A 120,740-nucleotide genomic window follows, 5' to 3' on the forward strand; every position below is an offset into this window, starting at 1 on the left:
TTTTGACTTTTTTTGGCCAAAAAAAACGCCATACTATACTATGACGTTTTTTATGACATTTTGAGGTCGATAAAAATTTTGACTTTTTTTGCCCGAAAAAAACGGCATACTATACTATGGCGTTTTTTATGACATTTTGAGGTGGAAAAAAATTTTGACTTTTTTTGGCCGAAAAAAACGGCATACTATACTATGGCGTTTTTTATGACATTTTGAGGCCGAAAAATTTTTTTGACTTTTATTGCCCAATTTTGATGCCTTACTATACTATGACGTCTTTTATGACATTTTGAGGCCGAAAAAAATTTTGACTTTTTTTGACCGAAAAAAACGCCATACTATACTATGACGTTTTTTATGACATTTTGAGGTGAAGAAAATTTGTGACTTTTTTTGTCCGACTTTGACGCCATACTATACTATGACGTTTTTTATGACATTTTGAGGTCGAAAAAATTTTTGACTTTTTTTGTCCGAAAAAAAAGCCATACTATACTATGGCGTTTTTTATGACATTTTGAGGCCGAAAAAAAATTTGACTTTTTTTGACCGAAAAAAACGGCATACTATACTATGGCGTTTTTTATGACATTTTGAGGCCGAAAAAAAAATTGACTTTCTTTGCCCGATTTTGATGCCTTACTATACTATGACGTTTTTTATGACATTTTGAAGTGAAAAAAAATTGTGACTTTTTTTTGCCGAAAAAAACGCCATACTATACTATGACGTTTTTTATGAAATTTTGAGGTGGAAAAAAATTGTGACTTTTTTTGACCGAAAAAAACGGCATACTATACTATGACGTTTTTTATGACATTTTGAGGTGGAAAAAAATTTAGACTTTTTTTGGCCGAAAAAAACGGCATACTATACTATGGCGTTTTTTATGACATTTTGAGGCCGAAAAAAAATTTTGACTTTTATTGCCCAATTTTGATGCCTTACTATACTATGACGTCTTTTATGACATTTTGAGGCCGAAAAAATTTTTGACTTTTTTTGACCGAAAAAAACGGCATACTATACTATGACGTTTTTTATGACATTTTGAGGTGAAAAAAATTTGTGACTTTTTTTGACCGAAAAAAACGGCATACTATACTATGACGTTTTTTATGATATTTTGAGGTGAAAAAAATTTGTGACTTTTTTTGACCGAAAAAAACGGCATACTATACTATGACGTTTTTTATGACATTTTGAAGTGAAAAGAAATGTTGACTTTTTTTGGCCGAAAAAAACGGCATACTATACTATGACGTTTTTTATGACATTTTGAAGTGAAAAGAAATGTTGACTTTTTTTGGCCGAAAAAAAAGCCATACTATACTATGACGTTTTTTATGACATTTTGAGGTGAAAAAAAATTTTGACTTTTTTTTGCCGAAAAAAACGCCATACTATACTATGACGTTTTTTATGAAATTTTGAGGTGGAAAAAAATTGTGACTTTTTTTGGCCGAAAAAAACGGCATACTATACTGTGACGTTTTTTATGACATTTTGAGGTGGAAAAAATTTTTGACTTTTTTTGGCCGAAAAAAACGGCATACTATACTATGGCGTTTTTTATGACATTTTGAGGCCGAAAAAAAATTTGACTTTTATTGCCCGATTTTGATGCCTTACTATACTATGACGTTTTTTATGACATTTTGAGGCCGAAAAAAATTTTGACTTTTTTTGACCGAAAAAAACGGCATACTACAATATGACGTTTTTTATGACATTTTGAGGTCGAAAAAAATTTTGACTTTTTTTGCCCGAAAAAAACGGCATACTATACTATGACGTTTTTTATGACATTTTGAGGTGGAACAAAATGTCGATTTTTTTGGCGGAAAAAAACGGCATACTATACTATGACGTTTTTTATGACATTTTGAGGCCGAAAAAAAATTTGACTTTTATTGCCCGATTTTGATGCCTTACTATACTATGGCGTTTTTTATGACATTTTGAGCCCGAAAAAAAATTTGACTTTTATTGCCCGATTTTGAAGCCTTACTATACTATGGCGTTTTTTATGACATTTTGAGGCCGAAAAAAATTTTGACTTTTTTTGGCCAAAAAAAACGCCATACTATACTATGGCGTTTTTTATGACATTTTGAGGTGGAAAAAAATTTTGACTTTTTTTGGCCGAAAAAAACGGCATACTATACTATGGCGTTTTTTATGACATTTTGAGGCCGAAAAAAAATTTTGACTTTTATTGCCCAATTTGGATGCCTTACTATACTATGACGTCTTTTATGACATTTTGAGGCCGAAAAAAATTTTGACTTTTGTTGTCCGAAAAAAACGCCATACTATACTATGACGTTTTTTATGACATTTTGAGGTGAAGAAAATTTGTGACTTTTTTTGTCCGACTTTGACGCCTTACTATACGATGATGGTTTTTATGACATTTTGAGGTGAAAAAAAATTTTGACTTTTTTTGGGCGAAAAAAACGCCATACTATACTATGACGTTTTTTATGACATTTTGAGGTGGAAAAAAATTTTGACTTTTTTTGTCCGAAAAAAAAGCCATACTATACTATGGCGTTTTTTATGACATTTTGAGGCCGAAAAAAAATTTGTGACTTTTTTTGACCGAAAAAAACGGCATACTATACTATGACGTTTTTTATGACATTTTGAGGTGGAAAAAAATTTGTGACTTTTTTTGACCGAAAAAAACGGCATACTATAGTATGACGAAAAAAAACGGCATACTATAGTATGACGTTTTTTATGACATTTTGAGGCCGAAAAAAAATTTGACTTTCATTGCCCGATTTTGATGCCTTACTATACTATGACGTTTTTTATGACATTTTGAAGTGAAAAAAAATTGTGACTTTTTTTTGCAGAAAAAAACGCCATACTATACTATGACGTTTTTTATGAAATTTTGAGGTGGAAAAAAATTGTGACTTTTTTTGACCGAAAAAAACGGCATACTATACTATGGCGTTTTTTATGACATTTTGAGGCCGAAAAAAAATTTTGACTTTTATTGCCCAATTTTGATCCCTTACTATACTATGACGTCTTTTATGACATTTTGAGGCCGAAAAAAATTTTGACATTTTTTGACCGAAAAAAACGGCATACTATACTATGACGTTTTTTATGACATTTTGAGGTGAAAAAAATTTGTGACTTTTTTTGACCGAAAAAAACGGCATACTATACTATGACGTTTTTTATGACATTTTGAAGTGAAAAAAAATGTTGACTTTTTTTGGCCGAAAAAAATGGCATACTATATTATGACGTTTTTTATGACATTTTGAGGTGGAAAAAATTTGTGACTTTTTTTGGCCGATTTTGACGCCTTACTATACTATGACGTTTTTTATGACATTTTGAGGTGAAAAAAAATTTTGACTTTTTTTGCCGAAAAAAACGCCATACTATACTATGACGTTTTTTATGAAATTTTGAGGTGGAAAAAAATTGTGACTTTTTTTGGCCGAAAAAAACGGCATACTATACTATGACGTTTTTTATGACATTTTGAGGCCGAAAAAAATTTTGACTTTTTTTGACCGAAAAAAACGGCATACTATACTATGACGTTTTTTATGACATTTTGAGGCCGAAAAAAATGTTGACTTTTGGCCGAAAAAAACGGCATACTATACTATGACGTTTTTTATGACATTTTGAGGTGGAAAAAATTTGTGACTTTTTTTGTCCGATTTTGACGCCTTACTATACTATGACGTTTTTTATGACATTTTGAGGTGGAAAAAAAATTTGACTTTTATTGCCCGATTTTGATGCCTTACTATACTATGACGTTTTTTATGACATTTTGAAGTGAAAAAATTTTTTGACTTTTTTTGGCCGAAAAAACCGCCATACTATACTATGACGTTTTTTATGACATTTTGAGGTGGAAAAAAATTTTGACTTTTTTTGGCCGAAAAAAACGGCATACTATACTATGGCGTTTTTTATGACATTTTGAGGCCGAAAAAAATTTTTGACTTTTATTGCCCAATTTTGATGCCTTACTATACTATGATGTTTTTTATGACATTTTGAGGTGGAAAAAAATTTTGACTTTTTTTGACCGAAAAAAACGCCATACTATACTATGACGTTTTTTATGACATTTTGAGGTGAAGAAAATTTGTGACTTTTTTTGTCCGATTTTGACGCCTTACTATACTATGACGTTTTTTATGACATTTTGAGGTGAAAAAAAATTTTGACTTTTTTTGGCCGAAAAAAACGGCATACTATACTATGACGTTTTTTATGAAATTTTGAGGTGGAAAAAAATTGTGACTTTTTTTGACCGAAAAAAACGGCATACTATACTATGACGTTTTTTATGACATTTTGAGGCGGAAAAAATTTTTGACTTTTTTTGGCCGAAAAAAACGGCATACTATACTATGGCGTTTTTTATGACATTTTGAGGCCGAAAAAAATTTTGACTTTTTTTGACCGAAAAAAACGCCATACTATACTATGACGTTTTTTATGACATTTTGAGGTGAAAAAAATTTGTGACTTTTTTTGCCCAAAAAAGACGCCATACTATACTATGACGTTTTTTATGACATTTTGAGGCCGAAAAAAAATTTGACTTTTTTTGACCAAAAAAAACGGCATACATTTTTTATGACATTTTTTATGACATTTTGAGGTGAAAAAAATTTGTGACTTTTTTTGACCGAAAAAAACGGCATACTATACTATGACGTTTTTTATGATTTTGAGGTGGAAAAAAATTTTGACTTTTTTTGTCCAATTTTGACGCCATACTATACTATGACGTTTTTTATGAAATTTTGAGGTGGAAAAAAATTGTGACTTTTTTTGGCCGAAAAAAACGGCATACTATACTATGACGTTTTTTATGACATTTTGAGGCCGAAAAAAATTTTGACTTTTTTTGACCGAAAAAAACGGCATACTATACTATGACGTTTTTTATGACATTTTGAGGCCGAAAAAAATGTTGACTTTTGGCCGAAAAAAACGGCATACTATACTATGACGTTTTTTATGACATTTTGAGGTGGAAAAAATTTGTGACTTTTTTTGTCCGATTTTGACGCCTTACTATACTATGACGTTTTTTATGACATTTTGAGGTGGAAAAAAAATTTGACTTTTATTGCCCGATTTTGATGCCTTACTATACTATGACGTTTTTTATGACATTTTGAAGTGAAAAAAATTTTTGACTTTTTTTGGCCGAAAAAAACCGCCATACTATACTATGACGTTTTTTATGACATTTTGAGGTGGAAAAAAATTTTGACTTTTTTTGGCCGAGAAAAACGGCATACTATACTATGGCGTTTTTTATGACATTTTGAGGCCGAAAAAAATTTTTGACATTTATTGCCCAATTTTGATGCCTTACTATACTATGATGTTTTTTATGACATTTTGAGGTGGAAAAAAATTTTGACTTTTTTTGACCGAAAAAAACGCCATACTATACTATGACGTTTTTTATGACATTTTGAGGTGAAGAAAATTTGTGACTTTTTTTGTCCGATTTTGACGCCTTACTATACTATGACGTTTTTTATGACATTTTGAGGTGAAAAAAAATTTTGACTTTTTTTGGCCGAAAAAAACGGCATACTATACTATGACGTTTTTTATGAAATTTTGAGGTGGAAAAAAATTGTGACTTTTTTTGACCGAAAAAAACGGCATACTATACTATGACGTTTTTTATGACATTTTGAGGCGGAAAAAATTTTTGACTTTTTTTGGCCGAAAAAAACGGCATACTATACTATGGCGTTTTTTATGACATTTTGAGGCCGAAAAAAATTTTGACTTTTTTTGACCGAAAAAAACGCCATACTATACTATGACGTTTTTTATGACATTTTGAGGTGAAAAAAATTTGTGACTTTTTTTGCCCAAAAAAGACGCCATACTATACTATGACGTTTTTTATGACATTTTGAGGCCGAAAAAAAATTTGACTTTTTTTGACCAAAAAAAACGGCATACATTTTTTATGACATTTTTTATGACATTTTGAGGTGAAAAAAATTTGTGACTTTTTTTGACCGAAAAAAACGGCATACTATACTATGACGTTTTTTATGAATTTGAGGTGGAAAAAAATTTTGACTTTTTTTGTCCAATTTTGACGCCTTACTATACTATGACGTTTTTTATGAAATTTTGAGGTGGAAAAAAATTGTGACTTTTTTTGACCGAAAAAAACGGCATACTATACTATGACGTTTTTTATGACATTTTGAGGCGGAAAAAATTTTTGACTTTTTTTGGCCGAAAAAAACGGCATACTATACTATGGCGTTTTTTATGACATTTTGAGGCCGAAAAAAATTTTGACTTTTTTTGACCGAAAAAAACGCCATACTATACTATGACGTTTTTTATGACATTTTGAGGTGAAAAAAATTTGTGACTTTTTTTGCCCAAAAAAGACGCCATACTATACTATGACGTTTTTTATGACATTTTGAGGCCGAAAAAAAATTTGACTTTTTTTGACCAAAAAAAACGGCATACATTTTTTATGACATTTTTTATGACATTTTGAGGTGAAAAAAATTTGTGACTTTTTTTGACCGAAAAAAACGGCATACTATACTATGACGTTTTTTATGATTTTGAGGTGGAAAAAAATTTTGACTTTTTTTGTCCAATTTTGAAGCCTTACTATACTATGACGTTTTTTATGACATTTTGAGGTGAAAAAAAAATTTGCCTTTTTTTGGCCGAAAAAAACGCCATACTATACTATGACGTTTTTTATGAAATTTTGAGGTCGAAAAAAATTTGTGACTTTTTTTGCCCGAACAAAACGGCATACTGTACTATGACGTTTTTTATGATTTTGAGGTGGAAAAAAATTTTGACTTTTTTTGTCCAATTTTGACGCCTTACTATACTATGGCGTTTTTTATGACATTTTGAGCCCGAAAAAAAAATTGACTTTTATTGCCCGATTTTGATGCCTTACTATACTATGACGTTTTTTATGACATTTTGAGGCCGATAAAAATTTTGACTTTTTTTGATCGAAAAAAAACGCCATACTATACTATGACGTTTTTTATGACATTTTGAGGCCGATAAAAATTTAGACTTTTTTTGACCGAAAAAAACGGCATACTATACTATGACGTTTTTTATGAAATTTTGAGGTGAAAAAAATTGTGACTTTTTTTGGCGGAAAAAAACGGCATACTATACTATGACGTTTTTTATGACATTTTGCGGCCGAAAAAAAATTTGACTTTTATTGCCCGATGTTGATGCCTTACTATACTATGGCATTTTTTATGACATTTTGAGCCCAAAAAAAAATTTTGACTTTTATTGCCCAATTTTGACGCCTTACTATACTATGACGTTTTTTATGACATTTTGAGGCCGAAAAAAAATTTGACTTTTATTGCCCGATTTTGATGCCTTACTATACTATGACGTTTTTTATGACATTTTGAAGTGAAAAAAAATTTTGACTTTTTTTGGCCGAAAAAACCGCCATACTATACTATGACGTTTTTTATGACATTTTGAGGTGGAAAAAAATTTTGACTTTTTTTGGCCGAAAAAAACGGCATACTATACTATGGCGTTTTTTATGACATTTTGAGGCCGAAAAAAAATTTTGACTTTTATATCCCAATTTTGATGCCTTACTATACTATGATGTTTTTTATGACATTTTGAGGTGGAAAAAAATTTTGACTTTTTTTGACCGAAAAAAACGCCATACTATACTATGACGTTTTTTATGACATTTTGAGGTGAAGAAAATTTGTGACTTTTTTTGTCCGATTTTGACGCCTTACTATACTATGACGTTTTTTATGACATTTTGAGGCTGAAAAAAAATTTGACTTTTTTTGGCCGAAAAAAACGCCATACTATACTATGACGTTTTTTATGACATTTTGAGGTCGAAAAAAATTTTCAATTTTTTTGCCCGAAAAAAAAAGCCATACTATACTATGGCGTTTTTTTATGACATTTTGAGGCCGAAAAAAAATTTGACTTCTTTTGACCGAAAAAAACGGCATACTATACTATGACGTTTTTTATGACATTTTGAGGTTAAAAAAATTTTGACTTTTTTTGGCCGAAAAAACCGCCATACTATACTATGGCGTTTTTTATGACATTTTGAGGCCGAAAAAAAATTTGACTTTTTTTGACCGAAAAAAAACGGCATACTATACTATGACGTTTTTTATGATTTTGAGGTGGAAAAAAATGTTGACTTTTTTTGGCCGAAAAAAACGGCATACTATACTATGACGTTTTTTTTATGACATTTTGAGGTGGAAAAAAATTTTGACTTTTTTTGACCGAAAAAAACGCCATACTATACTATGACGTTTTTTATGACATTTTGAGGTGAAAAAAATTTGTGACTTTTTTTGTCCGATTTTGACGCCTTACTATACTATGACGTTTTTTATGACATTTTGAGGTGGAAAAAAATTTGTGACTTTTTTTGACCGAAAAAAACGGCATACTATAGTATGACGAAAAAAACGGCATACTATAGTATGACGTTTTTTATGACATTTTGAGGCCGGAAAAAAATTTGACTTTCATTGCCCGATTTTGATGCCTTACTATACTATGACGTTTTTTATGACATTTTGAAGTGAAAAAAAATTGTGACTTTTTTTTGCAGAAAAAAACGCCATACTATACTATGACGTTTTTTATGAAATTTTGAGGTGGAAAAAAATTGTGACTTTTTTTGACCGAAAAAAACGGCATACTATACTATGACATTTTTTATGACATTTTGAGGTGGAAAAAAATTTAGACTTTTTTTGGCCGAAAAAAACGGCATACTATACTATGGCGTTTTTTATGACATTTTGAGGCCGAAAAAAAATTTTGACTTTTATTGCCCAATTTTGATGCCTTACTATACTATGACGTCTTTTATGACATTTTGAGGCCGAAAAAAATTTTGACTTTTTTTGGCCGAAAAAAACGGCATACTATACTATGACGTTTTTTATGAAATTTTGAGGTGGAAAAAAATTGTGACTTTTTTTGACCGAAAAAAACGGCATACTATACTATGACGTTTTTTATGACATTTTGAGGCGGAAAAAATTTTTGACTTTTTTTGGCCGAAAAAAACGGCATACTATACTATGGCGTTTTTTATGACATTTTGAGGCCGAAAAAAATTTTGACTTTTTTTGACCGAAAAAAACGCCATACTATACTATGACGTTTTTTATGACATTTTGAGGTGAAAAAAATTTTTGACTTTTTTTGCCGAAAAAAACGCCATACTATACTATGACGTTTTTTATGAAATTTTGAGGTGGAAAAAAATTGTGACTTTTTTTGGCCGAAAAAAACGGCATACTATACTATGACGTTTTTTATGACATTTTGAGGCCGAAAAAAATGTTGCCTTTTGGCCGAAAAAAACGGCATACTATACTATGACGTTTTTTATGACATTTTGAGGTGGAAAAAATTTGTGACTTTTTTTGTCCGATTTTGACGCCTTACTATACTATGACGTTTTTTATGACATTTTGAGGTGGAAAAAAAATTTGACTTTTATTGCCCGATTTTGATGCCTTACTATACTATGACGTTTTTTATGACATTTTGAAGTGAAAAAAATTTTTGACTTTCTTTGGCCGAAAAAACCGCCATACTATACTATGACGTTTTTTATGACATTTTGAGGTGGAAAAAAATTTTGACTTTTTTTGGCCGAAAAAAACGGCATACTATACTATGGCGTTTTTTATGACATTTTGAGGCCGAAAAAATTTTTTGACTTTTATTGCCCAATTTTGATGCCTTACTATACTATGATGTTTTTTATGACATTTTGAGGTGGAAAAAAATTTTGACTTTTTTTGACCGAAAAAAACGCCATACTATACTATGACGTTTTTTATGACATTTTGAGGTGAAGAAAATTTGTGACTTTTTTTGTCCGATTTTGACGCCTTACTATACTATGACGTTTTTTATGACAATTTGAGGTGAAAAAAAATTTTGACTTTTTTTGGCCGAAAAAAACGGCATACTATACTATGACGTTTTTTATGAAATTTTGAGGTGGAAAAAAATTGTGACTTTTTTTGACCGAAAAAAACGGCATACTATACTATGACGTTTTTTATGACATTTTGAGGCGGAAAAAATTTTTGACTTTTTTTGGCCGAAAAAAACGGCATACTATACTATGGCGTTTTTTATGACATTTTGAGGCCGAAAAAATTTTTGACTTTTTTTGACCGAAAAAAACGCCATACTATACTATGACGTTTTTTATGACATTTTGAGGTGAAAAAAAATTTGACTTTTTTTGACCAAAAAAAACGGCATACATTTTTTATGACATTTTTTATGACATTTTGAGGTGAAAAAAATTTGTGACTTTTTTTGACCGAAAAAAACGGCATACTATACTATGACGTTTTTTATGATTTTGAGGCCGAAAAAAAATTTGACTTTTATTGCCCGATTTTGATGCCTTACTATACTATGATGTTTTTTATGACATTTTGAGGTGGAAAAAAATTTTGACTTTTTTTGACCGAAAAAAACGCCATACTATACTATGACGTTTTTTATGACATTTTGAGGTGAAGAAAATTTGTGACTTTTTTTGTCCGATTTTGACGCCTTACTATACTATGACGTTTTTTATGACATTTTGAGGCTGAAAAAAAATTTGACTTTTTTTGGCCGAAAAAAACGCCATACTATACTATGACGTTTTTTATGACATTTTGAGGTCGAAAAAAATTTTCAATTTTTTTGCCCGAAAAAAAAAGCCATACTATACTATGGCGTTTTTTATGACATTTTGAGGCCGAAAAAAAATTTGACTTCTTTTGACCGAAAAAAACGGCATACTATACTATGACGTTTTTTATGACATTTTGAGGTTAAAAAAATTTTGACTTTTTTTGGCCGAAAAAACCGCCATACTATACTATGGCGTTTTTTATGACATTTTGAGGCCGAAAAAAAATTTGACTTTTTTTGACCGAAAAAAACGGCATACTATACTATGACGTTTTTTATGACATTTTGAGGCTGAAAAAAATTTTGACTTTTTTTGCCCGAAAAAAACGCCATACTATACTATGACGTTTTTTATGACATTTTGAGGTGAAAAAAATTTGTGACTTTTTTTGACCGAAAAAAACGCCATACTATACTATGACGTTTTTTATGACATTTTGAGGTGAAAAAAATTTGTGACTTTTTTTGTCCGATTTTGACGCCTTACTATACTATGACGTTTTTTATGACATTTTGAGGTGGAAAAAAATTTGTGACTTTTTTTGACCGAAAAAAACGGCATACTATAGTATGACGAAAAAAACGGCATACTATAGTATGACGTTTTTTATGACATTTTGAGGCCGGAAAAAAATTTGACTTTCATTGCCCGATTTTGATGCCTTACTATACTATGACGTTTTTTATGACATTTTGAAGTGAAAAAAAATTGTGACTTTTTTTTGCAGAAAAAAACGCCATACTATACTATGACGTTTTTTATGAAATTTTGAGGTGGAAAAAAATTGTGACTTTTTTTGACCGAAAAAAACGGCATACTATACTATGACATTTTTTATGACATTTTGAGGTGGAAAAAAATTTAGACTTTTTTTGGCCGAAAAAAACGGCATACTATACTATGGCGTTTTTTATGACATTTTGAGGCCGAAAAAAAATTTTGACTTTTATTGCCCAATTTTGATGCCTTACTATACTATGACGTCTTTTATGACATTTTGAGGCCGAAAAAAATTTTGACATTTTTTGACCGAAAAAAACGGCATACTATACTATGACGTTTTTTATGACATTTTGAGGTGAAAAAAATTTGTGACTTTTTTTGACCGAAAAAAACGGCATACTATACTATGACGTTTTTTATGACATTTTGAAGTGAAAAAAAATGTTGACTTTTTTTGGCCGAAAAAAATGGCATACTATATTATGACGTTTTTTATGACATTTTGAGGTGGAAAAAATTTGTGACTTTTTTTGGCCGATTTTGACGCCTTACTATACTATGACGTTTTTTATGACATTTTGAGGTGAAAAAAATTTGTGACTTTTTTTGTCCGATTTTGACGCCTTACTATACTATGACGTTTTTTATGAAATTTTGAGGTCGAAAAAAATTTGTGACTTTTTTTACCCGAACAAAACGGCATACTATACTATGGCGTTTTTTATGACATTTTGAGCCCGAAAAAAAAATTGACTTTTATTGCCCGATTTTGATGCCTTACTATACTATGACGTTTTTTATGACATTTTGAGGCTGATAAAAATTTTGACTTTTTTTGATCGAAAAAAAACGCCATACTGTACTATGACGTTTTTTATGACATTTTGAGGCCGATAAAAATTTTGACTTTTTTTGACCGAAAAAAACGGCATACTATACTATGACGTTTTTTATGAAATTTTGAGGTGGAAAAAAATTGTGACTTTTTTGGCCGAAAAAAACGGCATACTATACTATGACGTTTTTTATGACATTTTGAGGTGGAAAAAAAATGTCGATTTTTTTGGCGGAAAAAAACGGCATACTATACTATGACGTTTTTTATGACATTTTGAGGCCGAAAAAAAATTTGACTTTTATTGCCCGATTTTGATGCCTTACTATACTATGGCGTTTTTTATGACATTTTGAGGCTGAAAAAAATTTGCCTTTTTTTGGCCGAAAAAAAAAACGGCATACTATACTGTGACGTTTTTTATGACATTTTGAGGTGGAAAAATTTTTTGACTTTTTTTGGCCGAAAAAACCGCCATACTATACTATGATGTTTTTTATGACATTTTGAGGTGAAAAAAAATTTTGACTTTTTTTGGCCGAAAAAACCGCCATACTATACTATGACGTTTTTTATGACATTTTGAGGTGGAAAAAAATTGTGACTTTTTTTGGCCGAAAAAAACGCCATACTATACTATGGCATTTTTTATGACATTTTGAGGCCGAAAATTTTTTTTTACTTTTTTTGCCCGATTTTGATGCCTTACTATACTGTGGCGTTTTTTATGACATTTTGAGGCCGAATAAAAATTTGACTTTTTTTGACCGAAAAAAACGCCATAGTATACTATGACGTTTTTTATGACATTTTGAGGTGGAAAAAAATTTTGACTTTTTTTGCCCGAAAAAAACGCCATACTATACTATGACGTTTTTTATGACATTTTGAGGTTGAAAAAATTTTTGATTTTTTTTGCCCGAAAAAAACGGCATACTATACTATGACGTTTTTTATGACATTTTGAGGTCGAAAAAAATTGTGACTTTTTTTGGCCAAAAAAAACGCCATACTATACTATGACGTTTTTTATGACATTTTGAGGCTGAAAAAAAATTTGACTTTTTTTGCCCGAAAAAAACGCCATACTATACTATGACGTTTTTTATGACATTTTGAGGTCGAAAAAAATTTTGACTTTTTTTGCCCGAAAAAAAAGCCATACTATACTATGGCGTTTTTTATGACATTTTGAGGCCGAAAAAAATTTTGACTTCTTTTGACCCAAAAAAACGGTATACTATACTATGACATTTTTTATGACATTTTGAGGTGAAAAAAATTTTGACTTTTTTTGACCGAAAAAAACGGCATACTATACTATGGCGTTTTTTATGACATTTTGAGGCCGAAAATTTTTTTTGACTTTTATTGCCCAATTTTGATGCCTTACTATACTATGATGTTTTTTATGACATTTTGAGGCCGAAAAAAATTTGACTTTTTTTGGCGGAAAAAAACGCCATACTATACTATGACGTTTTTTATGACATTTTGAGGCCGAAAAAAATTTGTGACTTTTTTTGATCGAAAAAAAAAACGCCTTACTATACTATGACGTTTTTTATGAAATTTTGAGGCTGAAAAAAAATTTGACTTTTTTTGCCCGAAAAAAAACGCCATACTATACTATGACGTTTTTTATGACATTTTGAGGTGAAAAAAATTTGTGACTTTTTTTGACCGAAAAAAACGGCATACTATACTATGACGTTTTTTATGACATTTTGAGGTCGAAAAAAATTTGTGACTTTTTTTGATCGAAAAAAAAAACCGCCATACTATACTATGACGTTTTTTATGACATTTTGAGGTGAAAAAAATTTGTGACTTTTTTTGCCCAAAAAAGACGCCATACTATACTATGGCGTTTTTTATGACATTTTGAGGCCGATAAAAATTTTGACCTTTTTTGAACGAAAAAAAACGCCATACTATACTATGACGTTTTTTATGACATTTTGAGGCCGATAAAAACTTTGACTTTTTTTGACCGAAAAAAAACGGCATACTATACTATGACGTTTTTTATGAAATTTTGAGGTGGAAAAAAATTGTGACTTTTTTTGGCCGAAAAAAACGGCATACTATACTATGACGTTTTTTATGACATTTTGAGGTGGAAAAAAATGTTGATTTTTTTGGCGGAAAAAAACGGCATACTATACTATGACGTTTTTTATGACATTTTGAGGCCGAAAAAAAATTTGACTTTTATTGCCCGATTTTGATGCCTTACTATACTATGGCGTTTTTTATGACATTTTGAGGCTGAAAAAAATTTGCCTTTTTTTGGCCGAAAAAAAACCGCCATACTATACTGTGACGTTTTTTATGACATTTTGAGGTGGAAAAAATTTTTGACTTTTTTTGGCCGAAAAAACCGCCATACTATACTATGATGTTTTTTATGACATTTTGAGGTGAAAAAAAATTTTGACTTTTTTTGGCCGAAAAAACCGCCATACTATACTATGACGTTTTTTATGACATTTTGAGGTGGAAAAAAATTGTGACTTTTTTTGGCCGAAAAAAACGGCATACTATACTATGGCGTTTTTTATGACATGTTGAGGCCGAAAAAATTTTGACTTTTTTTGCCCGATTTTGATGCCTTACTATACTATGACGTTTTTTATGACATTTTGAGGCTGAAAAAATTTTTGACTTTTTTTGGCCGAAAAAAACGCCATAGTATACTATGACGTTTTTTTATGACATTTTGAGGTGGAAAAAAATTTTGACTTTTTTTGCCCGAAAAAACCGCCATACTATACTATGGCGTTTTTTATGACATTTTGAGGCCGAAAAAAAATTTGACTTTTTTTGACCGAAAAAAACGGCATACTATACTATGACGTTTTTTATGACATTTTGAGGCTGAAAAAAAATTTGACTTTTTTTGCCCGAAAAAAACGCCATACTATACTATGACGTTTTTTATGACATTTTGAGGTGAAAAAAATGTGACTTTTTTTGACCGAAAAAAACGGCATACTATACTATGACGTTTTTTATGATTTTGAGGTGGAAAAAAATGTTGACTTTTTTTGGCCGAAAAAAATGCTATACTATACTATGACGTTTTTTATGACATTTTGAGGCCGAAAAAAAATTTGAGTTTTATTGCCCGATTTTGATGCCTTACTATACTATGACGTTTTTTATGACATTTTGAGGCCGAAAAAAATTTTGACTTTTTTTGCCCGAAAAAAAACGCCATACTATACTATGGCGTTTTTTATGACATTTTGAGGCCGAAAAAAATTTTGACTTTTTTTGGCCGAAAAAAACGCCATACTATACTATGACGTTTTTTTATGACATTTTGAGGTCGATAAAAATTTTGACTTCTTTTGACCGAAAAAAACGGCATACTGTACTATGACGTTTTTTATGACATTTTGAGGTGGAAAAAAATTTTGACTTTTTTTGGCCGAAAAAAACGGCATACTATACTATGGCGTTTTTTATGACATTTTGAGCCCGAAAAAATTTTTTGACTTTTATTGCCCAATTTTGACGCCTTACTATACTATGACGTTTTTTATGACATTTTGAGGCCGAAAAAAAATTTGACTTTTATTGCCCGATTTTGATGCCTTACTATACTATGACGTTTTTTATGACATTTTGAGGTGAAAAAAAATTTTGACTTTTTTTGGCCGAAAAAACCGCCATACTATACTATGACGTTTTTTATGACATTTTGAGGTGGAAAAAAATTTTGACTTTTTTTGGCCGAAAAAAACGGCATACTATACTATGGCGTTTTTTATGACATTTTGAGGCCGAAAAAAAATTTTGACTTTTATTGCCCAATTTTGATGCCTTACTATACTATGATGTTTTTTATGACATTTTGAGGTGGAAAAAAATTTTGACTTTTTTTGACCGAAAAAAACGCCATACTATACTATGACGTTTTTTATGACATTTTGAGGTGAAGAAAATTTGTGACTTTTTTTGTCCGATTTTGACGCCTTACTATACTATGACGTTTTTTATGACATTTTGAGGCTGAAAAAAAATTTGACTTTTTTTGGCCGAAAAAAACGCCATACTATACTATGACGTTTTTTATGACATTTTGAGGTCGAAAAAAATTTTCACTTTTTTTGCCCGAAAAAAAAAGCCATACTATACTATGGCGTTTTTTATGACATTTTGAGGCCGAAAAAAAATTTGACTTCTTTTGACCGAAAAAAACGGCATACTATACTATGACGTTTTTTATGACATTTTGAGGTTAAAAAAATTTTGACTTTTTTTGGCCGAAAAAAACCGCCATACTATACTATGGCGTTTTTTATGACATTTTGAGGCCGAAAAAAAATTTGACTTTTTTTGACCGAAAAAAACGGCATACTATACTATGACGTTTTTTATGACATTTTGAGGCTGAAAAAAAATTTGACTTTTTTTGCCCGAAAAAAACGCCATACTATACTATGACGTTTTTTATGACATTTTGAGGTGAAAAAAATTTGTGACTTTTTTTGTCCGATTTTGACGCCTTACTATACTATGGCGTTTTTTATGACATTTTGAGGTGAAAAAAATGTGTGACTTTTTTTGACCGAAAAAAACGGCATACTATACTATGACGTTTTTTATGATTTTGAGGTGGAAAAAAATGTTGACTTTTTTTGGCCGAAAAAAATGCTATACTATACTATGACGTTTTTTATGACATTTTGAGACCGAAAAAAAATTTGACTTTTATTGCCCGATTTTGATGCCTTACTATACTATGACGTTTTTTATGACATTTTGAGGTGGAAAAAAATTTTGACTTTTTTTGGCCGAAAAAAACGGCATACTATACTATGGCGTTTTTTATGACATTTTGAGGCCGAAAAAAAATTTTGACTTTTATTGCCCAATTTTGATGCCTTACTATACTATGATGTTTTTTATGACATTTTGAGGTGGAAAAAAATTTTGACTTTTTTTGACCGAAAAAAACGCCATACTATACTATGACGTTTTTTATGACATTTTGAGGTGAAGAAAATTTGTGACTTTTTTTGTCCGATTTTGACGCCTTACTATACTATGACGTTTTTTATGACATTTTGAGGCTGAAAAAAGAATTTGACTTTTTTTGGCCGAAAAAAACGCCATACTATACTATGACGTTTTTTATGACATTTTGAGGTCGAAAAAATTTTTCACTTTTTTTGCCCGAAAAAAAAAGCCATACTATACTATGGCGTTTTTTTATGACATTTTGAGGCCGAAAAAAAATTTGACTTCTTTTGACCGAAAAAAACGGCATACTATACTATGACGTTTTTTATGACATTTTGAGGTTAAAAAAATTTTGACTTTTTTTGGCCGAAAAAACCGCCATACTATACTATGGTGTTTTTTATGACATTTTGAGGCCGAAAAAAAATTTGACTTTTTTTGACCGAAAAAAAACGGCATACTATACTATGACGTTTTTTATGACATTTTGAGGCTGAAAAAAAATTTGACTTTTTTTGCCCGAAAAAAACGCCGTACTATACTATGACGTTTTTTATGACATTTTGAGGTGAAAAAAATTTGTGACTTTTTTTGACCGAAAAAAACGGCATACTATACTATGACGTTTTTTATGATTTTGAGGTGGAAAAAAATGTTGACTTTTTTTGGCCGAAAAAAACGGCATACTATACTATGACGTTTTTTTATGACATTTTGAGGTGGAAAAAAATTTTGACTTTTTTTGACCGAAAAAAACGCCATACTATACTATGACGTTTTTTATGAAATTTTGAGGTCGAAAAAAATTTGTGACTTTTTTTACCCGAACAAAACGGCATACTATACTATGGCGTTTTTTATGACATTTTGAGCCCGAAAAAAAAATTGACTTTTATTGCCCGATTTTGATGCCTTACTATACTATGACGTTTTTTATGACATTTTGAGGCTGATAAAAATTTTGACTTTTTTTGATCGAAAAAAAAACGCCATACTGTACTATGACGTTTTTTATGACATTTTGAGGCCGATAAAAATTTTGACTTTTTTTGACCGAAAAAAACGGCATACTATACTATGACGTTTTTTATGAAATTTTGAGGTGGAAAAAAATTGTGACTTTTTTTGGCCGAAAAAAACGGCATACTATACTATGACGTTTTTTATGACATTTTGAGGTGGAAAAAAATGTCGATTTTTTTGGCGGAAAAAAACGGCATACTATACTATGACGTTTTTTATGACATTTTGAGGCCGAAAAAAAATTTGACTTTTATTGCCCGATTTTGATGCCTTACTATACTATGGCGTTTTTTATGACATTTTGAGGCTGAAAAAAATTTGCCTTTTTTTGGCCGAAAAAAAAACGGCATACTATACTGTGACGTTTTTTATGACATTTTGAGGTGGAAAAAATTTTTGACTTTTTTTGGCCGAAAAAACCGCCATACTATACTATGATGTTTTTTATGACATTTTGAGGTGAAAAAAAATGTTGACTTTTTTTGGCCGAAAAAACCGCCATACTATACTATGACGTTTTTTATGACATTTTGAGGTGAAAAAAATTGTGACTTTTTTTGGCGGAAAAAAACGCCATACTATACTATGGCATTTTTTATGACATTTTGAGGCCGAAAATTTTTTTTTACTTTTTTTGCCCGATTTTGAGGCCTTACTATACTATGGCGTTTTTTATGACATTTTGAGGCCGAATAAAAATTTGACTTTTTTTGACCGAAAAAAACGCCATAGTATACTATGACGTTTTTTATGACATTTTGAGGTGGAAAAAAATTTTGACTTTTTTTGCCCGAAAAAAACGCCATACTATACTATGACGTTTTTTATGACATTTTTAGGTCGAAAAAAATTTTGATTTTTTTTGCCCGAAAAAAACGGCATACTATACTATGACGTTTTTTATGACATTTTGAGGTCGAAAAAAATTTTGACTTTTTTTGGCCAAAAAAAAACGCCATACTATACTATGACGTTTTTTATGACATTTTGAGGCTGAAAAAAAATTTGACTTTTTTTGCCCGAAAAAAACGCCATACTATACTATGACGTTTTTTATGACATTTTGAGGTCGAAAAAAATTTTGACTTTTTTTGCCCGAAAAAAAAGCCATACTATACTATGGCGTTTTTTATGACATTTTGAGGCCGAAAAAATTTTTGACTTCTTTTGACCAAAAAAAACGGCATACTATACTATGACATTTTTTATGACATTTTGAGGTGGAAAAAAATTGTGACTTTTTTTGGCCGAAAAAAACGGCATACTATACTATGACGTTTTTTATGACATTTTGAGGTCGAAAAAATTTGTGACTTTTTTTGCCCGAAAAAAACGCCATACTATTCTATGACGTTTTTTATGACATTTTGAGGCCGAAAAAATTTTTGACTTTTTTTGACCGAAAAAAAACACCATACTATACTATGTCGTTTTTTATGACATTTTGAGGTGAAAAAAATTGTGACTTTCTTTGGCCGAAAAAAACGGCATACTATACTATGACGTTTTTTATGACATTTTGAGGTCGATAAAAATTTGTGACTTTTTTTGATCGAAAAAAAAATGCCATACTATACTATGACGTTTTTTATGACATTTTGAGGTGAAAAAAATTTGTGACTTTTTTTGCCCGAAAAAAACGGCATACTATACTATGGCGTTTTTTATGACATTTTGAGGCCGAAAAAAAATTTGACTTTTATTGCCCGATTTTAACGCGTTACTATTCTATGACGTTTTTTATGACATTTTGAGGCCGAAAAAAATTTTGACTTTTTTTGACCGAAAAAACGCCATACTATACTATGACGTTTTTTATGACATTTTGAGGTGGAAAAAAATTTGTGACTTTTTTTGATCGAAAAAAAAACGCCTTACTATACTATGACGTTTTTTATGAAATTTTGAGGCTGAAAAAAAATTTGACTTTTTTTGCCCGAAAAAAACGCCATACTATACTATGACGTTTTTTATGACATTTTGAGGTGAAAAAAATTTGTGACTTTTTTTGACCGAAAAAAACGGCATACTATACTATGACGTTTTTTATGATTTTGAGGTGGAAAAAAATGTTGACTTTTTTTGGCCGAAAAAACCGCCATACTATACTATGATGTTTTTTATGACATTTTGAGGTGAAAAAAAATTTTGACTTTTTTTGGCCGAAAAAACCGCCATACTATACTATGACGTTTTTTATGACATTTTGAGGTGGAAAAAAATTGTGACTTTTTTTGGCCGAAAAAAACGCCATACTATACTATGGCATTTTTTATGACATTTTGAGGCCGAAAAAATTTTGACTTTTTTTGCCCGATTTTGATGCCTTACTATACTATGACGTTTTTTATGACATTTTGAGGTCGAAAAAAATGTTGACTTTTTTTGGCCGAAAAAAACGGCATACTATACTATGGCGTTTTTTATGACATTTTGAGGCCGAATAAAAATTTGACTTTTTTTGACCGAAAAAAACGCCATAGTATACTATGACGTTTTTTATGACATTTTGAGGTGGAAAAAAATTTTGACTTTTTTTGCCCGAAAAAAACGCCATACTATACTATGACGTTTTTTATGACATTTTGAGGTCGAAAAAAATTTGTGACTTTTTTTGATCGAAAAAAAAAAACGCCATACTATACTATGACGTTTTTTATGACATTTTGAGGCCGAAAAAAAATTTGACTTTTTTTGACCAAAAAAAACGGCACACATTTTTTATGACATTTTTTATGACATTTTGAGGTGAAAAAAATTTGTGACTTTTTTTGACCGAAAAAAACGGCATACTATACTATGACGTTTTTTATGATTTTGAGGTGGAAAAAAATGTTGACTTTTTTTGGCCGAAAAAAACGGCATACTATACTATGACGTTTTTTATGACATTTTGAGGCCGAAAAAAAATTTGACTTTTATTGCCCGATTTTGATGCCTTACTATACTATGGCGTTTTTTATGACATTTTGAGGCTGAAAAAAATTTGCCTTTTTTTGGCCGAGAAAAAATCGGCATACTATACTGTGACGTTTTTTATGACATTTTGAGGTGGAAAAAATTTTTGACTTTTTTTGGCCGAAAAAAACGCCATACTATACTATGATGTTTTTTATGACATTTTGAGGTGAAAAAAAATTTTGACTTTTTTTGGCCGAAAAAACCGCCATACTATACTATGACGTTTTTTATGACATTTTGAGGTGGAAAAAAATTGTGACTTTTTTTGGCCGAAAAAAACGCCATACTATACTATGGCATTTTTTATGACATTTTGAGGCCGAAAAATTTTTTTGACTTTTTTTGCCCGATTTTGATGCCTTACTATACTATGGCGTTTTTTATGACATTTTGAGGCCGAAAATTTTTTTTGACTTTTTTTGCCCGATTTTGATGCCTTACTATACTATGGCGTTTTTTATGACATTTTGAGGCCGAATAAAAATTTGACTTTTTTTGACCGAAAAAAACGCCATAGTATACTATGACGTTTTTTATGACATTTTGAGGTGAAAAAAAAATTTGCCTTTTTTTGGCCGAAAAAAACGCCATACTATACTATGACGTTTTTAATGAAATTTTGAGGTCGAAAAAAATTTGTGACTTTTTTTGCCCGAACAAAATGGCATACTATACTATGGCGTTTTTTATGACATTTTGAGCCCGAAAAAAAAATTGACTTTTATTGCCCGATTTTGATGCCTTACTATACTATGACGTTTTTTATGACATTTTGAGGCCGATAAAAATTTTGACTTTTTTTGATCGAAAAAAAACGCCATACTATACTATGACGTTTTTTATGACATTTTGAGGCCGATAAAAACTTTGACTTTTTTTGACCGAAAAAAACGGCATACTATACTATGACGTTTTTTATGAAATTTTGAGGTGGAAAAAAATTGTGACTTTTTTTGGCGGAAAAAAACGGCATACTATACTATGACGTTTTTTATGACATTTTGAGGTGGAAAAAAATGTTGATTTTTTTGGCGGAAAAAAACGGCATACTATACTATGACGTTTTTTATGACATTTTGAGGCCGAAAAAAAATTTGACTTTTATTGCCCGATTTTGATGCCTTACTATACTATGGCGTTTTTTATGACATTTTGAGGCTGAAAAAAATTTGCCTTTTTTTGGCCGAAAAAAAAACGGCATACTATACTGTGACGTTTTTTATGACATTTTGAGGTGGAAAAAATTTTTGACTTTTTTTGGCCGAAAAAACCGCCATACTATACTATGATGTTTTTTATGACATTTTGAGGTGAAAAAAAATTTTGAATTTTTTTGGCCGAAAAAACCGCCATACTATACTATGACGTTTTTTATGACATTTTGAGGTGGAAAAAAATTGTGACTTTTTTTGGCCGAAAAAAACGGCATACTATACTATGGCGTTTTTTATGACATGTTGAGGCCGAAAAAATTTTGACTTTTTTTGCCCGATTTTGATGCCTTACTATACTATGACGTTTTTTATGACATTTTGAGGTCGAAAAAAATTTTGATTTTTTTTGCCCGAAAAAAACGGCATACTATACTATGACGTTTTTTATGACATTTTGAGGTCGAAAAAAATTTTGACTTTTTTTGGCCAAAAAAAACGGCATACTATACTATGACGTTTTTTATGACATTTTGAGGCTGAAAAAAAATTTGACTTTTTTTGGCCGAAAAAAACGCCATACTATACTATGACGTTTTTTATGACATTTTGAGGTCGAAAAAAATTTTGACTTTTTTTGCCCGAAAAAAAAGCCATACTATACTATGGCCTTTTTTATGACATTTTGAGGCCGAAAAAAATTTTGACTTCTTTTGACCAAAAAAAACGGCATACTATACTATGACGTTTTTTATGACATTTTGAGGTCGAAAAAAATTTTAACTTTTTTTGCCCGAAAAAAAAGCCATACTATACTATGGCGTTTTTTATGACATTTTGAGGCCGAAAAAAAATTTGACTTCTTTTGACCGAAAAAAACGGCATACTATACTATGACGTTTTTTATGACATTTTGAGGTGGAAAAAAAATTTTGACTTTTTTTGGCCGAAAAAAACGCCATACTATACTATGACGTTTTTTATGAAATTTTGAGGTGGAAAAAAATTGTGACTTTTCTTGGCCGAAAAAAACGCCATACTATACAATGACGTTTTTTATGACATTTTGAGGTGAAGAAAATTTGTGACTTTTTTTGTCCGATTTTGACGCCTTACTATACTATGACGTTTTTTATGACATTTTGAGGTGAAAAAAAATTTTGACTTTTTTTGGCCGAAAAAAACGGCATACTATACTATGACGTTTTTTATGAAATTTTGAGGTGGAAAAAAATTGTGACTTTTTTTGACCGAAAAAAACGGCATACTATACTATGACGTTTTTTATGAAATTTTGAGGCTGAAAAAAAATTTGACTTTTTTTGCCCAAAAAAAACGCCATACTATACTATGACGTTTCTTATGACATTTTGAGGTGAAAAAAATTTGTGACTTTTTTTGACCGAAAAAAACGGCATACTATACTATGACGTTTTTTATGATTTTGAGGTGGAAAAAAATGTTGACTTTTTTTGCCCGAAAAAACCGCCATACTATACTATGATGTTTTTTATGACATTTTGAGGTCGAAAAAAATTTGTGACTTTTTTTGATCGAAAAAAAAAAACGCCATACTATACTATGACGTTTTTTATGACATTTTGAGGTGAAAAAAATTTGTGACTTTTTTTGCCCAAAAAAGACGCCATACTATACTATGGCGTTTTTTATGACATTTTGAGGCCGAAAAAAAATTTGACTTTTTTTGACCAAAAAAAACGGCATACATTTTTTATGACATTTTTTATGACATTTTGAGGTGAAAAAAATTTGTGACTTTTTTTGACCGAAAAAAACGGCATACTATACTATGACGTTTTTTATGATTTTGAGGTGGAAAAAAATGTTGACTTTTTTTGGCCGAAAAAAAACGGCATACTATACTATGACGTTTTTTTATGACATTTTGAGGTGGAAAAAAATTTTGACTTTTTTTGACCGAAAAAAACGCCATACTATACTATGACGTTTTTTATGACATTTTGAGGTGAAAAAAATTTGTGACTTTTTTTGTCCGATTTTGACGCCTTACTATACTATGATATTTTTGATGACATTTTGAGGTGAAAAAAAATGTTTACCTTTTTTGGCCGAAAAAAACGCCATACTATACTATGACGTTTTTTTATGACATTTTGAGGTCGAAAAATATTTTGACTTTTTTTGCCCGAAAAAACTCCATACTATACTATGGCGTTTTTTATGACATTTCGAGGTGGAAAAAAAATTTGACTTTTATTGCCCGATTTTGATGCCTTACTATACTAAGACTTTTTTTATGACATTTTGAGGCCGAAAAAAAATTTGACTTTTTTTGACCGAAAAAGACGGCATACTATACTATGACGTTTTTTATGACAATTTGAGGTCGAAAAAAATGTTGACTTTTTTTGCCCGAAAAAAACGCCATACTATACTATGGCGTTTTTTATGACATTTTGAGGCCGAATAAAATTTGGACTTTTTTGGACCGAAAAAAACGCCATAGTATACTATGACGTTTTTTATGACATATTGAGGTGGAAAAAAATTTTGACTTTTTTTGTCCGATTTTTACGCCTTACTATACTATGACGTTTTTTATGACATTTTGAGGTGGAAAAAAATTTTGACTTTTTTTGCCCGAAAAAAAACGCCATACTATACTATGGCGTTTTTTATGACATTTTGAGGCTGAAAAAAAATTTGACTTTTTTTGGCTGAAAAAAACGCCATACTATACTATGACTTTTTTTATGACATTTTGAGGTCGAAAAAAATTTTCACTTTTTTTGCCCGAAAAAAAAGCCATACTATACTATGGCGTTTTTTATGACATTTTGAGGCCGAAAAAATTTTTGACTTTTTTTGACCGAAAAAAACGCCATACTATACTATGACGTTTTTTATGACATTTTGAGGCTGAAAAAAAATTTGACTTTTTTTGGCCGAAAAAAACGCCATACTATACTATGACGTTTTTTATGAAATTTTGAGATACTATGACGTTTTTTATGAAATTTTGAGATCGAAAAAAGTTTTGACTTTTTTTGGCCGAAAAAAACGGCATACTATACTATGACGTTTTTTATGACATTTTGAGGCCGAAAAAAAATTTCACTTTTATTGCCCGATTTTGATGCCTTACTATACTATGATATTTTTGATGACATTTTGAGGCTGAAAAAAAATGTTTACCTTTTTTGGCCGAAAAAAACGCCATACTATACTATGACGTGTTTTTATGACATTTTGAGGTCGAAAAATATTTTGACTTTTTTTGCCCGAAAAAACTCCATACTATACTATGGCGTTTTTTATGACATTTTGAGGTGGAAAAAAATTTTGACTTTTATTGCCCGATTTTGATGCCTTACTATACTAAGACGTTTTTTATGACATTTTGAGGCCGAAAAAAAATTTGACTTTTTTTGACCGAAAAAGACGGCATACTATACTATGACGTTTTTTATGACATTTTTAGGCCGAAAAAAATGTTGACTTTTTTTGCCCGAAAAAAACGCCATACTATACTATGACGTTTTTTATGACATTTTGAGGTGGAAAAAAATTTTGACTTTTTTTGCCCGAAAAAAAACGCCATACTATACTATGGCGTTTTTTATGACATTTTTAGGTCGAAAAACATTTGTGACTTTTTTTGATCGAAAAAAAAAAAACGCCATACTATACTATGACGTTTTTTATGACATTTTGAGGCCGATAAAAATTTTGACTTTTTTTGACCGAAAAAAACGGCATACTATACTATGACGTTTTTTATGAAATTTTGAGGTGGAAAAAAATTGTGACTTTTTTTGGCCGAAAAAAACGGCATACTATACTATGACGTTTTTTATGACATATTGAGGTGGAAAAAATTTTTGACTTTTTTTGTCCGATTTTGACGCCTTACTATACTATGACATTTTTTATGACATTTTGAAGTCGAAAAAAATTTTGACTTTTATTGCCCGATTTTGATGCCTTACTATACTATGACGTTTTTTATGACATTTTGAGGTCGAAAAAAATGTTGACTTTTTTTGCCCGAAAAAAACGCCTTACTATACTATGACGTTTTTTATGACATTTTGAGGTGTAAAGAAATTTTGACTTTTTTTGGCCGAAAAAAACGCCATACTATACTATGACGTTTTTTATGACATTTTGAGGTGAAAAAAATTTTGACTTTTTTTGGCCGATTTTGACACCATACTATACTATGACATTTTGAGGTCAAAAAATTTTTTGACTTTTTTTGGCCGATTTTTTTAGGTCATAATAAAGTATGACTTCTTTTTTTCTATTTTGAAGCCTTACTACAGTATGACCTTATTTTTTGGTAAATTTTGAAGCCATGTTAAGTATGACTTTTTTTGGCCTATTTTGAAGCCTTACTATACTAAGACCTTATTTATGACATTTTCAGAATCAGAATCAGAATCAGAAAATCTTTATTAATCCCCGTAGGGAAATTATTTGGTTACGTACAAACTCCCAAATTAAAATGAAGAAAATTGCATAGATAATGTTTACACCAAGTGGAAAAAAAATGTTTCAAAGATTAAGATTTTAATATACATATATTCCAATATCAAATAGAAATGATAATAAAATAGAAAACAGACATCTTCATAGTTACATTATGTACATGAGGTATGTGGTTTAATTGTTTAAAAAATGATGTATACACAGTATACATGAGTCATTTTTTTCTTTTTTTTTTAGACTTCTGAATTGTATAGCTTGATTGCGACAGAAAGGAATGATTTCCTGTGTCTGTCTCTGTGCAGCGTGGAACAATGAGTCTGTTGCTGAATGAGCTTCTGTGACTGATGGTGGACAGGGTGTGAAGGAGTGTCCAATATTGTCCTAACTTTGGACAACATTCTTCTCTCCAGCACTGTATTCAGTGAGTTTTGAGGCCACACTAAAGTATGACTTTTTTTTTGGCCTATTTTCAAGCCTTACTATACTATGACGTTTTTTGGCATATTTTGAGACCATACTAAAGTTTGACTTATTTTGGCTTATTTTGAAGCCTTACCATACTATGACGTTTTTTGGCATATTTTGAGGTCATACTAAAGTATGACTTTTTTTTTGGCCGATTTTGAATCCTTACTATATTATGACCTTTTGTATGACATTTTGAGGCCATACTAAAGTATGACTTTTTTTGGCCTATTTTTAAGCCTTACTGTAATATTACGTTTTTTGGTATATTTTGAGGCCATACTAAAGTATGACTTTTTTGGCCTATTTTGAAGCCTTACTATACTAAGACCTTTTTTATTATATTTAGAGGCCATACTAAAGTATGACTCTTTTTGGCCTATTTTGAAGCCTTACTATACTATGACATTTTTTGGCATATTTTGAGGCCATAGTAAAGTATGACTTTTTTTGGCCTATTTTGAAGCCTCACTATACTATGACGTTTTTTTTTTTTGGCACATTTTTAGGTCTTACTAAAGTATGACTTTTTTTTGGCCTATTTTGAAGTCTTACTATACTATGACCTTTTTTATGACATTTTGAGGCCATACTAAAGTATGACTCCCTTTGGCCTATTTTGAAGCCTTACTAAAAAATGACATTTTTTGGCATATTTTGAGGCCATACTAAAGTCTGACTTTTTTTGGCCTATTTTGAAGTCTTACTATACTATGACCTTTTTTTATGACATTTTGAGGCCATACTAAAATATGACTCTTTTTGGCCTATTTTGAAGCCTTACTACACTATGACGCTTTTTGACATATTTTGAGGCCATACTAAAGTATGACTTTTTTGTGGCCTATTTTGAAGCCTTACTATACTATGACGTTTTTTATGACATTTTGAGGCGATACTAAAGTTTGACTTTTTTTGGCTTATTTTGAAGCCTTACTATAGTATAACATTTTTTTGCATGTTTTGAGGCCATACTAAAGTATGACTTTTTTTTTGTCCTGTTTTGAAGCCTTACTGTATCATGATGATTTTTGGCATATTTTGAGGCCATGCTAAAGTATGACTTTTCTCATGGCCCTCCAAATAAGCTCTTTCATCCTGAAAGAGAAACACAAACAGGAAGCATCATCACACAAACCACTTTTGAAACAGCCCTATATATATATATATATATATACCGTATATATATATATATTTTTTTTAAATCCACTTACCAAAAACAGAGCTCTTACAACACACAACAGCCCCAGTGTGTCCCTCACTCCCACAGGATGTCTCTGTCCTCACCAGCAGCACCTTCACTGGCTTCATCCAGCTGAGACCGTTCTCCCAAATGGTCTCAGCAGCTCCGCAGGATCCCTTCGTCCGTCCTGCGGAAACCCGGCACATAATCAAACATGTTAGCCTCTGGTCACAAATTAACTCAAGCTTTGCATTTTAAAAGTTTTGCGTGGGCCTTACCTTGCCTCCACATTGGCCATTTTTCATCTGGATTGCACCGCACACGTGAACAGCCTGTCTCGGGCCCACGCCGAAGTTCCAGCTCCACTAGGCCTGAATCATCTCTCTGCTCTCAGCCACAGCTTTCACTATACATCAGAAAGTACAATAACAAATAGCCCGTTAAACATTGATGCACAGGCTTTCTCTGTCTAGAGGTAATGAGTTCAGTTCGATTCACTTACAAGAAAAAGAGCTTGGACAAAGCAGATCCCGTATTCCATGGGAGACTCGAGCCAGCATCACCCTAACACCTTATAAGCCGCACTTGACATAAAATTCTACCCTGCTATTGGCTGAGCCCTCTCCTCTCCGGTCACATGGGTTTGATTAGTGCATGGGCAATAGGTGCGACTGATTTTTGGCACGGCTCAAACTGGACTCTGATTGGACAGGACAAATGGGTTAAGTGGTAGGAGGGACCTATGGTGACTGCCCTCATAAAGCAGCAGTAACGTCTGAATGGGGGTCCAACACAGAGCAGGTGTTTGAAATGATCACAAATTGCCAGAGGTTCACTTTCAATCTGACTCCATGACTTTATGCATTAAAGACTTCAATCAGAATCAGTTTTATTGGCCAAACAAGGAATTTGATTTCGGTTTTCCTTTGCTCTCAGGCACTACAGAACAACAACACAACCAACAGAACAACTGCTTTTTTTTCCACAAATACCAATAGACCCCAATGGGTCAGTCTGAATGTGGATAATGCAAACTATATACACATACAGTATGTACGTGCATCCCATGTTTACATCCCATCCCAATGTTTCATTTCATTTGACTTTTTAATTGTTCATCTTACCTATAACATAAACAAAAGCACGACACCGCAGCCACAGCATCTCACTCCGCGCTCAGCCTTCTGACTCATGCTGCGAGTGACCTCAACCAAGTGGTGAAGTGAAAAGCAAACACAACAGATTCCAAAGTTATTATAGTACTAAGTCATCTTTAATCAGCTGTCAGATCTCACAATGTCTGGATAAATACTACAAAGTCAATCAGTCATCTATAACAAATGCTTTGGCTAGATAAAATGCAAACAACTGACTACAAATATACTCATTAAAACATGTTCAGTTCCAGTTTATAATACGTCCAAAACCAAAAGAGATCCTTTTTTTTTCATATTTTATAGCTGTCATGAGCAAATATATCTTGGTATTTTTACTGGACAATTCAGTTTCTCTGTCATAAATAGGTACCAAAAAAAGCTGGACCAAAGGATTTTCTGGGTTGGGGCTTTGATATCAGAAAATTTTAAGCAATGGTCTGATAGTAACTGCCACAGCGGGGCATTCCTGTCCTTTTTTCCTGCCATTTTTTTTAAACAGGCAGCATCATGGTAGCATTTTTGAGAGGCTCTCTTGCTTGTTAGCAAGTTAATATATTACGCGTACAGTTATAAGTATTTCTATAAAACCTTTCTTGAATGCTTGCATAAATGCTAAAACATTAGTAAGGGCTAATATTATAGCAGTTCTATTCAATACTAGAATGAGTTACTGTCAAGTCATTTGAGTAACAAATGACTTGACAGTGGCTACTGTTAGTAAGCAGTCGCACTGTCAAGCTCTGTGTATTCAAGTAGCTACAGTTAGTAGGTTAACTAGTAATATTTTAGCCTGCTTTTCTGGCTCCACCCAAATACTTAAAATTAAAACTCATCCTCTACAGTCCTTTGTTTGGCTTGTGGGGGTGTTAATAAAATTTAATAAATAATGCTGACGTGTTTGCAGTGTTTTATAACATAATGATCATGAAGAAATACCAAAGAAACATACTGAAATAGACGTAAGGGACCACTGATGTAGTATAACAAATAAGTACTAATACTATTTTATTTGCACTTTAGTCATTTTGAACATAGAATGAAAACACTTGCCCCCCCACCCCAGCAAAAATTACAGGTCTAGAGAAAGTTTCATTGTGGAAACAATAAAAGCACTGCAATATCAAGTTTATGGCTGTTGCCATGAAAACCAGAGAAAGAGCAGCTTGAACTAAGGCTTTTCAAATGTGTTGCAGTACTATGCATCTGTTTTTGTTTCCCCATTTACTTATTAATATTTTTAAATATAGACATACGGCTATATCACCATATTGAGACTTATCAAAGAGATAATGCACTTGAGTCCCTGATAAGTGATTTACTTTTAATTACAGATTTATTCCCTGATTGTGTTATAGTGTCTTCAAATCTACAATTTTATTTTAAATAATTACTTGAATGTGTGAACAAATTATCTTCTGCAAACACAATACACATCTTGTGTATGCAAGATCATGAGCACAGTATATCTTGTGCATGCACAATTTAAAATATGTAACCTAAAGACTTGAATGCTAAAAACAAAAACAAAGTATTTTGATTGGGGATAAAGTTGCAGTGAACTTTTGTGAACACCTCACCAACACAGAAACGCCACGCTGTTACTGCTATCAGACTCTTCTAGAGAGTTTCCACAATGAAAGAGGTAAACTTTTTTTTTTTTTAAAGTTTCTCCTTAAAACACAGTGGTCACCATCTGCATCGATTCTTCTAGAGACAAAAGCCCTAAAAGTAAAAACACAGAGATTTATTTGCAGCTCTGACATTATAAACACTGAACGCATCACAGGTCATTCCATTCTCGTGGTGTCAAACATGCTGACGGTGCAACAAACCCAACAAACACACACAGGCATCAATACACATAGTGAAAACTGAACAAACGTGTACAAACCGCAGGCATCAGAGAGGATTCACACACAGAGGATTTCCAAAAATAAAAGCTCTTAGAGGTACTTTGATTGATTAGTTGTTTTGATATACTGGGCACAAAAACAACACCAGGACTTCTGTTCTCTTTTGCCTCTGTTTTGTAATCTATAATCAATAATGCATTAAAATATTCAGTAGCTCACAAACTTTACAGAGGATCAGACAGAAGAGGAAATAACAGGCACAACATGACTCTTAAAACAGTGTAAACTTTCAAAGTGAATTAAAAAAAACAAAAGATTGAGAAGCTTTATGGAAGAAAAACATGATTCAAGACAGTGAAGAAAACGTAAGATGCGACTGTGGCACAACTGCATACTACATTTAAGCAAAGAGGACAAACATATTCTACTAAATGAAATTTGAGAAAAGATCATGAGCAACATACGAAGGAAGTCTCAAATAAAAGCTGACAAATTGGTTAAGAAGATTGTCACGATTAAAAGGCATTGATTCAAGATGTTAAGGAAAACAGCAGGCGGTGAAGTGCTGGAGATTTGGACTCAAGAAAGATTCAAATATGGAAACCAGTGCAGATCATGACTATTAATTTGGTTCTGTTTATATTTTTGTTTATGTTTATGTTTAAGTTGGCCTGGGAGCCACAATTGTGTCTCCTTGGTTAATCTGATCTGAGCTAGAGCATAGATCTTAAGGATATTTTCTACCCCAAAATTTAACAGTTTCACTACATTTTTAGGAAAAACTGAAATAATTTATAAACCTTGGTAACCTACTTGAAAGACTTTAAAGACACGTTAAAGCTAAATTAATCAATATTTTTTTATAGTAATAATGGATGACATGACTGTGTATTTTTAAAGCTGACACTCATAGTGAACCCACAGAGAATTATGCAGCATGATGTTGAGCTTTTTAGCTTCTTTCAGCTGATTGTTTTGGTTTTATGGCATTGAATAACAGAAAGACAAAGTTAGCAAATAGCTGGTGTAGAAAATGGTACATTTAGCAGCTAAAGAGCCAGATATTGTTTCTCAAGAGTTGGTGGAGAGCTGCTTGATGCCTAACCAGGCAGATGTTTGCTAACACCTTAGCCAAAACAACTTTAGAAGGTGATAATATGTCAGTTTTGTTTTTTTTTTGTTTGTTTTTTCTTCAGCACATTCCACTTCCTCCAAGTGCCCAAGAAGCGTTTTTATTTACAGCCTTAATTGTCTACAAGGCGTAAGTTTTAAATTTCAGTTCTACTGAAATATTACTTGTTTCAATGTGACGGGACTTGCTTCATGAACAAAACCTATGGAGGATTTCACTAAGGTGCTCTCATAAATGTTTAAAAATGTGTATGGAAAAATAGATAATCAGCTGTTGGCAGAAAGAGAAGACAAAAACTCATCTTTTGAACTGTGAGGGCAGTTTTTCTCTAAGTGAAAAGCAGAATGAGGTTTGGGTTTGTTGAAAACAAATACTTCTTTGTGGTGTTTCCTGTTTTTATTTGGCACACTGTATGAATAAATATACATGACAAAGTGGTCAAGCCAAAGCTGTGGTGTTTTAGCTTGCCATTAGCAACACATTACATACTTTACTTTTGACCCATTTGGCAGCCAGTTTGAAAAATCAGTCTGATGTTATACAAAACTTATGAGAGCTGGTTCACTGAAGGACAAAATAAAGATTTAATTGGCAGTAGATGGCAGGCCATAATGATGATCTCCCTTGTTTTTGGTACACCTCAGCTTGGCTCAAGATTTTTCACAAAGTAAGGCAGATCAAGGTGTTACTTGATAAGAGGAACATTGCTGAGTTGCACTTAAGTTGATTTTTGACATTTAAATAAACAGTATTTTTTATAGGATAGCATCATGGTACAAAACATGCAGCCTTTTATATTGAACTTGGAGGAATTCAGTTTCGATATGCCATGATTTCACTGGGTTTTCTGCACACCAGCTGTTAAATGGTCTGGTAAACAATGAAAAAGAAAATACAGTGTTGCGCAACAAAACACGACAAAATGTTGGTCCCCAATAACTTCAAGTGTTGAGCAAACAATTTCTATTGTTCTTTTTCATGAGTCTATAATAGTGTATTTTCTTCCTGTTAGAGACACATTTTACTGATAAATTTGTGATTTTGGGATAATTTGACATCTATGTGCAAGGGCACTACAGCAATGAAAAAAATGTATCACAAATATAAACGCAGTAAACAATTTGCTCTTGACATACATGAAAATAACAACAGCAAAAGAAGAAATGAGTGTGAGCGATATAACAAAAACAGGAAATATGACAAGAGAAATTATATTGTATATATATATATATATATATATATATATATATATATATATATATGTTTTACTTTTCTTCCAATATAAATAACTGCTCACTTTATATTCTACCAACATTGGTCATGTATGGGGCCTTAAAGCGATATTTCACTTGGTCTGATTATCTGTTAAAAAGAGATGAAAGGTCAAACTCTAAAATCAGCTGCCCTGAAGATCGTTACCTGACGTTTGGCATTTTTTTTTCCATTCTTAGAAAGTTTTATTTTCATGATTTAAAAAAAGGATTCTAATCAAATACGATTACCCTCTCACTCACCTGTTCATTTAAGTTTTTTCAGTGCAGTTATGATTGACTCAAACACCATATTTGTTATATTGTTGAAATTTTCTCAATTTTCTTTCGTTTGCAGTTAAATGCTAATAAGTTATGGCAACAATGGACCCCCAGAGCAACTGATACAGCTGACGTTTATCAAACTCCAGAGATTAAGTGTGTCCCCTTGACAGTGGAATAACGCTTTGAAAGCCAAGGCAGTAGATCAGTTTGGAAAAATATGTCTATCCTGGTCTATGATACTCCATTAATGATATCCAATGCTGGCTTTTTTCGGCCCTTGCACATGTACCATGCAGTACCCATATTTGTCCTACAATATGAATAGTTCACTATCTGCAAAAAGCAAAGTCTGACACCATCATGAAGGTCTAATGGAGAGTTAGCTGTGTCCAACAAGTATAGGCTACTAGGAAAAATAACTTAGTATGGAATGTTATCAGTGTAATGCAGAAGTATCCAAAGTATCCAAAAAATGCTATTTTTAATCAATCATATGTCAGTCCTATACAAACAAAACACACCAGTGTAGGTTACGTTAGCTAAACTTTACCCATGCTATTGTTTTAGTATCAAATATAAAGATGGATGAGTGCTCCCCCAGAGAAAACTTTAAGTATTGGCACAGAAAGCTCAACAGGCACAACAGCCTTGAACAGTGGATAACAAGACTGTGTTGACTGTGTGGAGAGAGACTGATACAAATACACAAACAAATAGGTACGCCTCAAAAAAGAAATTGACATAACAGCCGATAGACAGGTTGTCAACAATAAGCTGTCAACAGCCACAATTACTCAGCTGTTGAAGATCTTCTACGTAACACCGTAGCTAATTTGGTGCATTTGTAGGGAACTTCGAGCATTATTGAACCACAAAAAAAAAAAAAAACCCAAAAAAAAACCAAAAAAAAAACAAACAAAAAAAAAACTGCTGTGAAAAATCAACCTTTTTTGGCAAATATGGCTAAAGTCTAGAACAGGTTAGGGTGTGAAACAGGTTTAAAAAAAACACACTGCTCACACAGTTGTTCAGCCTGGTTCAGGAGGAAAACCATCAGGAATTTACACAGATTCAAAGCCTGATGTTAAACTCTTTATGGCCCAGATTTGTCTGTCAACCAGTGCAAGCCTAAACAGGGGTCAAAATCTTTTCCCTGTTAAGTGATGACCAGATCATCCTTTAAAGAGCTGAAATTATAGTCTTAAAGTTTAAAACTTCTCTTTTTGACTGACTGAAATCATTCAAACCACTTGTTAGGAGAGAAAGTGGGAGCGTGCAGAGCTTAATTCCCAGGCTGCATGTTTTAAACGAGGCACATTATGTGTCTGATAGTGATGAAACTGTCCTGTTTTAACTTCCTCCTAAACTGAGCTCAAATGCAGGCAGGCTGAGACAGTAATATCTTGAATATCCACTAGAGGGTGATAGGGTTGTTTCATTGCTGGAGGGGCAGACAGTGTGGGAGGAAAAGACAGAAAAGAGAAGAAGATGGTTAAAGGCTAGTTTTAGAAAGAAGGGTGTAAAAAGAAGACAAAAACATGCAATCAAAGATGACAGAATGAGGAAAGTAAAAGACAGGCAATGTGATGAGTAGAAGGGACAGACAACAGAGGAGCGCTGACTGGTCATTTCCTGAATCGCTTCTTGATCTAACATGCGCATTTCTTCTCGTTGGGCTGTGCGTCACCGAGCTTTGTGGCCCCGTTCCCATTGGCGGGCTCGGCGGGCGGTTTGTCGACGCACTGCTCCATCCTCTTCATGACCAGGTCCAACAGTGTTATCACTGCCTTGTCCACCTCTGCTCCTGTCGCTGCACTCGTCTCAAAGTACGGGATCCTGTGAGCAGCATGGACACAAGATATTTTTTTTTATTAAAGGTCCATAACAGTTGAAGGGTTATAGCCCGCTGCATCATGATCCCTTTCCAAATAACCCCATCCATTTTTAGATTGAATTCAATTTCAAACTTTGTTGACATTTGAAACTTCACACAGATAAAGAGTCCAGAACATTTTTTTAAATTTATGAATTGTTTTTGTCAAAGCTAGATAATTATTGTGCATAAGGGCATAAGTTTCTTATGGAACCAATCAGTGATCTGGGTGAGGAAAACCACGCACATGGATTCATAAACCAAGCAAAAGGTTGTTGGGAAACTTTTAAGTAAGACTTATGAAATGTATTTTGAAATAATAATAATAATAGCAATAACAAGTATAATAATAAGTATGGAATGCATACTTTTATTATTAAAATTATGCATTCCATACTAATAAAATTAGTCAGAAAATACTATTACTAATAAATGAACTCAGAGAAGTAGTGAAAATACTAAAAGTACCCATAAGATGTACTGCAGTGTAGCAGCACATCTGTAGCAGCATATTAGCCATTGTACAAATTCTCTAAGTGTTACAGTACAAGTTTTATCTCAAAATACCTCTTGGGTATTACTTGATACACACATATAGTATTATCAATCAAATTATCAAATCTGACTTGCACAGTGTCTATTTTATACAGCACTATGTTTTATTGTCAGTCCGTTATGTGCAACATTCAGGAGAGGACATGTGCTGACTGTATTCTCATAGTATTTCGCCTATTATTCATCTCTGCCTCAGTGTGCATAATAACAAATTACATTACTTTACCATGATCTAACCCCCACATCTTTTATTATTACCTAAGGTCTCTTATATTTTTCCCTTACACTTTATTAATCTGTGTACAAACACTGCCTGTTTTACTTTTATAAAGGTTAAAAGACCAAATACAGAGACTTGCTGATTTTCTTCATTTTGTATCTTTATAAATTGAATAGTTTGACTGTTAGACAATACAAACTAATTGGTAAACAAAACAAAACCAAACTGAAAATTGAAACAAAAACTGGTCTTAAAAGCTCTGTAAGTATTTCTTTGTATACTTTAGTGTAAACAGTCAGCTTGGTAATAGCATACTTAATCGTTTATTTAGTAGGTAGTATGCAGCATATACTCATTGAGTACGTAGTAGGCAGTAAGATAGTAGGCGGTTCCAAACACAGCCAGCATTTATTACTTCCTGGAACAGAGTTTTGTTGCCAGGCAACATCAGACTGAGGTCTTCGCTGGCTGGAATGGCACCAGGAAACAATTTTTGCCTCGTCTAACAGGAAGTCATTTGTTGAGAAACTGTTCATGTACTGTCTGTCTGTAGCGTTGTGTTATATCTCACTTCTTGTCTGTGTGCCTGTGTGTGTGAGAAAACTAAACAAACCCGTATTTATCAGCCAGCTCCTTGGCCTGTTTCTCCTGAACCTCCCGCTGGTCAGCCAGGTCTGCCTTGTTTCCTACCAACACGATATCTGGGTTCTCACAGTAGGCATTGGCCTGTAGCTGGCCTGGAAATTAATACAAAGAAACAACAACAGAATATGAGATGTGAAAATATGAAACTGAAAAACTGTACCTATATACACCTAAATGTGTGGCAGGTATATCAGGGGAACTTAAATAAAAGAGAAAAACTCTGCAAATAGTTTAATTTACTGCAGTTTTATGTTTTTTTCATATGATCCTCAGTAGGCCTACAACTTCCCTTTAATTTATGTTTATATCTGCTGAGCGGGTTGACCACCAGTGGCACTGTAGAGTAATGTTTTGATGGCAAAAGCAGAGGAAGACCCAAAACTAAAACAATGCAGGTGTAAAATGTGTACTGATCTGAGATTAACAACATACTCATCCAGTTTCTGACATTGAGGAAGCTCTGCTGGCTGGTGAGATCAAACATCAGCAGGAACCCCATGGCGTCTCTGAAGAACGCCGTCGTCAGGCTGCGGAACCTGGAACACACACGAAAAGTTAAAAAAAAAAAAACCTAATTGATACTACACTGGTATTCAGTACATTTTAAATAACTTAATTTAGTCTTATCAGACAACATCCGTATTATTTGATTAAACCTGCTTCATGTAGGGCCAACAAATATCAGTAATCCATTAGTGGTAGTGACTGGTTTAAGCCTTAAACAATTAAAATGTACAAAAAAATTGTTGTGTGTGTGTGTTTGTATCAACACCGATTAGTAATGTGACTTCCCCAGTTCTTCTGTAGCATGCCGGGCTTCTGGGTGTGACACCAGAAAGAAACATAGCTGGGTGTAAACATGACTTGTGAAGCTTTCTTTGCAAATATATGTATTCATTCAGGATAAAGCAGCAGATATCAGGGGTGTTTCCACAGCAAACAGTCTGATGAACTGATCACACAGGTGGAATAATGACTCCGGCTGCTTGATTAAACGATCAGTTCATGAAAACAGGAATCTGTTCCGTTACACTGAGCTGAATAAATGAAATTACAATTATGTAACTAACGCTGAGTCATCCTGCAGTGAGTCATCAGGCCTTTATAAACAGATTCAACAGATAAAGGCCTGTTTCAATTAAAGACCACACACACACACTTGACACATACGGTACACATGGACAGGAAGGCACACTGACACACACATATGCACAATCATAGATAGTGATCTGTTGTTTCTACTTCTAGCCGTTCAGTGTGGTTATACATGCTCGATTCAGTGAGTATGTTTCATCTGTTTACAACAGTTGTCAAAATTGGATTTGCTATTTCTGAAATTTTGCCTTGGCTTTTCAGTGCAGGTCTTGGAAAAATCCACCAAGTTACCAAGTGTTTTAGCCTTAATTTTTGTGATTTGTCCAGTTGTATTTCGTACAGGCTCATTATATAAAGAATGATATCAATTTAACTGCCAGTTATTGTCAGGCTACTGTCAGAATAGAGGACTTAATCTAGTGAGCACCTTGCCACTAATCAGGTTTAAATTTTTTCAAAGAAGCGAACCTGTTTGCTGGTGCATGGGGCAGAGCTTGGAGTGAGGTTGGAGGTTTATGTGTGTAAAGACTAAATAGCTTCTCAGTGAGAGCAATAGAACATTCAATTTCAAATGTGTTTGATATTTGTGTGAATCCAAATGCAACTAAAACCTGCACAGAAAATAAAGTCATCATTTGACATGAAAGCTGCAGTAGTAGGATGATAAAGTCCCAGTTCATAATCCAACCTACAGAGACCATAACAGGAACTGCAGCTGAACACAGCTTTGACCTCAGCTGTTAGCCAGCACCTGAAGCGACATGCCACCACCCAGGTTTGCTTCTTGTGTTGTCATTCAGTCTGAATGTAAGTCAATTTTTCATGTCTCTACTGTTTTACTGTTGTGAATTTGTCAGCGGGTTTGACTAACTGTGATCTGGACAGCAATCCTTACTCTGTAATGATGAACTCTTGTGTGCTGCAGCTGGTTGTGTTTGCGTCTCTGCAGGAAGCCTCAGACGTCATTCCCACCTCTGACTCTCCCAGATGAGACACTCTGTCACTTTCTCTGACACTCTTTACCAGCCTCGACAGCGTGTGGCTGGTATTGTTTTCACCTTGTGAGTCTGTGAGTGTGTGGGTATCATCATTATCATCATTGCCAAATCTGGTCCCTGAGACACCTACTGTCAAACTGAAGGTGGGGTTCAACAATAGGCATGGTCTGAGCAAGGGCACAGGAGGTAGGGGACAGGAAGTAAGGCAGGGGCCATTGGCTCTCCTAGCTTAGGCCCCTGGTCCTCATTTGTTTTAAGTCAAGTTCTCCTGACAGTGAGAGTCGTCTGTAGCGAGAGCTGGGGTGGAGTTTGTTATTGGGGCAGAGGATTGCTGGAGTACGAGGCTGTGTTTTTGCACAAATGCCACAACTGTTCATTTTTCATTGCCTTCAATTACTCTTCTGTCAGCTGCACTGGCTGCTGCTTGAAAATAACAGAATTCATCCCCTAAAGAATTATCAAAAGCCAAAGAGCAGTCCAAGATATTATGAGTGACATACAGATGATGAGTTAGACTAATATAAAGACAGGCAATTATCATATTAACTGTCCCCCATGATGGGAAATAAGACGCAGTCCACTGGAACAAGCAGCCCACCTCTCCTGTCCAGCTGTGTCCCAGAGTTGAAGGTGAACCTTGAAGGTTTTCCCTGTGGTCGTTCCATTGGGGTTGGACGCCGTGTACATCTGGGGAGGAAAAAAAAAAAAAACACCAGTTCAGTTTTTATTTAGCTACATACAATAAACCTGGTAATCTGTGTTGATGACTCCTGATGTCAAACCAAATGAAAGGCAGAATAATGGAAAACAACCTTCTTTACACTTTGCATATAAACCTATACCTTTGTTCTGATATTTAATCTACTCTAACTGATATGAACGGGGTGGAAAAAATATTAGAAACATCTCTCAGCACAATGCAATACAATTAAACAGCCCCGCAATGTGCAACCTCCACAATGACCATAAAGTTGAAGCAACAGCTCTGTGTGTGTCAGGTTCAACAAAACCTGGAGGTAGGATTTATTGCACTGCTGTTATATTAGCTGGCATTACTTTTAGCAAGGTGTACTTAATAAACCCCCGACTGAGTGTAAATATCAATCACATCATAAAAGAAAATAATCAACACAAGATCTGTTTTATATGATCCCATTTAAGAGTGCAGCTAAAGACATCTCCTGGTCCCAACCCTTGCGTTCAGGTTGCAGGTGTCCTTTCCAAGATGTCTAAACACCCTGTCACACCACCACCACCACAGCAAGAACACCAAGTACGTCGACACACAGTTTTTTCAATTTTAGTGAACTACGACATGCTGCTGCTCCGTTGACCAATAGAAAGACATCTCTTCCCTCAAAGACAACATCACAGAGTTGACCTTTGAGGGGACAGAGAGCTGGACAGTCCAAAATAAAGGAAGCGATCTCAGATTATTAGCTGTTTGCACCATTCCCTTTAACAACCTCTGAGTATAAACTTCTTCTGACAAGACAAATGGTTTTTAGACAGTTATGATGAGTCAATGTTACAAATACATATTTTGAATAAGCTGTGTGAACTTACTGTATTGTCCCACTAACACGCTTTATCGCCCCCTTCAGTAACTCTTGTCATGTCATCATCTGCCGCTTATCTGGGTCCAGGCCCAGGTCGCGGGGGCGACTCCCACCCAGTCCACAATGCACTGAAGTCCTACAGCACCTCCCACAGGTGAGGAAGTGGTGCCGTCCAGAGTGAGGCTCAAACCCACGACCCCGAGAGATTGAGTCTCGTGCTCTACCAACTGAGCTAACCGTGCGGCTCAGTAACTCTTTATTGAATGAAATGATGTACAACCCAGTTCAGAGAAAACAGAAAGAAGCTCAGAGAGTTATTGTGACTGACAAGCATTAACCCAGCTTGCTGGCATGTTAGCGGTTAGGTTGTGAGTTACAGCTGTAACTAGCCCTGTGAGCACTCCCTGCGTCACCAGGCTTTAAGAACTGGAGCTGGATGGATGAATTTCACTGTGCTGTCATTCTAGCGTGACCAGGCCTTTAGGTGTTAAATAAAAATGTGGCCTCCATCTGATTTCACTGAGAACTGTGTATTTATGCAGCACATTGTTGACCAGGGGCTTTACTAAGTGGCCCTGTCCAAAAGATGAATATGGTTAAGCTTTGCCGGCAACGTGCGCCATCTGCCAATCAAACCTTGTGCAAACACTCATTCAAATTCATGGATCCATTACTCAAATTCAGCTTCAAGGACTGTATTTCATCATGTCACCAGCACCCGACGCAACATACCACCACCAAGGTTTTTTAATTTTTGTTAAACACAGTGCTGTTTTTCACGTCTCCACTGTTTTATTGTTGTGAATTTGTCAGCAGGTCTGACTAACAGTGATCTGGACAGTGATCCTTACTCTGTAATGATGAACTCCTGTGTGCTGCAGCTGGTTGTGCTTGCGTCTCTGCAGGAAGCCTCAGACGTCATCCCCACCTCTGACTCTCCCAGATGAGACACTCTGTCACTTTCTCTGACACTCTGTTAAGCCTGCGTTCACACCGATCTTATTCAGAGCAGTTAGGTTGATCTCCAACCTAACTCTGCATTTTTGGTTCAGTTTCCCAGTTTCAGGTGGTGATGATATATCTTCATCTGATAGTGTGACTCCTCTATAGTGAGAGCTGCACATTTTTCAGTCCCTTCAATTACTTAATAATATATAATAATGAATATACTCACATTTTTTCCCACAAAAGCCCTGTTTTAGTCTTCATTTAACTAAACAGAGTTCCTATATGCATCAATGCTGTCTTCACAGAAACAGCTCTATAAAAACATTTGTCTTAATAAAATACTATAAAAATGTAATAATATTATAAAATCACAATCACAATCAATTTTTTTAATTTGTCCACAAAATTAAAGCTTCAACCTGACAAATTATTTGATATTTCAAAAGTATTTAAGTTCAATACCTAGCCAACATTGAAAAAGGGCAATTCAAGAAGTTATAATATCTTATTTTAGGATGATTCAATTTTTCAAAGATGTTTTTTGTTTTTGTTATTAATTTTGTTTTAATTTTACTTTTTAAGAGCAAAATATTCATCTATTTTTTTGCTTGAGCTAAAAAGAAACAAGTCTGAAAGAAGACTGCACGGCATGATAACATTTACATTTATTCATCTGGCAGAAGCTTATGTACAAATGACGTACACACAAGGTTCAGACTAAGATACAGGAGAAGGAGTACTCTTTAAGAAAAAGTGCCTCAACACTCATGAAGTAACGTGTAAGTAACATTTCATTTTGAAAGGTGAGCGAGTGAGTGACTGTAAAACGACGGGGCTTGTATGAAATGGAAGGTGTTCAGGTTTACGGCTAAGCCAAAAACTGCAGAGCACCAACTAAATTCTGGTTCCACATGTGGCTTCAGGATCCATACTGACAAAACTGAAGCATAGCTGTGATCACACATTTGTCTGCCAGAATCTGCCTGATTCTGGATACAATAGCTTGAAAACCAGGTGTGACCTTCACACACACACATACATACACACTCACACACACAAGAGGTGAGGAACAATAATCAATCTTATGAGTCATCCCGAGCTGTTAAAGCAGCACTGTCAGTATTTCAGACATGTGAAGGCAGCACAGCACAAAGGTGACCAAACTGCTGACCAAACCAAGCCTCGCCCACTCTCTGCTTCAGATGATTGCATCTCACACAAGGAGATCTGGAAATGTTGATGGTTCTTCAGACAGCTGTGGTAAGCTTAGACGTATTCACAATGGATTCCAATATTGACAAGTATTTACACTGGGGGAAAAAATTCAATAAAAACCTTGTCCACTGCTGTCTATGTGTATGATCAATAAGCACATCCAAGTATGGCTACACGCACCGGTCAGCCACAAAATCAAAACCTGTAACTGGTTTGATGTTGTGGATGATCTGTGTCTCATTAGCCACCTTTCAAAGAATTTTAATGAGACTGTCCGCTTGTCATTATATGTCACTGTCACATTTACCAGGGTCAATGTGCATCAACTCTCAGGAAAAGCAGCAATTTTATCACATTCATTCCCCAGATCACCACATTACACAAATGTCATTTGACTATTTTTGGTCAGTATGGTGATCCCATTATATTTGGTACAGGCCTCAACTTAAACCTGTCAAATGGTTTTTGTTAACCATGACTATGATCCTTTCATAACCTTAACCAAGCAGTTTTGTGCCTAAGCATTAACAAAACCTTAAAGATAGCAGCAGTTTAGATACTTTAGATAGTTTAAATACTCATATAGCTCTAAAATCTACAGCCATTCTACAGCAACTCAACATCAGCTTGACCTACTGTATGTGCTACTTTGGGTTGTACAATGTTAATGGCAAAATGAAAAACAAAAAACAAAGATAAGGCTGTTTACTGACCTTGTAAAAAGCAGCAGCCCTCTTCTACAACAACAACAAAGGTTTCATCTGTTAATTTGCCAACCAAGTGAGGCAAAGGAGGCACCAGATATATATATCCACTATATGGTTTTCATCTTAAGTCCTTTGAACATATTATTACATGTATCAGTCTGTATCATGTCTACTGTGGCAAAATTCATTCAATGCTTCCTTATGAAATATTGGATTCTTTACAAAGTACAAACCAAAGAGAAAACCGTTGCTCTGACCCAGAATTGGCAGCATCACAAATGGAGGCTACGCTTCATGAGAGGAGCCACAGAACCACAGCTTTTTTAAGTGAGCAAAGTTGGGTCAAATTATATCTGTGCCAATTTCTTTTTTTTCTTTTTTTTTCATTTATTGATACCACAGAGACTAACAAGTCAACCTAAACCATCTTTTCACAGGTACCTTGTCCCAGGTTACTGGTGGATGAGACCCGGGTTTGATCTCCCTGACTGTGATTCAGCTCAACAGCTGTTGTGGGAGAAAATCAGCAGAAAATCCAGACCGGACCTGACCCACTGTTGGTGCTTCAAAAAGTGAAGCCCAGAGAAAAAACGCCTGGGCAAATGCCACGGTAACCATGGTAACCGAGCCTGCATTACATGTGTGTAAGGTGAGCAAAGAGAACTCAGAGAACTGACGTCTAGTTAGAGAAGCTTGTGATGAATTAACTGTGATTCAAAACTAGAAAGACCAACAAAAATATCTGGAATCCACTTGTAATATACACACACACACACACACACAGCTTGAATAGGAGATCAGAACTCACCACTCTCTTTTCCCTGAAGTCGATACCGACTGTGGTGATGAACTTGGGGTTGAACTTGTTGTCTGTGTATCGGTACAGGAAGGTGGTCTTCCCCACGCCGGAGTCCCCCAGGGCAAGGAGCTTTATAAGGTAGTCATAATCCCCATCAGTCATAGTGATGACCGCAATAAACCTGGGGAAAACAGACAGAGATGCATGTTAACATACAGACACGCACACACACACACACACACACACATACACAGAAACTCTGTGAGCATTCAGGGTGTACGTAAAAAATAGCCTGTGACACGAATAATGAAATAGGAGAAAAGAGTAAATTAGAGGCACTGACATCAGTTAAACAAACCGATGTACAGAAAACACACTCAGTGATGGAAAGGAGGCAGTGTGTGTGTCTGAATCTGTGTGTGTTGTTATACTACCCACTGCTGAATTATGGGAATGGGGATCACAGGGTCGTCCTGACCAGAACAGGACTTTCTGGGAAAATAGTAACTGTGTGTGTGTGTGTGAGAGAGAGAGAGAGAGAGAGAGAGAGAGAGAGGGAAAATGAGAGAGAGCATAGGTGGGGGTGGGGAAGGGAGTGTGTTTTTGTACGTCTGAGTACGAGAAAGCAGAAGCGACAGTGAACATCATGAACCATGTGAAAATGCAGTTTAGTAAAACTGCAACAAAAAACCATAGAAATGTGTCTGCTGTAACAGTAAAACATGAAAATCACATGACAAGCAGTGGTGGAAAATACCAAAGCACAGTATTATTAAGTAACGTCCTTAAGTGAGATTTTGAAGCACTTTAATAGTTTTTATAGTCCTGCCTGACTACATGTCATAAGGAAAATAAGCTGATAATCTTATACAACGCACAAATACATGAAAACATAGACAGTGCTAATTGTGGTCAGAAACCCCACAGGAGCATAAGTGGAATTTCTTACCACTGCTAGCATTATGTTTCCAAAAGCAGGTGTTTGTATCATGCACACGACACAACATACAGTATATGCATGGACACGTGCGAAGTGATACACATCACTGCCACTGGTTTAATTCTCTTGTGCTGATCAATGGTTGCCAGAAGATGCAATGCGTTAAAACAGGTAGCCAAGAGGGAGACTTCTTACAAGTAAACACATGTGTAGATAACTCATGGTTTCAACTATTTAAATAAGAGCTCTACAGCCATATCAGCAGCTCTGGGAGGCTAACATGCGTACATCAGTTAGTAGAGACGGCATTTATAAAGAAAAGGAATGCCGTTTTCATGTGAACTTGAATGTATCTAGTGAGTTGCGGTCTGTTGTCTGTTTGCCTCATGGCTAAATGCGATATATTTAGAGAAAGAAATCATAAGACTCATTGACTCAGCTGAGAGGAAGCACATATAATGCTGTGCTTTATTACAATGTGGTCAGCGATTAACCAAGAACGTTGATCTCTTCACAAAAAAAAAAACTCATTGTACCTCGGACTGTACAGTGAGAATCAGAGTGATGCCATTCACCAATAAACACAGTACACTGACATCTGACACACTCAGTCCTCACTACAACTCTTCTCACACTTAGGTTTGTATAAATAGCAGCTATTTCCAGTAATTAGAGTAGAAAAAGCAGCTTTGAATGCAAAGTCACACTATTGTTGCATTAAATTAAACTCAGTCAGTCTAGGAATATACTGTAAAAAAAAACTACTGATCTGGTCCTTCCAAACGATCCCTTTTTTCCTTTATCTTTGTAACTACGTTACACCTTTCTTCCCTCTTTCTTCTTGCTCTCACGCATTTAGCATCCATCAGACCTGAGACTGATGAAGCCCTCTGGATGTGTGAAGCTGGTGGGTGAGACAAGGGGGAGGAGTCGAGCTTATTGATCTGTCTTCACTGCAGGAAAACCAGGAATGTCAGTAGTGTGATCGGTCTGTCAGTCAAGATTCCCTGAGGGTAAACCAGTCAACAGCAGCTCTGTCAGCTGACGGCAGAGAACAGCACGACTCACAGTCATCCCAACGACGAAGAACAGAACAGAATAGAAAGTAGAGATTTATTTTATTCATTTACTTTTCCAAATCATTGTGACCACCTGAAATAGGTCACCTACAGAAAATTAATAAACAGGCCTAAATAGGCTTTATGGAGCCGTACTATTTTGGTTCTCACTGTTCTCATAGCTTCAAACAAACAAAAACTCTAAAAACCCACGGTCCACTACCAGCTCTGAATCAAACAGCAGACAGACATGGTTAGAGAGTAGCTGGCAAACACAGAGGAGCACCTCAGTGCTAAAGAGAGAGATATTTCCCTTGGGAGTTGGTAAAGACTGAAAAACAGCTAAAAGAGAGGCAATATTGGACTTAAATTCTGAGGGTGGCCAGAAGCATGACTCTGAATGAATGCTAATGTCGCTCCATATCTGATAGATATGTAAATAAGAAACTGTGGGCTAACAAGTAAGCTGTTTCAACTTGAAAAGTGATTATATGTCAATGTTATTCACATTTACAGTGACATTATATGTATATTTTGGTAAAAATATTGACTACTACAAATATACTAATACAACAGCCCGGCAGTAAATCCTACATTCATGAAGGTTAAGATGCTCAGTTTTTGTAACAACTGTTCAAAGGGCGTTTATAGACAGTTTGTGATGCTGTTGAACTGTGTGCAAAACATCTTTCATGTATGAGCAGAATTCATTGCAGCACTGTTCAACGGCGCTGTATTAATCTTAACTAGGTCTACCAAATAAAGCAGGCACTGCTTGCACACCTAATAACAGAGTTGTATACACCATACAGCGACAAAGAGAATCATCGGTTCACAGCTCTGTCACACTCAGGTTGTAGAGGAAAGGTTTTCCCTGGTGCCTGCTCAACATTGTATCTCAATAACAAGCAAGAACAAAACCATAAAACACACAGCAACATTAAAAATGGATGAGCAATCACATACAATAGGAGAGAGGGGAAACAAACAGGAGAGAGAGGACAAACAAAGAAGAGGAGAGGGGAAAAGAGAGGACGGAGTCTACAACAATCTAGTCCTGCTGCACGGAGAGGAAATAACTTAAAAATTTGTTTGACGCTGACATATCAGTGTCAGTATCAGAGCATCTATCAGGAAGCTGTGTTTTGCTATTGCTCCTCTGGTATCCTTCAAATATGTGAGATAAAAAAAAAAAAGATATCACTGCTTTCAGTTTGACTCAGCTACACAAACAGTTTGCAGCTCCAAAAACTAATAGTACAATTAGATAGTTTGCGGGTATTCAATGTGCCAGAATGTGCCTAGATGTACAATCAGTACACTCATGCTGTTTTCAACACTTTGTTATTCTGGATCACAGATCTAAAGTACTATTATCCTATTTCACTGTGAGTGCATGTGTGTTAATATCTCAGTTGACTGTAGTCTATAGAATGAAGGTTTTCTGTCCACTGAAATGCTCGAGAGCTTCTTATTTGAAACGGTTACAGGAAGTGTTGAGTTTCTGGAAGCAGCATAATGCAGTAACTTTAACAGGGCAAATGCGAGCAAATCAAAATGAGGTTTCCTACTGAAATCTGACCAATGATCCTTTCCAAACAGAGGGAATTAGAAATAAAGGCCTGTTATCTTCTGCAGTTGAGGTAAATAAAGGCCCCAGTCACTATATGAGGACATATGGTTAGCTCATAAAACATGTTGCTACTGAACAACCTCGTCTACACTTTCACTTGAGTAAAAGCTTAAATATAGGACTTTTACTTTGAAAGGAGTATTTACGCTAATGGTATTGTAATTTTTAAGTAGCTTATTCTTTTTCTCACCAAGACATGAAAGTTCACATCAAGTTCACAAGTTCCTGTTCACATCTTAAACATCAGATATGAAACAGAATTTTCCTCCAAATCTGCATCTATGAACAATCTCAGATCAGTTAAACAACAATCTACATTAAGCCAACACACAGCTGTTGAACAAAGGCTCAGTAATCATCTCTTATACAGCAGCAATACATAAATGTTTTATTTCCTGATCTTATGAAACTATTTTCTAGCTCCCTATCACAGTATTTCTACATGTAGTGGATGCCGTACAAAGTATAACACACCCATGTTGTTACTTTTACAATCAACAGGCTAAATCCCACACTGAATTACTGCATAAATCAATTCCAACACCAGAGAAATCTACACCTCCATGGAGGAGCATAAATCCACCGAAGTGTAATTTCCACCATTCAGGGCTGTGCTGGGCTTAACACACACAGATTTATTGCACACTGCATTCAAGATTAAAAACAAAGCAAGAAGAAGAAGTATAGATGATGTGGAGTCCTACAGCATGTTTGCTGCTATGATGTACAAATATGCTTGCATTACGAGATGAGAATTCAGATTTTCTGACCTTAGCGAGCTGGCTATGACAGATCTCTGATTAGATCATGTAAAAGATTGAATGTCTTTTACATGATCTATTGTTTCATTCTGAGAGGACAGAGGTCTTGCTCATTCATGTCTTCAAATGCAAATAACAAGAAGAAACAGACTGAGAAATACGTTTACGTTTATGCATGCATCGTTTTTTTATGAATCTTTTGTACGAGTGTAGCTTCCAACACTAACAGTGAAAAATACAAGAGGTATTATGCAAAGATTAAATGTATATTGCAGAAAAATGGGCTTTAAAACAATAAATAATAGTCAAAATTGGCACAATGATGATGAAAGGCATTAAAGGTGGATAATCACATGCTGTATGTCTCCCACATATAACCCCTCAAACTGCTGCTTAAAAACTTTGTTTCACAATTATCTACCACGTATAAAAGGTCAGCAGACGTTTGTCAGAAACCTTTATGTTTGACTGTTGTGGCCTCTGCATCATTTTTAACAGATCAGACAACTGATTTGTTTTCCATCTGTCCTGTGGACTCTGCTGAGGGCTTCTGATGTCATTACCAATCTATTTTCCAGAGTAAATGATCAATAACCGCTAAAATGGATGAAGATTGACCCTTGATTATCTAATTTGTCCAGACGTCCTCCAGGTCTACGCCTCTGATTGTCCAAAACCTTTCAGCATTTCAGACCCACTTAGCAAAGCACATTCGAGAGGACACAGCAGAAGGATCAAAGCAGCTGGGGGACCTTGTGGGTACTGCTTTACAAAAACTGAAATTTGAACTATTACTTATTCTTATAGTTACATAAATAAGCCTTCCTCTGCGTGGGAATACAGATAAGGTTTAATCCACACATGGTGCGGCATATGTACAGTGTGTGCTTGATGGTAAGGGCTCACTCATCTTGTAACTCTGCCTTCTGTCCAGTATGTTAAATTGGTTTTAAAGTGAGACCACAGAGTCTTACTGTGTTCGGGAGTCCACTGGCTTCTGGAGTCTGATCAGACAGACTATGAGACACTCGACTCAGGTGTACTGTATCTATTTATTTATACATCAGTGAGGCCCACCAGGGCTTCCTCGATCCCTCCTTAATCCCACAGCAGGAGGTGGGCTAACACCTGTCCAGACAGCTCACACAGCTGGATCTGAAAGGTCAGCATGGAAATAGGAACACGGTGAGGCAGGAGAGGAGGGACGAGGAGGTCAAAGAGCAGAAACTGGGCTTGTACTGCATGTTTATTGTAAAGCACTATCACTGGCAGGGTTGGGGTTAAGGTCATGGAACAGTCATGGATGAATATGGTTGGTTTCAAACAAACAGCGGATCCATCCATCCACTCCAGCCTCCTCCTAATGTGGATTTTGTCACACTTTTTACAACTCCCATAACAATTACACACAATTTATTAAAATTCACTCGTGGAAAAAGGATGACAAAAGTCATCAGCATACTTCCTCCGGGAACCACGAATCTCTGTACAAACTTTTGTGCAAATCAATACTGCAGAGAGTTGAGATATTTCAGAGTAAAAGTGAAAGTCTGACTTGCTGGCAGAGCAGGAAGGAATTTCAGGGGATCACTAAGCTCCGTAGAAGCCATCCTCTGGGAACAATGAATGTCTTTACAACATTTTATGGCAGTTAATCCAATGGTTCATCTTCAGAGCACATTCATGTCATAAGTTTTACTCTGCTTTGCACTCACAATATCTGGCCATGATCCAGAGGATGGAAGCAAACCCCACCTGACCGTTTGTAGGTGGATCACCCCTTTCGAGCAGTGTTCAGCAACCAAATTCACAACTGTCCCAAAAAAACAGGACACCTCTCTAATAAACTGAAACATGGAATATTTTTAAATCACATGCAGATATTAAAAGATGAAATGTAAAAGGAAAGAGTGCTAAAAATGCCATTATTATTAACTTAAATTCAAGATGTACTCGACCATTAAACAAGTCAATAAAACAGACTACTCATGTCTTATTTCTTCAACTTAACACTGAACAACAGAAGGACCAGTGGCTGAGCAGATTGTGTTTACAGTACTGCAGTAAAAACCTGTGACATTTCCATCTAAATCAATATGTTCTGCTGTTCTCTGACTGTGGTTGCTTTAACACAGCAGTGACCGGGCTCACAGCATATCCACTTCATGAAATCATTTCCATTTGCCCGCAGTCTGGTACTTCTTTGCTGCCACACAGGAGGTGATGGCTTTTAAGATTTCATGGTTTCTCTGCAGCACATAACAATAATTCTGATGGGTTTTTTTCTGTGCATTGATACCCAGCACAGCCGCACAGATAAAGAAGAATGCTCTCCACCTACAGACACTCAAGCTACACAACTGAAGTGCAAAAGAACCCAAGAGCAAAGACAAAATGGCAAAAATGGAGACTGAAAACACAAAGGAAGCACTAACAAGTCACACTTTAACAAGCAATCTTCAAATTCCAAGTGCAAAGCTCTTCGTGTCCTGATAATATAATAAACAGACCCTTTCAAGTGCAAGACCTTAATTCTATTACACCCAGCCCCATGAAACCTGACCACATCGAAATCAGAACAGAACATTGTGGAATTTAAACTAATGTGGAGAGACACAACTGAGCATTGTGCTGCAACCTGCTGGTCTCATGACTCCAATAGTCGCTATGTTTTTTGTTTAACCGCGTTACGTTTAATAGCTGAGGACTAGTGGACAACAAACTGCTGAGATAGTTGTAATGTGAAGGGTTTAGGCGAAGAACTTTTTTCCCTATGCTGACTCTATCATTTTTTAGTATGCCCGCTCATTATGGCTTTTGTAGGGTGGAGTTAGATAGCAGCGCTTCTTTCTCTAACAAATATTATTTATTGATTTAGAAAACATCCATTCTACTTTCCTCGGCTACTTTCTGGCCGACCCATCTCCACTCTGCCCCGTTCAGCACTTTTCTCTCACATTCTACTCAGCTCTTCTCTCCTTTTCCTCCAATCTATTTTGCCTTCATTGCTCACTGACTTGGAGGTCATGTGATCCATCAGCTGACTGAATTTGTGGTCCTGCTGTTCGCCCCAGGATATGAGTGAAACACACAGTATCATTATCAGCTAGAGCACCCGCTCTGCTGTCTGGTGTCTACTGGGTCCTAAAGCAAAATGATGATGTGGCCTCACTGCTTGACTGCTGCAGTATATACACTGTCATGGTTTTATCACCATTACACATCACTGTTACACAACATTGTTACTTGTGGGTTTGCGCCTGTTTGTCAGTTTGTCTGTTTTCCTTCTTAAATTTCATGGAAAAGAAGAAGAAAAGTACAGTTTTGTTGTGTTTTTTTTTCACTTTAGGTAAAACCTGAAGTCTACATACCAAGTTGAAGTATACATATTATTACTACAATTTAATTCAAATTAACTGTTGTCTGGTTTACTGTCAAGAGCACATGGAGCTTCATGGTGTGTTGTTATACAGAAATGGTGATACAAATCTAAGCTATTAATTCTGCTGCTTCATTACTAACTTGTCCCATGTGGACTCTAAGCCTAAGGCAGAGAAACTGATCTAATTTCTCCACATGAGCAATAGTCTCATTGCAGTAATGGTTTCAATTAAAAATCTCTAAAGCCTTGAAAAAAATATCAGTTTTGGTAAAGGTGATGCTTCTGTCCTTCATGAAATGTCTCTGTCTTTAAACACATTCAGGAAAATGTCTCAGTATGACAATTTCAGAACCTCTGCCTTTAAATTTCTCATTGACATGCTTTTAAGCTGACAAAGCACGACGCTAATACTTATATCATCTTCTTCATATCATTGCTGAAGCTATATGATGTTTACACTGAGTGAAACATTCAATTGAGGATCTCCAATTTAAAATAGATTCTTACTTTCATGCCTGAAGTCAGCTTTTTGCTTTGGCATTAATATCTTTATTTCCAATTGCTGCCTGGTGTCTGAGAGGAAATTGGAAATCATTTAACCTTTGACCCCTGTAACAGTAACTGGTTCCCCACCCTTCAATTTGGCCCCGAAGTCAACCCTTACAACCCTGGTGTGTTCAGAAGTGAAAGGGTGAGTGTGTGTGTGAGACGAGGAGCGAGTGAAAGATTTTTTCTTAAATCAAAGTGTGTTTATATGTTTGTTTTCTCTCCTGAACCAGAGCAGAAAGTATAACTGCCATATCTTTGCACTGATTAGTTTTACAGTTTACAGAAAAACACACCTCTATCTATAATAACTGAAGAACTAATATTAATTCAGATGTGCCGATGGATTAAAACTAATCATAACATTTTTTTCAAATTCAGATTGTCTTCTTAAAATTCCAGCCAAGTGAAACAATCAGGCTGCTCAAACTTCTCTGGTTAAAATCAGACACCAAGATTAAAACTGTAAAATCTGTGCTACCAAGGATAAACAATCGAACCTGACCGGAATCAACCTGAGCTCTATCCAATCAGGTTACTGTGTGTCCAGTCACGTGATCTAAGCGTCCTGTCTGAAGAGAGAAAAGTATCCTTCGTAGCCCTGATGTTTAAGTTGGAATTTTTCATCTTTCAGTTTTGGCTGATTTGAAATGTTCATCCCTTTCAGCAAACGGAATTCAATTTATTTGAATACTGGGCACTTTTAAGTTTCTATCCTAATTCAAAGAGGTGATAATGACATAACTCAAACCACATAAATTCCAATTTTCAAAGCAAAATATTTCAGTTGCTATAATTTCAGTTGGATTTCAATTTCTGTATTAAATAGTAGTAACTACATTTCACAATAAGGTATTAAGTTGCATATATAAGATGTTAATTATTGCACCTAGCTGGAGATGCTGATGTCCTACTCTGTGGCCACTAGCCTCATTTTACTATGATACAGAGTACTCTCTACCCACAGGAAGTGCCACACCACACTGTCCACAACATCACTCAAAAACTAGAATCAGCTCAACAGGGGATTTAACCACAAACACACAGTGTACATTTAAAAACATGTTCATTTATTTCTTTAGGAAGAAAACATGGTGAAATGAATGAACATACTCCACTATACAATGCCTTTATCATGCGCAAACACACACACAGATCACTGTCCTCCACTATGAATAGACAGAAGGGAGTTTTACCCTGCTAATATGTCACATGGCTGACTCGTTAAACACAGACACAGAGAGAAAAGGGGGATATGAGTGTAGCAAACAACTTCTCCCAAATCATATGAATTATTTCAGCTATAAATTATGTTGTTTGACACAAAAAAAAAACAAAGCTGACACTTCTGTCACTGCTGCGCTCTGTCCATTTTATCTTTTATCTTTATCCTTGGATAGATGACTGCTTAACACTATTCTGAGTTGTAAATTATCTAAAAATACTGGTCTTTTAAAGCCTTTATAAAACAACATTATGGAGAAAGTAGGCTTAGACAAAATAAACCAAAGCTATTTTATAAATACTGAGAAAATGAACATGGTATTTTTAAAACTGCAGAACGGTCCATTTTAACCTTAATAGGCTTAAACGTCTTTTTTTCATCAGAAAACACTCATTAAATGTATGTAACCATAAAATCTGTGTGCTGGATCTAATAATGATATTAAAAGAAAAACACCCCAGTTTCTATTGACATATTCCTTTATCCATATTGCCTCAAAATTTGGCCAAGAGCATGATTCCAGTATTTCATTGCCACAGGAGGTTTTACACACTAGAAACAAACATAGTCATGTGATTCGTATTTTTCAAAGTTGCGTTTTCATCATCATGCAGACAGACCAAATATTTACCTTAGATTCTGCTCTGTTATAAATCATGAAAAGAGGAAATGCCTCTGATATATGAGCAGAACAGAGCACATGAACACTTTCTCTCACATCCAGTGAGCCCTGCAGCCAATTAGTTTTCTAACATCTTACAAGTTATAAATGACTTTGTTTAATTGACACTGTTCACCCTCTTTAGTCAAACTAGTTTGAAGATCGTGCTGTTCAAACAAAGTTAATGGGTTTTGCTTTATCTCCCGCAAAGTACAAGGGGCTCCTGCTGCAGAGCGTTAGACTTTAAAGTCCAGTTCACAAGTCGCTTTTAAAAAAAGAGTTCAGAGCAGTGAATGAGTGTGCTCTGGATGGTAATTAAACACACCAAACATCAAAGAGACTCAACCTGACTGGAGAACAAATTCAGCTGCAAATGTTCAATGTACTGGTTTTAACAACTGCTGGGTTTTCTTGAGTCGTCATATGTGTGGTAAAATCTGCTTTTAGGAAGGTTAATCAATTCATTGACCCCCAAAAAATTTAAATAAAACCAACAGGTATTACTATGTTACTCAATATTATTTGACTTCTCTGTACTGGCTGCTACTGAACACTCTTTTTTTAATGGCTCAGAAATATTTAATTCAACCAATTAATTAAATAGCCGCCCACATTACATTACTTTAACAGGAATAAATAGTGCATTTGATGAGGACTATTTTCAGGGGTGGATTAATACACATTTGATGCTATACAGTACAGTGACAGAGGATAGAAGATCAAGCTTTGTCTTTACAGCAGTACTGAGCAGAAATGCTGGTTTTGGTCTTTTCGTGATTTTTGTCCACGGTGAAAAATGTATATGAACTAGCCTCAAACTTTGAGGCTGCTGTTACTGCATAAAAATATCTCAGTGATCCAGTATGAAGCCCTGGTCTCACAAGAAAATGGCACAGCAAAGTTAATCCATTTGTACTCACAAAATATTTGGTTTTAGAGGCTTGGTGATGCAGCTACTGTAGCTGGCGAGCTAAGTGCTAAAACACTAGCCAGACAGAGTAGCCAGCTTACAATACAATACTTTTTTTTTTTTTTTTTTTAAATTAAAGTAAAAAAATGAAGTACAACTTAATGTAACAGGACAAACTTTCAAGCATTCACAGCTCTCTCAGGGCCCGTCAAAAAGAGGGGGCATTGAGGTGCAACATGGAAAGTCCTCATTAACGGCAGGAATTTAAATCCTGTTTTAGGCCACTGTGCCATCTTCAAATCTGTTTGAAGAGCACACAAGTTTGTTTTTATTCAACATTTGCAGTCAAAGCTGCAACTTTGCATCAGCCTCCCTCACAGTCCCAAATTCGTCTTCTTCTCTTTTCAGAGGAGCTCCTTGTTTGAGATGATGCAAAACAAAGTTTTCTAGAAAAAAAAAGTCAAACTAATGCCTGATCAAAACACTAAGATGGTCAAAATCAGGTTTCCATAAAACAGGCTGTAGAAGAAAACAGCAGCCATAAGGCTCCTACTTTCCTTTAGAACATCACCACTATCATGAGACCGAGCATGAGAGAAAATTCACGGCCAGCTCCCGTCCCCACTGGTCCGCTGTTCAGAGCCCAGACACCCAGCCGCCTGGATGATGCAGTAAAGTGTAACAACACACCAGCAGTTATCAACTTGCAGAAAAGGGTGTGATCGCATTCTACAGCCGCAGATGCACCGATCACATTTCTCTGTTAAAAACTTCAGCTTCCTGTCATCTGTTTTAGTCTACACATCTGTACACAGTCCCTCCCCGTCTGTCCCAGTTCACCCTGCAGCCTGTCACATGCCTACAAAAGTCAGCAAACAGCTCTGAAATGCACTCGACAAACTGGCCAAACAAAAAAACCCTGCTGAGAGTCTCTGAGTCCCCCTTACCTCTCAGTGGCTCCTCTGCTGAATCAACAGTGTGAGATCCTGAGAGAGATACGAGGCGTCCAGAGCAGCTGACTGGCAGCCCTGCATCTACATCCACCGACCGTCTGACTGTCTGACTGACTGACTGAGTGGGAGGCTGGATCACTGGATCACTGGATGACTGACTACCATTCAGCTGGAGGCAGCAGAACAGAAAGTCACTCCCCTCACCGACCAGCTGACTAGCTGCAGGGATGGAGGGATGACTCTGGCTTGCTCTTGTTGTCTTGGTGGTTAACTTGCTGACCGACCGACCGACCGACCGACTAAACAAAAAGTAACCAAATAAAACTGATAAACTGACGACTGAGTGACTCACTAGTTCACTTAAAGATTGACTGACTTACTGAATCACTAACCATCAACTAAAATAAAAAAAATAACTGGCCAGCTGACTAACTAAACTTATTGAATTATTAACTGGTTAAATGACTAACCTGCCAACAAACTACCAGATGGACTAACTGACCAACTAACCAACTAAGTGACTGACTATCCACATTTATATCTGAATGACTGACTAAATAACCAACTAGAGGACTCTTTAATCAATCAATTGGCTTATTGCCTGGCTGGCAAATTGGCTGAGCAACTAACTACAAGTTTTACTACATGACCAACTGCCTGACTGACTGATTAGTTCACTGTGTCTAACAAACTGATTTCCTGACTAAAAGTTTCAACCAGTAGCTGACTGGTTGTCTTACTGGCTGAACAGCTGGCTGACTGGTTACCTGGCTGACTGCTGAGTTACCTCCTGAGGTTCTCATGCACTTTCAAGGTCTCTCTCTTTCTGCTCTTCCCTCTTCCCTCATTCCTCCTCTGCTATTTTCTGCTCGTCTCTGCCCCTCTCTCTGTGTCTGTGTAATGAGAGGGTGGGGCTGAACTACAGTAAGCTAGCTCTGGGCACACACACACACACACATAGAGGAAACTGGTAAGTGTCTGTGCGTGTCTGTGGGTGTATGGTTGGCAGCAGCAAAACAGGATGCAGTTAAGAAATGATACAGGACAGCCCCAGGTAAATTCTTGAATGGAGGAAATGCATGCCGCGTTTTATCAGTCATCTGAAGGTCAACAAAAACAAAGTGTTGCAGAACTGACGGCAGTTTCAAAATGGACTGTGAACTAAAACAAATATTAGTTATTAATCAGTGTTTATTCAGTGTAGCAGTGGGCGGGGCTGCTGGTTCTTGCAACTGTAGCATTGTATTTCAAATTAAGTTTATTTTAACGAGAGACTCAATATTTCTCATTACAGCAAAATCAAGAGGCTCTTGGATGATTGAACTGTTACATACAACAGCTTAAGTAAATAACTACAAAATGTTGTCTCCTATAAACTGCACTGCTCCCACGCACAGTATATATTTATATACATTTAGCACATTTTTGCAATATCTTATGTATTTATAATATTTAATATGTATATTTAAATTTATATTTTGGCTTCTTTTATTAAGTGGAAAAAACTGAAATTGTCCAATAATATAATAGATTTCTCAGAGTACATATTGAGAATATACAACAAGCTACTTCACCTACCAGTGTTAATGTGTGAGTGTGAGACAGAGAGAGACCATCTGGCTACTTCCTCCTTACTTTGTGAAGATAACTACAGTTATTTTCAACTTTGGTCTGATTTTCCCAGTTATTCTCTCAGTTCTTCATCATGTCCTTTCAGGTTACTACACAGCAGAAAAGAACAAAGGAGATGAGGAAAAAAGAGGAGAGGAGATATCTCAGAGGCTAAAAAAACAAAAAAACAAAACAAAACAACAACCAATATTTACGCCCTTTACTTCAGTCAGTCCACTCTGAGCAACATCATAGCAACGTGTCTTCAATTGGCCACCTGCCATCACAGGCTATAGCTACATGCCCATATGCCTGGATCCAGAACCTATATGATCCAGCACCTCCTTTGTCACTATACAAACCTGTAAATAAATTCTGTGTAAGATTCAGCATTAACTGTCAACTGTCATTCTTCTCTTTCCCACCATAGCTAATTGTAAATCGCTTGTTTGCCTGTTTCTGGATGCATTTTAAATCTGATTTAAACAGAGAGGGACACCTGAGGCTGAAATATGTGCATGTCTAGTCTGCTCTGAGCTCATATTTCTTACCCCATCTATGGAAAAAACTACAATATCACTGGCCCCGGTGGCTATTGCTTCGCTTTTGAGACAGACAGAACACGTCACTCAGTTTGGTTTCTTAGCCAGCTTGCTTTTCCTGGTTGTAAACAGAACTTTTGGTGAACTTTCCACATTCAGGCTCAGTCACACCAGAAACTGTCACAGGGAAATTCGTTTCACATGTCTTTGTGAAATGTGTGGGAAGGCAGTGCTCACCGAACCCGGTATGTTTATTTAATGACATGCGTGTAACTTTTTTCTTGTTTTCTGATGCATCAGGGGAAATCTCATCATTCGCACACTAATACACACATGGGTTACTATGGTTACCATACGATCTTATGTAATTATAGGAGATTGCTTCCTTGAGAGTTCCCAGGATCAGCAGGTGGATTATGTAAATTTTACAGCACGACAGCTTTTGACATCATTCTTTCAAAAACAAACAAACTAAATAAATAAATAAAACCCAGCAGCTTCAGATTTTATTTGTTTCCATGTTTTCACTTCTTGCCAGTGACACTATTGAGAAACTGTGTTTCTGTGTCTCCAAAGCAGATCTGGGCAGCTACTGAGCAGCCTATAGCTTATGGAGAAAAACCATGAAATGAATGATGTTTTTTAATAAAATATCTTGTTTTATAACATAACTATATGTGTTGTCTTTAATAATTTAAAATCAATTTGTCCCCTCTGAGACACCACTTGCTTTCTTTGGATGCTGTAAGGAAAATGACAGCGATGTGGCTGAAAATAAATAAAATAAAGAGAAAATATCCCGGGTCCGCTCTCAGCTGGTTGGGAGTCGCCATGTGTCCAGACGGTGAAGCATCATGCAGCTCATGTTGGTGACCTTTAGGCGACGTTAAAGGCCACCTAACCACACCATCGACAGTTACCATGACAAAACAAGATCTATTACTGTCCCTGCAAGGAAGCACTGACAGCAGGAGATGAGATTCTCTTACATCAGACAATATCTGGGTGATCGCTTCTGTTTTTTAAGACGATACTAGATGTGATTGCTGCTCGCTTCTGATTTTCTTAAATAAATCCATATGCTTGTGCGTTCCATGTCTCTGTTCTGGTGAACAATAAAAAAAGACCATATTTTCCATATATTTTGCACAAATTTCTGCACATTTTCAAAAGCATGAGCTGTCAGATTGTTTTCTCTTTCTCACGCAGCTGTCATGATGTGCTCAACTGTTTTGGTGATTATTGATTTTGGCGATTATTGATTTTGGCAATAGACAACAAGACGAGGCCAAAAACCTGTATGGCTGGACCACATATGGCCAGTGTGCGAGACTGAAACACTGTAAATGACTACTTTCAATGAAATATAGCTAAAGCCTGCTTTAGGTTACTATTATTCATGTTTCCAAGGCTGGCCCCACTGTTGTGGTCCAGCCAAATATATATTTTGATAATTGATTAATCACTGAAGTAATTTTTCTACATAACAAAAATGCCACACAATCTCTGGGCCCAGTTCTCAAATGTGTGTACAAATTTGCTGATTAGATTTTTTTTTGGACTGTTGGTTGAACAGGAAGGCATCTGAAGACATCGCCTCTGGCTCTGGGAACTCGTGATGAACACGTTCCACTATCTGTTCAGACGTTTTAATCAATATAATTGATAAATTAATTGATAATGACAATAATCACTAGCTGCAGCCTTTGGGTTCAGTTTTTGGTTTGAATACCGGGAATTAAGTTTTAGATTTTCCAGGAAAAATACCTGCGGCAATCTGTTATTTTTAGCACGTGTGTGTTGTGCTTGTGTGTTTGCATACAAACATCTACATTCTGTAGCTATTTTCTAACCATGATAAGCCATTATAATGGTAGTATAGCTGTATCGACGTCTCAGCTGCAGGCTCTAGCTGGCAGCTGAGACACAGACCAGCTGAGTGGTTAAATATTGTTCAGAATCACTGATTCAGTCAGGGTTGCCAACTCTCGCTCCTTTGGCCTGAGACATCTGCTGTCAGGCTGCGTTTCATGCTCACACGCTGCCCAAACAAATCTCACACCAAATACGAGGAACCCACACAGGGATTTCTTAATGATTCTAAGACCAGTACTTAAACATTACCAGGGGCACAAAAGCCACAATTTCCAGAGGAGCACACGGTCCACTCCAAAATAACACAACTTAAAACATAAATGTTGAGTTTGCTCTACAATGTAACATCTATTACAGCTCACTTAATGTAAACCAGGGTTTTGCACAAACGTCAGTACTGATGTTCTGTTTGTTGCACACAAATGTCGGATTCTTTCCTCTGAGCTTATTAAATACCTGTCATCACACAGCAGTAGGGATGATATGTGCACTTCTAAACGGAGAGAGGAGCTGAGTGTATTTAACACAGGTGGCAAAACCGCAGTAACTTCGCTGATTATTTAAATCTCCTGACACATCGACACGATGAGTAATTAATCAGCAGTTAATGTGTTTTTCTTAACACCAGACGAATAAGCCGTTACAAAGAGACTCCAAGTTTAAACAGTGACAATATTTGAAATACAGCAGCCGTTCTTAGGATGAACCCTGAGCTCCATCAACAGCTGTCAGGAACAAGCGAATTACATAAACAATGAATAAGTAAGTCTGTGCTACACACCCACATAACTGAAAAACACACTAAGGAATCTCAACCAATCCACTCCAGAGCATTCTCAGGTGGCGCTGAGGACACTGTGCAAAACCCCTGCAGCCAAGTTGTCTTTTAGTGCTGTGTGGCCTAACTGTCACATTCAGCTCACACCAAGGAACCCTAACTCTTACTCCCACAGAGTGGAAGCTGAAATTCAGATCAGGCCCCGATGTATTTTCTTGTTTGGTCTATGTACGGGCTGTTCTCAGATCAGCTGTAAAGGTTCTTTCTTAATTTTGTTCATTTCAGTCCTTTTTCTTTAATATCAAATTAATGTGGCTTGTGACTGGCAGACTATCAACTGTTAATTTGTCAAATTAGATTGACATGTCTGCAGTAACTGAAAGCTGAAGGTTTCCAAGGCGCTCTAATGTAATCGTATTGTTGTGGGCCAACGTGGCAGCATCAGCAGGACAGTGACATCTCTCTGTGTCATGTAAAGTTCAGCGTTTCATTCTGTTCCACATGATTTGTTTAATAGGAAAATGCACTGAGGGCAGGCAGAGATGTGAAAGGCCACTGGACCAAACAATGAGACAACACAACCACTCACATCACTGTGTCTGAGTATCACACATATTTTCTTTCTTCTTATGTCCTTATCCTCATTATTTGTGCACGTGTCTGTTTCTTTGCATTAAATAAGCATCAACAGCGACGCCAAACTCTGCCCCCAACAGCACCAGAGATGCTGGGAAACATTTACAATCCCTGAACCATCGCTGGCTGAGTGTCATCTGGGTCCAAACCAATCAACTAAGACTTTGACACGAAGCATAAACTAAACATGCTCCAGGTCGAGGACAGCAATAATTCCCAGTGAACCAGAGACAAGCGCTTAACAATTAATTGTGTTAATATACTGTATTGGATGGGTCTCGCTGGCACAGAGCAAAGATAGACAGCTGACATGGAGATGGAAATGAGCTCACAGCGAGTACTAATGGCAGTAACAAAGCCGCACACAGCTAGCATCAGTTTAATAGGATCCACTGGTGACACGACAGTAAGTGCTGCTATCAGCTTCGACAGCAGGCTGTGAATGGTGGGAAATGTGTGTCTTTCTGTGTGTGTGTGTGTGTGTGTGTGTGTGTGTGTGTGTGTGTGTATGTGTACGTGTGCGACGAAGCGTGCGACCGTATTCCGTAACTGCCAATAGTAAAAACCTAACAGGCTGACACAGGACACACAAATCACTGGTGTCCAACATAAAATACTACAAACTGCAGTGGAGACATTTCCTCTGGTCCAGATCTGCCAGATCAAATTTACTTCACACTTTTCTGTCAGCGATGAAGCAAAAATATAAATATTTCTCCCATTTAAAGACTCCTGTGGCTGCGGCTGACTGACAACTGAGGGCCGGCATTGCTCAGAGACAATCTGTCAACTTCCATGGTTCGCTACTGACTGGAGCACGTTGTGGTGGAAAAATACTTTCCTCCTGATGAGAAGTGAAATAAACTTCTTTAGACAGTAATTGTCTTTTGATATTTTATTACAAAATAAGGTTTACAGAGCAATCAATTTCTGCAGAAAGATCGGAGCTCAAGCAGCACCAAATGCTACAGAGGTCTGACCCCGGGTTACAAGTTCCCAGAGCACTTATGCCTGTTTCTCACATACCAGGATGGCAGGGAGACAAAATAATGTGAAGGTCAAAAACTAGAGATAAAGTGTAAGTTGTGCTCGGAGGCACCGGAGACATAACAGGTGTCTTCACAAAGTACAGTAAACAAAGTACATTAGGCCACTACAGGTCATGTTGTATGTACTTCACCCAGAATTGAATATAGGCTACGAGTTTATAAGAGTATACGAATGCTTGATAAAAGAGTATATGGTTATATGATAAATTGAACTTACACACGTCACAGTCCTATACACTCTGATACAGGATGTGTCCCACCCCCTCCTTTTGAATCCACATATTGTTGGTTATGTTTATGTGTGTGTGTGTGTGTGTGTGTGTGTGTTAGTGATTTAAGCTGCTTGTCTCCTTATAATATTCAACATTTGGTAGGATCCAGCGTGCTGCTAAGTTTGCATTCCACCAACAAACACCAAAGAGGTCTGAGGTCTGAGCTGAGGTGAAGGCAGAGAACAATCACTCAGTCATGCAGTTTCTATTACTGCCCTGTTAAAAACACTGCAGGAATGTCCTTTCCTATTTAAAACTGTTTACCCAGGGACTCACACTCAGCAACAACGCAACAACCACGTCACTGTCTCAAGCAGAACAAACTTTACAGTTTGTAAGCGAAAGGTCACCAGTTCAAATCCCAGTGTGAAGACAAAGCTGCGCCTTATGAACAGGAGAAAAAGTAAGGATTACTCTTCATTCATCAGTCCTATTTAAAAAACTTAAACTTTATAAAATCGCAAACCCTCCAGCATAACAGTTATGAACAAAAGCCACAAAAGCTGCAACAATCGACCATAAGTTTATCAGGGAAGCAACTGTGATAAAGTTTCTGGTTTTCTATGCAGGCTGCACTGAATGCTCCATTGCCAGATTCTGACTGAACCTGAATTTGGGATTTTAGATAAAACAGCTGACCTTTGACGGAAGGTCAGCTGTTTTGTTTTGGGGGTGGGGGGTGGGGGGGGTGGTTGATAAACAATAAGCATGAAGGATGTTGATGTTAGAAAATCTTGGTTACGTCACCTCTGAAATGAGACCAACATGCTGAATCTGAACACAACAGCTTCTCACTGAGGAGAACAGGTATTAGTTGTTTATACACACTGTGGCAATATGTGACTCAGGGAGCGCACACATATTTGTTTCCTGCCAACACAATGGAGACCACTGTAGCTGGACTGCTGATCATCATGTCTTAATGCTCTTCATGGGCCGCGATGGTGTCCATGAGTCAACAGACAGTCGCAGTCGCTGGTGTAATGACCGCATCCTGTTTTCTTTCAGATGCGGGTAACAATGGGAAACAAAGAGCGTTGTCCCCATATCAAGGTCCAATGCTTTGTCAAACCAGTCCAACCACTGGACTCTCTACATGAACTTTGAGGCTCTGTAACATTGTAGGACAGTTTCCACCTTTTCTCCTGGCAGACAGTTTACACAGTCACTACATGTGCTCGTCAGGTAAATGTTCACACAGCTAATTTTTCAGGCATTTTCACGCACAACTGATACCGTTGTTTTTCTTGGGAGAAGCGTCTCCTTCATTCATCAGCCACAATTCAACAGTCCAAGAGACGACATGTGACCTTTTCCTTAGGAGAGAAACACAGAAGGAAAACGATGAGAGAAGAGAGAAGGTATGGAGGGAGGAGAGAGGAAGAACAGGCTAACGACAACGCTGCAGTTTAAAAATGTATGAGTCTCCAGCCTCCAGCAGATTGGCTCTGTGTGTGTGTGTGTGTGTGTAGCACTGTGGTGTTAGCATTTAACAGTCAGAATGAAGAACAGATAAAGAAGGAAGAGTTGAGGATGAGGTTAGCGTAAGTGACGCAGTGATTATTTCATTTTTACGTGGCTGCTTGAGGATGGTAAGCTGTCTTGCATCATGTGCTGCTGTGTGTGTGTGTGTGTGTGTGTGTGTGTGTGTGTGTGTGTGTGTGTGTGTGTGTGTGTCACTTAGCTATTTAGCAGAGGATTTTATTGTTTTCACATTGTTGTCACATTTCACACACTCCCTGCTGATGATATTTATGTATGCAAGAGAGAAAGAGACGCCTCTGTTTGACTTGTAATAAAGTCACGTCAGCTGAAGCTCAGTGTATGAATCACGAGTGCCCAAATGAGGAGGAGGAGGAGGAGAAAACAACACAGCCAAGGAGGAGGAAGAAAAGGAGGAGGAAGAGGAGAGGAAAGACCAGAGGAAGTACCAGGAGGGCAGGAGGAAGTGTGAGGAAGAGGTGAGGGGGAAAGCAAAGGTGAAGGAACAGGATGAGGAAAAAGAAAGGATGGATATACAGAGGAGGAAGAACAGGAAAGGGAAAAACAGATCATGAGAAAAAAAAAACATAGGGAGAGAGAGGAAAGACCAGGAGAGGAGTGGGAGATAAAAGAAGTTTATAAAAGAAGGAAGAGGAGGAAAAGATAGAGAGGAAGACAAGAAGAGAGAATTTGAGATAAAATAAAGGAAAGAGGGAAAAAAGAAAACATGAAAAGAAACAGAGGATGAAAGTCAGCAGACTCAAACAGTAGCTGTACAGACTTTGGGGATTTCCCAACAGTCTGTTTAAGATTAAAAAAAAACAAATAAACACCCAAACGCTCCATCACAAGACTTTAAAGTTTTCAAATTTCCAGCTCTCGCTAAAACATCCTAAGTGCAGCCAACAACTGATCAGAAGAGCTTAGCGTGAAGGGGAAACAACGAGCCAGGCTCTGTTCAAAGGTAAAAACATCCACCTACCTGCACCTCCAAAGCTCACTAACAACAATGTTATATCTTCTTTTTATTTTCTCTCAAAAGCAAAAAATAAAATAATAAAATAAACTGTGGTTTACGTGGTTTCTATTGGAGGAGAAACAGGACCATTTCTACAGCCACTGATGCAGGAAAATACCACAATGTGATTTATTTATTATCACATTACTCGTGTGCAACTCATGTACAACCTGCTCCTTCTCTGAGGGATCTGAACAGCAGTCTGGGAGCAGTGTAGGGCTGAGGCTCCATCCTCAATAGATTTTTTTTAGTTCTGAATGAAATGTACGTTTAGAAATTCAACGTTTGAGACGTTTGTCTTCAATTCTGTTAAATGTTTTTCTTTCTAATTTAACAAATGAAAGTATTAATAATATTGTAATCAATCTTAATTGGGGAGAACAAATTAAGTAATTTGACTTTTAAGTCAAATTTAGAATTTAAGTAAAATGACTAAATTAAGGTAACAGAAAGTGCTGCTATTATAATGACTATTTTGAATAAATGATTGAATAAATGAAAGATATTTCTCCATTTTCAAGAAGTGGTTGAAATTTCCGTGTTTAACAGATAATATTTCTTAGACTTTCAAATATTGCTTGAATATCTGTACACAATCTAAGCCTCCTCAACTTATTTCCAACCTTGATATTTGAAATGTATTTAAATATTATCCTTCCGTGGTCTGGACAGTGAATATATAAGAACTTAAGCGTGGATGTATAGGGAGTCACTGCTGGAAACTGCAGTGACTCCCAGTGGATCCAGCTCTATACGACCTGGGCCATAAATAATGAATTCCTCCTCCAAACCATCCAGAGAGCAGAGTCTGAATCTGCGTTTCGTAGGCTGCTGCCTGTGAATCTCAGCCCATCTGAAGGTAAATATCTCTGTGATGTTGATGACGGGAAGAAAAGAGAGAACGAAAATGTGGAGAGCAGAAGAGTTCATAAAAAAGGAATGAAGAGGAGGAAGGAGGAGAGAGGAGAGAGAAGAGAGAGCAGGATGAAGCTGAATGGTTTTTATACTGAAACTGCAGTTTTTAATTATAATTTACATTGGATCAAAACATTTTTGATTCATGGCAGCTTACAGTTAAGTGGAGGGAGGAGGAGGAGGACGAGAAATACAAACTGGGAGAGGACGTGAAAGACTAAGAAAAGGAAAAGATGAAAAATACAAGAAAAAAAATGTAGATAAAAAAAACCACAGAGAGGAAAAGAAGTTAAATCCAAGTCTTAAATCCAAGTCATCACAATATGAAATGCGACACTTATGATGAACCTACAGAGAGTTACCGGAATCTGCAGCTTTACAGAGCTTTATATTGACTTCCAGCTCAATGTTCAGCTGTCCGGCCCACAACTTTAAATCTCTGGTTCACTCTCACTGTGACATTTTCAGATGCAGCAAAAGCTGTTTTCAGAGAAAAACCTCTAACATCTCACTGTCCACTAACTGCTCAGACAGACAGCAGACAGACACAGTTAGAGACTACAGTAGATAGTAGCTGTGTAACTGTTAGATGTGTAACTTTCACCGTATCAATGTAAGAGGTGAAGAAAACATTTGTAGGTTGTAAGTTCTTTTGGTCCTGAAATATTATGACTACATAATATAATAGTTCTGGCACAGAGCACCTTTATCATCCAACTGGAGTCATGTCAAAAAAAAAGAAGCGCCTTTTGACAGGATGTGAGGTCTCTTGAGTCTGTGAGGCTTTAATTAAACAGAGCTGGATTTCCAATCCTGAGCCAGCATTCGTTAAAGCTATCTAATCTGATCAAATCTAATTTGCGCTGCCAATCTTAAAAAAACAACAAAAAAAAAAACACCTTCATTAGAACAATTAAAACCATAAATCATTCAAAAAGACACTAAAGACGAGTAAAAATGGAGAGACAACACCTCTTCTTCGTCCTCTGAGAGAGCCAGAGAGAGAGAGTGTAGTGGGAGGGATGGCAGCAGCAGATGTAGCATCGTGACCAGTAACTCTTTGCACTTGGAAAACAACTCCACACCTCTCCTCCTCCTCCTCCTCGTTTTCTCTCCTTTCTTCACCTTCTCTCTCCCTTTTCTCCTTCTGCCTCTGTCACCAGGCAACTGGCCTTTCCTCCCTCCCTCCCTCTGCTTTTTCTCTTTCTCTCTCATCTTTGTCACTCCCCCTTTTTCTCATGCACAAAACCTCTCTCCTTCCCTGGCCATGCATCGTGTGGAGGGTTTACACTCAACCTTATGTTGCGATGGATTAATGAACTGTGGGAAATGTCATTACTTGAACCTTACCTCAGACACAGCACCCATTCACTGATACATAACATATCTGGAAACTGCTCACTGTTCACTGCCAACGCAAAATACTGACTTTGTCTACACAACACACACATTGTCTGTGTATTTTATCTGTTTTCCCATAATATCTGCTCTAAAGCACGATTACCATTTTAGTGCTTCTTAGGAAGCACTAAGTGAACATAGTGAATATCAGACTTCCTTCAGCCTCGTGACCAGCAGTGAAACTTGGCTTCCTCTTGTGAACGGCTTCACTCATTAAACACTGGGCCTTTCCTGTGTGAACTACCACCTCTGCTCTTTATTCATGAAGCTCAATATTATATTTCATGAAACAGTAACACCTTGTGCCATTATTAGGGAAAGCACCATCTATTTCCGGTGTCACGGTGCAACCTCACACGCAGCATGAAACCATGAACTCTAAGCACCTGGTTACGGTTAAGGAAAGATGGTTATTTCTGTGTTATGTGTTTCCTGAAACTTCTTCACAATAAAAGCCTCCACATGATTTTCCAGTTTAACATTTTTATTGCAGAGCAGCAGCAGCAGATGGATGTAACCTAGTACAGCTCTGATACAGTGTGAAGAGCGTGAGCAGAAAACAGTGAGGCTCATATCAATCAGACTAAATTCGGACGGATTATGTGCTGCATCATTTCCTGTGAGCGCTTCATGCGTGTGAACGTAATTTAAATCCAGAGCGAGAATGGCTGACTCTGCTAGTAACTCTGAAAACTATTGTATAGAGAGTTAATTACTGAATGTAAATACATTAAATGGCTATTGCTGAAAAAAAAATGAACGATGGTTAAATTTCATTTAGCTCCTTCAGTTTCAGGTGCATTCTGTTTCACTGTCATAACTCACTGGGACACTTGAATAGAGCAGAGTCATCATTGCTGTTATTAGGAACACATGGTTTTCCTACTTGCCTCACTGTAATGAAGTACATATATTTATTCTCTGGATATTTGATTATGACATATAATTACATATACCATGCTAAAAGATTCCTCTAGTCAACCTAATCTGTGACTGGTATTTAAGATCTGACTGGATGTGAATGGATGTCTAAAGCTGTGTTTGTTCTTTCAGACTCTGATTCATGGTTTGTTAAGTGTTTCAACCTCAATTGACTTCCCTTGTTACTTTCCTCCCTTCTTTCACCTAATCCCTCTTTTTCTCTTTGAATTTCATTCATTCCTGGCTCTGATGCTGCTTCTCTCTCTGTCTCTCTGTCTCTCTCTCTCCAGCTCAACTCTCTTTGCGTTCGCTCTTATCCAAACGCGCACAATTTTCCCTTGAAGCCGTCACTGGATTGACCCGTGGGGAGACTTCTGACGCACATCAAGCAAACTCCTCTCAGCGTGAGAGAGGAGATGAGGGATCAACACAAGTAATAAAAAAAAAAATAAAAAATTAAAAAACCTCACAGCTTTTACAACATTAAGTGAAAAAGAACTCAGATACCACTGATCTAAAACCAAATTAAAAAGGCCTTTTCGGTTGGTTTTACAGTTGAATACAAATAAACATTCAAAGTAAATTACAGTTAAAACACATCACCCACAATCAATAATAGCTGTAGAATAGCAGAAGATTTACTGATAAATTATTTACTCTGTTACAAGCAACATTATGGTTTGCAATTTCCAATGTTTTAGGTAGTAGTGTTTTAGCTGCAGTGTGCAGGCCAATGGCTAACTCCTTTTTACTGAAGCTTTCTGCAAAAACTGATCCCAGGTCGGCTCGTAAGTTGATCTGTGCTCAGCCAATCAGAGCGTTTGCTGATGAACAGTGGGCGGTTACTTCACAAACACACACACACACTCAGAAACACGGTCTATGCACACACCCTGGATCACACACAACCAAACTGAAAAACATTCAACATTTGGGACAAAAACAAAGTGCTCTCTCACACACACACACGCACACACACACACACACACACACACACACACACATGCATAATGTGCACTCCCCAGTGTGGCATTTCTGTGGATATGGTACATCCACTGCTGCTGGTTACATTCATTATTAATAAGCTGCAATCAGTTTCTAATCTGCTGCTTCCTTTTACAGAACAGACACAGTCTGACAAATCAACACTTCCTAAAAACACTCAGGTCATGATCAAACATACTTGTGCATACTTTCCACAGTACTGGTGATGTATCAGAGAAGCCGTGGCGTTCGTGCACCTTATTGTGGAGAACTGATCTCTAACCCGGCTGCTGTCAGCACCTTACTCTTGGAGAGTTTAGTGAAATTCAGACCCTGACATGTTAGCATCAACTCCTATCTCAGTGTTTGCAAACTACTGATCTGTTGTGGAACAGTTACTACTCCAACAGAGGAGGTTAGAAATAAAAGCGAATGGTACAACACAGCTAATAAGATACAACAGATTCAGGACTCTCCTGCTCTCTGTCTCCTCAAGTGCTGCTGATCAAAGGCGATAATTCTCATGTCAAAAGTCACCAAAGCTGAATATTTCCTTGGTCCCAGCTTTAGCATATTGCAATTAAATACAAAAAACTGAGCCTGTAATCCATGGTGACGTTAGAGCCTTTCTCAATGAGACTGAACTTTTAACATTCATGCATTTCTGTGAACATCTGAACATCTAACCCTGTGTTTGAGCCTTGGTTTGGTAACTATACTTCCAAACACGGACATGTTTTGGGCAACAAACCTTCCAGCTCTGGTGGTGATAAGATCTTCTGATGTACTGCTGAATTTCCTGTGTTCAAATCAAGCGACACATCAGCGAATCAGAAACATATTACTGTCTTGTGCACTCCCACCTAATTTCTTCAGTCTGAGTCTGAGTTGTCGACTGAGCAGAAAAAGAAAGGCAAGTGGACTCCAGTAACTTCAAGTTAATTCTTGGATAAAGAGACTTTTCACATTTCCTGTTCTTTTTCTCTCCACTGGGTTTATTTAGCTCTGTGGTAAAAGAAAATATGAGTCCAGTTCTGCAGACATGTCCTTCTGAAGTGCTAAAACAGACAGCATTTCCTCCCACAACGTGGAAGGAAAAAAAAAAAAAAGGATGGTACCAAACCACAAAATGTCAAGATAGCAATTTAAAAGAAGATCACTCTGCCCTCACCAGACTCCTGTCTGTCAAACTGGAGTCAGCAGTAATGAAATTTCTTTTTTTTTTTTTTTTTAAATATATATTGTGCAGAAAAATAAAAATGTCAAGGTCTCTCCCAGAATCAGAGGACACTGTAAACGCATTGCAGGGGTTCTGTCTCCAGGTGCCCACATCTCTGCACTCAGCAAGGTATTAAAAAAAAAAAAAAAATCTCAATCTGTCAAATCAGGCTACAGAGAGAAAGAAGAGAGGCTGAATCATTTTCATCTTAAAAATACAAGAGAGAAATCCCAGATGTGAAAGACGGAGGTGTGCACGTGGAAATGAAGACCACAGACGATTCATCCTGAGATTTTTAATCAGCAAATAAAAGAAGCTTACCGCATGAAAGACGGGAGCAAAAAGAGAGAACGAAAGAAAGATGAGAGAAAGAGACAAACAAGTACAGACTGTGGAGTCCCATGCTACATTCTTGGCAGTGACATATAGAGCTCATTATGGTCAGTTTATCTAAAACTGATCTCAGCTCTCCGGTTCCCTGGCCCGATCACACGCTTTAATCTGCTCGATCAAAAATGCAATAATGTTCTTAGTTGGAAGGATTGTTAATCAACATCAGCAATGTGCAGCCTGATGCATTCAAAGTAGGACTGTCGCTTTTTCAAAAAAGGGAAACAAGGAATTCAAATGAACAGATAATTCATTCAAATTAAGAGCGTGTGTTACACTTCAGTTTAGTCTACGTATCAGGTGTCAGACAGCTGCACTGTATCTTGGCTTCAACCCAACGTCAAACGTTCTCCTGAGACAGTGCCAGTGGGCCGTAGGCTATATGTAGTGAAAAGTAGGCAGTCAGATGACGCCGAAGAGCCGATGCTGCTCCAGCCCTCTGTCACCCTGGGGTGGCTGCTAACAGGTGACTCCTCAGATCTGCTGAGGCAGTGCTTTATACTGAGATGGGAAACAACCTGATCTTTGCCAAATGCTTCCACACGCTGCTTCTCAGATGTCAGATGATGCATCTTTTTTTTTTAGCCATGCATTCTTCTTCCCTGTCAAAACTTTAGCGCCTACATTACCCACAGTGCAACTCAAAGTGACCACAGACAGTTTGGTCAAGGGTTTATTATGATGCTCATTATGCCCCGAGCTGCTAGCTAACTCCACAGTCGCAGACATCCAGATGTTTGTCCAGCTACTGAAAGCTAATCCACAGCCTTCAGCCAATCAGAATCCAGAATTTTCAGTGGTACAAGTACAACAATTATCATCACTAAGGCAGACAGCAGATATTTCAGGCCAGCTGTGTAAAATGCGGCTTACATGAAACTGAAAAGACTGAGAGTTAAACCCAACTGAGAAGTAACTCAAAAGGAAACGCTGAACCGGGGGGAAAGCACTAATTAAAGCCTCTTCACTTTAAAGTTTCATGTTATCCAGTTATTTAGGTGCCGTGCTGCTTGGTTTGATGTTTGGAGAGCACAGAAAAAAAAAGAAAAAAAAAGATGGAGAAATCCTTCAGAGAACAGTGTGCCTCTGCTATATATATATATATATATATATATATATATATATATATATATATATATAAATCAACATTACCCTCCATCATTAAAACAGCACTACATGGTGAGGAGTCCGTGTCATGAGAAGCAGTAATCCTGGTATTTATGAGTGAGGATAAAAGAAGCAGCTGAGGGGAGAAAATGTACTGCCGAGCTGATTTACTGTCCCGAGGAACATCGGGACTTCATTATTGATCCACTTCTGGTCATAGCCATCTCCTGTTCTCACTCTTTCAGTCTGTCCACTTATCTGTCCACCCTCTCTGTGGCACAGAAAACTTCTAGGAATGTGGGTTTTTGTTTTTGTTTTATATAAATGGCCTCAGGAATAAATTAGCTAAGATGAAATTAGCTAATTCAGTTCCTCGTCAATAATGAACAAGAAACTGAAGCAGAGAAACGTCATATATATTTGAACTGATCTAGAGGAAGTCTCTGCATTAAATAGTTTGTCTATATTTATATTTACTTACCAACTAAGTAAAAAATATGTATATTTATATATATATATATATAAACATAGAGTTAAAAACATTAAATATTTATTGTATATCAGTATCAACCTCCACCTGGCAGAGAGACAACATGTCAAACTCAGACTCTTTATGGACCCAGCCGTCACGCATGACCTCAAAACAAACAGGTTTTCAGGTGCTACGTCACAGTGTCAGTTTTGGGGGTTTTTTTCAGACAGAAAAGGCAGCAGATATTCTCATGTCATTCATATGTATTTGGTGGCTGCACCGTTTGTGTTTATTTGCCTAAAAACATCCAGTGGACCAACTGTGCGTCAAGACAGAGCAAAGATTTTCAGCTCGCAGAGACACATCTTCAATTCAAACCGTCCAGAGTAAATTCCGAGTCTAGTTTTCTAATCTCTTGCGGCATCTTGAAATTTTTCATAAAATGCGCTCAGCTGAATATTGTGCATTAAACTGTCTGAGTGTGTCGTCAGTCTTTGTCACCCTTTTACTCTTTCACACCCGCTCTCTCTCTCCCTCACCCCTCTCTGCTGTTTACCCGGCTGTAAATTATACAGACTGACTGGCTGAACTGAGCGAAGCACTGGAGATCAAATTGTTAACCCGAATGTGTCACAGCATCTCCATCCTCGAACCACAAGATAACTACAAACACCACAGAGAACTTAAAACAATACAAACGACTGGGACTGGTTATAAATAAGGCTTAAAATAGTTTTCATCATCAACTGATTTATTAGCTTTGTTTTGAACTAATCACGCATCCTGACAACTTCACAGCGTCAAAACTGATGTTTTAAAATTAACCAGTTTTAAAACACAGTATGGTCCCCAAAAGATTTTCTTCTATGCATCTTTCTGGATCAGGCTCAAAGTATCAAAGCAGGTGGAAGTCATTGCTACATAACCAACAAAGGTGTTTGCAGTAGACTCAGAATCATCACAACCGGACTGTTGTTGTCTGGTGTGTGATAAATCCCAGCTCCCACTGATCATTGCGTTTGAACAGTCCAGCTCTGGTTTTGCAATTGGACTCATTAGCTCTGTGAAAAGATGTGGGTTCTTTGGCTCCGACCGGCTATTAAGCTTTAACTCAACCAGACTATTTCTGCCAAGAATCATTTCTATCACTAAAACTTAATTCTGCTCACAGACGACACTCTCGGGAAAGTGCATACACACACACACACACCACGCTTGACTTGGAGAGGAGTGTTACTGCAGTCAGGCCCTCAGTATCAGGTGGAAATCTTATCTATGCATTAATCATCTTAGGGAGGTTGGATCCTGCTGTTTCTGGTCAATACACAGCAGGTGGGAGGCAGGAGCAGGAGAGACAGAGAGAGAGAGAGAGACGGTGACAGAGACAGAGAGAGACAGAGAGCGAGAAGAAAAGGGCACACCAGTTAGGAAGAGCCGTCCCAGAGTTAAAAGGTCAAAAGAGAATCATCACAGCAAAACACCCGACCTTGAATTCTCACGGGCTGCGAGTCTCTCTGGATAAACTTCAAAAGTACAATTGGATTTTCAAACATTGCCATGGAAACTGACGATACACCTCATGGAAACTAAACGACAACGGCACGAAAGATCAACAGGTCCGAGCATGCGGAAATAGTTTGACTGTGATCAGAGATTATTGTTATCCCAGTCAGATTGCTATCATTCAGGGGTAGGAAGACAGACAGAGTAGGAAGGAGAAGGAGAGTGGCTATTTCTGCAAGACCTCCCAGTTATTATCCTGGTTTTAATCATACTCAGCATATGATAGGGAACATAACCTGGGTATTAATACCCCTGAATGATTCTAACAGGAAAACACCTGGATTTACAGCTAATACCTATTAATGAGAAAGTGCCTGGGTTGACCTCGATCCTGTGGACGTCATTGTTCATCATCGTATCTCTTAGTGACTACTGGACGAGCGGAGCCGACAATGCACACAGCAGGCTGTGGTTTCTTAGTAACGGCTCTTGTCCCAGTGTGAATCGTACTATGATGTTTGTGAGGAACATGAGTAACCGGGTTATATGTTTACACAGCAGTGTGTGCAAATGAACACCAGGGTCACAAAGCAAGCAGCCAATGATCAACAGCCAGTAGTTTCAATTAATGACATGAAAGCATGCGACAGCCTTCGCAGTGTCTCGTTGCAGGATCTGCCTGCAGGCTGTTCTCACCACACCTGGAGACAAGAGTAGCAAAAACTGGAAAAAAAAAAACAAAAAAACGAGTCCATGTGCATCTGCGGGAGCCGCTATTTCTCTCACTTTTGCTTTGTTTTTGTTGATTAATTTATCGTTTCATGAATTTTTTACAAATGAATAGTGATTTTGAGGAAGCTGAGGCCTTCAGTGTATAATAATACCGGCAGATAACAACCCCACGAGCCAAATGTAATCCGTAATTTCCATTATGAGTCCATCAGTGAGGAATCAGCTTGGAATGATACTGTAGACGTGAAACAATAAAGCTGCCAGCAGCTCAGGGGACGCCGGCTGCATTACCAAACCAATAAAGGCTGCTTCCTCTAATTACCTCTGCGCCTTCCATCTTTGTTTACAAACTGATTTATGAGTCAACAAATACCCTGAGTCTGCCTATGGGACGGAGAGAGATGCTCATTACTGACACGGTGGCAGGGGAGCTCCTCGAGTCTGTGCATCTGAAATATTATCTCTCATTCTAGGAAACACCTGGCTGAACAGTTTACAGTCCATTTAAAACCAGTGGCAAGTTCAGATGAAGTCTTAGCAATTGATTTGTAAATAGATGCAGAAAAAGCTCACACAGATACAAAGATTTCATCTCACTTACACGCGTGTGAGAGAACACGTGTGCACTCCAGCTCATTTTCTCATAGTTTTACGTGAATAAGAGTTGGAGCACAAGGATTAGACGGACACGAAACTCTAAAGATGAACCACTGCGTTAGAAAACACCTGGCTCCTTGATGAAAAGTCAAAGGTAAATGGTAAGTCAGCTACAACTCCCAAGATGCATTTCTGTAGAAGACATCCAATCACAGAGGTTAAAACTGTACTGTGTGCTAACAGCAAACTGAAGCTACAAGACAGAACAAGAGCGAGTTTCGAATCTGTGCCTCTGACTGGCTTCTTCTCCATCCCCCAGTGACCACAAAGCCTCTTGGGTACTGTAGTACTTCGAGCCATCTGCCACACACAACTGTCAAAACATGATTTCTCAGACAAAGATGAATTAATTAAAGCTGGCAGGCCTTAACGTGTACTGTTAAATTACACAGGGTCTCCTGTGATTGGACATTGAGGAACTTGATTTTTACACTGTCCAGTTTTTTTTCTTTCAGTAGCTCTACAGGTGAAGAACTGAAAAATTATTTGTGGTAGAGAAAAATCCAGTCAAAACTCATTTTCTCCATCAGCGTCTTCTTGCCGTGATTGATGGGTTCCTGCTTGAAAACACCATTGTCGGGCCAAAGTCAGAGCAGTTTTGGTTGTTTCCCTTCATAGATTTCTGTATTTCTCTTTATTCTCTGTGCTTTTCTGACTGTTTTGAAGTGGGCGGGGCTCAGCATTCATCTGCTGCTCTAACAGCCTCTTCTCTCCAGGAAAGGCTTCCCACCAAATGTCTGAACCTGGCTGCAGAGATTTGCTCCCTTTCAGCCCCAAGAGCATTAGCGAGGTCCAACACTGATGCTGGCTGATAAGGTCTGGCTCACAGCTGGGGTTCCAGCTGATCCCAAAGGTGCTGGATAAGGTTGAGATCAGGTCTCTGTGCAGACCAGTCAAGATCCTCCACACCAAACTGGGGAGACTGTTTATTATTTATGAAGCTGGTCTTTGCCTGAGATATTTAACTCTGAACTTTAAAAAGCCTAATGAATTTCAAGCTCATTCCCTGCAACCCTTAGTCTTTCAAAGTGTCATATCATATACACACACGCACACACACATACAAACAAACAAACAGAGCGCAATCATTTGCCTGAACAGCACAACCATGCAGCGCTTTGCATGTGGAGCGGCTGATAGAGGACTGTGGCTCTGGAGGCTGCAGACACTTTGCTCCTCAGCAGATCCTCCAGCAGCCCTGCGCCGGGCTATGACTCATACCGCCTGCCCTGTACTAATGCTACAAACGACAAGTAAAACGGAAACGCACCAATAAACAACAAGCAAACAAACAAACAAACCATCTGTACGAGGCACGACCCGGGCCTGACGTAGCGTGTGTGTGTGTGTCTCTCTCTCCTCTGTGGCTCTTACCTTTCTTTGACGTTACAGAAACAAACTCAGATCCTCCTTTCAGGTGTCTGCTGCTGCTGCTGCTGCCTGACCAGTTCGTCTCCTCCTCCTCCTCCGAGACGTCGCATTTCTCCCACAGTCCTGATCGAGAGGAAAATCCGCGCAGAGATCCCCAAACCTGGAGTTCGGCGTGGCGGCCCGGCGGAGCGTCTGACCGGGGTGCAGGCTGGGGCTTTACCTCTGAGAGTCCAACGAGTCTGGATGGATGTCGCTCGGCTTCCTTTAGGGGTGGAGGATTGACGCTCCTGGTGCATTCATGGCCTACTGGGAAACTCGGTTTTCTCAGCTATTTGCAAACAGGCACTTTCACTCAAATATAAACTGTTTGTACAAGAATAACTTCATTTTACAATAGCTGCTGGAAATAAACTTGGTACTCTACAGATCTTTCTCTTTGTATCAATTCACAAATATTAACTTGTGTAATTATTTGAATTTGAATAAATTTCAGCAGGATTTTCAGCATTTATACATTTGTCCAGTACATTTTCAGAGAGTTTTTATTATGCATAAAGACCATGGTCTTATTTAAGGATGCTCTCAGTTATTCTTCTTATTATTATTTATTTCATTATTATTATTATTTTATTTACAGTACATAGCACTAATGGCTTGGCCTACAAATAAATAATAGATAAATAAATACATTTTAGCCAATAATTTAATCTAGAGACAGTGAGTATAGAAAAAAAACTAATTTGTTGATGGATTATTGAAAATTCACATTTCACCAAATTTAAAAGCAACCATTCATACGAAATGCAAAGCTGATAATTCTTGCAGCATTTAAAGGCAACATCGAGTGTGTGTGTGTGTGTGTGTGTGTGTATGTGTGTATGTGTGTGTGTGTGTGTGTGTGTGTGTGTGTGTGTGTGTGTGTGTGTGTGTGTGTGTGTGTGTGTGTGTGGCTGCTACACATTTCTCCAGCCTGGAAAGAAGTGAGCCCACCTGGTCCTAATGCCTGCAGTTTACTTCCTTATTCACTTTGGCCTAAATGTTCAACAGGTGGAAACATGAAGAATTACTGTTCTGATATTTAACTGAAAGGAAAACAAAAGAAAATTAAACTGTGCTGCTGTTTGGACTAAATCACCCAGTGAGTGTTATTTGTACAGAAAATCTAATCATCATATTCTTAAAAATAATATATTGAATTTTCTTTCATCTCAAAGTCAGTTATCAACAGTAAAAGCAAAATAAGACCATGAATTCGATGGTCACTTATGCTGATGTGTGGTGTTTCGATCAAAAGCCTTTACTGAATGTTTTTTCATGTTGTCCTGAAATATCAGCTGCGAAAGTGATGCAGCAAGTTTACATGGAAACAGTAATAATATATATTTTTTTAAAATTAATTCAAATCACTGGATATAAGTTGCTAATCAGCTTCATTTCCCAACACTGTAACAGGAAATAACCTTGGACCTGTTTTGACAGGATATATTTTGCACAGCTTCTTATTTCCTTCAGCAGATTGCCTCACTCAGCACTTTATACTTTCTCCACACCTGTTAAGTCCCTGGGTTGCATTTCATTGCCTTTGCTTTTAAGCAATATGCCATTACCTGCATCAGTTCCTCTTGATACGAGTGCCATAATGTTACAGTGATGATAAACACATGAGGTGGTGTCTTACACAGCCCAACAAATGTAAAAACATGATAGTTGTGTTCCTAATGTCAAAAATAGTCCCAGCCTTACACTTTAAAGCATTTATTTGAATATGTTGCTGCTATTGTCTGTTTTTTTCTGTGGAAAAAGACTCTATTTAGATCGTTTTCTATAATCTTAAACATACTGTCTGTGGAATCTAATGTCCTGTCTAATAAACTCTTTCCTTTTACGAGTGGATGATGCTTTTAATTTTAAACCATACCTACTTACTGGGCTCCAATTAATCTTTCAATCAAATCTTATTGGCTGCGTCTTAGTCGTCATGGTTACTGCACGCCTCTGCAAACATGAGGTGCCAAAGCAAATGCACTATCAACTCCAGAACACACACACACAGTCTTTTTAGCAAGCTTAGAGTGACTATAGGTGACACAGTATACATGTGCAGGTTTTTGCTTTGTTTGTATGCTAGTGGGAAATTGTGTGTGTGTGTGTGTGTGTGCTTGTGTTCAGGATCAAAGTTCTACCACCACAACCTGTTGCCATAGAGATGTGAGAGTGGATCCAGCATGTAATGTTTCTCTGTAATTAGTCAGGAAACACATAGAGCGTCTTAACAAGGGCTCAGGTTAAATCTGAATCAACAAAGGTGGACTACTGAATGGAAGAAGACCTGGAAGGTTTAGATCAGAAAAGCAGAGAAACATCACAACCTCTGATCCACCATGTCACGGGGAGACCCCGTGCCCTAAGGTGGGGCACATGCGCTACACACTCTACTCAGGTGGATTTTGTCAAAATGATGATACCTGGTGGAAAGTGTTGGGGAGATGTGTGTGATGTGAACATGTGGAGGAGAGGGTGAGGGTGAGGGGGAGAGGATACATTGTGACTGGGTATTTGATTTGTTGAATTTGAATTGTGTTACCTGTTTTCTTTGTTGCCCTTCTTCCTCTGTTAGACCAGGAACAGCCAAACCTGAGCTGGAGCATTCCAGTTGGTTAAATAGGGGGTTCACAGGGGAAGAAACCAAGTGTGGTAGACTGGGAGGGGTGTTTTGTCCTTTGTCCTGAAATAACCAGTATAAGTGTCTTGTTTAAAAAGTAATATGTGGTTTTAAAGTAAATATAGCTGAACTTCGATGTGACAATGTGTTATTTGATATTGTTATTACTCTAAGTATGCTGGGAGACATAATTGATTTTGATTGCTTGGGAAGGTGTAGTCCAGCAGTATAAAAGGGAGGAGGCTGTGGTGGCTGGAGAGTAGAGAGAGGAGGAAGAGTCTCAGCTCCAGGACACAGCACCAGATTGTAACTCCTGCCTTGGGCCCAAACTACAGGGGCATAGCCAGACGGGCAGTTTAGAGTGTAATTCCTTTGTTGTGTTTGATTGTTTTCTTGAGAAGGGAGTTTTTTTTTTTGTTTTGATTTTGTTTTGTTTTCCTTTTTTTTGCTTAGTTTCCTGTTCTGGCTGGCCCAATGTGCATTTTTGGCCGTAAAGTTTGTGAACAGGACTCTAATTTTGCTGAATAAAAAGGAATTTGGAACTGCTCCGGACCGCTGCGGCTCATTGTTTCACTCCGGGTTTCTCGGCCACCCTCACACACCATTTTGTAAACAATGACAATTTTTGCATTAGATCCATCACATCCTTTGGATCTGGTTAAACTGACCCTTTAAATTCCAGGTCATGACATGTTCACAGTGACAGTGCTAACATGTTTACCATGTTCACCATCTTGGTTTTTGCGTGTTAGGATGTAAACATTAGATAATTAGCACAGAAGTTGACGATGGGAATGTCATTAGTTTTGCAGATCTATGGTCTCAAACCAAAGTACTGGACAAATAAAAGATTTTGATCTGATGATGGCGCCAGAGCATCACCAAAGGAAATTCCTCCTGAGGAGCACATGAATGTCTGTTTCATTAGTTGTGGAAACATTTTAGTCAAAACCCCAAATATCAACCTCATGGTGACGCGAGAGAAAGTCAGATGGTTTCATCATCTGGGGACATGAAGGTCTATACAAAATTTCATGGCAACCCATCCAATAGTTTTTGGATGGTTTCATCTAGACCAAAGTGGTTTACCATCTAACATTGCCACACCTGGAATCATGCTGTCAGCCTGGCTAAAGAACATTTACGTTAGCCTATTAAGCTGTGATTACATGTAGGAGATACAGAGAACTTCTGTCTGCTACAACATGCTCCAGTTGGTGAAAATAACTAAAAGTTTCAGAGAACGTGACAAAATAGCAGCAAAGCCACCTTTACTGGCTGTGCAATGCAAATAAAATCCAGTATAACCAGTTAGAAAAGAGTTAAACCTATGCAGTATGTTTACATCTGCTTTAAACAGAATCAGAGTCAGAAAAACTTTATTTATCCCTGCATTGAAATTGCTTTGTGACAGTTGTTCAGTCAGGTAAGAGGAAGTAAGTATAATAGTAAAAACTACAATATAATAGTTACAATAATAATAATAATAATAATAATAATAATAATAATAAGAAGAAGAAGAAGAAGAAGAAGAAGAAGAATTAGAATGACTTCTAAGCCAACAAAATTTCATTTAAAGAATCTTTGTTCAATGAAAATGAAGCTATAAAAGTTATTATGTTTGTTATTTAGTGCAATAAACTCTCCCTATGTTTGTCAGAGGCTCGGTTATAAGATGAGAGTGGAAACTTGGAAATCGCAAAATGATTTGACTGATATACAAAAATACATGTTGCTCTTTATCACTTGTCACTTTATTGTAAACTTTGAACTGTAAAATAAAGATTTTCCAGTCATCAACACTGTCAGTGTAATTTTTGTACTGTGAGGGAAAAGTATTGTCATGTTGACCTTTTTATGCCCCACACTCTTCATGTTGTAAACCAGAGTTATAATGTCTCGCTGAAACCACTCCTCTTCCTGGAATGGATCAGAACATGACAGCCCCTCCCTCTTCTTTTCTTCCTGCTTTCCAACGCAGCCAGTCCCATTCAGTCTGGATATTTCCTGCTTCCTGGCTCTTTCGCAGATCTGCCTGTGCACAGATGGGTCTAACCAATATGTTGTAAAACAAAGCCCCATTCACTGCAGATCAGCAAGCAAACAGAAAGAAAGGGAACTGAGCTATAGTTTGGATCTTTTCTTAGTTTTTATCTTGCGTGAGAAAGTGAAACTATTTCACATCCACTGTCTCTGAGATGAAATGGCGCAGCAACAAAACCTCATGGACGGAAAAACACTCTGCTGTTCCATCTGTCTGGATCTCCTGAAGGATCCGGTGACTATTCCCTGTGGACACAGCTACTGCATGGACTGTATTAAAAGCCACTGGGATGAAGAGGATCGGAAAGAAATCCACAGCTGTCCTCAGTGCAGGCAGACCTTTAGACCGAGACCTGTCCTGGTGAAAAGCACCATGTTAGCAGATTTAGTAGAGAAACTGAAGAAAACAGGAGCCTCAGCTGAACCAGCTGATCACTGTTATGCTGGACCTGAAGATGTGGCCTGTGATTTCTGCACTGGGAGAAAACTGAAAGCTCTCAAGTCCTGTCTTCAGTGTCTGGTCTCTTACTGTGAGCAACACCTCCAGCCTCACTATGAGTCTCCAGCCTTTGAAAAACACAAGCTGGTTCAACCGTCCAAGAAGATTCAGGAGAACATGTGCGCTCATCATGGTATAGTGACTAAGATTTTTTGTCGTACTGATCAGCAGTGTATCTGTTATATCTGCTCCATGGATGAACATAAAGGCCACGACACAGTCTTAGCCTCAGAGGAGCGGAGTGAGAGGCAGAGAGAGCTGGTAACAAGTCGACAAAAGATCCAGCAGAGAATCCAGGACAGAGAGAAAGATGTGAAGGTGCTTCAGCAGGAGGTGGAGGCTATCAGTCGCTCTGCTGATAAAGCTGTGAAGAACACAGAGAAGATCTTCACTCAGCTGGTCCGTCTTATCAAGAATAGAAGCTTTGATGTGAAACAGCAAATCAGATCCCAGCAGAAAATGGACATCAGTCAGGCCAAGGAGCTTCAGGAGAAGCTGGAGAAGGAAGTCGCTGAACTGAGGAGGAAAGACACTGAGCTGGAGCAACTCTCACACACAGAGGACCACAGCCAGTTTCTGCACAGCTACCCCTCATTGTTATGTCTTAGTGAATCGACTAACGGGCCCAACATCAACAGCTGTCCTCTCCGGTACTTTGAGGATGTGATGGCGACTGTGTCAGAGGCCAGAGATAAACTGCAGCACATTCTTAGTGATGCATGGACCAAGATCTCACAGACAGTGACTGATGTGGATGTTTTACGGCCACAGGCGGAGCTCAGGACCAGAGCTGAATTCTTACAATACTCACAACAAATCACACTGGATCCAAACACAGCAAACACACAGCTGGTTTTATCTGAAGGGAACAGAAAAGTAACAGTGATGAGTAAAAAACAGCTCTATTTAAGTCACCCAGACAGATTCACGGACATGTTTCAGGTCCTGAGTAGAGAGGGTCTCGGTGGACGCCACTACTGGGAGGTAGAAAGGGGCAGATATGAAGTTTCAATCGCAGTCACATACAAGGACATCAGCAGAACTGGATATGGAAGCGGATTTGGAAATGATGACAAGTCTTGGGCTTTAGAGTGTTTCAACAATAGTTATGAATTCAGACATAAAGGTACTGTTACCTTGATCTCAAGCCCTCAAACCTCCAAAATAGGAGTGTACCTGGACCACAGGGCAGGTATCCTGTCCTTCTACAGTGTCTCTGAAAGCATGACTCTCCTCCACAGAGTCCAGACCACGTTCACTCAGCCGCTCCATCAGGGACTTGGTGTTTTCAATACATACTGTGATCAATCTGCTGCTGAGTTCAGTAAGCTTGAGTAGACAGAGGTTAAGGGGCAGAGGGGGTGTGAGTCAGTAGCTTCACAGAGATTCTGTGATTGTTGATTTGATTTGATTTAATAACAGGTTTTTCTTTTTAAATTCAGGAAATGTAAATCAGAATTTCATGAATATCAGCAAAATTTGAAGCAATACAAATACACATTTACACAGACATTATTATGGTTTTGGATCACGAGGTACCTCAGGGGAGATTTGCAATGTGTGGATATTCCATTTGTTCCTCTTCCTTTGGAAAGAGGAAGAAGAACAATGTTTTGTCAATGTTGTGACTTTTTTTGTGCAAAAAAACTTTGCTACATCACTTTAAAAATGATTTATGTGACTTTGGTTTGAATGGTTTGCATTTACTGTCGGTCAAGACACAATTTGAGTACAGATGTGATTTTTTTCTTAGGTTCACAGAAAGTGGCAATAGTCCATCAATTCAGGATTCAAGTTCGGGTTCAGAGTTACTGTCTTTCTTCATATGAATGAAGTCTTCAGGTACTGGAGGGACGCTTGATGCTTGATAAGCTCATTCCTCTACTCCCTCTTCACCCATGACTGCAGGCCTGTAAATGGATCCAACCCCATTATCAAGTTTGCAGGTGACACCACGGTGATTGGTCTCATCAGCAACAATGATGAGACTGCCTACAGGGAGGAGGTACAGCAACTTGCTCCTGAACACCAGCAAGACTTCTTCTTTCCAAGGACACTGGAGAAGAACCACCTGTCCTCAGCCGTTCTGGTGAACTTATACTGGTCTGTGATTGAGAGCATCTTGACCGGCTGTATCACAGTCTGGTGTGGTAACTGTTCAGTCGCTGACCAAAAGGCACTGCAGTGGGTGGTGAAAACTGCCCAACGCATAACAGGGACTCCACTTCCCTCCACTGAGGACGTCCAGAGGAAACGCTGCCTGCGATGAGCTCGCAGCATTCTCAAGGACTCCTCTCTATAGTATGTTCATAATACCTTTTTAAGTGTACATTGTGTTATAGAACACTCATCTGTATATCATGTTTATTGTATGTATCTACTGTGAATACTCTATATTCTGCACTTGCTGCTTTTGCACTTCTGGTTAAATGCCAAACTGCATTTTGTTACCCTGTTCCTGTACATGTGTAATGACAATAAAGTTGAATCTAATCTAATGTAATCTAATAGCACACACACACTGCACATGCTGAGCCACTGACAGCTGTAGATTATGTTCTAAAAAACAGTGTGGTGCATTGTTAATAGACAAAAGTACTTACAAGTGTTATTATTGCATTAATAATAATGTATTAATTGTTGTTGCGATAGTAATAATAATACCTGAAGGACACGCTGGGCTTTGGAACCCGCTGTAAAAAGATCAACACTGAGGTGGAGAAGAAGAAACAGGCTCAGGCAGACCAGAAGCTGGAGGCTCGCAGGCTCAAGGAGAGCTACAGAAAGCTGGAGGCCTGTAAGGACAGTCGTCTGTACCACCTGCCTCAGCAGGTTCATGGATACAACCTGTCCAGAAACAGGATCCTGAAAAAATCCCTCCTTTCTGTGCCTCGCCGATGATCTGCCCGTCCTTTTTCCATTTTGTTTCTCTCCAGCTCCCTCTCCTCCTCTCTCTCTGTTTATCTCCCCCCTGTTCACCCTCCTGCCTTCTCTCTCTCTCCTACCCCTGCTTACCCCTTACTGCCCCTCCCTTACCCCCCTCCCCTTTCTACCCCCTCTTTCCCCATCACCCCTCTATCGCTCCCACGCCCCCCACCCCCTTTCACCCCATTCCTTTCCCCATCACTCCCTCATCCCCCTTTCTATCTTTCCTTTCTCTCCCCCTCTCTCAATCAAACTCTGAGAGAACTTTTGTGAATGTTTCAACTTTTCATTTTTTCTTTACAATTTTTTTTGCATTGTAAATATTTTCCTTGTATTTTCCTTGTTATTAAATAAATAAGATGTACTTCATTTAACTAAACTGATTTGTTGGTCATGTATTTTAGATGAGTGACATTTTGTGTTGATAAAAGAGCCTGAAGAATGCCCACGGTGAAAACTATTTGGAAAAGATGAAAAATCTCGGTGAATAGAGCAGGGTATCCAAAGGTGAAAAGAAAGAGACTGAAGGGAACAAATTCTAAAATTCAAACATTAAGGACGACATACTTCACATATATTCTACTCTATATTGGGGGGTCAGATTGATATTTTCTAGAATGCAGGAGTTGATATATAACAACAGGCCTTCATCACAGCAGACATTTTGACTTGTGAAAGCAGGAAAAGCACAGTTACATAATAATATATGGTGTTGTTTTACAATGCTGTTGTGAGTATAAGTCTCATGTCTGGACCACTCTGTTGAATCAGGCTAATCTCTGCCCTGCTCCTTTATCCTGTTAGTTAACTGTCAACCAGGGTCTTTTCACCCCAGAAATAATTAAAAACAGCCATAAGTAACCTTTACAATGAGGGATCGGAGGGATAGAGCAGTGTTACAGTGAGCGCATCTGCATGTGATCTACTGCAGTTTGCTCTCTCTGACTCTTGCTCTCCAGATGTAAATAGGATTACTCTGGGACACTTTAAGTAATGTTTAAACCATATGTTTCGATAACATTTCACCTTTATATATTTTATTTCATTACTTCTTGCCCTTGAAATTCCATTTTTCTCTATTTAGTGCAAAGTATCAGATGAATGAACCAGCTCTTTCTTAAATCTGACTGAGAAGAGAAAATAATCTAACCACTTTAATACTAAAACACACAAACACAAACCAACCATTTAATACCCGAACACCATACAAGGATTGAAAATAAATAAATAAGACAAACTTTTTCTCTACGCTGGAAAGGTCGGCGGAACCTTTGTCCGGCTGCACCAACACGGAATGTTTTTGCTGCAGCACTTGAGAACGCGGAAGTGAAGCGCTGCTCCCGATGGTGTTTATGTTGTCGCCTGCTCCCGGATAGACAACTCGCCAGACAAGAAACGATGGCGGTGAGCGCCGTTCACCTGGAGTCGGACGCCTTCCTGGTGTGTATGAATCACGCGTTGAGCACAGAGAAAGAGGAGGTGATGGGTCTGTGTATCGGGGAGGTGGAGGTCACCCGGATCGTCCACATCCACTCCGTCATCATCCTCCGCCGCTCGGACAAGAGGAAGGACCGGGTGGAGATTTCCCCGGAGCAGCTGTCAGCGGCCTCCACGGAGGCGGAGAGGCTGGCCGACACGACGGGCCGGCCGATGCGGGTGGTCGGCTGGTACCACTCCCACCCGCACATCACCGTGTGGCCCTCACACGTCGACGTGCGGACCCAGGCCATGTACCAGATGCTGGATCAGTGCTTCGTGGGTCTCATCTTCTCCTGCTTCATCGAGGACAAGAACACCAAGACGGGTCGGGTGCTGTACACCTGCTTCCAGTCCGTGCAAGCGCAGAAGGGCTCCGAGTACGAGCGGGTGGAGATCCCCATCCACGTCGTGCCCCGCGAAGCCATCGGCAAGGTGTGCCTGGAGTCGGCCGTGGAGCTGCCGCGGATCCTCTGCCAGGAAGAGCAGGACACGTACCGCAAGATCCACAGCCTGGCGCACCTGGACCCCGTCACCAAGATCCACAACGGCTCGGTGTTCACCAAGAACCTGTGCAGCCAGATGTCGGCGGTGAGCGGGCCGCTGCTGCAGTGGCTGGAGGACCGGCTGGAGCAGAACAAGCAGAGCATCGTGGAGCTGCAGCAGGAGAAGGAGAGGCTGCTGCAGGAACTGGCTGCTTTGTGAGCCCAGAGGACATGGAGGGTGGAGGAGGACAGTCTAGAGACCACTGTCAGTTCTTTGTCTGTTGTTGGACAGGGTTTAGCTTCCTAACTGTTTTCTTACCTTATCAAACTTCAGTTCTGTTTTTGGCAACAAAACAGAAGTCTTCACACAACTGCACTTCCAGCAGCTTGGATTCTGTTTTGTTCTTTTAATTCATCCATTCTCAAAATTGTTGTGTTTAAATTTTTCATTTGTCCTCAAATTGTTAAATTATCTAGATTTAATTAACCTTTTTTTTCCAGTCCTGTTTCCAGACTGCTGCTGGTTTCCATCAGTGCAGAAAAGATTAAAATACACTCGTCTCTGGTTGGATCAGAGCTTTGTTAACAGTCTTGAATATTCTCAAACAGAGCTGCTAATAGTGGATTTACTTTTTGCCCATGAAATACACTACCTGGCCAAAAGTATGTGGTCACCCCAGTCCACGTTTGTTATTGTGCTCTTTGTTTGAGGCTGTTTTTTTCTGGATTGGCCTTCATCTGTTAGTTCCAATAAAGGAGTTTAAGTTAATGCGATATATTAATTATTATATTGTGGGCAATACACAAACAGTTTTATGGCCCCGTGCAAAAAAAAAAAAAAAGCCAGCTCCATAAAGAAATCGTTTTCCCGGTTTGCAGTGAAAGAACCTCACCTCAGCCCCATCCTGTAGCTTTGGAATGAACTGGGGGGGGCGGGGGGGTCTACCTGCAGTCACGAACCAAAATCTTTTGGGAAGCCTGAAACCAGAAGAGTGGAGGCTGTTATAGCAGCAGCTGAAAGGAGTGACATTTTAACTGTCATATATGGCTGTAATGTTTAGGTGTCCACATACCTTTGGCAACAAATTCTACCTTAACTTGTCAGGAATTTAATTCTGCCAAAAAACAAGATGCCTGGTTAATTTTACACAGCTGGGTGGAGGCTGTTAACTGTATCACCCACCCACAATATAGAAACAAATGGCTAACTAGAGGGAAAGGTGATGGTGTGAAACATGTAGCAGTTTATGGCAAATGGGAAATAACACTCAGGCAGTTAGGCGCGTGAAGAGCCTCTCTCCTCCATTATAGCCACTCTGAATCAGAGCCTACTGAGCCTGCTGATGGACGAGGGGCAGACACAAGGGGCAGACACAAGGTGCCTTCGGACTCATGAAAGTGTTACTATAGATACTATAAAATGCATATGAAGCTAAGTGTTTGCTTAAGTGGAGTTTAAGGTATAATTTAATCAAAATAACAACTAACAGTTACAAAAGAGAAATGGTTTATGCCTTTGAATGTGACCGTCTGATTGCTTTCGATGGGATGTAGAATGTTTAAATGGGTTTATCCAGTGAAACTACTGAGACCAGCATCCATTACAGAGGTGGTGAGGCACACACACACGTCTGTGTGTGTGTGTGTGTGTGTGTGTGTCTGCCCTCCAAAATTCAGCATGCTGCAGTTCACTTATGTTCGCTTATATTTTCTATCAGAAAATATAAGCATTATATTTTCCACTTTTCACCACTTGTGGTCTCTTTGTCGTCTCTGTGTCTGTGTGTTACCACCAGGTGTCACCCTCGGCTCTGTTTTCACCTCAGTGAAAGGTACTTCTTCTTCCATCCTGATTAGTGTTCTCACCATGTTTGGGTTCAGTGCGAGCTGATGTGAAGCCCTGGTCATATAACTGTCCTGTAGTTTATCTCTGGCCTCAGACACAGCAGCTGTAACAGCAATAATCCAAACTTTGTACAGTTTATGAACTTTTTTTCTTTCTGAACACTTGGTTTCCCGTGAATAAATTCTCAGCTGTACAGGAAGTGACACGTTTCACACTTGTGGTTTATTTAAAATGAAAACATGAAGATGAAATGTCCACAAACAGATGAAAATACAGTGAAATGAGAAAATCAAGTGGAGATGTCAGAGTCCTGCCCAAACCGTCTGACAGATGATCTGTGGGGAGTTTGGTCCCAAAACACCACAGTTCTATACAAATATACAAACAACAGGAGAACCACTGAGGAATCAGAGCCCATCTTTCCATTTACATATTCACTTTATACACACAAACAGTATATTAAGAAAGTATGTGAGCACTGTGATCACTGTCAGTGCAAAGAAAGAACAATCAGGAGAATTACAGGATACAGACCACACAGAAGCTTTTATCACTAAATGAGTGTCACAGGAGAGACTCAGCCTTTGTCTAATTTGCGAATGTTGTCTCTGGTTGCTGTTCCAAACAGCTGCTGAAAATCCACTCTAACTGCCGAGCCTACTTGACTTCATAAAACTCAGCCGTAGATCCAAAATAATAAACACCAAATCCAGCGTAGAGCGGCTGAGTGAATGGGATCCGAACTCTGTGGAGGAGGACCGTGATGGTTTCAGAGACTTTGTAGAAAGACAGAATACCTGCATTATAATCCAGGAACACTCCTACTCTGACGTTGCTCTGTCCTAGGGCCAAGGCGCTGGATGGAGGGCGTTCAGAGAGGTTAGTTCTGACGCCATTATGTCTGAACTTGTAGTTGCCATTGGAGGAACACTCTAATACCCAAGACTTGTCATTGTCTCCAAATTCACTTTTCTGTCCTGTTCTGGCAATATCTTTGTATGCGACTGCTACTGAAACTCCGAGTCCTCTCCACTGTACTTCCCAATAACAACGTCCAGTCAGATGTTGTTCACTTAGAACCTGAGACTTGTCCATGAATCTGTCTGGGTGGCCACAATAAAACTGTTCATCTTTCACTAAGCTCACCTTTCTCTTACCTTCAAATAACATCAGTTTTGTGTTTGCTGTGTTTGGATTGAGAGTGAGCTTTTTCTTTGGAACAGCATATTGTAAAAATTCAGCTCTGGTCTTTGGGTCTGGAAGCAGTAAAACATTCACTCCAGTTACAGTCTCTGAGATTCTGTCCAACTCCATATCACAGGTCATCCATAGTTTGCGTTTGGCCTGTGAGGCGGTTGTCCTCACATTCTCAAAATATTGCAGAGGACGGGTATTGAAGATGGGTAAGGTGGTGCGTTTGATGAGAGGTGACAAAGAGGTGCAATTTTGGAGAAACTGGGTTTGATCCTCTGTGTGTGAGAGTTTCTCCAGCTCAGTGCTGTTCCTCCTCAGCTCAACAAGCTCCTGCTCCAGCTTCTCCCGAAGCTTTTTGGCCTGACTCACTTCAGTTTCCTGTTGGAATCTGATCTTTCGCTTGAGAGCAGAGCTTCTTCTCTCAATGAGTGTGACTAGCTCAGTGGACAACTTCCCACTTTCCATCACAGCTTTATCAGCAGAGCTGTTTATAGCCTCCACCTCCTGCTGAAGCACCTTCACATCTTTCTCTCTGTCCTGGATCCTCTGATGGATCTTTTGCTGATTCAGTTTTAGCTCTCTCTGCCTCTTAGTCATTTCTGCTACAGCAGAGACTGTGTCGTGGCCTTTATGTTCATCCATGGAGCAGAGATAACAGATACACTGCTGATCAGTGCGGCAGAAAATCTTCATCACCTCATTGTGACGAGTACAGATGTTCTCCTGAATCTTCTTGGAAGGGTGAACCAGCTTGTGTTTTTCAAAGGATGGAGACTCATAGTGAGGCTGGAGGTGTTGCTCACAGTAAGAGACCAGACACTGAAGACAGGACTTGAGTGCTTTCAGTTTTCTCCCAGTGCAGAAATCACAGGCCACATCTTCAGGTCCAGCATAACGGTGATCAGCTGGTTCAGCTGAGGCTCCTGTTTTCTTCAGGTCCTCCACTAAATCTGCTAACATGGTGTTTTTCACCAGGGCAGGTCTCGGTCTAAAGGTCTGCCTGCACTGAGGACAGCTTTGGGTGTACTCTGCTTCACTCCAGTGGCTTTTAATACAGTCCATGCAGTAGCTGTGTCCACAGGGAATAGTCACCGGATCCTTCAGGAGATCCAGACAGATCGAACAGGAGAATTTTTCCCGGTCAAGCTGATCTGCTTGTTGCGCCATGTCCCCTCTCACTGACAGCAAATATCAGAGAGCTTGTGAATATTAACCTGTGGAGGGAAGAGGGAGTGGCTTCATTCCAGACAGAGGAGTGGTTTGAAAGGTTGGGTCCAGGACTTGGTTCAACCCTGGTTTAGGTTTCGGTTTGCATTGTTTCCTCTGTCACAAGGTAAAACGTGTTAAAAAACTCACTGTCTGAAGTCTGTCTTCATTCTCATATAATAGAGCAGAGCAGTATGAACTTTAGTAGTGGTCCTTTTTGCTACACAAACATTATATGATACTGTTGGGAGCAGCTGTGTCACATGACTTCGATCAAGCTACCTATGGTCATTTTGTCACCTTGTTCAGAAACTGTTGTGCCAGTTTGTGTCACACCAAAACTGTACAATGTGTTGCATTGTTTTGTTTTTTTTTGTTTTGTTTTGTTGTGTTGTTGTAAAGGGGCAGACCTAATTCAGCCAGAGTTTGTTCATCTATATATGTATAATTGTGTGACAAGCTTTTCATCTGAAAACAGTTTCAGCTCGCTGTGTGTATGTGTGGGATGCAATACGGCTTCTTTCTCCACGTCCTCCTACTCAAAGAATGAAGGTTTCATTTAGTGGGAATTAGCTTGGTGTGGGCATGTTCCAGGAAGTCCTGAGTGAGTAACAGATCGGCTGATAGGCTGACAGGTTTCGAGTTTATTACCGTGAAAGGACAAATTTTCCATTAGGGCAGAGACTTTCCACACCATGTAAGATCGGAAATGTTAAACTTTTTTTTTTTTTTTTTCATAATTTTACTCTATCCAATCCGTGCAGGGGCTTAGGTTTACACAGATTTTAGATTTTTGAAAATGGACACATTAGATCTCTCTGTTAAGTCCCTCTCTCATTTTTTCCCCATGTTCCTTAAGTGCTTCTGTTTCATTGACATTTTGATGAGTCAGAAATTTTGTCTGTGAGTTTAGGATACACAAAAAACAGTGTTTTCATGAAAACACCTAGCGTCAGGCCGTTAGGGCGCGGCTGTCATTAATGACTGAGCCATCCTCGCTCGGTGCACAGTCCTTCAATTGTTCAGTCATTATCTGATAAGAGATGAGAATGATTTCATTTAACAGTGCTCACATGTCATGTCATCTTCAAAGTGGACCAGTTACTGATTTTCATCAGTGTTACGTTCACCTACAGAGAGTGACTTTTAATGCCTGTCAGTACAGGGAGAAGTCGTTTAGATCTGTTTCATTTCCCAAATTTCTTTCATTTTGCAGCTCAGTTTTTTTCTTAGCTTACTGAAAATCTTGTAGAGTGTGGATATAAATGATGAATGGTAACCGTCTCCAGTGCTGTGCAATCCACAGTTAGACTGAGACCATATAGTATAGCTTCTATTTATGTGATATTTACTTATGTGAGCTAAGTTCTTTCTGACTTTATTTTGCATTTCTTTGTTTTCTATGCTCTCAGTAGTCCATCAGCTCTTCATTATTTACGATGCTGTGTGAAACATGCAGACTAACCCACAGGGACTACAGGCTGCTGATACCTTGTAGGTTTCTCTACTGTAGTAATAACAGTATTTGTTTATTACCGTGCATACTAAATACAAAATTCAAACAGAATGCAAAAAAAAACATATGTAAATGTTCTCCAACCACACAGCACCCGTGTTTTACATTTCCTACATAAGGTGAAAGGAAAACTGCTGCAGGGAGAAGGGAGCGGTGCATCAGGGATTGCTTGTTTACCGTGGAGAAACACCCAAACAAGTTTCAGCAGATGACTGTTCACCAAGGGAACACTGTTTTGTTTCCTTTCCAGCTCAGCTTTCAGGTGGTAAATGATCAAGCGGGTTGTGTCCCAGTTATAGCTGGACAGAAAGACACTGTCTACAACTGGAGTTCTAATTAAATTTTGCATGTGGTTTTTAGAGTGGCAGCATTTAAAACAATAAAGAGATTTAGATTAGAGTTGTGTAGGTTGTAACTTTTATCTTTTATTGTTTCATTTTTGTTTCCTGGATTTCTGGTTTTACTTCAACAGTTTCTCTTTTAGCATTTTTCTTATTGTTTTTCACGCTTCACTTGGATTTTTTTTTTTATATTACGTACCTTATTCTATTATTTATCATTTTGATTGTTATTTATTTATTTTATATTATTTTGCTATTCTGATTTTTGAATTTTTATCTTACTTCTGGTGTTGAGATTTGTGACAGTTCCTGTTTTTAGTGAGTCCCTTACTTTTCCTTTCGCTATGATTATGAGGGATTTTGGGTGTGTGTGTGTGTGTGTGTGTGTGTGTGTCAGATAGAATCAGATACCCTCATCATTTAAGACTTTGGATTATGAATACACACAGTAGTCAACAAACAGAATTATTTTTTTAATTTCCAGTAACAATAACTCTCTGTTTTTTTCTGGTCTCTGTTAAATAGCTCCCTGTTTACTGTGTGAGTTTTGTGCTTTGAGCAGTTTGGATGGATACGCTGGTCCTTGTCTGCCGGTGTGGGTGCGGTCTGTAGGGGTGACCATAGGGGCGAGGGGGGGCAGCGGGGCCTGGCCGGGGGGCAAGACGAGGCCCCCTTTACGGGACAGGAGGCCAATCTCTCTCCTGAGGGCCTCAATCTGATGCGATTGTGTTTTCACCAGCACCTGTAGCCTCCGGATCTCCTCCTGATCCACACGTCTCCTGTAATCCTGGAACTGTCGGCCCTGGATACACACAAACACATACCTATAAACATGTATACAGTGCATATGGATAAACAAACTCACACATGTATGCTCGTACAATCTGCTGTGGACACAGAATTAGGAGAAAGCAGGCCTGAATGTTGACTACACAACCAGGGTTTAAAGTCTAACCCAGGACCTTCGACAAACACTGACTGGAGTTGGTGATAATTCTCTGTGGGTTCATGGCTATAAGCAACATATCAAGTCCTGATGAGTATGTTTAAATAAAGGGATATATCACATGTGATGAACAGTGTGAGTCCCAGGTTTGCTTAATATTTCATATATGATGAATTTAATGAACAGAAAACACCATTTTCTTCTGCCTGGCGTTGAGTTTATGCTCCAGTTCCTTCTTCTGGTCAAAGAGGTTCGTCATGCTGAGGAGGCGCTCTGTGTTACACTTGGTCACCTCCATCAGAGCTTCACGCGCCTCTTCTACCTTTGCCTGAATATCATTCACACACACACACACACACAGAGATACACACAAATCCAGTAAAAGAATAATAAACGTATCTCAATCTAAGCTGTTTTTAAAAGTGAAAAAGTAAAAGTAGAATAAAACAAAGCAGTGATATAGATATCACATGAATGCACATGCACGCAGAGGTCAGCGTACATCCCACTGTTTGATTTCCTTGGCGTATGCAGCTTCTCGAAGGAGTTTTTCCTGCTTGAGCTCCTCCAGCACCCTGTTCCCCGACAGCGTCTGCAGAGCCTCCAGATCCACCAGTCTCCCGTACTTCATCATCATCAGATCGTCGCACTGCTCCTCCAGCCCTACAACGCCACACAGACACGCACACCAACACACAGATCAAAGAACATACGGCTGAATCTAAGAATGTCACTTTCTGCCCCTGGAAATAATCACGACGACCAGCGGAATTTTTGTGCACAACACAACTCTGGATTTGTTTTTATCTGTTGGTGTCTTTTCTGTGACTTGTCTGTGTTCATGTGGCATCCAAGTTTCAATTGTTACATCCTTACACATCATGGGTCTTACCCTGGATCTTAGCGGCCATGTCCTTGCGGTCGTGGATGAGCCTGACGTGCTGCTGGCGGGCCTGGCAGTACAGATCTTTCTGCTGACTCTTCTCCACCTTTAGCTGCTTGATGCGCTCCTGCAGCCTGTTCACCTCCATCTTGTCCAGCACCAATGCCGAGCTCAGATCAGACGGCAACGAGCCGTTCCCAAATTCGATCTGGGAGACAAATGGAGAAGGTGAGAGGAAGGGAAAGGAAAAGTCTGTGTTTCACAAAAGGGTTTTGGTTTCCTGGGCACATGAAAAATTAATCTGCATATATTTTGACTGTATGATATTAAACTATCTTTGGGTTTGTCAGACTAAAAAAAATAAAAGTGGACTTTTATTTTGAATTTTGTCTTGATTTTAGTCATACTGCACTGATAACCGTTTTCCAAGGTTATCAACAATTTGCTTACAAATATCTGGACTAGAGCTTGAATTTTTTCGTTCCTTTGGTTCAGTCGTCAGTGACACCTCCACAGTTTTGGGATATTTACCTGGTGCAGTCTGAGAGGAACCACCACATCCAGTTCGTTCATTTTCTGCTGTTTCTCTCTGTTGACCAACTCCAAGTCGTCTTCTACTGCATTCCAACTGCTCTTCACCATTTTCTCCTGCAGAGCCAAGCAAAAAAATAAAAATAAAATAAAAGCAAAATAAAACAACATAAACACTCAAGGGTCTGACTGAAGAACGAGTATGCAGTAATAGAAACACATCAGGGGACAGACAGAAAAGAAAAGTCTGACCTTCTTGACCAGGGTGTCACACTCCTTCTTCAGAGCTTCAGCACTCTTCTTCTCCTCCACCAGGAGCTCCTCCAGGTCCAGCCGACGCTCACGCAGCTGCAGTGTGTTCTCAAATAACTCAGGGTCACAGCCTGAGACACACACACACACACACAGGGTTTCCGCTGTTTTACCAAAAAATGACATATACTATACTAGTTGAGTCTGTTTTGTCTGCATTTTGGGTCCAATTAGGTTCTTTTCAGACGAGAGGCCAGATTCACAAAACTGTAAATTTCGGACTAAAATTGTCTGTAAGCACAAAGACACAAATGGACATACTCATTCTTTTCATCCGATTTATAAAACCACATGTACTGAGAGCATGTACACGAGCCTCATTTCCACTCCAACAGTTTGCCGTGAATAGACATAGATACGCCTTTAATCACTTGTTTGTGATACTAGTGCCTGCTTCAGCAGCCATTAGACCCGTCAGTCAAAAGAAGCAAAGCAAAGAAGAAGTATAATTCCTGTAATTGTGGTCCGTCGGCGAGGTTCTCCAGCAGCATCATTACACCCCCACCATTACACACAGCTGTGGCATCTTATAGAGTCCGTACCATTAATTAATCACCATTGGTGATCACATTTATTTAACAACACAAAGAAGATACATGATTGCTTGGATGCATCCTGTAGGAGAAAACTGGATCAGTGTCAGAAATGAACTCTTTCCACTGTACTGTGAAAAAGTAAAGGCTCTGAGTATTTTTTCCACCACAGCACTGACCTGGAGGGCAAACGCTGTCATCCAGAGCAGCACCTCCTTCCTCTGTGATGCTGCCATAATCATCATCATCACCATCCTCCCAGTCATCGTCTTCATCTGAGTCTTCATCGCTGTCCACTTCTTCTTCTGCAAACACACACTGTTGTCATCAAGGACACATGGACAAACTGATCCACACAGCATCACACAATCTCACACAATCACACACAATCACACACACACACACACACACACACACACACACGCTGTGTTACTTCCCCTCACCTTCAGTTCCCATCTGCTCCTTCTTCTTGACACGTTTGACCTTCTTCTTGAAGACCTTGGTCAGAAACTCTTCAAACTTGTTGTTTTCGCCCAGCGAGGCCTGGAGGGCGGCCATCAGAGCCTTCTCTCTCTCCTGCAGCTTGACTATGTCTCTCTGCTTCATTTCCAACTGTTCATTGCATTCCTCCAGTTTTGACTGTCAGGAGACAGAGAGGAGGATTTAATAAATAAAACCACACAAGGATCTGATGGTGACCGGAGGAAGGAAATCACGTGCACACGGTAAGGCCCGTGGATACAGTTTGGAGATGTAAAATTAATAGGCTGAAAGTGATTCTGCAGCAGATCTGTCTCGAAGTCACTGAGAAATGAATCAAATAACAGCAGTGAGAAGATTTTAGTACCTTCAACAAAAACATATGATTGAATATTTTTGTACATACTCTTTACTACCACTGTGTTAGACTGGGCGAGGCTGCAAGAAGGTAAATCCTCAGCAGGATAATGGACAGGTATTTGCTTAATTTGTATAACTGCATTTGAGGCTGTGTCACCAAAGACCAGTCAGACTGGCCATGCTGGTCATTATGGTTTTAGCTCATCGGCGTAGGTTTGGTTTGTACTATGTATGTACTGGTCCTGACCTGAGTCAATAAAGATTTGAAAAGCAGCAAACGTTACACAGGCACAATGTGTGGAATATTAGTCACTATAGCAACTTTCAAGTGTGCTTTTGACCGACTGAATGATGGCAAAAGTTTTTGTTTGTAGACAAATAAGATGAGGATTTGTGCAGTGGGTGTGTTTCTTTTGTATTTCTGTTTGCCGCTTCGTTACTGTTGGGGGCACAAAGATCAGGGACAGACAGAAAGGTGATTTTCAGTCTGCACGGAACTGAATCGACCAGTCCACAGGTTCATAAACTCCCTCGCACCATGATGCTGTTCTCCTCGTTAATGCGTTCATTGAGCTTCTCCTGCAGGCTGTCCTCCCTCCTCTCAAACTCCTTGAGGAGCAGCAGCTCCTGGTAGAGCGTCAGCTGACGGAGGTCGGCCAGCTTCAGCTGCCAGTCCAAACGCAGCTTCTGGTGACGCAGCAGCAGGAGCTCTGCGTCAAACTGCCACACCAAACTCTCCATCTGATGATTTAAAAAATAAGCACATCCACAGATTTTTATCACACTATTTCCAGATAATATTTTGCTCATGATTACACATGTAATCTAACGCAACTGCCTTTTATTTGATTTATTATCTAATGATGATCACAGACCTGCTCCAGCAGGGAGTCCTGCTGGTGCAGCAGTCTGATCTCCTCCTCCCTCCAGAGCTCCTCCTCCAGCTCACTCAGCTCCATTCCCTCCTCCACTGATGTCTCTTCTTCTTCTTCCCTGGTTACAGATGAAACTGATGGGCTGGAGGACTCCTCTTCACCTCTTTCCTGATCATCTTCCTCGTTCTCCTGCTCCCCTTCCATCTCCTTCTCCAGCAGCTCCAATAAATGTGTACTTCCCTCCTGCTCCTCCTGATGCACAGCCTTGAACCTGTATAATAATGAAAAGGTCTTTTTCAAAAGGCCAGTATTTCCCAATTTCTAAAAACAAAGGGGATGGCATCCACCCTCATCCACCCTCAAATCGTCTACTGCCCGTACCTCTGTTCTCTCAGAGCACGATATCGCTCCAGGGTGGTGCGGCCGTACCGCAACCTCTTCTCTGGGGTTTCTTCTGGTAGTATGGTCGGCAGGGCGGGTGGAGCACGGTGGAGATGGGCTGCCAGACGCTGCTGGACCTTGTGGAGCTGCTGAGCCTGAGCACGCAGCTGAGACACCAGGTGAACCTTGGCGTCCCGCAATGCCACGATACGTCTATTCATCTCAGTCTGCTTCTCACGGATCTGACAGAGCGGAGGAAGTCATTAAAAACATCTGTTATATCTTTTTTTCTTAAATTAAATTAAAAAGTTAGAAACGCATCCATGTTCACTGGCTTGCAGTCTGTTTCCTGGTGTTTACTAATGCATTACTGCATAACTTGGTGTTTTGCTGCCACCTGTTGATCAGTGTGTATCACTCGTGTGAACAAGGTAAATAAAAAATATTGGGACTCCTTTATTAAAAAAATTCCACAGGGAACTTTCGGGTTGTTTCCACCTGATGTTCAGATGTGACTGTACATCTGTGCATCATATGCTGACTAAAATTAGAATGCAAAAAGTGCTGTGAATGAGCTGAGATGTGTGTTTGTGTGTGTGTGTACATTTTGCTCCAGGCCCATCAGCTCTGCTCTCTTCCTCTCAGCGTTCATCCTCAGGTGTTTTGGCACCGTGAAGTCTTTGGCTGACTTCAGTTTTAAGTCTCCGATGCTCTCTTTGGCTTCGCGGATGGCCTGCACGTCCAGCGGATCCTCACAGTTCTCGTCTGGCTTTTCTTCGTAACTGAAGCACCAAACATGCATCACAGTTTTGCCCCAGTATAGTAACAGTTGCACTTAATTTATTAAATTATAGAGGCTGAAGATGCCACTCACAGCTGGGCCCATTCCTGCTTCCTCTTCTCCATTCTGGCTTTAGCTTGTTCAGCTTTCTCCGCAGCCTTTCGGAGCCTCTCGACCTGCCGATCGCCCAGTTTGATCCCTGCTGGACGAGTCGCCTTGGGGCATAGCACCTCCTCCACTGAAGAACACACACGCAGGTGATACATCAAGCAGATCAAGATGTCTTTGACACCTGAAACAAACACACAAACACGTTGCTACCGTCTATTTCACTGCTGTCTTTTGCAGGCTCGGCTCTGGATTTCCTGCGATCTGGTGCAGCATCTCTGTCTCTGTCAGGCCGGCTGGCTGCGCCCTGGTGTCTGAGCTGGGTTGAAGGCTCGGTGAGAGTTGGCAAACGGTAGGTAGAGACTCTGTGGTCGCTGCGGATGGCGACCACGGTGACCACGTTGGCCTGCAGAGAGTCCCTGAACCTGTAAACAAACACAAGAGTGGAGGGTTCCTGGTTGGAGGCTGGTTGTCTTTACATCCTAACTTTCTACCTACAGAGACCTATTTAACCTATTGTCAGTCACTGTAAACTAGAGTTTGTGTGGGTCTGTGTGCGTGCGTGTTCAGTCAGTACCAGGCCTGTAGTTTGCTGAGTGCTATGTGGCAGCGCTCCTCCTCCCAGCCCAGCTGCTTTCTGACCTCCATCATCCGCTGGGACTTCACCCTCTCTGCCTGTTCGATGAAACGTCGGTCCAGCTGCAGCTCCTACACAAAGAAACACACACACACACACACCACACACACTGGAGGACACTGCATTAGCCAGCCAGACTGGCTGAGAGGAAAGACAATGACATGTTGGGAGGACAAACTTCCAAAATGTGGTTGTGGTAGAGGAGAAATCAGGTCTAGTGCATGTAAACATAATGTCACAATGAGAAAAGATCCCCTAATATTTTTGGCCTACATGTTTTTGAACTGACTGTCTGACACAAACTCTCAACATGTTGTAAAAGGATTCTGTCAGTGGGGAATAATGGTACTAATAAGAGGTCTGTGTGTGTCTGTACCACAGGTTTCAGGCGAACATGCTCTGGCAGACTTTGGTTGGTGTTCAGCAACTGCCTGAACTCCCTCTGGAGCTCAGTCAGCTTCTTCTGCTTCCGTGAGATCTTCAGCTCGGCCTCCCGATGCAGACGGTCCCTTTCCAGCTTCTCTTTAGCCGTCTCTATGCTGGAGGGAGTCAGGAGGGAGGGATTAGAAACCAAGAACATCACATGTCCTCAAACGGTTGTCAGAGGTACAAGTTCAAACCATCTCCAAAAATATAGAAGAAATTCATGCAAATAAAAAGAAATAAAATAGAAATATAAAGCAGATAACAACATATCTGCTTTATAACTAATTTTAATAAACAGAGAGACAGAAAGGGTCCTCGCCTGTAAGCTGCTGGGTCCTCAATATCCTGAGCCAACGCCTCATTTTCAAGACCCACCTGTTAGAAGAATGTGAACCAGATGATATCAGCCTGCTCTACACTGTACACTATACTGTTGTTGTTCGATCAAACACATGTGACAGCTGCGACAGTTCAGACCTCATTTAACGACCGAACCGCACAGTTAGATTCCTTTTAAATTAGATTTTAATTCCCATTTGTTTAAATACATTAAAAATGTGATGTTTTGAAAATGTGGACTGACCCTGGGCGAAGGAACCTTGGCCCTCTTTCTCTGCAGGCTTTTCTGTAGCTCCTCTGGAGGAAGCAGGCCGAAGGAGAAGATGTTCCCATCCTCTCCCGCCGTCAGCACAAAGTGGTCGTCGTGGCTACAGCGAATGTGCCGTGCGTGTCCGTACTGGTTGTCGTGAACACTGAGCGACCAATAGGCCTGCATGGAGGTGAGGCTGTGATCATTGGGCTGCAGCAGGTAGACCCTGATGGAACCTGAGTGCATACCGCAGAGTAACAGCTGCCTGTTGGAGCTATGAAAAAAACAACAAAGCACCACGTAGGACACTTCGACCGCCATCTTAAACAGGTGAAAGAGCTACAAGAAAGACGATTTGTCCATTTGCCCTCCAGCTACCTGAAGGTGATGGAGCGAATGGGGTCGTCATCTGTGTTGTGAACAGGCAGAAAGTCAAAGGGCTCATCCTGCTTATGGTCTGGATCCTCATCCTGCTTCTCAGAGAACTTACAGTGATACAGGAAACCTGAGTCATAGCCTCCCTGTAGGAGGGAGAGAAAGGAGACAAATGGATCTGTAAGAAAAGATTCATCCTCAGATCCATGGATCATCGTTCGTGTGTGTGTGTGTGTGTGTGTGTGTGTGTGTTTGTGTACCATGGAGAGCCAGAACTGGCCAGGCAGTGAGTAGAAGCCACAGCAGAGAGGACTTGGAGGGTCAGGGATGTAGATAGGTGGTAACTCTTCCTCTTCTTCTTTTTCTTCCTCTTGTCCTGCTTCGGGCTGCTTCGATTCTTTCAACCTCTCTTCTCTCTCTCTCTTCTTCTTCTCCTTTAAGGATTGACGTCTTGTGATTTCCTCCTCTCTCTGAAAAGCAAACAGGCAAATTAAAACAGAAAATATTCTGAAACTGGAATGGAATTACTTATTACCAACAAAATCAAGAAGCAATTCTTTTGGATAAACTTGAGACAGAAGGACAGAAAAATACTTGAATGACAACAGCGATGACATCACGAGTAATTATAATGTGGAGTACAAACAAAACACACAGTATGATGTAACACAGCCATAAAAAGGGACTAAAGCTAAGATGGACCAAGCCCAGACCTTGATTCGAGATTTGACGCTCCTGAACCTGAAGGATCTGCTGGGCAGCTCAGGCAGCAGGAAGGTTTTGGTTGGGTTCTGGGCCTCAGGATCAGGACTCTGCACCTCCACCACATGACCGCTCTGACACAGGATGAGCAACCTGTTTTCACTCTGGATACAAGTGTAAAAGAAATCGATCAAACCAGTAACCTTCCATCACAGAGGTATTTAGGCAAATGTGGGTTAGGCCAAGTATATTTGTGAGTGTTTCCCAGACTTACGTGGGAATGAGGTGACCACTCCAGCCCCTGCACTGGTCCAGGAACGTGGATGAAGCCGATGGGGTTGTATTTTTCCCCGACAGAGAAGAAGAACACAGTGCAGTCTGAGCTCTGAGCAGGAAGGTTGTGGTGAGAGAAGAGAAAGGTGAGACGAATAACAGTTTAATAAAAGTTTTCTGAAATCAGGTGTTATATGAAAAGTTTTGACAAACTGCTGTTTCCTCTTACCCCTGTGGCTAAGATGTCTCCATTTCGCTCATATGCCACAGCAGTTACTGGGGCGTTATGGGGTTTGAAGGCTTGTTTGAGGCGCAGCTTTGCATCTCCTTTGGGGCTGCGTCCGGTGACCACATGCAGCCTCTGAGGGTCGTACAGCTCCAGTAAACGGACCACCCCGTCCTCAAAACCCGCCACCAGTAAACCTCCACTCTGGTTCACCTAAAGACAGACTCCGCAGGTCAGTTCACACAGATCACACACCATGTGTGGCAGCATGATTCATTTTCATACCGACACACTCACCAAAGTCGGAGCCCAGCTGAGAGCAGTTCCACCCTGATTGAAGCGACTGGTGGTCAGTTCTCTTTTTGCCAGGAAGTCAAAAACTTTGACGGTACCTGGAGAACAGGGAGAGATACAGCCCCTGTTATAGTGTGTGAGTCAGTATGTGTGCAGGTGTGGAAATGTGCGCGACTCACGGTCCAGAGTGGTCGTGGCCATCAGGTGGGATTTCTTTGACACGTCCAGGCTCTGGATTGCCCCGGCGTGAAAGGAAAACAGGCACTCTGGATCAGGAGTCTGCACACACAGAAAAATATTAATAAGAGTCTGTTCTACATAACATCTGTATAAAAACCAAAGTGTCAGTGTAGAAAACCTGCCGTGTAGGTGAATGACAGGTCCAGTTTCCAGATGGCTCCGCTGGAATCCTACAGAGGAAGACCACACAGCAGAGAGATCAGGACTGAGGTGAGACGGGATCATGTATCATAAATGGTTTTAATTAAATGGACCTTTGACTTTTTTGTCCTCTGACCTGAGCAAACCAGATGAAGGAGTCAGGCAGGGAGCTCTTCACCACAGAGGAGAGGCAGACGTTGTGTCCGACCACCATCTCATTCATGGGCTCCATCTCAAACCTGCTGCTGTCGCTGTTACTGTCGGCAGCATCAATCCCTTCAAAGTCCCAGCCCTGCAGGAGGCAGAGGGGACGGATACAAAGTCGTACCGGTTATGGAAGTACATGATTACAAAAATTCTCCACAGGATCATCATCAGCACTGATACACACACTTCTTGAAGGTATGAGGTTATTTTATTGCAAGTATCTTACCCGGACCACTCCATCAGAGCCAAACGTCATCAGCTGGCCGTCCTCCAGGGCAAACGGCTGAACCATCCCGGCGTGGCAGCTCCGCCCCTCCTTTCGGCAAATCTCAACCTTAATGGCGTTTCCATCCCACAGCAGCAAGTTGCCCCAGTCTGTGCCGGACACCACCTGACAGGAGGACACGAGGGGAGACGAGGGTCCGAAGTAACTGTTAGTGCTAATGAACACTTAAGACAAAGTAAGTTCGTGAACATGGTAAACATTCCTGCTAAACATCAGCATGTTAACATTTCCTCAGTACACCCTCACAGGGCTCACAGTACTGTAGATAGACAGTAGTCTTGTTTTCAGGCCTTCCTGACTTAGGCACAAACCCAACCTGTCAGAACAGCAGAACACAGACCTTTCCATCAGGAAGTTCCACGTAGCCTTCAATATCAGTCGCTGCAGTTTTCCCAAAATGTCCCATAAGCCCTTGTAATTTGAGACCTGTGAATGTGCTAGCTATTTTCCAGAACCTGAAAGGGAGAAGGAGTAAAGGTATTTTCATCTTATATGAAAAAAAAAACACATTCAATATCAATTTAACACAACAATTCAACTTCTGATGTTGAAGGTCATAAATCATGTTTTTTGTGGCAGGGTTGCAGGGTTTTAAGATGATTCAGTATGTTTTTTTTTTTTTTTTTTTTACTTGATGTGTCCAGATCCTGACGATGTGAGCAGTCCTGGGTTGTATGGGGAGAAGCTGACTCGGTAGACCTCCTGAGAAATGGCCTTGCAGCTTAGCATCACCTCCTCCTGCCTCCAGTTCCACAGCGTCAGCATGTAGTCAGGTGCGCTGCCCACACTGGCCAGCAGGCTCCCGTTACGGTTAAAGTCCACAAAGCTGTACGCCTGCTCTGTACCACCTACAGACATGCAGATTAAAACACGATCATCACATGGTGAAAAAAAAGGGGAATAACTGATTGCATTTTGGTCAAACATACCTCTCAGGATGCGGTACAGTCGTAATGAAGGATATTCATATATGATGATGTTGGGCTGGTGTCCTTTCTCTGCTGCAACAAAGTACTCTTTGCTAGGATGGGTCTTCACACACACACACACACACACACACACACACACACACACACACAAACACACACACACACACACACACACACACACACACACACACACACACACACACACACACACTTCATTAATGTATCTACGTCCATGTGGAAACAGTGTCTTGAGGTTTCTTTACTTTGATAAATTTGAATATTATATCACATTGTACCGTATGTTATATAATGTTATGTTAGAGATTTTACTGATCTGTAAACTCAAACATGCATTTGACCAGGACCTGCATTTATGAAAAACTGCACTTAAACAGATGGTTTAACTAAACAATGGCTGCCTACACGCAAATTGGTTGGCTATCATTTAAAGTATACATAATTTCTGGTAAGTACATACAAAACCACTGGTATTGTCTTTAAAACAAACAAACAAAAAATAGAAATGCTACAAAATAAGAGCAACTGACCCAAATTATAGTATTTCCATAACAAATACAGTTCTGTAATGAAATTGATTTATGTTAATGAAATGAAAGTATTATGTTAACATTGTGTTAATCTACTGATGCTATCTGTTTAAGATAGGTAAAACTTAAACATTGTAAGTGATCTTGCATATTCTTTTGTCTAGTTTATAGTTCTGTTTAGACTTGATGTTATTGTAATTCTTTGTGACTCGTGCATTACATACCAATTTGTCAGCAATCTTACCGTGATGGAGCCAATTCCTCCTCCGCTGCAGGAGCGGAGGTATCTCTGCTCCTTGGTGGAAACGTCCAGCAGGACGAGCAGGTTACCAGCTACGAAGATCAGAGTTCTGTCGTCCAGCAGCTGCAGGTTTGCCCTTCGCCCACTGTCATAGCCAAAGGAGTGACTGAATGTAGAATGAATTAAGGATCAAGATTAGATTATCAATCATTTTTATTGTGCCTTGTAACGAGCTAGTAACTAACTAACATACTGGGACAGGACTGAAAATGATGTCTTGGTGAAGAAACTTTAGGGAATTAAGACTGAGACTTCACATTTATTTGCCTTTATTAGCTCAGTATGATGAGAGAGTAATAGAAGAGCGGTGGCATGAAAAGTTTTTCAGGAAACGGTTTCTCTAAGAAGGATACGAAAGGTGGAGGAGGTTCTCTGGGATTTCAGAGTCGGGTGTGATGGACGCTCTGGAGTGAAGGTCCTCGTACTTGTAGTACATGTCTGCAGGAAGCTGTTCTTTTGATTCCTCCTCAGCCTCCTGCTGCATCACTGAGTGCTCGGTATCACATGCTGTGTGAGATGAAACATTTCACAGTTTTACAGCTCACATATTTAATACAAAAAGGTTATTATACATGTTAACAGAAGTCACATGCTTTCTTATTCGTTCATCTGCTTTCAGTGATTCATGTCTATAAATGTCTATAAATGCTTAATTTTTAGATGTGTCAATTCTATTGACATTTCATTAACTTTATTTAGAGATTACATTTGAATTGATACTGGTACATTTGCAGAACCTGAAGGTCTTTAGATATTTATGATGACTTTATACCTTCAGTGTTTTCCCCAGTCTGTTCAACAACAGAAGCTGTGTTTTCTTCATCCATTTTAAATAATCTGTTGCTCTGGCTGTTTTATCTGTTAAATAAACAGAGGAATTTATAAGTCAATTATATTTCCAACTCGATCAAACTGACGTTAAACCTCAAAGGGCAGCGAATGTGACAGCAAAATAACATACAGTGATAGAAACTACATTTTCAGTTATTCTCTATTAAGTTAACACTTATTAAAACGTTTTTAAGTTAACTTTGTATGATGTATGATGTATAATGTATAATGTCTGCTACCTTCTAAATTTGACTGCAGCTGTTTTATCAGTCTCCCCAAGTCCGCTTTAGTTTGGAAGGGTTGCCAGGCAACAAGGAAACTAAAGCTGCCACAGAGCCTGCTGGTTAAAGTAGTGCACATCCCTTTTTGTAGTCATGGCAGTTATCTCTGGAGTTGCATAATCTTGGGATCAAAAAGGCAGTAGATTTTAAGTAAATTGCAGAATTATTGTTATCTTATAATTATAATTATAATCCTATAATTTTTCAGTAGCATGTACTGATATAATGATGTAGTAAACATTAAAAGAGAGACTAATTTAACTTCATAAATGATCATTTTTAAAAGTTGTGAATTGTTATGTGATGTGATGTGAAACATGCAGTGGATATCGCGTATCGCTGTAACCATAGTAACGATGTTTATGGTCCGGCTGTCCCTTTAAATATCATTTGTAAAGAAATATGGCCGGTCCACAGACTACTGACACACTACGGTGCTGTCGGTACACCGTTGAACTGTGGAGCCGATCAAAAACTTAATAAATGTGATGATATTTAGGCAGTAAAAGTTCGCGATCCACTACTTCTCGGCGATGAGTAGTTGTCGCAACAACCTACATTTTACGGTAGCGAGAGTTGAACGTGATTGGACAGTTTGTGCCGTAAATCGTGTTCGTAACAGAACGCATGGGATAGCACTGTGGCAACGTGTATGTGGATCTAAACTGTAAGTTACACCATTAAATCTTTTAGACTGTTCACTTATTGTTCACGTTATCAGTACTTATAAAGCCCGGAGCTGCGCTGCGTTAGCGATAGCTTAAAAACATGTGGTGACATCCATTGTTTAGGTTTTTAACCGACTAGTTTGAGAAAAAGTAGCCAAACCCTTTATCAAGCTCTAAGTGGCTGTAGCGCACTCAGAAACTAGTCAAAGTAAATGTGCTGCATAAAAATTAAAATTAAGTAACGTATCAGACGTAGTTATGAAAAATATTTATATGCATATTTATATGTCTCACAGTGTGTTTACAGTGTCTCACATATCCGGCCTTAAAAGTTATTACATTGTCTTAGATTTGTTTTTATGAATTCTTGACTTGAATATACATGTTTTGATTTCTGAGGCCCAGCCTAATGTTTATCTCTATGCTGAACTTAATCCCAGCTGCCTTTATACCAACATGTAGACAAAAACATCACCTGAAACTTTCCTACAAGTTTTTCCCAAATATTTAAGTTTACGTACCTACAGCAGTTAAATATTACAATACTTGATTTGAATGTGTTTTTATGAAAGTGTTTCATTAGTAGATTGTACAGCTCAGCCGCTGATTACTTGTATGTCTTCCTCCTGTTGTCCTTGTCTCTGTTTGGGACCTACTTTAGGATGGAGGCCAAATCCAAAAAACCCTTTTCTCCTAAAGGTGGAAAGAAGCAGAAGCTTACACAGAAAGGAAAAGGTAAGCTATGTTTCAAACCAACCAGCTATGCACACTATCAGTTTCTACCAGGCTTGTCATTGGCACGTCTCACTCTGTTCAGATTCCCTAGGGACCAAACTTGGTGGAAAACCAGGTGGAAAGCCAGGCGGTAAGAAGTCCTTCAAGCCGTACAACAACACAGAGAAGAAGAGCAGACCGGGGAAGGGTAGAGATGGCGTCAAGAAAGAAAATAAATTTGCTTTCTCCAAAGACGGGAAGGGGCTGAAGAAGAGGAAACTGTCATCAGTTCAAGATGGAGAAGAGGGTGGAGGTGAGAGAACATATTATGTTTCTGGCTCTTTGTTTTGACAGAAACTGTCAAATTGCAACTGGAAGACAACTGTAAAAAAAAAAAAGTTTTGGGTCTTTGGAGGAAATGTGTGAGGTTCTATCTGTTTATAAAGCTACGACACAAAACTGTGGAGTTCATCTCTGCCATTCTTCCTCTTTCATTGTACTCTGCTCAAAGATATAGCTATGAACTTTCACTTGAGTTTCACCACTGCCTGGATCCAGCCTGAATCTTTCCTTGTTGATTATGACTGACATGTCAAAACAGGTCCAGTGGCTAAGAGGATGAAGAAAGGTGAGTTTAAGCCAAAGAAGAAGGAGCTGACGGAGGAGGAGCTGAAGAAGAACAGGCAGCAGAGGAAGAAGGATCTGAAGAAGAGCAGACAGCAGGCGGAGAGGAAGGACATGTTCCAGATCATCTGTCAGTGCAAACAAGTGTGGGGAGACCTCAGGAGGTATACACACTCACACTCACACTCACCACACACACAAGACTAAGCTCATGTTCAGACCAACATGCTGCTGCAAAAAAACTTATGTGTGTGTATGTGTGTGTCAACAGGAAGAACTGCAACGACGACTTGAAGAAGAAACTTATGAAGGAGCTTCATGAGCTGATCCGCGGGAAAATCAAACAGGTGAGTCTCACTGTGCGATTTCATTCGTTTAGTGTAGATTTGTTATTCTGTTTGTTTGGAACGGCTCAGATCAGCTGTGGGAATCTGAGAAGTGCTGTAAACAAAAAACACTTTCCCTACCTCAAGATTTCCTGCCCCTAAACAAAACAGGGTTCTATCTGAAAAAAAAAGTATGTCATGTTGGCGTTTCTTGGTGTTTGTAGCTGCTGTGGACACCGTTTCTCTTGCTCTTACACTTTGGCTTTACTTTATGAAATCCTGTGGACTGTCTTCTCTGCCTACAGATGGCGTTTGCTCACGACTCGGTGCGAGTGCTGCAGTGTTTCATCCAGTTCGGCAGCCACGAGCAGAGACAGGAAGTGTTTGGCGAACTTAAAGGTGAGGGCCAAGTTTTTCTTCTTATTCTGCAGCCTTTTTCTACCGTTACTGAGCCTGCTACGGAGTCTGTTACTGTCTTTTATTGGTATTGTGTTTATTGTCTATATACACTGCACTTTTCACACCAAAATCTAATCAGGAGCATCTGAGACATGGATGTGAATGACGGAGGATCTGGAGCTGACCTGTAGTTCAGTCCCTCCTTTTATAATAGTGACAAACAAGCTAATTAACAAGCATTAACTGCCAGCGCTTTGTCGTTTCCTCCAGACGACATCATCGGGTTGTGTAAGTCCCAGTATGGCCGACATGTGGTGAAAAAACTGCTGATGTATGGGTGAGTCAGCTCAGACCGGTTTCTTCTTCGTCTGTTCTATTGAGTTCTACGGCGTTTCTATTATTTTATCTACCCCATTTACATCAGGGTTTAGGCTAAATTCATACAGTGCTGTATTTATTTCCTCCACAGGAACAAGGAGCTGGTGGCGGCTGTAATGCAAACATTTAAAGGTCACGTGCGCCCGATGCTTCGCCACGCCGCCGCCTCGGCCATCATCGAGTACGCCTACAACGACAAGGCCGTGCTCGCACAGAGACTCATGCTCACTGAGGATCTGTACGGGAACACCTTCACTATCTGCAAGGTACACACACACACACATTCCCACACCGCGCTAAATAAGAAGTGGTTTTGATGTTTGTGAGGTCAGTGGGTCCTTGGATCTAAAGGGGATTTTCTTTTGTGTGTGTGTCCGTGCAGTCGACAGTGTGTAACACCATTGAGAAAGTTGTGGAGACGAACCCTGACAAGCTGAACAACATCATCGATGAGATGAAGCAGATTCTCACACCCATGGCCCAGAAGTAAGACCTAAAAAAAAAAAAATAATAATAATAATCAACCCCAAAAAAAAAAAAGGTTAGTTGCAGCCACATCAGGGTAAAGAAAAAGGACACATGAATTATTTAAATACCATTGATAAGGAAGTGGATGAAAAGAGAAATTCCTGCAGTTGATCACAGGGTTAATGTGATTTATGATAATTTTATGATGGTAAATTAAACATCAGAGCAAACTTGAAGGCTGTGAAGCTTGGAAAGCTTTGCTGTTTATTTCTTGGATAAGTTAAAGATAAAGAGAAAGTTCAGAAACATAAGCACACATTATTTAAAATCTTTGAAAGTAATTTAAATGAATATGTAATTTATTTTTCCGCTTACTTTAATTGCAGGTTATTCATATGTTGTATTTAACCCATGTAACAAGGACTTTCTGCATTTCAGAGAACAGGTGATCAAACACTCTCTGGTCCACAAAGTCTTCCTGGACTTCTTCCTGTTCGCACCTGACAAGCAGAGATCGGTGAGCAGCAGTCTACTGTGTCAAATAAAACTAATTACAACATGAGAAAATCAACTAAACAAAAACTAAAATAAACTTGAAGTAACACAGCTTAATAAGTATTTACCGCTGACATGTTTCCTGTGGTTGCTTCGTGTTCGTTCTGAGCAGGAAATGATCGAGTCCATCCGAGAGTCCGTCGTCTACATGGCACACACACACGACGGAGCACGAGTAGCAATGCACTGCCTGTGGCACGGGACAGCCAAGGTGAGAAGACAACACACACACACACACACATGCAGTGAAGCCAGACAACACACCATCACAGCTTCTTACCTGCAAGCAATGTAAAACATGCAAATATGAATATTAAGAATATGTACTCACCACTACATCACTGCCGGTCTGGCAGGCTACAGAGGTCTGGCTCAGTTCAGCTGATATCACTCGAGGACATTTGTCAGAGTTCACACACTCTAGAGACACTAAAGGCTTCATACATCTACATCACACTTTATATCCATGAATACAGCAATAAAACGAGCTGAAGGAAAATAAAAGTCTATTGCAAAGTGTCTTTGTTTTATGCAGAAGCTTTTTTTCCCCCCATGTTTCAGGACAGAAAAGTCATCATTAAAACTATGAAGACGTACATGGTGAAGTTTGCCACGGTGAGTTCTCAATGCTCCTCCATTCATTTCTTCATTCACTAATTAATAGAAAGATGTCGTTCACATGTTGGCTGCCAAACCCCCTCAGACTGACTGTTACTCGTCCACAGGGGGAGTTCGGTCACCTGGTTCTTCTGGCCATGTTCGACTGTGTGGACGACACCAAGCTTGTCAAACAGGCAGTGCTCTCAGTAAGTCTGATGATGCTCGTCCATAATCCTGATCGCTTGTTTACTTATACCTATTATTATGATTTTATTCAGTCACACAGTTTACAGTCAGTCATGGTTAATGTGGTAATTGTCTTTCAATCTCCTCTCACCTGTTTCCCACCTGTGCAGGAGATCTTGTCGTCTCTGGATGAGGTCATCAGTAACAAGTACGGCAAGAAGGTTCTGTTGTACCTGCTGAGCCCCAGAGACCCGGCTCACCTGCTGCCAGAGATCATCAAGGTGTTGGAGCAAGGAGATGGAAACGCACACAGGTAACGGCTGTCCCAGCGTGTGTCGATAGACGTGGTCTCCATGGGAGATCTGTTGGTGTTAAAAAGAAAGCGGTTATCCACACACAGCTGTGCGTAACGAGGGGAAGGAAGTACAGCGTTCACTGCTGAGTTACAGGTTTTGGCTCCTCTTAGGCTCAGCAGCTGCTACCAGATGTTACCAGATCAGTGACTCAGCTGTTACTGCAGATTTGGTGCTAAAGTTTCTGCCATTTTTAAAGTAATGTAATAATCAACCTGTTTTTTTTTTTTTTGTTTGTTTTTTTATACGTTGACCTCAGTGACATGAGCTCTGTTTTCCTCTCCTCAGTAAAAAGGACTCAGCCATTCGGAGGAAAGAGCTGCTGGAAGTCGTCTCTCCGCCGCTGCTCGAGTATCTCCGTGACAACGCTGCCACCATGGTGATGGACAAGGCCACCAGTGTCACCGTTAGCGACATCTTGGCATCAGCCTGCGGGGACCTGCGACCCGCCATGACGGCTGTGGCTCAGCTGGCCAATCACGAGTTGGTGCCGGGAGGGATCAGCGGACAGGTGTGTGCGTGTGTGTGCGTGTGTGTGCGTGTGTGCGTGTGTGTGCGTGTGTGCGTGTGTGTGCGTGTAGCTTCATCTCTGCTTTTTGTTTGCTGCTAATTATCACGGGTTTTACCTGAAATGGCTTCAATTCTTCTGTGTGAACTTTTTTAATTCCTCTGCAGCTTCACATGGCAGAGCATCCAGCAGGACACCTGGTGCTGAAGTGGCTCATAGAGCAGGACATGACCCTGGCAGAGGCAGGAAAGGAAGGTAAACACACACACAAATGTTGATTCACCTACTGTAAATGTAAAGATAAATAAACATTCTGCTGCTTTGCCACACACAAAGTTTGAAAGCATATATGTCTACCTCTCTCACCCTCTCAGAGCGGTTTGGCAGGATACTGGTGGACACGGTGGGAACAGATAAAATGAAGAGCTGGGTGAAAGTCAACAGAGGAGCCATGGTGCTCTGCAGGTCAGTGCACACACAGACACACAAACACGCTCACAAGTCAACATGATTAAACTATACATTGAAAATGATCCAAATTGAGCCATGATGTCACATAAGCAGCATTTTTTTTCTTCCCATTGTGAATCAAACCTGCTGGAGGAGGTCTGGATGTGTGCTCACCACCTGTGTTTGTCTGCAGCCTCCTGAACAGCTGTGACAAGTCCGTGGCCTCGGAGGTGAAGGAGGCGCTGAAATCCATCACATCAGAGCTCAGCAGCATCAGCAACAACAAAGGGGCAGAAATCCTGCTGGAGAATCTGAACAAGTAGAGACTTTTTCTTTCAGACAAAACTGGCCATGTTAAACACATCAGGTGCTGTGCTGCTGCAGGTCTTTTTTTCTTCCCCCCCTCAGCTCACGCCTACAAGGCTGCGAACGTCTGTAGCTGCGAATGGGAACGTTTTCAGGAAGTGGATGTACAAACTGGAACACTGTTTCGTTGCAGTCACTGAAAAATGGATTGTGTGTGTGAATAATAAAAGTGTTTGGAGGACAAGAAAGCAGGTTCAAATACACAGATACCACTTGAGTGCAGACATTAATTTGTCAGTTTTACCACACATGGACAGTGCACATAACTTAAATTCTCAAATAATTCAAAACACAAAACTTTGACAAAGAAAGCTGTTTAGGTGAACTGGTCCTTTAACTGGGACTGGTGAGTACAGGGGCTGTACAGATCACTGAGCAGCACAAATGGTTTCTGCTCACTGATCCTGTTTGTCTCATCCTCTGTTCCAGATCTTTTTTTTTTCATTGTAATATTTTGTACTTTGTGATTGATAATTCTATCAACTGAAAAGAAAATGTGTTTGCACAATAAAGATTATTGTGAGTATTGAACTGTATATCTTACTGTTTTAACCAGATACCAGCTTCTTGGGCTTTATAACCACATGATAGACATAGGTTTATTATTAGAAAGAGAGAGAGAGAGAGACACACACACACACAGGGGAGATAAACAGGTCTCATATCCATCGTCCAGATGTTGGGTCTTCAACTTATGATTTATTTCAGTCTTGTTGTGGTTCACTCCTGAATCCTGGATTACATGTGAGCTTTAGAGACTGATGGATAGAGTGTGGATGGAGGAGGAGAAGAGGTTGGGGATGGTGGAGGTATGGACAGCTTTAACAGAGATGTGTGGAGATTAAATGGACTTAAAGGACAAATATATAGAATTTTGGCAAATAAAATAAACAGCATTTTTCTTTTTGTTCTCCCAGCTGCTATGAGATTGCAGCACTGACAGGAGGTTGTTTCTCTGCCTTTCTCCCATTTCATGCTGAAACAGGCTTAACAGGAATGAACAGGGACAGAGGACAGATAAAATGTGCCTTCAGGAAATCGTCCAAACCACTGTGACTCCTGCAGTCTAATTCACAAGGTCTGAAACGATCATTGTGCAGAATGTCAGGTTCATTGTCTTTCTACAGACGGTAGAAAAGCATTAATGTACCATCCTGTGATGTCAGACACAGGACGGTGAATTTTCCAGACAAATCTCTATGCAAATGTGGAAATCTGTAACCTGGCTCACTGCAGGCGGGAGGTCCTCGGCTGAACGACTTCCTCGCAGCACTCGGCGAACTTCTTCGCCGCCCTTCTGGCGAAGTGCAGTTTCCCACGGGCCCTGGTGACAGCGGTGTACTCGTGGGACTTGAGCTTGGCGTAGTAGTCGGAGAACTTGTTGTAGAGGATGGAGATGGGCATGCCGTTGAGGATGACGCCAAAGGAGATGCAGGCGAAGGCAAAGATACGGCCCAGGTTGGTCTCTGGGAACATGTCGCCGTAGCCCACCGTGGAAATACTCACCTGAAGAATCAGACAGACAAGAAACTACTCAATGTAAAGAAAAGTAATGTTAGTCTTATTCAGACATGGACTGATGGTTCTGAAGGGTCTTTTTGAGAAAAGACCCAGATAGAGAACAGATTTATAACCGACTGATTGTCGGTGTGTGAATGAATGTGTGTACTTCTTCATGGGTTCTGACTCACAGCGGCCCACCACCACGCGTGCGGCATGGAGGTGAAGTTTGTGTTGTAAACGTCATGCTCCACAGTGTACACCATGGCTGAGAACATGAAGATCCCCATGCCGATGAAGAGAAGTAAACAGCCCACCTGCACGCACACACACACACAAACAAACACACAAACACGTGTGATGTTCCACTTCCTCAAGATGTTAAAGTTTATGTTTTGGATCACAGCTGCGGGAATCATAAAGCTTAGATTCATTGGTTCAACATGTATGTTTGTCATGGTTTATGTGTGACATGAGCTGCAGCCCCACCTGCTGGTAGCACTGTCTCAGTGTGAAGCCAAAAGCTCTGAGACCTGTCGAGTGACGTGCCAGCTTCAAAATCCTGAAGATTCGCATCAGACGCATGATCCTCAGAACCTGGCCCACCTGCAGAGAGGACAAACACACAACAACAGATAAATATAGGTGAGGCAAATCCCATTTCACCCTTATTTAGAGTTCTCTGTCTCTATCTCCATCACCACTGTACCTTTCCAACACGCGCCACAGTCTCGATGTCCCCCGAATGCAGGTGAATGTCCTCGTCCTCAAAGCACTCCAGCATCATCTGCAGGTAGTGCGGCAGGATGGCGATCAGGTCGACGGTGTTCAGGACGCTCCGACCGAAACACTTGAGGTCGGGAGTGGACACCAGGCGCAGCAGGTACTCCAGGGTGAAGAAGGTGATGCAGAATGTCTCAGCGTACTCGCCGTAGAATCTGCCGCTGGGCTGGCCCGACGCCGTCTGGAAAATAGGACCATTCTGTGTATCAGTAACAAGCTGCATAAACAAAACTTCCACACTGACCATTTTTAAAAGAGCACTGGTGTCAGATGGCAATGACTGGAATTAAAGAATGGACTGAAATAATCTGCTCAGTACACACACACACACACACACGCACTTTGTACTGCATCTCCTCCACGGTGTTGAGAGTCATGGCAACCAGAGAAACCAGCACAAAGATCGAGGAGGCGACCCCCATCAGCTTGGCTGTGACCGAGGAGAACGGCTTCTCCATCAGGTTCCAGATTTTCCTTCGGGTCGGTCCAAAGGCCATGCCGTGAAATAACGCCTCTGTCTCCTCCATCTCCACCTGGAGGACAAAAATACCCCAAAATAGAAGATTAATAAACAGAGATATTGCATCTTAAAATGAGGACAAAGCACATAACCACATAAATGAAATATCAGTATCACAAGCTAAGACACAACTGCAAAAAAGAAACAGACAAAAAGAAAAATAAAAAAAGCTAAACATTAAGAAAACACTACAGGGGAGAAAGTGGAACAACAAGCTGCATCAGCGTGGGCCCCTGTGTGATGGAAATATCTGTCTGAAACTGTGCCAAGAAAAAGCTTATTCTCCGCTCTCCATCTGTCAAGACGGCAGTGATTTATAATGTAGGTCAGATGGACTCCGAGTCAGCCCACAGATTACCGACAAAGTCTCACAGGTAAAAATAAAACACAAACTGCTGAACCAATGAAACTAGTAGATGATGACCTCTGGGCATTTTTCTTTTTAATTTTGCATCTGGAACTTGGCAGGTGGGAAACACCAATTACTGCACACAGATTACTACATGGGACTCATCAGTTCCACTGAAAACTGTCTCTAGTGTGCCCTGTGGATTATCCATAGTAACTGGGACGTTTATTTTTTTTATATATATAAATATAATTTTTCAGTGCTGGGAGGAGAACACATGAATTCCATTCACTTGTGTTGTATTTAGGTGGAGGCTGAAATCTCAAGAAACTACAGCGATTCTCAGATGTGCAACCGGACTACGTTCTGCAAGTGATCAGAGCTACAGGTACATGCTTCTCCGTGTCCCACCTCTGCCATCAGCTGCTTCTGTATTTTCAGCTGCTCGTTCAGCTCGTCCTGCCTCTCTTCGAAGGAGATGCGGCAGCAGCGCTGGCTGTTTTTGATTCTGACGCCCCAGTAGTTGATCTCCTCCAAGAAACTGCGGGGACACAGCTCATCTTTAATCCACAGCACTCCAGTTCTGATGAGGAGGACAGAGACCAGAGAATAGCGTCCAGATAAATTAGACACGGTCATAAAGGAGAGGAAAACTCACTGTACAGACCTGTGATTGGATTTGAATGTGTGGCCATGTTTATATGTAACCCTTTTGTATTATCATATTCCACCTGTAGAAGTTGAAGATGTTGTGGAAGATTTTGGGATCGCGATCAAAGAAGAACTCGTTGCTCTGGACGATGTAGTCGTCACACAGGTCCAACTTCCTGCTGTGGTCCGTGTACGTGGCCAACCGGCCGATCCGTGTTTTGGGATACCTGGCAGCTAACCTGTAGGGCAGGTGGTACACCTGAGGAAAAGGAGGAGGCAAGAATAGAGTAAAATATAATATGGGTAAAGAGTGAGGAAAAAGTAACTAATAGAATCTGAACCATTCTGAGAAGGCAGCTGTGACAGAAGGCCACACATTTAATAACTGACCTTTGAACTGTTTCTGATCAGATATCTATCATTATTCTTTCTATTAAAGGAGCAGTGTGTAAGAAGTGGCCAACTGTCAAATTCATTCTGCAAACAAACAGGGGGCAGCATATTACCAGAGAGCTGGTGTGTCCACCTCTATTGTAAGAAACAAAGAGATGCACTCTTTTGAAAACTGGAAGCAATTTTTGGTACTTTTACTTCATAAATTAGTTAAATGATCCCTCATATGTAAAATTGTTGAAATAAATTGTTCCTCAACTAATCAAGGGAATAAATAAACAAAAATCCGCTTCACTGCTCACAGGCAGGCCATGAGGTAAAAGCACAGCAGCTATTCCTTTCTGTGCCTGCAGGAGGCGACATGCACATAATCTACATTTACAGGTCTAAATGCCACTGCTGTTACTTTTAAAGAGTAAAGTTACCGTTCCTCCAACGTTGATGTTGAGAATGAAGTGTTTGGTTGGAGAGATGAGCAGGCGGGAGGGGGACACCGGCAACCGATCCTCCACCTCCTCGTCTTCATACTCGGCATAAAGATCATAGATGTCTCTGCTCAGATCCTTCACAAATAAAACAAAAACTTTACGTTTATAAATGAAACATTTGAAGGCTGAATAAAACATGAATGAGACAGAACTGTAAATTGCTAAAACTAAGCAGAATAAAACTGGGAAAATATTAAAAAATAGAGAAAATAACTAAATAGAAAATGGAAAAAATAGGAGAAATATAATAATTAAAGAATAAAAGTAACAAAAAGTGACAAAGTAATTCAGATCCCATATAGTAGAACCATCTGTAAGTGCTGTATCCATAAATCACGATGTCTAACACTGAACTGAATAATCGATTACTCTATTGATTTGATAACTGAGGCAAAAACACAAAAAGAATCAGCTGCTTTTCTCCTTTAGTTTTTGGACTGTTGGTCATGAAGAGCAGAACACATTTAAAAAGGATGGAACAAATAAAATAATGAATAAAGAGACCAAACGTCTGACCTGCATGGAGTTCCATGGCTTAAAGGTGTAGATGAAGTCCAGATGGTCGACCGGTTCTTTGGCGGCTTGAGTGCGGCTGCTGCCATGCTTGTAGCTGTGGAACAAACTCCTGCTACGGGCTCTGAGGTGGGACAACATGGTCACTGCTGAATGTGTTTCAAATCTAAAAATGAACTAAGCCTCATGGAGAGACATCCTGGCTACTCTAACATCGTTTTAACACGCACACATACACACACAGCTGGCAACTTGCACATCTGCACAATCTGCACCTTGACCACACATTCAGAAGAAGACCATACAAATGAGTAAAAATGCCAGGATGATAAAGGTTTCCACACAAACTCAGTGAGAAATCACGAACGTACACACAACTGACACAAACACGCAGCTATGAGAGAAGCAGTGACACACAAACACACACAGTAATGAGGTAGGAAGTGACTCTCGTCATCTAATGCAGCTGACCGAGATGATCTGGGTGCTTAAAGTTTTAAATACTATTATCCTCTTCCGTCCATCTCTGGATCTCTCTCTCTCTCCCTCCTCTCCCACCTACTTCAACATGTTATAACTTCACAAATCTGGTGAACTAGGGTTGGACAGTATGCTTGTCCTTGCTTACATTGCAATATTAAATGAATTTGCTCAAGTTCTACAGGACTGACTGGAACAATACTTCTCACAGACATTCAGTGCACACTAATGTTATTGGGGATCCCCTGATTTTTCACTCAGCACCACAGGTCGACATTTGTGGTTTTGAGTTAAATATTTCAACAACTGTTGGATGGATTCAGTACGTTCATATTCCCCTGAAGATGAACTGCATCAGACTTTACATCAGTTCAACATTTCAGTTTGTCAGATTTTAAATTAAAATTTTATTTTTATACTCATACCCAATAACCCATAAAGTAATGCTCAGATTCAGACTGTGTACCAGAAGCTTTTCCTCCATATGTAACTTAGACCTTCACATCTGACATCTCTGCCTTAATCCAAGCAGCGTGTGTTTGACGTATTTTGTCCAACTGGTGACTCAAGCAGTCAGATAGGTGGAGATTAATCCTTGTTGCAGCTCCACAGGGATAATGAACTGATGGAGCCAGACTCACTCCAAATAAAATGACTTACGGCCCTCCCACTGCCTCAACTCGTGCTCTACTTCAAATACGTCTCGTCCTGTTTTTCCCCTCAGCTGCCGTGATCCGGTCGAGACGAGACAGGAGCAGTGATGTTTTTGCAGAGATTAAGGCTGGATGCACAGGCGAACGAGATGTTCACAAAGCTCTAACAAAGATTCCATCACAGTGCTGGATCTGAGAGAGCAAATCAAACTAAACACCTGGAAGTATGTGGGCACCTGAGCATTTCACCCATAGGAGTGCAATGTGTTATTCCAAAGCGATGGCCATT

General features: G+C 38.9%; 7 protein-coding genes across 8 annotated transcripts; 3 read left to right on the forward strand and 4 right to left on the reverse strand.

Annotated features, from left to right (window-relative positions):
• Positions 1–31,104: 31,104 nt before the first annotated feature.
• On the reverse strand, positions 31,105–78,068 carry LOC121195501 (ras-related protein Rab-27B-like). Of its 2 annotated transcripts, none has more exons than XM_041059001.1 (6): positions 77,861–78,068; positions 44,863–45,034; positions 40,224–40,312; positions 37,965–38,068; positions 37,501–37,624; positions 31,105–36,075 (listed from the first exon to the last, which is right to left on the reverse strand). In XM_041059001.1, the coding sequence occupies exons 2-6, from the start codon at positions 45,013–45,015 to the stop codon at positions 35,889–35,891; spliced, it is 657 nt and encodes a 218-aa protein (XP_040914935.1). In that variant the 5' UTR covers positions 45,016–45,034; positions 77,861–78,068; the 3' UTR covers positions 31,105–35,888. The 2 variants fall into 2 exon arrangements, with proteins under 2 accessions (XP_040914935.1, XP_040914936.1); XM_041059002.1 differs by lacking the exon at positions 77,861–78,068 and adding an exon at positions 56,917–57,436.
• Positions 78,069–82,520: 4,452 nt separating this feature from the next.
• Positions 82,521–86,096, forward strand: LOC121195288 (E3 ubiquitin/ISG15 ligase TRIM25-like). The gene has a single exon (XM_041058652.1). The coding sequence runs from the start codon at positions 82,723–82,725 to the stop codon at positions 84,397–84,399; it is 1,677 nt and encodes a 558-aa protein (XP_040914586.1). The 5' UTR covers positions 82,521–82,722; the 3' UTR covers positions 84,400–86,096.
• A 1,212-nt stretch (positions 86,097–87,308) lies between these two features.
• Positions 87,309–89,988, forward strand: brcc3 (BRCA1/BRCA2-containing complex, subunit 3). Its single transcript, XM_041058653.1, has one exon. The coding sequence runs from the start codon at positions 87,385–87,387 to the stop codon at positions 88,165–88,167; it is 783 nt and encodes a 260-aa protein (XP_040914587.1). The 5' UTR covers positions 87,309–87,384; the 3' UTR covers positions 88,168–89,988.
• A 5-nt stretch (positions 89,989–89,993) lies between these two features.
• On the reverse strand, positions 89,994–92,192 carry LOC121195287 (tripartite motif-containing protein 16-like). The gene has a single exon (XM_041058650.1). The coding sequence runs from the start codon at positions 92,152–92,154 to the stop codon at positions 90,451–90,453; it is 1,704 nt and encodes a 567-aa protein (XP_040914584.1). The 5' UTR covers positions 92,155–92,192; the 3' UTR covers positions 89,994–90,450.
• A 2,375-nt stretch (positions 92,193–94,567) lies between these two features.
• LOC121195801 (cilia- and flagella-associated protein 44) lies at positions 94,568–107,241 on the reverse strand. The gene is made up of 34 exons (XM_041059462.1): positions 107,187–107,241; positions 106,768–106,900; positions 106,358–106,520; positions 105,566–105,668; positions 105,268–105,484; positions 104,977–105,091; positions 104,577–104,741; positions 104,280–104,435; positions 104,125–104,172; positions 103,942–104,041; positions 103,766–103,860; positions 103,472–103,681; positions 103,244–103,354; positions 102,981–103,133; positions 102,528–102,737; positions 102,271–102,413; positions 101,887–102,166; positions 101,623–101,678; positions 101,254–101,416; positions 100,818–100,948; positions 100,454–100,665; positions 100,226–100,370; positions 99,956–100,133; positions 99,352–99,593; positions 98,971–99,241; positions 98,633–98,836; positions 97,699–97,894; positions 97,435–97,560; positions 96,663–96,793; positions 96,411–96,527; positions 95,889–96,087; positions 95,499–95,659; positions 95,190–95,324; positions 94,568–94,852 (listed from the first exon to the last, which is right to left on the reverse strand). Exons 1-34 carry the CDS (start codon positions 107,239–107,241, stop codon positions 94,568–94,570), a joined length of 5,409 nt encoding a protein of 1,802 aa, XP_040915396.1.
• Positions 107,242–108,063: 822 nt separating this feature from the next.
• On the forward strand, positions 108,064–114,647 carry pum3 (pumilio RNA-binding family member 3). Its single transcript, XM_041058649.1, has 18 exons — positions 108,064–108,193; positions 108,856–108,929; positions 109,012–109,221; positions 109,510–109,696; positions 109,804–109,879; positions 110,164–110,257; positions 110,528–110,594; positions 110,727–110,901; positions 111,018–111,121; positions 111,542–111,620; positions 111,771–111,869; positions 112,220–112,273; positions 112,384–112,464; positions 112,615–112,757; positions 113,086–113,308; positions 113,473–113,560; positions 113,680–113,770; positions 113,949–114,647. Exons 2-18 carry the CDS (start codon positions 108,857–108,859, stop codon positions 114,076–114,078), a joined length of 1,974 nt encoding a protein of 657 aa, XP_040914583.1. The 5' UTR covers positions 108,064–108,193; position 108,856; the 3' UTR covers positions 114,079–114,647.
• Positions 114,648–114,853: 206 nt separating this feature from the next.
• kcnv2a (potassium channel, subfamily V, member 2a) lies at positions 114,854–119,459 on the reverse strand. The gene is made up of 9 exons (XM_041059188.1): positions 119,322–119,459; positions 118,743–118,880; positions 118,005–118,183; positions 117,685–117,856; positions 116,746–116,937; positions 116,331–116,585; positions 116,111–116,227; positions 115,813–115,938; positions 114,854–115,627 (listed from the first exon to the last, which is right to left on the reverse strand). The coding sequence occupies exons 1-9, from the start codon at positions 119,457–119,459 to the stop codon at positions 115,349–115,351; spliced, it is 1,596 nt and encodes a 531-aa protein (XP_040915122.1). The 3' UTR covers positions 114,854–115,348.
• Positions 119,460–120,740: the final 1,281 nt, after the last annotated feature.

Source organism: Toxotes jaculatrix, chromosome 16, assembly GCF_017976425.1.
Source record: "Toxotes jaculatrix isolate fToxJac2 chromosome 16, fToxJac2.pri, whole genome shotgun sequence".
Classification (NCBI taxonomy): Eukaryota; Metazoa; Chordata; class Actinopteri; family Toxotidae; genus Toxotes; species Toxotes jaculatrix.

Bases quoted from the DNA above. Each gene is read 5' to 3' on its own strand.
- LOC121195801 (XM_041059462.1), bottom strand. From the start codon at position 107,241: ATGGATGAAGAAAACACAGCTTCTGTTGTTGAACAGACTGGGGAAAAC. The intron at 106,901-107,186 runs GTATAAAGTCAT...CCGAGCACTCAG, and splicing joins GACTGGGGAAAACACTGAAG to TGATGCAGCAGGAGGCTGAG. The intron at 96,794-97,434 runs GTCAGTGCTGTG...TGTGTGTCTCAG, and splicing joins TGACAGCGTTTGCCCTCCAG to GCTGTGACCCTGAGTTATTT.
- LOC121195288 (XM_041058652.1), top strand. From the start codon at position 82,723: ATGGCGCAGCAACAAAACCTCATGGACGGAAAAACACTCTGCTGTTCC.
- brcc3 (XM_041058653.1), top strand. From the start codon at position 87,385: ATGGCGGTGAGCGCCGTTCACCTGGAGTCGGACGCCTTCCTGGTGTGT.
- kcnv2a (XM_041059188.1), bottom strand. From the start codon at position 119,459: ATGTTGTCCCACCTCAGAGCCCGTAGCAGGAGTTTGTTCCACAGCTAC. The intron at 116,586-116,745 runs GTGCGTGTGTGT...CCTATTTTCCAG, and splicing joins TGGAGGAGATGCAGTACAAA to ACGGCGTCGGGCCAGCCCAG. The intron at 116,228-116,330 runs GTACAGTGGTGA...TCCTCTCTGCAG, and splicing joins CTGTGGCGCGTGTTGGAAAG to GTGGGCCAGGTTCTGAGGAT.
- LOC121195501 (XM_041059001.1), bottom strand. From the start codon at position 45,015: ATGACTGATGGGGATTATGACTACCTTATAAAGCTCCTTGCCCTGGGG. The intron at 37,625-37,964 runs GTATGTTGTTAA...ATTAATTTCCAG, and splicing joins CAATGTCAGAAACTGGATGA to GCCAGCTACAGGCCAATGCC. The intron at 36,076-37,500 runs GTTTGTTTAGTT...TGCTGCTCACAG, and splicing joins GAGCTGGCTGATAAATACGG to GATCCCGTACTTTGAGACGA.
- LOC121195287 (XM_041058650.1), bottom strand. From the start codon at position 92,154: ATGGCGCAACAAGCAGATCAGCTTGACCGGGAAAAATTCTCCTGTTCG.
- pum3 (XM_041058649.1), top strand. From the start codon at position 108,857: ATGGAGGCCAAATCCAAAAAACCCTTTTCTCCTAAAGGTGGAAAGAAG. The intron at 112,758-113,085 runs GTAACGGCTGTC...TCCTCTCCTCAG, and splicing joins GGAGATGGAAACGCACACAG to TAAAAAGGACTCAGCCATTC. The intron at 113,771-113,948 runs GTCAGTGCACAC...GTTTGTCTGCAG, and splicing joins GGAGCCATGGTGCTCTGCAG to CCTCCTGAACAGCTGTGACA.